Source organism: Rattus norvegicus, chromosome 7 (assembly GCF_036323735.1).
Source record: "Rattus norvegicus strain BN/NHsdMcwi chromosome 7, GRCr8, whole genome shotgun sequence".
Classification (NCBI taxonomy): domain Eukaryota; kingdom Metazoa; phylum Chordata; class Mammalia; order Rodentia; family Muridae; genus Rattus; species Rattus norvegicus.
In genome coordinates, this window is record NC_086025.1 from 60,512,909 (window position 1) to 60,657,087 (window position 144,179).

The 144,179-nt window shown below is 41.9% G+C and overlaps 4 protein-coding genes, 1 non-coding gene and 1 pseudogene across 17 annotated transcripts in view; 1 reads left to right on the forward strand and 5 right to left on the reverse strand.

Annotated features, from left to right (window-relative positions):
- The first annotated feature begins 14,851 nt into the window (after nt 1-14,851).
- LOC134479799 (nascent polypeptide-associated complex subunit alpha, muscle-specific form-like) lies at nt 14,852-25,101 on the forward strand. Its single transcript, XM_063264464.1, has 4 exons — nt 14,852-14,949; nt 15,005-16,776; nt 17,982-18,174; nt 18,595-25,101. Exons 1-2 carry the CDS (start codon nt 14,852-14,854, stop codon nt 15,942-15,944), a joined length of 1,038 nt encoding a protein of 345 aa, XP_063120534.1. The 3' UTR covers nt 15,945-16,776; nt 17,982-18,174; nt 18,595-25,101.
- On the reverse strand, nt 14,969-15,053 carry Mirlet7i (microRNA let-7i). The gene has a single exon (NR_031808.1). It is a non-coding gene; the product is annotated as a microRNA let-7i (primary transcript).
- Mon2 (MON2 homolog, regulator of endosome-to-Golgi trafficking) lies at nt 21,864-100,559 on the reverse strand. 4 transcript variants are annotated; one of them, XM_063263503.1, is made up of 36 exons: nt 100,054-100,182; nt 92,593-92,706; nt 90,538-90,601; nt 81,662-81,789; nt 81,135-81,266; nt 77,582-77,711; nt 74,412-74,506; nt 73,650-73,775; nt 69,881-70,075; nt 68,214-68,338; nt 67,675-67,811; nt 66,645-66,798; nt 64,775-65,001; nt 63,286-63,367; nt 62,355-62,539; nt 60,961-61,073; nt 58,368-58,472; nt 57,953-58,033; nt 57,805-57,878; nt 57,631-57,721; nt 55,587-55,688; nt 54,446-54,556; nt 52,034-52,209; nt 49,539-49,701; nt 47,965-48,258; nt 46,418-46,616; nt 42,615-43,237; nt 40,023-40,166; nt 39,437-39,454; nt 39,032-39,160; nt 37,479-37,669; nt 36,407-36,467; nt 34,976-35,099; nt 31,800-32,007; nt 29,156-29,238; nt 24,713-25,468 (listed from the first exon to the last, which is right to left on the reverse strand). In XM_063263503.1, exons 4-36 carry the CDS (start codon nt 81,746-81,748, stop codon nt 25,305-25,307), a joined length of 4,929 nt encoding a protein of 1,642 aa, XP_063119573.1. In that variant the 5' UTR covers nt 81,749-81,789; nt 90,538-90,601; nt 92,593-92,706; nt 100,054-100,182; the 3' UTR covers nt 24,713-25,304.
- Snurfl1 (SNRPN upstream open reading frame like 1) lies at nt 87,193-88,054 on the reverse strand (annotated as a pseudogene).
- On the reverse strand, nt 88,194-89,083 carry LOC134478823 (SNRPN upstream reading frame protein-like). The gene has a single exon (XM_063264596.1). The coding sequence runs from the start codon at nt 88,423-88,425 to the stop codon at nt 88,213-88,215; it is 213 nt and encodes a 70-aa protein (XP_063120666.1). The 5' UTR covers nt 88,426-89,083; the 3' UTR covers nt 88,194-88,212.
- Nucleotides 100,560-130,702: 30,143 nt separating the features above from the next.
- The window catches only part of Usp15 (ubiquitin specific peptidase 15), a 161,527-nt gene continuing 148,050 nt past the window's right edge, over nt 130,703-144,179 (reverse strand). For 7 of the 10 annotated variants that reach the window (XM_063262953.1, XM_006241431.4, XM_008765376.4 and 4 more), the window contains 9 exons: nt 144,092-144,179; nt 142,524-142,639; nt 142,079-142,351; nt 141,670-141,740; nt 141,221-141,336; nt 140,661-140,810; nt 138,375-138,478; nt 135,794-135,882; nt 130,703-131,167 (listed from right to left, as the gene is read on the reverse strand). The exon at nt 144,092-144,179 is cut by the window's right edge and continues 104 nt beyond it. In XM_063262953.1, coding sequence (XP_063119023.1) covers nt 130,985-131,167; nt 135,794-135,882; nt 138,375-138,478; nt 140,661-140,810; nt 141,221-141,336; nt 141,670-141,740; nt 142,079-142,351; nt 142,524-142,639; nt 144,092-144,179 — 1,190 coding nt within the window. In that variant the 3' untranslated portion in view covers nt 130,703-130,984. 10 annotated transcript variants of the gene reach the window in all.

Here is a 144,179-nt window from a genome sequence, read left to right on the forward strand (position 1 = left end):
GCCATGAGCATATGGAAAAAGAGGGGGAAGGGGAATGGGGAGAGAAGGGGTAAGGAGTGGGATAAAGAAAGTAACGAGGGGGCAAGCAGCCCCTTTTATAGTATCAAGCATACCTAGCTGTTGCCAGGTAGCTGTTGGGCGGAGCCTAGACTAAATACCAACACCAAACACAGCTCACCAGGCTTAGAATCAAGTGCCCTGACCCACAGAGCCATCTTGCAAATCCCATCTACAGAGTTAATTTCCTTTTGCTGTGCCACCTAACATTCTGGACTTTTAAAGATTTGGACATCAGGGCGCTCATAGTCTATGGACCGCAAATACTGTGGGCCTCATAGGAACCACTGTCCATCTTTTCCCTAGTGTGCAGGTTAGTGTTTGTCAACTGGACACAAGTGAAGGCCACTGGAAAGAGAGAACCTCTTTGGAGAAAAATGCCTGTATCAGATTGGTCTCTGCAAACATTTTCATGATTAATGATTCATGTGGAAGGGATCATCCACTGTGGGCGGTGCTACATCTTAGCAGGTGGTTTAGGTTGTATTAGAAGGCAGGCTGAGCAAGCCACAGGGAGCAAGCCAGTATGCAGTGCTACTCCATGACCTCTGCTTCAGTTCCTGCCTGCAAATGCCTACCTCAAATTCCTGACCTGACCTCTCTTCATGATGGGCTGTAGGATGTAAGCTTAAATAAACCCCTCTGTCCCCAAGTTGCTTTTGGTCATTATGTGTCTCACAGCAACAGAAGACAAATTAGGTCATTTAGTATTCTTGAAAACCAAGATCTCTGAATGTTGGTTGTTTTCCTCTTAAGGGTGTGCAGGAAACAGAAGTAACTATCCTAACCTGTCCTTTTGCTCACAGATAAGCCCCAGAGGAACCATGAATGCTAAATACGCAGGGTTGGTTCCTCAACGGAGATGAGCACCTAAGTCTGAGAGTGGACAGAGTTACTAACCTGATGATTTGCGCCCACTGTAGGGCCAGGCTGCACTCACATCCCCCAGACTCTGGTTTATCCCAGACTCTCCCTCCCTAGACCTTCATCTCGAGCATTGTTCCTCCATTAATGGAACTCATCCTTAGATGTCACATGTACTTTATAGCTTGATGATTCTGTGATGACCAAGACTACACCAGATCCTCTCTCAGGCCCTCAAGCTTCGGGAGATATTCTTATAGAAGAGGTCACATGCACTTTGCAAAAAGAGTTTTGACATAGTCACATCCTAAGCTTGATTGTGATAATTGTCTCCAGAAAACATTTTTTTCCAAAGGTGTACCATACAGACTGTACTGGCTGGTTTTGTGTGTCAATTTGACAAAAGCTGGAGTTATCACAGAGAGAGGAGCCTCCCTTGAGGAAACGCCTTCATGAGATCCAGCTGTAAGGCATTTTCTCAACTAGGGATAAAGGGGAGACTGACTCGCCCATTGTGAGTGGTGCCATCCCTGGGCTGATAGTCTTGGGTTCTACAAGAAAGCAAGCTGAGCAAGCCAGGAAGAGTAAGCCAGTAAGCAGCACCCTCTGCATCAGCTCCTGCCTCCAGTTTCCTGTCCTGACTTCCTTTGGTGATGAACAGCAATGTGGAAGTTTAAGCTGAATAAACCCCTTCCTCCCCAACTTGCTTCTTGGTCATATGTTTTGTGCAGGAATAGAAACCCTGACTAAGACACATACTATGTCTGAAATAAACTGCTCAGTGTCAGGATCTGAAAGTTTGAGCCAACAGTGGCTACTGAGTCATGCTGAACTGGATTTCCTTCTTGCCTACCATTTGTAGAAACAACACCCCCCCCACCCCAACCAACCCCCTACACCCCCCACCCCCACCCCAGTCCCACTTCCCCCCTCCCCCCATCTCCCTGCACAAACCAAGGATGAGATGGATTCGTTGTTTTTGACTAAAAAGGCACTTGCAAAATAAAAGTACCATACATTTCAGCAAAGAGAGAGTCCCACCCACAAGGACCACTGCATACAGTCAGCGTGTCAGCATGCTCGCCCACCTGGTCCTTCCTCTTCGGACCATCCTGCATTGTGGCTCTGAGTCCTGGCCTGGAGGCTGTAATGGAGGGGCAGTTTACACACCACACACCACACACCCGGGGCTCAACCATTTGTGTTGGTCATAGTGATGACTGTAAAATGGAAGGCTGTCATACAAAATGACTCTCGGTGTCACACCGCTGCAGCCACTGCTCCCAAGCAAACGTGGTCTCAAGCCATACGCTGGCTAGACTTCAGTCAGCAAGGAATGCCTTAGACTGGCTGGGTTTTACAAAGTTGGCATAGAAACTTAGCGAGATCAAACTGAAATTGTGAAAGGGTAATTTTCAAAGAGAATAATTTCTGCTCACTGTTCTCTGAGCTGTGTCCTGATTATTACTTTAAGCCGGTAACAAGTGCTATTTCCCTGACTTCAAAAAAAAAATTCCACTCAGAGTCAGCATGTCGAACGCTTTCTGCAAGAGAGTGGAGAAAGCGGAGAGGGTAAGAGAGAAATTTATGGGTGTATATAAAAATGCCTTTTAGAGAGTACATCCGCTAGCAAGTGTCTGTAAAACTCCTTCCCTGTATAAGAACTTGGGGGGTGCATTTTAAGTGTGCTTCTCAGAACCAATTTTCATTGCAGGTATTATAAACAAGAAAACTTAGGGTCAATTCATCTGATGTTACACAACTGTTAAATGTCAGAGGGTCATGACCCCTAGGCTACCTGAAGCTAAAATCCTTGCCTGCTCTTGTACGAAATAGCTCATTACCAATCATAACAATATCTGTAAGGCAAGCAATATTGATGGAATATGTAGAATTTCCATTGTTGAAGACCTGAAGTCACCTACTTGGTCACTAGCTCCCTGAGCAGCATGAATGATCTCCACTTCACAATTTATGACTTGACTGGAGAACCCGACTGAGTCTCAGGATGTAATTCTAAATCTACCCCTTGTAATGGGTGTACAACCTTTCTTCTAAAATGTAGCCACAGGGCTAGACAAACTATGCAGTGAGTCACTATACACTTGTCACCAAGTCCGGTCATCCAAATTTGATCTCCCAAGTTGTCCCGTGAGCTACACACACACACACACACACACACACACACACACACACACACACACGCTCCTCCTCTGAGGGGACAGGAATAAATAAATGTAATTGAAACAAATAAACAAAAGGTAGCCATGAATTACTTAGTAAGAAATGAGGAAACGAAGAAAAAAAACAAAGAGAGAAGAAAGGAACAGAGCAAAGAAAAAGATACAAAGTAGAAATGGGGAATCACTCAATTACAAAAATAGCATGAACAAAAGGCACTCCTCACATACCTCTTGCCAAGGAAGACTGGAGAACACTGCTCTGCAAAACTCGGCATCTCTGATTTCCCGTTATTTACTTAGCCCCTCTGGGTCACAGTCTCTGGGGAAATGTGTCTTTGGACTCAAATTCGGCATTTGATCAAACCAATTAAAAACGCTAATTAAATCCAATCAAAGTCAAGACCAACAATAGCCTAAATATTAGGGGGATTCCTTTTGTGAATTAAACTCATTTAGTAATAAGTTCATTCCTAACGTTAGACAGTCTCTTTTCCACTAAAGCTTTCCAAATCTTTAGTTTATGGGCAGATGTTAGTGACAGAGTTCAGTTTACCATGGAGCTTGGTGTGTTTTTTTTGTTTTGTTTTTGTCTAGGAATGTGCATGACGGCAGTAAGACCCATGGTCTGACACCACACAAAAACCTTCCCTGAGGTACGGCAGGTCAGCATTTTCCCAGGCCTGGACAGGGCACAGCTAAGTCACTCTTGGACCCATTCCTTCAAAAGAAGGTGATCTCTCAAATTTATCTTACCTCATAAGGAGCTAGTTGTGATGGTTTGCATGTGCTGGGCTTGGAGAGTGGCACTATTAGGAGGTGTGACCCTGTTGGAGTAGGTGTGTCACTGTGTGAGTGTGGGCTATAAGACCCTCAATCTAGCTGCTGGAAGTTAGTATTCTGCTAGCAGCCTTCAGATGAAGATATAGAACTCTCAGTTCCTCGTGCACCATACCTGCTTAAATGATGTCATGCTCCCGTCTTGATAATAATTGACTGAAAGCCAGATCCAATTAGATGTTATCCTTATAAGAGTTGCCTTGGTCATGGTGTCTATTCACAGCAATAAAACCCTAACTAAGACACTAGTATTATTTAGGGAGTCACATAGCAATACTGGTGTGTGTGTGTGTGTGTGTGTGTGTGTGTGTGTGTGTGTGTGTGTGTCTGTGTGTGTGTCTGTGTGTGGTATATTCACTAACTCACATAACTCTATGTACATATTCATTTTCCAAGAGAAAACAATTCAGGTAGGCCCCTCTCTTCTCTGTTCTGGGTCCCTTTCCTTCACAAGGCTTCTTCTTTCTCTTCCAAAATTGCTGTGGACATTCATTTAATTACAGTCAGATAGGAACCAACACACAGATTATGGGAGACAAAAGACCAACTAGACTCTGAAACTTCTTGGAGGTTCTAGACCACAGAAAGCAGCCAGAGAGTAGCACGGTCTCCCTCTTTGCAATATAGACCTTAAACATGGGAGCTGTCAGTAGAAGGAACAGGAGGTCCTGGCTTGAGTAACAGCTTTAGGGCTATAGTCATAGCAGACTCAGGTGCTGCATACAGCCACGGAAAAGATATTGTCCTCCCTTTAGTCCTCCTGTGAGATTTCTAAAAAAAAAACAAAAAAACAAAAAACTAAATTCAGAGTCTTCGTGACAGTACGGTACCAGCAAGTATCCGGAGCATTTGGTTAGGCCAAAAGGTGGTGGAGCTCAAGGACAGGGAGGAGTGATTGAAACCACAGATAAAGATAAATGACAGAGGAAAAGGAAATTAATGTGCCCCTCCCCCTCAACAAAGGTTAGGTAGGCATGTATAATCAGGAAACTTAAAGGAAGTAGTTTGTCTTTATGCACACTGTGTGTGTGTGTGTGTGTGCGTGTATGTGTGTGCGTGCGTGTGTGTGTGTGTGCGCGCGTGTGTGTGCGTGGATGCGTGTGTGCGTGCGTGTGTGTGCGCGTGTGTGCGTGTGTGTGTGTGTGCACGCACGTGCAGGCATGCACACATCCATGGGAGTTGGGGTGCAGGGTGAGGGAGAGGAGGCTGAGACTATCAGAAAACCTACGGTGTTAGCAAACTGTCCCTCGGGTTGACTGTGAGAAAGGCTTGCTTGTGAAGGGCCTACGAGCTAAGATTTCTCTTTCAGTGACGAGAAGAAAGATGAAGAAGCAAAGGACGAATGTAGACATAAAGAGACAGGAGGGGAGAGCAGGAGGGGAGAGCAGGAGGGAGAGCAGGAGAGCTCTTCTGCCCCTGGAGCCCGGAGCCTCTCTGTCCTGCTCTTTGGTGACGTTATCAACTCCTGTTTTAAATCTTTCCCGTGTGTGTCCCGTGGGGCCCATGGAGTCGTGACCTCCAAGGTGCCCTCTGTTTTTGAGGCAGGAGCTCTCTGTGTGGCTTTGCCTGGCCTTAAATACAAAATTTGCCCCCCTCTGCTTCCCAAGTACTGGGATTAAAGCTGTGTGCCACCACACCTGGCTCTAATTTGCTTTTTGTTTTAAAAATTTACCTTACGTCTTGATCGAAGCTCCACAATCCTCCCAGTCCCAACCTCACATACCTCCCCCATTTCTTCCTCTCCTTCTCCTTAGAGGAGAGGTGTGCCCCCTCATGGGTACCAACCTCCCCTGGCATATCTAGTCGCAGCAGGACTAAGCACATCCTCTCCCACTGAGGCCAAACAAGGCAGCCCAGCTAGGGGCGGAGGTCAGGCACTAGAGTCAGAGACGTCACCTCCCCCCACCCCCGATTGTTTAGGGGACCCACATGGAGACAGAGCTGCACATCTGCTATCAATGTGCAGGGCCCAGGTCCACCCCATGCGTGGATTTCCGCAGGTGGCCCAGTCTCTGTGATCCCCTAAGGCCTAGTTGACTCTGTAGGTCTTTTCCTGTTCTTGACCCTTCATGCCTTTTAACATGGAAATTTTCTTAATCAAATGGACTGTTCCTAGTGAAAGGCTTTGCTGTCTCAAATGTATCTGTGTGTTTTTATCCTGCATATTCTCTCCTTTTCCCCCTGTCCACGCAATTTTCCTTCTCGCCGTACTGAGACAGGCTTATTCCTCATTCTCTTTGCTGATCACCTCTTAAAACTGGCCAGTGTTCTACAGTCCTGGTCTACACGGGCCTTGCTTTCTCCTTCACAGTTATTTACATGCATAGCTTCCTTAGATACTGAGCGCCCTCAGGGCAGGAACTCTGTCTTAGCTCTCTAGCATCTGGTCAGTACACCACCAAATGTTTAAAGACAGAGTTCAGAGACAGGACCTTGTGGTCGGATCCGGGGTGGCCTTAAACTTGTGATCTTCCTACCTCAGAAGAAATCTCTTTTCCAAGAGCTGGGTTACAGGACGGTGCCACTGTGCTTGACTTCCGATGAATATCATTTTAAACGCTGTTCTCAAATACCCACAGACGGGGCTCCCATATTCAGCTCTTCTTTGTCCCCACTCTTCTGGCTTTTCTATTTCCATGTTCCCTAAAACTCTGGAAGAAATCGGCCTATACTCTTTCTAGCAATTTTATGGCCATCATTTCATTAAGTAATTCTCTTAGTCCTTCTGTCACTCAATGTAGCTTTCTACTCGGCTACCTCAACTGATTCATCTCAGATCTCACCACTGCTCGCTTCACACCAACACCTAGGACGCCGTTCTACACCCAACAGACCATTACTTTGGGAGGAAGGGACTATGACTGTTATCACAGATCACTAGTTGAAAATAAAAAGTAATCTTAATAATAGGGTTTAAAAGGTTGTCTCAGGGCAAAAAAAGATGGACCATGGGCCAAAACATCCAGGCCATTTAGAAACCTGCCAACTAAGTTCAAGGATAGTCTATGTTGGTTCAGGTTTCTCTGATTTCCTGGGAGTAGTGAGGGGATCTGCCTTTTGGATCTCTGCCACGGCCTGACTTAATTAGGAGAATCCACACATGTGAACAGAGCAGTTCTGGTTCCTGTAACTTGCTTGTCAATGAGGGAAGAGGTTGTATTTAGTTTAAGAAATGAGTGGATTCCTCCAGCGTGGACCTCACAGGCTCATGGAGATTGGGAAGAATTAGTTTGAGTCTGAAATTTCTCCCCAGGCTCATGTTTCGGGCACTTGGTGGTGGTGGTGGGGAACCTTAGGGAAATGGAAGGTAGCTGGTAGACATGGGCAGATAGGTATTCCCACGACTTGTTCTGGTGTCCCTGTTTCCTACCCTGGGTGCTGTGAGCATCTGCCTCATGCTCAGGCCACAACGAATGCATAATGCTGCAGCTGCAGTTGCCATGACTTCCCCCTGGATAGGGACAGGCCTCTGACACTGCCAACCAAGCGAGTGCCTTTTCTGTTGTTTCTATAGGTATTCCAACAGAGCGAAGAGGGCAGTAGACCGATGGTAGTGTAGAAAGTCCTACGCAAACACTAATGGTTGCTAATACCCTATAAGACAACAAATCAGGTCCCAGGATTAACAGAAAATGCCCATGCACTTAGAGGACAAGGTCGCGGTTAAATTTACAATCTAAGTCCAGACTGTAGCTTCCTGATGTAAGCAGAGTAAGAGGTACAAAGGTAAAGTCAGAGGGATGTATACTGTAATAAAAGCTACCTAATGTGAGAATGTCTCTGCATTAGAGAGAACAGCATCTACACTCACTCCTTCAATAAAATGTATTGCTTACTTACTTACTTACTTACTTACCTGTGTGTGTGTGTGTGTGTGTGTGTGTACACATGTGTGCGTGTGCCCGTGCAGGGCAGTAGCATGATTTCTGACATTAGCAAAATGTAAAATCGTGGTTTCTTGTCACCCAAAGCAAACTGATGGCTTTATATGTTATAAAACCATTAGGGTTGGGGATTTAGCTCAGTGGTAGAGCGCTTGCCTAGCAAGCACAAGGCCCTGGGTTCGGTCCCCAGCTCCAGAAAAAAAAACAAAAAACAAAAACCAAAAACATTAGTGCCTCTACATCCAAAGAACAGCAAATATTTAATTATTAGACTAGTAATAATGGTAGATATAAAAACAGCTAAATGTTTAATAAAAACTAACTTATGTAAGTGAGGATGACATCACGACACAGAAACACAGAATGACTGCAGTGGGTCATCCTGCCATTGACCACAACAGGGGGAAACCAGAAGACACTGTGTGAACTGTCCCGGCTAACTGCGTTAAGCCAGGCACGGGAAGGTAAAGACTGTATCTCATCTACAGACAGAATGGTGGGCCCCAGGGGCTTGTGTGTCTGTGAGGACATGTGAGCCGACGTGGGATGTCAGGAAGAATAAACAAAAACAAGTATTGAAGGCAGCTGTGGGGTAGGGGATAACAAACTAAATCCTTTCTGTAAACCGATTAACTTTACTTTTTAAGAACAAATTGTAAAGTATGCAAATATGGCTCGGGAGCCAGCAAAACAGACCCAAAGATGGAAAATTATTAAGGTATTTCACACAAGCATCCAGTACAAGTTCTAAACAATCTTTATTCTTTTTTTTTTTTTTTTTGGTTCTTTTTTTCGGAGCTGGGGACCGAACCCAGGGCCTTGCGCTTCCTAGGTAAGCGCTCTACCACTGAGCTAAATCCCCAGCCCCAACAATCTTTATTCTTGATTTTGATAATTACAAGCAATGGGACCTTGTGAACATGTGCAAATTTCTACTGTAAAATCAATAAAATCAACCTGGAGTATGAAAAAATATAGACAGATCCCGCATAGCATTCTGAACCCACAGAAGCATCTTGTGGTCTGGGAAGACAGCCTGAACACGCTTGCCTGTTGCTTACTGACCGTGTGTGTGTGTGTGTGTGTGTGTGTGTGTGTGTGTGTACACGTGTTTAGTGTATACTGGCATTTTGCCTGCACCCTATGGAGGTCAGAAGGGGGCGTCAGATCAGCAGGAAGGACCTGAAGTTACAGATGGCTGAGAGTCACTATGTGGGTGCTGGGAATGGAACCTGGATCCTCTGGAAGAGCAGCCACTGCTTTTAAGTGAGGAATCATTTCTCCAGCCCCTCTTTGTAGAGTCTTAAATGTTTTCGTTTCTCTTGGTTTTTCTTCAACCACAGGACTCTCCTTATTTTGCTGCTTCAAAGTTATTATAAAAAAGAACACATTTTACAAAAATAGAACAGCTTGGCCCTTCCTTGACCCATTGCCCCACACTAGTAAACACAAGATCAAGGTTTCAGTCTCAGTATGCACACCCATGATGCCAACCTTTCGCCACTATTAATGGCCAATTCTTTAATATGCACGTCCCTAAAGACAAAGGTTTAAATAAAGAAGCACCATTATCAAAAATTAACATTAAAATATGTTTATTTCAAGCCAGGCACGGCAATACACCCCTTGAATTCCAGCACTTGGGAAGGCAGAGGCAGGGGGAATCTCTGAGTTTAAGGCCAGCTCGGTCCACAGAAAGAGCACCAGGACAGCCAGAGAACCCTGTTTTGGAAAACGAAAACTAGGGGTTGGGGATTTGGCTCCGTGGCAGAGCGCTTGCCTAGGAAGCGCAAGGCCCTGGGTTCTGTCCCCAGCTCCAAAAAAAAAAAAAGAACCAAAAAAAAAAAAACAAAAAAACAAAAAAACCAAAAAAAAAAAAAAACAAAAAAAACCCGAAAACTATTTCATTTTACACGTATGGGCATTTTGCCTTCATTGGTGTCTGTGTACCATGCATGTGTGGTGCCTGCAGAGGTCAGAAGACAGTACTGGGTCCCTTGGGATTGGATACATAGTTGGTTTCAAGTTTCCATGTGCGTGCTAGGAACTGAACCCAAGTCCTCTGCAAAAGCGACCGGTACTCATGACGCTGTCTTGTTTCCCTAGGCCCCAGAATGAACAAACTCCACACGTTCAGTGTTCATTATTTTTACCTTGGTGTCTTTGACCAAATGATTTAAAAAAGAGCTTATGTTTAACTGATAACTATCTTTAAGTTCATTTTATGTTTTCCCTCGTTTTACTTTGCAAGTTAGTTTCACTTGATAAAGCTTGTTAGATTCATTTCCATGTTTTGCCTGCATGCATGTATGTGCAGCACATGTGTGCTTGGTCCCATGGTCCCCTGGAACTGGAGTTAGATGGCTGTGAACCACCACAGGAGTCTAGGAACCAAACCCAGGCCCTATGTGCTCTTAAAAGTCAGGCTCTTTGTCCTGTAGGATCGCCCAGTCTGATTCATGTTCCTCTCCTGTGGTGTTGTACCTTAGGTTTCACAGATTAGAAACCCACTGGGCATCAGAGCTCAGTTCTTTATACTTCGCAGGCTTGGACTGCAGGACCTGGCAGGATGTCTCTGACAGGAAGTGTGAAGACTAGCCCGAGCCCAGGTGTTGTCGTCCATGAATTAAATCCTGCCCATCAGCACTGTCTAGCTTTATTACTTCATTAGCTGTTGTGAATGTTAGCCTTCTAACATAATTTTTGGATTGTTAAACTGAAATTATTCAGTGAGGAAACTCCCCTGCAGGCACTCCTACTTTGAGGTAGTTTGTACAAAGGCAGGATGAATACCGCAGCTGGATCCTTCTCGGCCCAGAAAGGCCCATGTCGCCAGTTCCACTAACAATGCAGTACTTCTGAAGTCTCGGACAGACGCCTTCTCTAACCCTCAACACTATCAGTGCGCTGTTGCCTCTGAATGCTTGGTGCTTAGGACAGGCACAGCAGAGTGACACTTCCAACTCTGTGAAGCTCCTAAAGGTCTTCTGTAAACTTAGAAACATCCCTGGCTGTGCCATTCACTCTGGTGGGAGTAATTTCCTTTTAAATACAGTATTATGTAATCCAAGAGGGACTATACAGCAGAGAAGTGGACTTTTGATGTGGCAGCCTCTACCTCCCAAGTGCTGAGATTACAGTGCACGCCACTATTTTTAAAATAAGGATGCAAGTTAACAAAAGAAACGGGTCTTTATCTCTGATACAATCACAGTATCAACAGATTCTGGATCGAGGACCCTTCAGAAGCTACCTGAATAGAACTTGGGTTTGAATAAAAAACACAAGTAGGCCAGGGAAATGATTTAATAATGAAAAAATATGTTCTCACTAGCATGTAAATACAACAGTGACTTAAAAAATTTAATGTACATCTCTACTGCCCAGAGTATATCAGGTACAAGATAACCCAATCTACTGGGATAAGATTTATTCACTTGCTAAAAGTGAAATGGGTACACACCTTTAATACCAGAACTCAGGAGGGCAGAGGCAGGTGACCCTCTGTGAGTTCAAGACCAGTAAGGGGCCACACGGTGGCGAAACCCTGTCTCAAAACGGAAACAGGTAAAGGAATGCAGTTAGGATTAGTATTCAGACAATTCACACACTCTTAGCTCACAATATATATGCTTGTTTCTAAAAATAAAGAAAAACAATTAGCCAGGTGGTGCATACTTTTAATCCCAGCACCTGGGAGGCAGGCAGGTGGATCTCCGAGTTTGAGGCCAGCCTGGTCTACAAAGTGAGTTCCAAGATAGTCAGGGCTATACAGAGAGACCTTGACTTGACAAAGAAAAAAGAAAACCAAAGTGATCTTTGTCCTTTACTAGCGCCTTTTATCTTTCTAATGTCTCTCACTGTACTATTACACAGTGTTACATGTTACTGCTGAGCTTAAAAATACACTGTGCCAATTAAGACAGCAGCCCCCCCCCAATGGCTAGACACCTCATTGGTAGTTACATTCAAATTGAACAAAACACTCAGACCTCCTTATTAATCAGCCAGAGAGTAGATGAGAGCGCTCACCTAACACTACAGCAACTTTATCCAAGGGGTCTGAGCCGCCCAGTGAACATCGAGCACACTGGCATCCTAAGAAACCCTGCTTTGTACAGTAATATATTATCAGTTATATTGGAAGAAAACTAAGGATTTGAAACCAACTCAAAGTGAGTGGTCTAGTTTCAGAAAATGTTTGGTGGCGAATAGAGAAAAAAAACTGTAAAAACCAACACACATGCATATTTATAGTATATATACACAAATATATGTATTATGCGACGATACAAATACATTAACATATATGAAATATATAGTGTATACTGTATCAACATATATAACTATATATTAGTGCAATTCAGGAAAGGTAGGTCACCAATAATAGCTTCCACCTACAGCTGTGTCCAGGGTTCTGATGGCACACATAAGTGTAAGGACAGAACTCTCCATAGCTCGTACCATGTGAATGCCGGGCAGGTCATCAGTGTTTTTATGCATCCAATTCTTATTCATCACACTCACATTTTGTTGTCCCTTGGGGGTGGGGATCCAGCTGTACCACTTTGCTTCCATGGGGCACTATGGGATCTGACACAACACTCAGTGAATTTTCACTACTCACACAAGTAACTTGAGCATTCTTGTTTAATTATTTAGTGACTAGAGTGGCACTGATGTCTTTAGATTTTGGTATAAATAAAAATTGTGCTTTTGGTAGCATTGACCTGATATAATTGATTTTTTAGGATGATCACTCCATTTGCTTTCTGGGTACAGAAGTAATGGGAACGGACTGTGTGGTCTAGTACCTGACTGTCTAGTGCCTCCTGTCAGGTTATGCAGGCTGTGGGATACCAGGAGGAGGAAGTAGTTATGAAATCACGAAACCTTCTTGGTGTCCACGTTCTACACTCAAGAGCTATTTTCTGCTCTTAGGTACCTCAGGCAATGTTGGGGCACGAGGGGGGGAGGTATTCTACAACACAAGGATGTTTTCCACACCAGCCAGAAGGTAATTATACATTAAGATGCCTTGTAAATCAATTTTATATATATATACAAGCAACAGTCAGGGATATTAGAGCATGAAGCAATAATGTGGCCTAATAATCTTTTCCACATGGTGCATCCAGAACATCCTAACATCCCTCTTCTTCCAATTGGACATGGCATTTATTAAAATCTCATCATCACAACGGCCTGTCCTCTCTTTGGTTCAGTACTTGAGAAGGGCACTCAAAACACTTGTCTCGTCCTTCCTATCCATAGCTTTGCTCAAGCTACAGATTACTTAAAGGCCTGACAGTAGACCTTTAACAGAAAAGTTAATGGCATTAGTAAATGTCATCAATGTGGACTGGAAAGCTGCATTTTCGTTAGGTAAGTTCACCCTGCTGGAAAGTCTGTCAACAGTGAAAATAGTTGGTAGTTCTCACTGCCACAGAGAACTCATTCTAAAGCAAAGAGAGGAATGAAGTAGGGAGTAGCACCCCTGACAGCAGCAAACAGAAACATAAGGAAGCACTTACAGAGCCGACAATACAAGTGTGCTCTCCGTGGGCGGCGAAGTTTTACATGAAGCTTAACTTTGAAAGCACAAGATGAGCTACAAAGGGAACGAGTTAGAGTTCAGGATTACCAATGAAATTTACACTCTGGTATCCAACAGCATCTACTGGTTCACTGTAAAAATGTTAACAGTATGTAGCAGGCTGATTTGCTTGAAAAGAAAAGTTCTGGAAAACGAAACTACAGTTAGAATTTTACTATCAATTTCCCCACAAATCCAAGATTAACCATAGGAGATGTCGGGCTTTCATCACTGAAAAGGAAGTGCTTAAGAGTCCTCAACTTACATTGCTCTACCGAGAAAAGCCAGCCTAAAGCCAGTGCTGAAGTCTTGCGGGAATGCTGCAGTGCATGGTTCTTTACTGTCCTTCCTACAGCGAGGTGGCCCCATCCCGATGAGTATATTAAGTGAGCCTTCAAGGCTCAACACTAAGCTTCGTCAAAGCATTACATCACTTTTGAATTACAAAAGCACCAAACTCCTATCGAAAGGGGCAAGAGATTGAGTTGCTTTCAACATTTTTCCTTTCGTGTAGCTTACTTAGCAAAGAACTGCCTAAAAAAAAAGCTTCCAAAGTGCCACACAGAAAATTTACTACACTGCATTATGCATAACTCAAACAGGAAGGTTGCAAAAGCATCAGAACTATAACTTACCATCATACTTCTCTTGGAGAAAATAAAACTAGAAAATACAAGTTCTTCCACATAAGAGTTCCGAGCACTTTTCATTAATTATCCAGACTACACTTTCTCCACAAAACTTGTACTTTCCTAATAGAGGTCACGAACCAAAAGCCTGTGTCATTAAACGTTAATACTTGGGTCTCTCGGAAGCCGTACTTCCAGCTCTGATCTACTCGCCTTTAATAAAAAGCATATCAACATAAAAGTCTAAGATTGACCCTCCCCCACACCAGCATGGCTATTCGAGCTTACCAAGTTAAACTAAAGGAAAAACAAACAAAACCAAAAAACACAGCATTCAGTAAAAAGAATTTATTTAGCTTTACACATTTAAAAAAAGATTCGAAAGGTGCATTTAACTATAAAAGTCAACCCTGTTTTAAGGAGTTATAAACAGTTAAAACCGAAACTCTACTCTGCTTCGGGCTTACATTTTAAACTCTTAAACGTAGCGGCCATATAATAACCCAGATCCAAAAAGCGTCGAGACGTAAAAGTTTGGAATTCCAGCATTGACTGTTCTGACGGCGACCGCAGTTGTGCATCGCGGAGCCGCTCGCCCGCTCCGCCGTGCACCTCAAGAACGAAACCCCACCGCGGTCGAACTAAAATCCTGCACGAGTTAAAATTATCCGAGGCGGAAAGTTGAGCCGCGTCTTCCGCGGCTCCCTCTCCTCCTCTCCCGGAGCAATTCCGAAGGCTTCGCTCTCCCCCGGGCTACGGAAGGCGCCGCGGCCGCCGCCACCGCCCGTAGCCCCTGCGGGAATGCGGCTAGCTAACGGTTTCCGCGCCGGCTGGCCGGCCGATCGGGCTGTCCCGGAGCCCCGGAAAACAAAGGGGATCCCCGGCCATTGTCCTCCGCGGCGCTGAGCATCACCAGCACTAGCAAGGCAGTAGCTTGCGCAGTTATCTCCACAGCGGGCAATGTCACAACCCGACCAACAGCACAAACTACTACCTCAGCCAGGGCCATGGTGTGGGAGCCGGCGGGACACGCGGAGCCTCGTCCTCCTCTCCGCCGCCGGCTGCGCGCGCCGAGCGCCCCAGGGCGGAGGCTGCCTCCGGCGGGCCGGCCGCGCCCTCTGTCCGAGTGGAGCTGCGCTTGCCCGCTCGCCCGCTCGCCCGCCCGCGCGCGCCACGCCGCGGCTCCGCCGCTGCCCCCCCACCCCCGCCCGCCGCGTCGCACCCCGGAAGTCCCCGCGGACGCGCCCCGCACCCTCCGGGGGGCCCCGGCAGCCCGGCACCCGCGGCTCCGCGCGCGCCCGGTCTCGCGCTCCTGCTTCACTGCGGCCGGGCGAACCATAGAGATCCCTTAAAGAGGCTGGCGCGCTCCCCACCACGTGACCGCCCGCCGCCCCCCGCCGCCATCTTACATCCGGGGCACCGCGCCCGCTCTCCGCCCGGGCGAGCCTCGGGGCTCGCGGGAAAGCCCGCTACGGGCGGGGACTCCAGCCGCAAGCCGGGACCTGCTCGGGCCTCGTGCTGGGCTCCGTCTGCTCGGCGCGGTCGGCAGAGCCCTGGTGCTCTGGGCGTGAGCAGTAAAGATGGCGGCGGGTGGGCCACGTTGCTCTCCGGCCGGAAAGTTCCGGCACCCCCTTCCCGCTCCGGCCGCCTGGCCCGCGGCGCTCCACCCCGGCGCGGCCGCAGCTGCTCGCCGCAGAAACTGGCGGGAAAGCTGTGTTGGGCGAGTCTAGTGCGCAGGCTCCCGGAACATGGGGCGCCTGCCTTCTCCCTATTTTTAGGCAAGGTTTGGAAGAGGGCCGACTGCAATGGGGCTTCCCATCCGTGTGGCCCAGTTTACTTTTTTGTTTTGCTTCTCATTTACAGGTTTTTAAAGATTTTTTTTGTTTGTTTTTAGAAGTCACTAAGATTTGTCAGATAAAATACAGGATGTCTTGCTAAACTGGAATTCCACATCCACGAATGCTTCCCCCCCCCCGCATATGTAGATTCCATGTACTAAAAGGGGGATGGTGTCTGAATTTCACATTTATCTGCCGGTCTGTTTTAGTGCATTTGGCAGTTCCATTAGTCATAAAGTTGCTGAAAATCCACAGTACACAAGACAAGTACAGAATGGTTAGAGAAATGAGTGCAATCTGGGAAGTTTCTCTAAACTTTAATCCTGTCACAGCAGCCAGATAACAAAACTCTGTTGCAAAATTTGGTAAAACTACGTACGAACGCATATATTTAATTCATTTTAGAGACCCACCTCACCCTGACCCAGTCCAGTATAATTTAGTACAACAGACCCTGGAGCCCATACTAACACCAATTAACTTTCACTACAAGGTAGACAGGACCTAAATAATTTTTTGAAGTACAAATTTTCAAATGTTTCAACCCACTTACAGGTTTCAGACATATTTCAAACTACCTGCCTGTTTATGCTACGAGCAGAATTCGTTATACTAACCTTAGTATTTAAAGCCATCTCAAATGTTTCAGTTATTCCTAATTCATATTTTTATATTTGAGTGCTTGTGTAACATACTTGCAATGAAATGCTAATTTCCTGTCTGCCGCACTGATACATATGGAAAACTCACAGCATCCTTTCTTAATAAACAATGACCGGGCTAACTCACCGCACAGTGGATCATGTTATTTGCACCTTACCAAGTTTGTTGGCCACTGTTAGTGTGGAGTTTTTTAAGAGGCTATCAAGCGTACATCTGGTCTAAAAGGTAAGTTATTAACTAAACCTGGTCCAGCTGTTGCACTGCTTTATCTCTGACAACTCTGACATAATAGAATCATCCACTCGCGGTACTGTCACCACCAATATTCTCCATCATTAACATTCAAATATGTAGAGTCTACCTAATTCACCCTCACTCCCCTTTCCAGACAGTTTTCTTGAGATCTAGTCCTGGCTTCCTTAGAACTTGCAGCTATCTGGGTCTGCCTGCCTCTGAAGCGCTCGGGTGACAGGTGTGTTCCCGTCTCCTCAGCATCTGTGTAAACAGGAGCACTCTCAGCTCCTCCTCTAGCATCACCTCAGCAGGAAAACTCACCTGCCTGCTTTCCCCACTCTCTATCGCCACCTAACTCTACACATAACACATTCATCTTCCTTAGTTTTGGTTAAAAGTAAACCTGTGCCATTCCAAAGTTTTTGGCTTTTAAGGAGTTTGATTAGGTTTCAGTTCCTCAAAGCCAACCTTCCCCCCACCCCACCATACCAAAACTCACTGTTACCAGTTCTACTAAAAACACACACCTTCCCTTAGTGCTGGAAAGATGTTGCAGAGGACCTGTAAGTCCAGCTCCAGGAGACCTGACGCCGCCTTCCAGATTTTCCAGATATCTATACTTCTGTTCACATATCCCTTTCTTATATACACACAATAAAAATCTTCAACGAAGAAAAAAAAAAAACCCAAACCCCACCTTCTTCCATCCTTTTTCAGTATCATGTAGTTTATAGACACAGACTTCCTAGCCATCAAAACTGAAAGTTTCATATTCAGCCTCTCTTTTTCTTGTCGTCCTTCTGGATATGAATAGCAGTATTAACCTGAACCATGAGAGGTTTAGTAATCACTTGACTCTGTTTTTGTGGAAGGGTAGAGACAGGCATGTTATGGACACTTGATTACACTGTCTTATGTTCAGCATTATTTGATGTCTATTAGCTACAATATACCCTAGCGACTGCAGTCACATGACAAGGAGACCCTTGGAGGTTCATACCTTATGGCTGTAGTGAAAGACAAGGAAGAGGCTGCTCTGGTTCCCTGCCTGGTTCTTGAACTATATGTGCTAAGTGTGTTTTATTTCTGTCACAACTGAAAACTTGCCAAGGGCAGGCACAGTGCTTTCTAAAATTCCTTGTAAAAGTGTATTTAATAACTATGCATTAATCATCACTATTCATTCTATTTCACAGACAAGAACATCAAGATGGGTTGATTAGCTTGCTCATGTAACAGATGCTGCAAACAACAGGACCTGAATTTGGGTAGACTCTCGGTCTTTTAACCACTATGCTAATGCTGATACAAAACAAGCAACAAACCAGATATTTTAAACAAATGTTTAAACCCTATACCAGTGAAAATTCCCAGGCAGATCACACAGAGGTTAGTTCTTAAACAATTTCTTCTCGATATTTGAATCTCCTTTAATATTCGTGAGTGTTTACCCCAAATGCATAGCCACAGAAGCAGCAGTTTATTTCAGTAAGATATTAACTAGTGCAGTGAAACAGTTTTACTAGCAACCATTTATAGATGAAAGAATGGATCTTAAAGTGAGCCATGCTGATTTAGGCTTGTGACTCTAGAACATGACCTCTGAATTTTTCTGTCCTCACGTGTAGAGTAGGTCTAACCCTAACTTCCTATTGTAAGGACTAAAGGAGAAGAAATGCTATGTTCCTCGAGCACTCCACATGGGTGATTTTAAAAGTTACTGCACTCTAAATAATATAGGAATTTTCTCATAGTTTAACTTCTCAGAGCAGGAATTTTTGTTTTTTTCCCCTTCCTGTCTTGAATCAGAATTTCAAGTGCTCTTCCTGTCTCAGCCTCTGGAGGATCAGAGGTTGCATCTGTATGTCTTGTTAAAAAAGAAGATATGAAACAGAATTTGAGCTGTAGAAGGACGGTTTAGCACTGATACAGATGGGCAGTCTCAAAAACAGCTGCCCTGAATTAGAAACAGCAACAACAGCAGCAACAACAGCAGCAGCAACAGCAACAGCAACAGCAACAACAACAGCAACAGCAGCAACAGCAACAGCAACAACAGCAACAACAGCAGCAACAGCAACAGCAACAACAGCAACAACAGCAGCAACAGCAGCAACAGCAACAACAGCAACAACAGCAGCAACAGCAACAACAACAACAGCAGCAACAGCAGCAACAGCAACAACAGCAACAGCAACAACAACAGCAGCAACAACAGCAACAACAGCAACAGCAGCAACAGCAACAACAGCAACAACAACAGCAGCAACAGCAACAACAGCAACAGCAACAGCAGCAACAACAGCAGCAGCAACAGCAGCAACAGCAACAGCAGCAACAACAACAGCAGCAACAGCAACAACAGCAACAACAACAGCAGCAACAGCAACAACAGCAGCAGCAGCAACAGCAACAGCAACAGCAGCAACAACAGCAGCAACAGCAGCAGCAACAGCAACAACAGCAACAGCAACACTCTTACAATGTAATGGCCTCAGACAGACTGGGACAATAAGTATTTTACTTAGCAGGCACAAGGTCCTGGTAAGTCAGAACTGTTCCCCACCTACCCCCAATCTAACCCACAAGAGGGTGTGCGCTTTCAACTGGACCTCGGGTTCTTAAAGATTCTCACAACTGATACCTCATGTCTTTCTAATTGTACATTTATTTTTTCCATTTTATATATCATTAGCATTAATAAGTATCTGAAAACCATTTCCCCATTCTTTCACTTTGTAGCTTCTTCCAGATTGACCACTTACATAATGAATGCAGTGTAAGTACACAAAACACCAATCAGAAATGGTGCAGCAATTGATGCTCTGAACCTCACAGGAAAGGGAAAGCAAGCACAAGGTACACTAGAGAAAAGCAGGACTACTGATCAGATCAGAAAGAAACTTATCAAGGAGATTATGGTCAAGGTTACCAAGTAAGACTGGGAGAAGACATGTAGGCTCACCTATGTGGGAACCAAACACAAACTGAGGGTCTGTGCACTCAACAGTTTTAACTATGGAGCTATGAAGAGACACCTACCCTACATTACAAAGATTAGGACTTGAGACCAAGAAACTTTTCTGATTATATTGCATAACTGATATATCTCAGCAACACAGGAATTGTGAGAAGCACATACAGAAACAGTGGTATGTATGGTATTACTTTCAAGAATTGTGTTGGGAGCTAAAAAAGAAACCTTGCAAAATGAGATAAATATATCCAGTCTGACATAAACACCATATGGTGACTGCCTTGAGAAAGGAGTTGAGTGCCGTGTGCTAAAATTATGACACAGAGGGAGTAAAAGCTGCAAAGAAAATGGAATTTGTACTTGGGTCTAAATCTTAATATCTTATTTTTTTAGACAAGTGGAGTAAGACTGCAATTGTATGTCTTCTCAGTCTTTCTTCCACCCAGGAAAACTACACAGTAAGTAGTAATTGCTATTATACTATAGCAGTTTCCAAGTAATGGCAGGGTTTAAGAAGTCTTTTATGGATACACCGTTTACTGAGTTTTAGTTTAAAATAAAACTTTAGGCAACTATTTGTAGCAACTGAAAATGATCTCAAAATTCAGTAATTTTCTTACTCAGAGATCCCATCATGCTCAGCAGTATAATAGAGAATGCTTCAAGGCCTCTGTTACCATGCGCAACAGTAATACCAAAATATTCCAGGAGTACTCAGAAATAAGACAAACACTCTGGTCTTCGGTCAGAATCACCAGCTGTATGATTTAATTTTATGTTTGTCTATGTTACTGGCAGGTATGCCCGCTCACCACTTGTGTGCATGCTGGTCAGGCAGGCCTGAGGAAGGTGTCAGGTCCCCTTGAACTGGAGTTGGATGGTTGTGAGCCACCATGTGGGTGCTGAGAATTGAACTACAGTCCTCTGGAAGAGCAGCTCTTAACTGTTGAGCCATCTCTCTATCCCCGACCTACTGCTTTGTAATAGAAAAGCAGACATAGATGAAACAGAAACAACAACACTGCCTGGAGCTCTCCATGGAAGCCAGCAGTGCACATATCACCAGGATGTAGTATTTAGATGACATAAACTTATCCACATTCAAACTGTTTACCTCCCCAACCAGTATCTTCCCCAAAGCCAAAACAATCTTGCTCCAAAAGCCACAACAGAAATGCCTACAAATTTTAAATACTCCTTTTAAAGACAAGTGGCATCGTTTTGCTGTTCGCAGCAGTGCAGACATAACTGTTCCAAGTTTAGCTACTGAATCCATTTATTTATAGCAATCACATTCTGTGTCTTGGCAGCAGAATCACAGACTCGGAAATATAGTAGGCAATAGCCTCAAACTGCTTCATATTGTTCCACTATTTAAAATGGTAGGGAACTTCAACTCAGTAAAAAGGTGACAGTGGCTGACGTGGAAGGCACTTCTAAAACCTCATTAGTAGGAAGGCAGTCATTACCAGGGTCTCTCTCTGAGTCTCATGATGAAAGCATTGGCAAATGCCGAGAGAAAGGTTAGGGGGAAGTGAGGTAAACTTATAACTTAGACAGGAGGGAATAAAAGGAGAAAGGAAGAAAACAGTCAATTCTTCTCTGGCTGTAACAGTGCATAACCACATGGCCCGAGCAAGTACCCAAGAGTGTCTCTCTGCAGTCAAGTCCATTCACACTAAGCACTGTCTAAAGAATCAGTAACTCAGCATCATCACTGTTTTACAAACAGGAAAGCAGCAGCTTTGAGAATTTGCTTAAAGGTGAATTAGGAAGGGGACCTCTGCTGACCACTTTGAGATCAGAGTATCTGCAGGCACGAGGAGGCTTGGTACCTCTATGTCTGCTTTCTGAGCAAGGCCTCCCTGTGAAATGCTGGTAGCCTGGACTCCTCGTGGGAACCTCTTGAGCGCTGGGCTTACAGGCCCAAGGCACTACATCCAGCTCATCCACACGGCTCTTTAAAGCCAACACTGCTAACACAGTTAAAACTACTGGATTTAGTGCAAGTCTTCTAAGAGGGTTTGCATGTAAATTAAGAACCAGTCACAACTTTCCCATTTACAAAATTGAACATTAAAATAAAAGCACCACTCTACTCTCAAGAGATACAAAATGTTTAATTCAAATGACCATAAAGGATTAAAAACTATTTGTCCACCATATGTAAGTCAGTAATACAACATGTCATATAACTCCCTGTTCTTCTTACGAATAACTAAAAACCAAAAACCAAAAAAAAAAAAAAAAAACCCAGTTCAGTCTAATAAAGATGGCCTTATAGCACTTAGCATAGTAAACTGTAATGCTTTAGACAAGTGTCTCCAAAATGCCAAATCCAGTAAGTGGGACACTCTAGGCTGCTGGTAATGCTTCTGAAGAGACTATTTTTGTCTACCTTTGTGGTAGTTTCCTAGAAAAATCTATAACCCATAATAATCTGAGGCTGGACATTAATCTATTTTGGCTCTTGATTTTCAGTTAATTTCAGTGGCAATTACAGGTAAGTATTTCCTCAAAGTGTTCTCTCTGTCTTAGTGGCTCTTAGCTCTTAGCCATGTCTTAAAGTTTGGCTACACACATGGATTACTCCACCTCTGAGGAGTGCGTCCAACAGTGCCTTTGATTGACGTGACTGTCAAGAGTGATCATTATAAGGGATCTATTTCCAATGTTCTCTGGTCTATTAGTTCACTTGCAGTTTTCCAGCTGACCATTGGCCAAATGCTCACCTAGGACTAGGTGGTACCAAACTGACAATAAATATAACATTTGAAACCCTGTAGAAGAAAGGTCAAATAATTGTTATTGGCTGCTACTTAAAGTGACTTATTCACTATGATAACATAAAGAAAATAACTTCTCCATTGTTTTCTTCTGATGCTCTATATAATTTAAAGAATGTTGGAAGCGTTGACTTAATAACCCTTCTGTGAGGAAACAAGTGAGACCATCAGTGTTAATGTAGTAAAAATATGAACAAGTTAAAAGCATTTCTTTTCTAGTCAGACTTAATAACAAGTTCCCCCTACCTTTGGCACACAAAAGGCTTTTAATAGATGGTATGCAAAATGCATACAGTAAAACAAAACTTTAAGATTAATTGTAAGAAATAAGACATGAAATTACTCCTTCTCTTGTACAACCAGAACCCAAAAGATGACCTATGCGAGTAAGTAATTCCACTGAGACCTCCATGATCACCCATAGTGGGGACAGTCTGTCATTCAGTGGTGAAGACTCATTTTGAGAGTTAAAACTCACTGACTTGGACAGGAGGCAATGATGGGATTCATCTTAGTGTTTCACGATGGGAACTTTTGGAGATTTCCTTGCATCTAGTAACCCCATGCAGCCCAGGTCTTGTGCTGACTGCGGAACCCAGGTTATATTTGCAGGGCGAGGACAGTGCATCAACTCTCCGAGACTAGCACATTTTAGAGGATGTAGCCTAGAAGCATGATCGACCCAAAAGCACTAATGACTTGGACTCACTCCTTGGGGGTCGAGAGGGATTTTGGGGGAAGCCTGTCATTCTATCAAGGGAGTGGCCTGCATGCTTGACATTGAGACTGGCATTGGTTCCTCATCACATTATATTTTGAGCTATACAGTGTGACATTGGTATTAAAAACTAATACTGTATTAATTTAAATTATTTACCTGATATAAGTGTACGCTGTAGACCCTTGACTCACAGATAACCTTCACAGGAGAACACTCGTTCAGATTGCAATTGGTCTGTTACTTCTCATGAGCAGACACTTACTTTATAAAAGAAACCCACGGCAATATTTTCAAAATGTTGCCACTCTTATTGATATGTTATCAGTGATATTCCTATTCTTTAATTCACAAGTGAATATATCAAAATATAAAAAATACACAGCTTGAGTCATTTTTTTTACAGCTTTAAGAAAACACTGACAGCGCAGTCTATGAAATGCCATGTATTACCTTAACCTCAAGTGAAATAATAAAATAGAAATTCATTGATTCATGTGAGTAAAAATAATATTCCTTCAAAATAGGCCTTGCCACACATACACAGAATATAGTGCAAATTAAATCATCACATAATTAAAATAGCCTCAAAACTGTATCTCCTTGACTACCCGACTCTAACGCCTCCTTCTAGGTGTATGATAATTTTGGAAAGACCAAAATTTATAAATCTTGTTAAAGTAAAAAGCTTTCTGGTGCATTAAAATAATATTAACCTCACTTACTTCTTTTTAATAGCAATGTTTTCAACATGTTTCATGTCTCAGCACTTGTGAAATAAAATTTTAACTTGGAAAAATATTATAACAGCATAATTAATTAAAAAAATACAGCGAGCTAGGTCAACGTCAGTTTGTAGAGAGGTCAGGTACTCTGAGCTTTCCTTCTTCCTGAGGGCAGAAGGAGGGTGGCAGGAGCTCTTTCCCGAGCACAGTGAGCTCCCTGCTCTTGGAAATGCAGGCTTCTCCAAACGCCCACTTGCCCTGTGTGTGACACATGCTTTACATACTATGGGTTAGCCTGGTGCTATTTCTTCTTGGAAGGAACCCAGAAAAGGACACAGAGAAGAACAAAACCTCACAGGCAAAGTTTCATGAAGTATAAAGTCATCTTGCCTCAGTCGTCATTCAGCACATGTCACAGGAAGAAACCATAGGAATATAAAATATGAAAAGTCTTTAAAATCCAGACAGCAAGTGTAAAAACAGACGCATGAAAGTTCAGAGACAGGCTTAAAGAAATGAGGTATGATCCAGTCATTCTGCTACAACGTGTCTCTGTATTACGTTATGACTGCATTTCAAAGGTGCAAAGTCAGCGAATCATACCTTCTGCTGCTGTGCTCACACAATCCTTCCGGTCACCAATAATGCATGTAAAAAGAATGAAGCCAACTGTATGAGTACACGATAAGCTTATCTGCCCCAGAAGAAGGCAAATCAGAAGTAAAAACGTAAGCAAACAGTTTGTATTAATAATAAATACAGCTTCGAGCATTTAACATCATCAATATTTTAAAATTTTAAATAAATGCAAGTATTTTATACAGAACTGTACCATTTATTATACACATAGTATATCATTTCCCTTTGTTCACAAAGGCTGGTTGATAGTATGGAATGTTACAGTACCACCTTGAATAAAATTTTAGTACAATTCTGTACTTGAAAAAGGGTGCAAAACACCAGCCTCAAAAATCTGAATGGAAATATCTTTCTTTTTAAAAAGTACATCATTAACACACACACAACAGACTATACATAAGCTCACTTTTATCAACTGAAGATGTGGTAGCAGGTACGATGTAGTGTTCCTTATCCCACCCAGCAAGATCACTCATTAAAAGGCTCACGTCCTCCAGGAGACTTTGTTAACATGTAGCTTTTGTATGAATTACTGCACCCAGATAATTACACTTTAATTTAAAGAAGGCAAACGATGGCTGCCAAGAATGACTTCAGTAGAGCGTCCTTCCTCTACAAGACTCAGAAGAAGGCGTTCCTTAGGGTGTCTCTTCCTCCACATGTACTGTAGCTGCTCAAGATTCTCCATTTTGAACTTTGGATGCTGGTGGCTGCATGAAGTCCTTAAAGGGAACCAGTGCCTCTTTAAGAGCAGAGCAGACGTCTGAGGATGAGCAGGTGATGCACTCTACTAACGTAGGGTATAAGGCAATTACTTGTGCCCAAGTATTTCCATCAACTGTAATCAAAAAGTACAAAAAATTCTCAAAACAGTGAATATAAACAGTATGGTCACCCAATTTATATAAACACAATGAAAAATATAACAGAAATGGTTCTATAAGCATCTTTTAATTTCTTAATTTTATAAGACTTCATGATATAAGTAGTAAAGTATAAAAAGGAAGAGATGATAGAGAATTATGTACTTAGAAATTAGGGAAGAAAGTATTAGGGGCTAGAGATGGCTTGGTGCTCAAGAGCACTTGCTGCTCTCACAGAAGACCGGGTTTGGTTCTCAGCACCTACATGGCCGCTAACAGCTATTTCTAATCTCAGCTCCAGGGCCATCCAATGCTCTCTTCTGGCAAACATTCATACATAGAAGATAAAAACAAGTAAATCTTAAATGAGGAAGAGAGAGAAATAAGCAGTGAGGTTAGTCATAGATACCAACAAACCCTGCAAGTTAACAAAGTAGCAGAATGACCCAAAACGTTATTTTCTGTATAGTTACCAGAAAACAGAGTGTGCATGTTAAGAACAAATAGAAAACTGTCTTTTGCACTTGCCTACTACACATATCTTCACATGAATTTCTCAGTAATACCCTTGATAGCAGTCTGAATTTCACGTTACTGCACAGATGGAGCCGTCTTACAGAGCTTGCTAGTCTTTAATGTGTACCGCAAGACTGGACAGAGAGCCAACCTGCTTTCCTCGCCTCATCCACCAACGGGCGGATGCTTTCCACCAGGTGCGCAGGAGTGGCCCACCAGAACCAGTAATCTGCTTTACTGAAATCCCGGGGGTTACATTTTTACTTCCTGTTGTTTGCTGGGGTCTGACTCAGGGTCATGTACAAGCAGGTGTTATACTGCCAATCTGTACCTCAGGCCTTCTTTTTTACCCTTTATTCAGAGACAAGTGGCTCAGCAAGTTACCCAGGCTGGCCCCTCCACCACATTCTCTAGTAAGTGCATTGTCAATCCTCACATAAAACCTGCCGGCACATGTCATGTTATTGTGTGGAACAAATCTGCAGTCTGGGAGGAAGAGCAGCACACAAGAAAGAGTACTGTGTAAATGTACAAAGCACACTCCCTCTTTTGGGGGTTGTTGAGATAGGGTTTCTCTGGTAGGTGGCCTTGGCTGTTTGGAACTTGTTCTGTATACCAGGCTGAATTTAAACTCAGAGATAAGCCTGACTCTGCCTCCCAAGTGCTGGTATTAAAGGCATGTGCCTTTAATATGTCTGGCTCAAAGCACTTTTAAAAATTATTTCATACTTTACTCTAATTTACTAAGTGGTAACCCCCCCCCCCCCAATAAGGCAGTGCTTGGTATCCTGGTCAAGTCAGGAAATTGTTCTCTATCTCAGTTCTCTTGATGTAATATAAGGAAAGGAGTTTCTTAACATAGTCTCTCTATTTCTGAAACAAGTCCCTGGTCAAATAAGCTTGGTACACGTCACACATATCTTTCCTCTTAAAGACCAACAATTCATATGAATTCACTAGAGGCTTACAGTAAAAGAGCGTACTCAAATTTATATAATTTGCAGTTTCCCATAAGCATATAAGATGCTTATGGGATTTTTTTTTTCATCTAATGTGTTTTGACCCTGCTCAGTGCTGAAGTTATTTCTTTAGTTCACTTCTATGAAAAGTTCTATGCATCTGCTAACTCCTTTTCTTTCTTTTTCATATATATATAAAAATATATAATTATATATTATTATATGTGAGCACACTGTCACTGTCCTCAGACACATCAGAAGAGGACATCAGATCCCATTACAGATGGTTGTGAGCCACCATGTGGTTGCTGGGAGTTGAACTCAGGACCTCTGGAAGAGCAGTTAGTGCTCTTAGCTGCTGAGCCATCTCTCCAGTCCTAACTCCTTTTCTCAAACAGGTTTCTTCAGGACAGGGCTGGAAGGAGAGAATGGGCTGCACTGGTGAAAATAGGGACTGGCGGGTGGGTGAGTAATCACTTTTCTGCTTTTTACCTGTCTGAAATGTTAAGAATTTGAACCAAGACCAGGAAGATGGCTTGGCAGGTAAAGCTGACTGCAGCCATGCCGTACTCTGTGTGATCCTAACAGGTACTGGAAGAAGAGAACCAAGTCCCTCAAGTTTGTGTCTGACCCATACATGTGGTGTGGCAGGGTACAGCCCTCCACACACAGTAAATATCATGTTATAATAAGAATGTTAATATAAGAAGAATCCACACCATACTTCTTTTCACTTTTGCTTTGGGGATGGAGGTTGGCTTAAAAGAAATCAGAAAAGGAACAGAAAAACAAAACAAAAAAGCCAGGCACCGCTGCTCTGGGAAGTTGTCTTTGGCCATACTTTCTACTGAGCCGCAGAAGAGCATCCAGATGGAAACTCTACTCTGGCCAGACAAACAGTCAAACAGCTTTGGCTTATTAGAGGAGATACATGAAGATGACCCCAGACACAGAACTTGTACTCAGTTCTTACAGCATGTTTTAAAGCCCACCATAATTTCCGAAGGACTTTCTGACAGAAAGCCAGGTGTACTAGCTCATACCTGTCACCCAGGACTCGGGAGGTAGAGGGAAAGAGGTTAGTAATTCAAGGCTATCCTCTGCTGATAGTTCAAGGCCATCATGACTTATATGAGACTCTGTTTCCTAAACCTCAAACTATAAAATGAATATCAAAGAGATGCATGTATCGATATGAAAGAATATATATAATGTTTGTTGAGTGAAAAATAGACAAGAAAAAAGTGATTACAAACAGGGGATATTGTTATTTATCTGTATAGAAAACTGAGGGTTACTGGAGTGTGTATTTTGTATTACATATGTGTGGGAACTGACTTTCTCCTCTTGTCATGTGGTTACTGAACTCAAGTTCTCAGGTTTGGTGCTAGTGCCTGACCCAGGAGCACCTCTGTTTTAAGTTATGTATATTTATATAGCCTACTTAAAAACTTACCATCAAATAAAATAATAAAAACAAAGCCTCTTAAAAATGTTAAGTCTTCAAATGCCTCACTTCCGGCCACACTATAGTAGGACAGTATTAAAAAGTTTAAATGAAATCTGTTGGTTCTCCTGCATTGGCTTGGACTGGCTATGTGCAATCCACATGACTCTGACAGAAAAGCTGGCATTCTTATCTCCTCCCTTCTTTCTTGAGGAAGCCTATTAAACTTTTCTAATTTATCACTATTATGGTTACATCAAAAAACCCCTCACTTCATTTGTTTAGAGCATAATTCTAACTTCTACATTTGTTCTGTATTTGTGCATATGTGTATGCAGGTGCACACATATGTGTGTGCATGTATGTGCAGAGGCCAGACAGCACCTCAGGTGTTGTTCTTCAGGTACTATTTTTGTTAAAATAACGTGTACTGTCTTTATCACTGTGTCTCTGGTATAAATATTTGGGTGTGCTCAGAGTTGGTTCTCTCCTATCTTGATCTGGTCGCCAGCCTAGGCCATCTTGCTGGCATATGTGGTTTTTTTTAACAAGTTAATTTTACTGAACTGACATGAATTGAGTTTTTTGTCATGGAGTGAACTGAAGAACAAAGAACATAATGGCACTCATGTTCAGCTACCTTAGTGATAACACAAAGATACAACGCAGTGCCAACACTGGCAGAGAGGGCGGAGCGTGCAACGTGTGTAGCACAGGCAGCCAAGTTCGCAAGCACTCACCATTCTCAGGCTGAGTCTTCTTCAGTGAGTCAATGAGAGTACTGACAGCTTTTAGAACAAAGATGATTTCTGTTACTTGCTGTCTGAAAAGGATGAGAGATGATTTCCCTTAGGATTTTTTAAGATACAACATGTAATTTTTTTCTCACAAAGTCTGTACAAATACATATAATTTTGGAGAAATATTAACTACAATAAAATAAAGAGGTTAAAATCCCTATAAAAGGAAAAGTCATCAAGCACATAGCAAACACGTCCATACCATGTTTACTGCCGATCTGAGGTTTCCTCACCAAATCTGATTTGTGGTTATGCTTACTAAGATTATCAATGGTAAGGGGCATAGCTTCCTGAAAATCCGCCTTTACAGGGCGGCCTCTGCCACTACCTGCAATTACTTTTGTTTTTTTCAGACAGGGTTTTTCTGTGTCATCTTGCTGTCCTGGAACTTCATTTGTAGACTAGGCCAGCCTCAAACTCAAGAGGTCTGCCTGACTCTGTCTCCTGAGTGCTGGATTAACGACTTGTGCCATTCCACTGTTTTATAATACAAGCTTTAAAACTTCCTAAAACACGACTTTTTGTTTTCTAGTTAATATTAATAGAAATTTGCCAAAGATGGAATGGAAAAGCTGCTTTTAATACCGACTATGTGTTTTGTTGTCGTGCTGCTGAAAGTGCTCTCAGAACTGCAGGGATACTCAGGTAGTTTTCGTTTCCTTACTGTAATTTTAATATGACAATCACAGAACATGCCTGACATTAACTCTGAGGCAGCCATTTAGCAACATTTAACAAAAACGAATAAGCACGTAATAAAAGATCCAAGGGTGACAAGAACACCCTGGTCTCTTCCTTCCAACAACAGCAATGGTGGGTCTTGCTCTAGCGTCCCTTCTACTGCTGGTACAGAGCTGAGCTATAGTCCCACAGACAGCCAGGCCTTTCCAGTGCTGCGCAGGGCACTCTGTCAAGCCTTATAAATAATATATCTGAGGCGGGATCTCACACATCCCCCAGGCTGATATCAAACGTGTAACTTTGAACTTCTGATCCTCCTGCTTCAGTTACCTGTCTGCTGGGATGAGAAGCCTCACTAGCAGGCCCTGTTGATGTAGTTTTGGGGACTGAACTATGTCGAGTACTTAAACATCTGAACTACATCCCCAGGCATCAACTGTTGCAAGCAGACTGGTGTTGAAATGCCGCTTGTAGAAAACACATAATACTGCGACACAGAATCAAACAGCTTCATCAGATGACTATAAATAGAGCTCCAATTACAGAAAGCAGATAGTGTGGAGGAGACAGCTCAGCGGCTGAGACCATGTACTGCTCTTGCAGATGGTCTGCGTTTGACTGTGAGCACCTGCGTCAGATGGCTCGCACTGCTGGGAGCTCTAGCCTCAGAGCATCACATACCCCTGCTTCCTGCAGGCACCTGTACTAATGCCCACATACTCACACATAGATAAAGATAGCACAAATAAAATTTACAAGAAATAAGGAGCTAGTTAAATCTTCAACCCAAAAATGAAGGAAAGAGGATATTTTCTGAACATTTATGATCTAGTAATAATATTCACTTAAAGCAGGTTTATCTCTGCTCGTTCATTACATATCAGGAATCAACTTTAATCTACTTTTAATCATGTCCATAATCATTTTGTGACTTTCACTCACCAAATTAGAAAACTGTAAAATAAACTCTAAATGAGTGAAGAAGTTTTAAATCTTAAAAATTGAGGAAAAGGCATTCATATGGTCCTGAGAAGATCTAAACTGGTACAGAACTGTAGCAGGAGTTTGGGGAGACATGGGAATGATTAAAGAGAAATCCTGTCCTTTGTCTGAGCACTTCCAACTTCAGAGACTGATGAAGCCATCAGGGTGCATGTGGGATCCGTGAGGGATCTGCTTCTCTACCAGAACCCCATCACAAGGAGGTCACTGTCCCTAACTCTTTCCTGACCTGGGGACTTCTGTCCTTTCATACTTTGTTTCCACTTAAATTCCAGTTTCAACATTAAAAAAAAAATGATTATATCCTCTGCTGAATTCCAGTCCATAGCTCAACTGAGCTCAGCCCTGCAGCTCCTGCCATGGACACAAGCTGGGTACAAGAAGCTTAGGGGCAGCTTAGTTAAACACATTAGAAAAAAACTGGGTTTTAAGACAGGAACAGGTGACACAAACCAAGAAATGTCAATCAAAGATAACCTAGAAGTGATTAATCTGTTAATTTCTCTTTAGAGAAAAAGATTGTGTTTTAAGGCAAATCCACAAGTTCTTATGCAGAAACCTCTGGCAGAGGATCTCTTTTCAGATTCAATATTTTTTAGGTTCAAAAGGCACATGTATCACATAGTTATTAATCTACAAGAAAGGCCTGAAGTAGCATAATAATAATAATAATAATAATAATAATAATAATAATAATAATAATAATTTATCTGCAGCAAAGCCTATAAATGCTTACACTGCAGAAGGCATACACAGTTATCAATGACTTATGCTATAGAAGACACATACAGTTATCAATGACTTCCGTTCTGACTAGTTCACATAAGAAATCTCTTGGTTTTGAGCAATCTTTGTTACTACTGATAATGTCAGTGTATTCCCCCCTTAATTAAATGCATACCTTGGGAGAGGACATTTTCCACTCAGCCTCTCATCTTCTATGTAGCGATGCAGAACATCCTGAGACCTCTTTAAAAGCACAGAGAGTGCCATTCGTGAGATGTAGCCTTCCTGGGGTGTTGTGACTTTGTTACTGAAGGAAAACTGGAGTAATGTTTCAAAACACATTTTAGAAAATTCTTCTCTCAAACGAATGTCAATCTCTGCTTCTGTAAAATTAGCAATATTTGATTGTTAAAACAGTCAACATTAATAACAAGCCTAGCAAGCTAGGAATAAAAATACTCTATCAGTAAGATGAAAGGCACTAATGAACAACCCATAGTTAATAATACTTAGTAAATATTTAGTAAATAACAATTTTCCCTCTTGAAATGTGAAAAACAAGGCTGCCCATAATCAACATGGTTTTTGTTTTCCTCTGTTTAGTGTGGTGTGTTTGTGTATGCGTGTGTGTGCATGCACTCATACCACATTATACATGTGGAGGTCAGAAGAAAACCTGTAGGAGCCAGTTCTTTCCATGTGGGTTCCAGTAACTGCACTTAAAGTGTCAGGCTTGGTGGCAAGCATCTTTCCAGATGGCTATAAAGTGCATCTCAAGGGCAAGGGACGCCCTTGGTTGGCAGAGTGTTTGCCTAGCACACATGAAGCTCTGAGTTTGACTTCCAGCCTCAATCCCCAGTACCACATAAAGTAGACACGGTGGCATATGCCTGCAACTCCAGCATGAGAAAGAGAGGCTAAGGGCACTCTAGGCTACACAGGAAGTTTGAGGCCAGCTACTGAGGTATGCATTTTTTGAGGACAGTCTGGGGTACCTGAGACCACACCTTAAACAACAATGACAAAACCTAACAAACCTCTCAAGAGTTTAGTCTAAGTTAAAAGTCACAATTAATTGCCTTTTCTGTCTTATTCTCTTTCCCTCTTTCCTAACTACATGTTTTTCCAGAGCAGGAGCCTGCTCTGGTCAAGACTAGTTCTTCCTAGTCAAGCCTTTTAGCCAGAACTGGCAAGTAGCCCCATGTTCAGTATCCCAGAATTCTAGTTTCCTGCTTCTTCAGTTTACCCAGTTTCCATGAAGATATCCTGAAGTGGCTTCCTAAGAAGGGATGAGGGAAAGTAAATCTCTGTTGTTCTTCTGAGGATGCCATTACTTCACTGTGGTATGAGGTGTGGGAGGCTCCTAGCTGCTGTAGAGCTTTGGTGGGAAGTGGGAACTCTTCAATCCCACCCTGTCTGAGGCAGGAACCCTCTCTGCTCAAGTATGAGAACTACTGTCTGTACTCAGACTTGCCCAGCTGTGCCTAGGCACACACCTCCATGGGGAGAACTCTTCATTTCTAGCCACTAGAAGTCAAGTCTGTGAAAACCCTGCAGTTCCTATGAGAACTTGTGTGATATTGATATTAGGTTGACATTCTGTGATATGTCTTACTGGGGCCTTTTGTCCTTGACTGTTGGGGCACAGAGTTATCATTTCTAATGTGAGGACATATGTCTTCAGTAATATCCTTTTCTATATTTCTCTGTTCCCTCCTAGAAGACACAGTTATCAGAGGGACCAGATAAACACCTCTGATTAATTTGATTTCATTCTGATCTTAGCAACATCTAAGCATTGGTTTCTGCTCTATTTTCTTGATTACTGCTGTGACTTGAATGATGGTCTCTGGCATTTGAACACTCCACATTCCACAGGTAGAAGCACTGTTTGGGACGCTTAGGAGGTATGACCTTGGTGGAGGTGTGTCATTAGGGGTAGGCTTCGAGGTTTCAGAGTCATACACTATTCCCAGTACACATATGTGCCCCCCAATCACCCCCTCCCCAACTCTTGCTTTCACTCTCAGTTTCCTGCCTGGGGTTGAGGATGTGAGTCCTCAGCTGCTGCCCCACTCCCTGCCTGCTGCACCTACACGTCCCTGTGATGTGCTTTCATCCCTCTGGAAGAATCTCGGTTTCTTTTATTTACTAATTATTTTAGCTTTCCCCTTAGAGTCTGTGAAGTCTGGTCATTGGGTCATGCCAAATAGCTAAGAACCAAGTGATCATGGTAATTTGCTTAGCATGGAATGTCTTTCTGTATGTGTTTTCAGAAAACTCCAAGGTAAAGCTGAGGCAACGTGCTTTATGCAGAGCCCCTGTGAGAGCGGTGAGCGCCTTTCTTTCAGGGTTGGTACACTCACACCACACACTGGTGTTGGTACACTTCACACCATACATGGCAGGCAGGGGTATCGGAATCCTCCTAGGACTAGTGCATACCTGGTGACTCAGCACTTGAAATATTTGTACCTAATTTTAATTGTACTCTATTAAAATATCTACCATTTTAATAAGTATAATATAAAAATTAAGTCCACTTAATTATTTTCTCTGAAATTCCCATGCTGATTAAACTTACAGACCAGTTTTTTAAAATGTTGGGGTGAGTGGAAAAACCCTTGGCTTGTGAAGTAAGCTAAGCAGCAAGAGAGTCATCTAGTGGCCAAACTGATAAATGTTCTTTAAAACCTCAGTATTCCTGGGTCTAGTGAAATGTTGGGATTAAGGATACATACATAATATCCTGCAAATATTTATTATCTCACAGAAAAAAAATCCCATCATGTCACAACTACATCTGAGATTTGAATACATGTTTTAGTAACTAGAAATAATAAATTTAGACATATGAGAGGGCACAAAGAACACAGCAGTTCTTTCTTATGACAGGGTGTTCTTTCAATCCAACTAAACTCATTCCTTTCTCTAATACTGTGGTACATATCCTTAGAAATGTTTTCAACAATGTGGCACCTTTCTAGCACAGTGCAGTACACAGTAGGCACTCATTGTCTGCTCCTTTAAGAAATGTTAGGAAACTCTTTCCCTACTAGAACCAACATTCTAAGTGGCAGAATATTCTTTTTTGAAGTCATAATCATCTATGACTTCAAAATCGAGTAAATTCTTTCTATCAACATGCATAACTTCATCAGATTCCAGAAATACCATGTGATTCACTTAATCAGAGCTTACAAATATGGACATACCTACCTTTCCCCTCCTAAAACGTCACATTCTATATCACATTCCTAAGATCCCCCCACCCTCCACTTTATATATAGCAGGCAGAGGACTAGCCACGCCCTGTTTCCTACCCCTGTGAGGAGACTCTGAACCACACACCTGTAAAGGAGGACGGCTGGGAATGGATGGAGCCCCTGTTGAGCATGGTCATCATCTGAGCCACAAACGCTTTAGGAATGAGGTTGGCATAGGGGAGGATCTCCGCGCTGATGAGCTGAACAACCTAGAGCAAAGGGGAGTCAAGTCTACCCTGTCCTTGGAAGAGATGAGCCTATTCAGATGATCATTTCTAGAGTGAAAGCTAAGTGTTACTTTAAAAAGGTAACGAACCTTCTCTGATGGCAGTACATGAACGTTTTAGTGTTACTACAACATGACCACTAGCCTGTCTCTTCATCCATCTTACCTATAAGGAGAGTCAACACTAAGGTTTACTGTGCTACAGTTTTAATGTATGTTGATCTTCACCCAACCATAAATATATATAGGAAAATGCCCAGCCATATATGAAACTCACCCTTGCTAAAATACCCAAAATTAAAGTTAAACTTATTTTTCATTAACCAGAAATCATGAACTATGAGAAATTAAAGTCACAATCATTTTTGTCACATGCTTATCCTAACATACAGTTCATTTTATCCTCTGGAGGAAGAGAAAAGCTCACACAAGGTTTAAAGAGCAATGGCACAGAGGCAAGACTGTATAGGCTACACAATGTCTAGATTTTCAAGCATACACAGGAAGATAATGTGTTTGCTTCAATTAAATGTTCAGCTACCTCAGAGACAACAGATGAATCCCAACTCCTTCACCAACCAGAAACTCAAAGCTAAGAAGCTTCAAGGTTGGCAAGATGGCTCGGCAGGTACTGAACCATGTAAGAGGGGAAGGCTCCACAAAGTGTGCTCTGACCTGCATACAAGTATACAAGACACACAGACACACACAGACACACACACAGACACACACAGACACAGACACACACAGACACACAGACACAGACACACACACAGACACAGACACACAGACACACAGACACAGACACACATACACAGACACAGACACACAGACACACATACACAGACAGACACACAGACAGACACACACACACAGACACACACACACACACAGACACACACACACAGACAGACACACACAGACACACACACAGACACACACACAGACACACACACAGACACACACACTGACAGACACACACACTGACAGACACACACACACAGACACACACACACACAGACACACACACTGACAGACACACACACACAGACACATACACTGACAGACACACACACACACACAGACACACACAGACACAGACACAGACACACACACACACACACACACACACACACACACACACACACACACACACACACACACACACACAGCCGGGGGAGAGGCATGTAGGACACATTCACCCTTCCGTACTAATATTAAAGTCTTCACAATCCATTTATCATTCTCAAATACAGTAAAACACAGGAAAAATTTTCTAAGCTTGCTTACTTCAACATCAATACTTTCATTTCTTTGAAATTCTTGAATAGAGAGATTATCTGGAGGTATGCTACAAAAGAAAAAAGAAAGACTTGATTTCCTTTCCAGAACAAACAAACTGGAGACAAACAGCATTCATGTGAGGAAACATTAGCTCTTCCTGCTCAGACTGAGACTTAAAGGAAGACACTTTTAAATGACAGGACTTACTGTAAATGAGCTGTTAAAACACTGCAAGCAATCTTAACTGAACATCTGTAAAACTAAACATCTCCCAGTGTAATGTATGAATGAGAAAGGTACCACAACTAAAGTCACCATTGAGAGTACACCTGATTTTATCTATGCTATATGATAGTGACAAAATATCCCCAATCAAGCCCATTATTAGTTTGTAATACAATACATTAAATTGTTTAGAGTAAATATGAGAGAACATCCATAAAGAAAAGGCCAAATTTAATTTTCTAAAGCAAAGTTATTACAGCAAGAAAAGAGAAGTCTTCTGAAAGAGAAAGGTGGGTGGAGTCTAGACTTTCTGACTCATGGATAGTAAGATACCATAAATGTATAGAATACTGTTTAAGAACAACTTTACAACAGCAGCAGCTGAATCAGCCAGTGTTGTAAGAGCTTTGTCTGCATCACTCTCACGTGTCTTCACGAAGTAAGCAGTGCTGTCCTAGTCAACACACGAGAAGACCAAGCTGCACGTGCCTACGAGTGTGTCTGCCAGCCCATCCCAGGGAAGCACGAGGCTCCAGTTGGGACCTGTGTTTCTGACATTTACATCTGTATCATTCTCTTTCATGTTATATGTATAAAACAGCAACAATGCATTCAGTTGATAGGTATAGTACAGAGTTTAATACCTACAGTTACATGCTTAGTAGGCCATGCCCTCTGCATCAAGCATGAGAACGTGTCCAAGGACAGACACGCCCTTCCAGTTGTGTGTGCAGCCCAGCAATGGTACAGTCAGTAACTGTCAATGGAGAAAGACTAAGACCCACATTTGAACAGTTGTAGATACAGTCTCCCATCTCTTTAAATGCTCTCCATTTTAGATCAACGAGCTGACCTTTTAGTAAAGAGGAAGTCTTCAAGCGTGCTGGCTAATTCTGGCCACATGCTGTCAAATTTCCCAGAGGAAGCGTGCTGTCGGGCAACAGGCAGCCCAATAGAAAGCACTTTGAGGAGAGAGGCTACCGCTAGTTTCCATGTGCTTTCAGAAGGGCATGAATACTTCAAACTGAGAGGAACCCTGAGAGTCTGCAGGGAAAGAGAAAGTTCCGTTTGGTTAAAACACACACAGCTGCATTCAAAACTAAATGGCATGTAAAACCATGAAAGCACAACGTAAGGATTTTCACTGAGAAGAGGTTAAGAAAGGCTGACTCTCCTAGGAAGACACACTGCATTTTGTTTGTGACTGAGAACCAGACTCAGGCCTTCTGTATTCTAAGAATGACCAGTACCTCTGAGCTAACCTCAGCTCTGAAAGCGACATGTGTGTGTTTAAATTGGACTCGGTAGCTCAGGCTGTAGTCAAACTCACTATCCTCCCGTCTCAGCCTCCCAAATATTGGGTTACATATGTGCTGCAACTGCAACCATGAGCTTTAACACGGTCTTATCTAAACATGAGTCATTAACTACCTCTCTGAATCTCAGTTCTCGTTCTTTAAAATCACAGTAAGGATACTATTTGAGAAGTTAGAGCTAAGAACAGAAAACATACCACTTTGCAGCATCCTGGTGTGGTTCTCCCAGTAGAAAGCATAGTTGCTAAGGGTCTCCTGCCCAAGAGGCTGATGCTGCCTATATGTTGTTCCCAGTGGCAAGAGGAGCGCTAACAACCTGAGATCCTTTCATGTTTGAGAACTAAAATTCCTTGAGTTTTACACTTTACTCAAACGTTTCATTGTACTTTCTCTAGTACTGCACTAAATTAATCATGCAAGAATATGAAACCTAGAAAGGGAGTTTAGCTTTAGATATGTCCTTCAAATAGAGGAAAGTTAAGAAACAAGAAGAAATGTAATGAACAAATGTTTAAGTTTTAAAAAGAAACCCAAACCTGGTGTTCTGCATGTGTACCATATAAGGAACTTATGTTCTGCATGTATACCATATAAGGAACTTATGTTCTGTATGTGTACTATATAAGGAACTTACGTTCTGTACATGTACCATATAAGAAACTTATGTTCTGCATGTGTACCATATAAGGAACCAGTGTTCTGCATGTGTACATATAAGGAACTGGCGTCTTAAAGATGAGTCTTCATCAATAGTTAGGCTAACACACTCACTCTGTACCCCAAGCTCTGAGTACCCGTAAAACTTGAGGACACTTAAGAACTGTAACAAATCTACTATGCAGAAGGACCTCACCCGGCTTAGGAGGAACTCAGCAGAAAGGCATCTGCCTGGCACTTTAGAGGCTCTGGGTTCAAGCCCTACTACTGAGGTACCCTCACTCCACTCCAAAACATCTCATATAATAAAAAAATGTGTTTGCCAAATACAGTTCATGTATCATGTTTTTCATTTATCCCAATATATTGCTTAGAGACATTTCAATCATTTTCTAATATCAAATAAAATTATAGAGATAAAAAGATATGCTACCTTAATAATACTCTGGAGGACTTTCTCGTTCACCACTGCTTTATGACAGGCCGTTTTTTGGTACAAATCCACAACTACTTCTAAAGACCTTTCAGCGAATGGTACGTAGTTCAAGGCCACCCATTCCGCCTAGAAAGTAATGTTTCCACATGGAGTTAGAGGGGACCGAAGGAAACAATACTGTCTTTGAGAAGAAAGCTCCTTTTCCTTACAAGTTAGGCCTTGGTTCTAGATCAGATCACATTACATGCAAAGTTTTCAAAAAACATATGTACTGTATAAAAAGTAATTCTCATTCAGGCAAAAGTTACAGCTACTGGGGAAGCACAGAGAGCATTCTATGGAGACTGGGAAGATGTACTTTGTTGCCAGCAGGTTAGGACAGGTTTAGGAAATTTAACTCACCGGTGCAAATAGTTGGATCTATTGTGATTCCATTGTGATGCAAGACAAATAGAATGAGAAAAATTAATACATATTAAAACTACTTTTCGGACTATATAAATTATAATTTTTATGTTGAGTGAAGAAAATCAGCATGTACATGCATTCAAAAATTTACTTTTGTTATAAATGAAGATACAATTTGCCAACTAAGGCTATCAAAATATATGTAAAATCCAACTAAATTTCACACCAGCAATGGACAACTTGTTTAGTACACACAGATTTCATCATCTTGTAGATACCTATTTTAAGGCAAAATCAGGCTTAGGGATTTATACCCATTTTGTAGAATGGGGCAGCAAAGAAAAGGATGGAAAGGAACTTTCTCTTTTGAAGAAACAAAGGAAGTGACAGGGCAAACTCTGAGAAGGACCCTGTGGAGAGGGAGATGGTAAGAGTCGCAGAGATGTCTCGAATAATACTTCTACTCTGTAACAGACACCTGAGTAGGAATGAACTCTTCCTTTCTAGGTAACCAAAGTCTGTCCTGATTGGAACTTGTTTACAGCGTAAACAAGTACAGAGTAGATGATTTGTGAACTACCTGGTTGTGTTTTGCATTTGCAATGTGCTTTGTCTCCAGCTGTCCATACTGTGGAGGTTTACAGGAGAACTCTACAAATGCCAGTAACTGCTCAAATATAGCGGGGTACATTATCTGCATGTTCTCTGGTCCAACGCAGATGGCCTGTGAAGCAAAACGTGAACATTAGGATGCACAGTGTGAAGTCTAGAAAGCTTTTTCTGTGCACGCATTTGCTCACCCAGAGTCCCTTAAGCATCTCACATCCTATGCTGTCTTTTCACACTTGGAAAGCTGAACTACTAAAACACTAAACAAAAGGCAGCCTCACACTGTTTAATCAGGCTAAAGATGCTCTTAATGACATATGATTCATTCTTTAACACAGAGGGCAAAGGTCAAGCCTGTAGAGACAAGTGCAGGTGACTGGGGTGTGTATCTGAGATTTGCTACGAGCAGCCACAAGAGCAGCAGGAGCTCAAGACAAAGCTGACCTCACTGTAAGTGCTATAAACTCATGGACACAAAGCTGATTTCTGCCCCTTGCCCGGTCTACATATTCACAGGCGTCAGAGCTGAAACAAATCAATCTTTGAAACAATTATGCAAAATGTTTTCGGAGTCAATGCTCAGATAAATTCCCAGTAGTCACAATGAATAATTACTTCTGTTCTTTTTCTGCTAACGCAGTTATTAAGAAGTAAACTTCAGGTTTTTCCTTGAAAATAAAAGGTGTGTGCTGTTTTTTATTACTTTCTATGAGTATAAAACAGACTTGAATGTGCAGTTAAGGGAGTCCAAGAATCAGGGAATTTTCCAAATGACAAGATTTTTCTAATAGAAAACCTTTTTTATTCACTTTAGGGAAATATATAAACGATATATTTGTACAATTTAATCAGAGGGGGAAGGCATTGTGGTTTGAATAGGTTTGGCCCCCACAGACTCATGTGTTTGAATGCTTGGTCCATGAGGAGTGGCGCTATTAGGAGGTGTGGCCTTGTTGGAGAAGTGTGTCACTGTGGAGACAGGGCTTTGAGGTGTCATATATATGGTCATCTGCCCAGTGTGGATGGCAGTCTGTGGATCACGATGTAGAATACTCAGCTCCTCTGATGTCTGTCTGCAAGCTGCCATGCTTCCTTCCATGATGATAATGGACTGAACCTCTAAAACTATAAACCAGGCCCAATTAACTATTTTCCTTAATAAGAATTGTCTTGGTCATGGTGTCCCTTCCCAGCAATAAAACCCTAAGACAAGTATGATGAGCTACATTTTTTTCTATAATGGAAACATTTAAAATCTTACTTTGATTTCAGTCATAGAAATTCATGCACCTCAAACAATCCTTGAATGTCAGGTTCTGTTACTTTTTTGACTTATTCACAATTTGTTTCTTGAACAATGGAACTACAGTTAAACAGGTAAGACTACTGCTTAGCTTGCTTGCCTCCAGGGAAGTGTAGGGTGCCGTGGTTATGTCCAGGGCTGTGTAGGGCGCCGTGGTTATGTCCAGGGCTGTGTAGGGCGCCGTGGTTATGTCCAGGGCTGTGTAGGGCGCCGTGGTTATGTCAAGGGCAGTGTAGGGTGCTGTGGTTATCATCAGAAACATCACCGGAGTTTCCACATTCTAGCTGGGAATAAAGGAGCCAGAACTAGAAAATAGGACTGTCTCCTCACAAAGGGACCTGAACGGCAGACAGTGGCTCTCTCGTGTCTTGGCTGATTACTGAGTTGGCCTTTTTGTTAATGTTTACTTCCTCACACTATAGCCAAGGCTGGGCTCAAACTTCATGTGAACCTTCCTATCTTAGATTTCCAAGTGCTGGGATTACAGCTTTTCTTTTCTTCTTCTTTTTTTTTTTTTTTTTTTTGGTTCTTTTTTTCGGAGCTGGGGACCGAACCCAGGGCCTTGCGCTTCCTAGGTAAGCGCTCTACCACTGAGCTAAATCCCCAGCCCCTTTTCTTTTCTTCTTAACACATTTATACATGTATATATACATGTTCATACCTTGGAATTTATGTGGAGCGCAAAACAACTTTTGAGAGTTCTCCTGCCATGTGGGTCCTAGGGACCATCACCAGGCTTGGTGGCAAGCTCCTTTACCTGATTGGCCATCCTGTTAGCCCTTGTTTAGGACCCTGAGAGTTATGGACGGAGGTATCAACTTGATAATCTACAAATGCTTTTATTTTGATATGGTCTTGCTTCCCAGTCTGGATTTAGTCATCATTTTTTATATGTTTATTGATTTGTTGTAAAAAACAAAACACATGGCTAAAAACACATATTTTAGAGCTGCAGTAAGAACACTCCCCCTTGTGTCTTAGTATGGGCTATCAACAATTCAGGATTAACTTTGACTAGAATTAGAAGACACAGGAGCTTCTTAACAACTCAAAATGGACCAGAATTACTTTCTTTTAAATATCTCAAGAATTAATTTAAAAAATCTTGACAATCTTAAATTTATCTCAAAGTGTACATACAGAGCAATCTCAGAAACTCCTAAATTTATCTTCTGAAATTTACTGTAAAAATAAAATAAAATAAAATAAAAGTCCAGAGAACCATGTCAATGCTGTTTATGCAGGCTAAAAGCCCGTTACCTTCTGGAGCACGTCTAAGGCGGTAAGCACAGCCTCCTGCAGACTTGTGAGGACGGCTTCCGTGTAAGACGGCAGAATGAAAGGAGACGCATCGGAACTGATGGGGACCGACACCGCACTGTGCAGGATGACGCCCAGCTTCTGCAAGTCAGCCATGCTGAAGCCAGCCTTTATGTGCTGGTATAGAGCCGGGAAGATCTGAATTAAGGCTGTAAGGAAAGGCTGGCTGGGGATGAAGGTCAGCTCATCAAAAGTGCTGGGGGGTTCTGTGCTTTCAGACCCAGTTCTGTGCCAGGTGTTCCAGGCAGCCCACCAGAGCTTCAGATCTTCAGCCTCGTCAGTCACCACGGGCGGCTCAGAGCTACATCTTCCAAGTTTTTCTCCAATGGAATCTGTTCTCACAAACGGCCTACTCAGGCCCTGGCCTGAAATGTTCCCTATAAGGACAGGCACAGGCACAGTACCTACAGGTGTCTCGGGCTTCTCTGAGTCTCGGGCAGGGGACACAATCTGTAAGATTTCCTGGAAGCTTTTCAGAGCGGCCAGGGACACTTCATTGTTTTTACTGAGTGCAGCTGACTGAATGTGGTCAAGAAGAACGTCCCAAGCTCTTGAAAAGTCTCCTGCATCAAGAAAAGGGGATTGTGTCAATTAGCATTAAAATGATCAAATTTTAGATACTTAGATACTTTGAAGCATAGTTGCTTTACTCAAAGGAATAAAATTAGGATCTAATGTACTAAGGCTAGGACTCATGGGCTGGCTCGATGGCTGAGCAGTTGAGTTGAAAGGCACTTGTCACACAGACTCACAACTGAGCTCCATCTACAGAACTGCAAAGCCAGGTAGGCAGCCTGCCTGTCCCTACAGTCCAGGCACTCCTGCGGTGAGCCGCCAGGTGCAGTCAGGACAGCCACACCAAAGCTCACAGGCCAGCTACCCTGTAGTACCCTAGGTGTCAGGGACAGAGACTGCATCAAACAGGTGGTAGGAGAGAATCAGTTCCTTCAGGTCATCCTCTGCCTTCCACCATGCATGCTGAGCAGAAAGCCCACACATGCCCTCCCATACACAATAATAAAAATTGCTAATTAAAAAACCCACAACCTGGGGCTGGGGAGATGGCTCAGTGGTTAAAGAGCACTGACTGCTTTTCCAGAGGTCCTGAGTTCAGTTCCCAGCAACTATGTGGTGGCTCACAAGCATCTGTAAGCCCTCTTCTGCTGTGTCTGAAGACGGTTACAGTACACTCCCGTACATAAAAGTAAATAAATAATTCTTTTTTTTTTCTGAAGCTGAGGACCAAACCCAGGGCCTTGTGCTTGCTAGGCAAGCACTCTACCACTGAGCTAAATGCACAGAACTAAATAATTCTTAAAAAAAAACAAAAAACAAACCCACAACCCCCACATAAGAGAAAATCTCTATAAATAGGTATGTATATGTTAAGTGGTGAATACACCTACTTAGAGGTTTTATTTACTTTTACCCAAGGAGACTAGAATAACCATATAGGAGAATAAAAGAGCTCTCATAAGGCTGTCGCTCCCCAGCTACCTTTATTAGTGATTTAACCACGGTCTCCCGCCCCTTCCTCCCTAGGATTAGGAGTTGAACTGGCATTTATTTTCCTGGATGGTAGGCAAGTGGTCCATCACTGAACTCTCTGCAGCCTAAGATGTTCTCCTTCCTAATCACTAGAGAAGTTATAACTTACAAGGGATGACATATGATTTTATTGTCTAAATGTTTAAAACAAGCTATACGCCATGCTTCATAATTCATGATAGCTTTCATGTTATAATGTTTTTATGCCTCCGAGTGTCCTCTAACATTCTTCAGTGGGATGGCAAGATGGCTGAAGCTGGGTGACTTGCTTCAGGTCTCATGGTCCACATGGTGGAAGGAGACGATTGTCCCTGAAAGTCTTCCTCTGACCTTCTCTTTATATATACCACACATATGCTACGGCATGTGTACGTGCTCCCCGTCACATACAAACAATAAACAACCAGTAAGTTAGCTTTGTAAAAGTCTACAATAATTATATATTGCATATGGGTCTGTTAAAAGCAAATTCACTAGTGTTCACATCATTAAAAAAAATTATTCAAGCCACCTGAGCTGGCTTATATTTTCATGTAAAACATTTAACTCAGTACTTAGCAATTCATGTCTGATGGCATAAACACAGGTGTTAACAGTGATGTTTTGTATATTCTTTTATATGTGAATATGATGTATATTTGTATTTTCTATCATATGTAAATCATACACAAAGAGAAAAACCCAAATTAAACAAAAATACCCGGGGTGTGGTGGTGCACGCTTTAACCTAGCACTTGAGAGACAGAGGCAGCCCGGTCTACAGAGTGAGCTCCACAGGCATCCAACTATGTACAAAGGTCCAATCTCAAAAACAAACAAAAACACTAGAGGGGCTGAAGAAATGGTCCACTTCCTAAAGTGCTTGCCAGGCAGGCATATGAGGGTCTGAGTTTAATCTCTAGACTATATGTTAAACAAATAATAACAAACAAAAAACAGGTACAGTGGACATGAGCTTAGATCGCAGAGTGCTTGCTATGTAAGCATAAAGGTCAGAGTTCAAATCCCCTACCCTTTATAAAATCTAGGTGTGGCTACATGTGATCCTGTAACTCAGCACTGGGGCAGGAGAGAGAGGCGTTCTAGGTTCAGTCAGAGACCAAGTATGCCGGGAATGGGGTGGAGGGAAATGGCAGGACATCCAATGTTGTGTACTGATTACCAAGTCCTGCGCTCACATGCTTGGGTGTGGAGACTTTCCGCATGCGCCACTGGTTGTCCCCCAATGCCTCTGTCCATTTTTCTGTACTCTCCCCAACTCTGTCATTCATACCAAAAGCATTATAACCTCCCCATGGATTCTCAGCCTCAAAACCACTGGTGTCCCTAACTGGACAATCTTTATTTTGGGAACCATGCCTTGCACACACACTCCATCTGACCCCAGTGCTACACTAAAGTCTCCAGAGTTAGCATGCCCTCTCTAAGATGAGACTCAGCTTGGTCATGCTTGAGAAGCAACGACTTGCATGAACAGCTTCCTCGGCAGTCTGCCATGCTGTTTAATTCTCACCCCTTCTCTCTTTCCAACCAGAAGGATCTTTTTGAAACAAAATCTGACCCAGTCTCTTTATGGTTTAAAACCTTTCAGCACTTTTGTTTTTCTTTACTTTGCTGTTAGGATAAGGTCCCAAGGCCTCAACACATTTAACACAGCTTGGCCCTTACTCATCTCAGAGACTCTGGTGTGCTAGCCTGCTCACCTCATCTCAGAGACACTGCGTGCTAACCTGCTTGCCGCTCCTTCTTGAGTCTTCTATTTATCTACAAGCCTGTCCTCACCTCCCCTTACCCTGACTCTCATCTCCCTGTGATCTCAGGTAAAGAGTTGTCTTCTCAGGTTGCCAATGCAGGCTTCACCAATCCACTCTAAACTCACAGTGCACGAACTTTCTTTGTGGCGTGCATTACTGTAGCCATTTTATGTTTATAAGCATAATTATGGCTCTTCTCTCAAGCTCAACCTTGCATGTACTCTGCTCGTCACTGGACTCTGAGAAGCGAGTCCATAGTAGGCCCTTTTTTTTCCTCAATGAAATGAACACTACTACCACACTAAATCCTACAGTTAGGACTATCCACTATTCTTGGGAGACAGTACAATATATCACTTCCCAAAGAACTTCCTATGTCTGCTCCAAATTCCTTTTAACACAAATTACTTGTACAAGCAGAGAAAGACAATAGTTGCAAACCTAGAGGCTGCAGTAAGTATCTTCTGGTGTTAAAGATCCTTGCTACTCCAGCCAATGTCAATACCCAGGTCTCAGCCCACTGTTTCTCTGCCGTGTCTCTTGAATGATGAATTAAAATATTTCCACCTCCAGACTCAATCTTTTCTTTGTCTGCAGTTGTAGAAGATTCTCGAACTCGGTCCAGTAGATGAAAGAGCACCTAAATATTTATTTTAAAGATCACATAAAAAGTATTCATGAGTTAGCTTAAGATATGACAAAAGAAACTAGAAGCTATAAAAATATGTAAGTTTTATTAATCTACATAAATTAGAGACATTGACTAAAACAGCAACTGTGTATTCTTAAACTTATCCTTAAGTTCATGGAACATGGAAAGTCAATTAACAGACAGAGCGCCTGCCAGGACTTATGATCAGTGCAACATCTCTGGGATTACAGTTGAGACAAGAATCCCGGCCCTGGCAGAAAGTATTATCATGGATGTCCAAACTGACCTTAGGACTAAATGAGGTATTGGAAAAAACAACCAACAAGCAAAACTTAGTTAGAACTTGGGGAGTTTTTACACTTAAAGGAAAGTAAGAACAAACCGGGGAGGAGCACTGAACAAAGTAGGTATGTGCATTTATGAAACAGAAAACGTAGCAGAGAAGATGAACTAATAGGTTAAGCACAAGGTCCTGCTCAATTTACAGCACAGCCACAAAAAGGGAAGGAAGGAAAGAACAGACTATAGTAGAGGAAAGAGAATCAGAGGAGAAGGAGGGGGAGGGTAGGAAGAAGAAGGAGGGAGGAAGAGAAAGAGGAGGAAAAGGAGAAAGAGGAGGAAAAGGAGGAAGAGGAAGAGGAGGGAGAGGGGGAGGAGGAGGAGGAGGAGGAGAAGGAGGCGGTGGCTGAATAAAGCAGCCGTGGCTGCAGTGGTGGCTTTACATGCAGCTTTAAGGAACTGGTGACCCTCTCTGGTTTGCCAGGGAGAAAGAGAGTGGACTAGGGAATGGAGATAAAAATCTCTAGCCTATGTAGATACTATGCTCTTGTATGCACCTCCCCCTCCCCTTTCCCTCCTCCTCCCCTCTCCCTCCCTCTCTCTCTCCCCCCACCTCTCTCTCTCTCACACACACACACACAAGCATACACATATTAAAAATAATGAAAATCAATCTTTAAAAACTAATTTGTTTGGGCTAGATGGGCTAGAGAGATGGTTCAGTGGTTAAGAGCACTGACTGCTGTTCCAGAGGTCCTGAGTTCAATTCTCAGCAACCACATGGTGGCTCACGACCATCTGTAATGGGAGCAGATGTCCTCTTCTGGTGCGTCTGAAGACAGTGACAGTATACTCACATTAAAATAAACAAATAATCTTTCAAAAACATTCAATCTGTTCTATTTTCTATGACTTAAAATATGACAAATCCAATGTTTTTATTTTGCTAAATAACCAAATGCACAGAATGACTCTTTAAAAAGTCAATACATTTAACTAAAAAATGTATTAGCACATGTGAACTAAGAGCTTAGCAGCCCAAAGTGTCTTCCAGTACCTTCCAAATAACAGTGTGCCAGGTGGCGTGCTGCAGTAGGGTTCCGTGCGCACCAATCGTGGAGAACAGAGTTTGCCCTGCGCTCTTCCTCACAGCGGGGCGGGGGTCCACACAAAGCTCCCCCAGCTTGGCATAAAGACACAACCACAAGCAATCAAATGGTGGCGCGGGGTGGAATGGCCGGTTCAGAGACACCCCTTTCTCCTCGGCCTGCTTCTGCTGAGCTGCCTCTTCTTTATTTAATTCTTTCTCAATAGTTTCCCCTCTTTGGAAAAAATAATCTGAAATATTCCACTAAAAAGGAAAGTACAGAAATATAACTTTATTCAGGAGTTTTGTTTTAAACTTCAGAACAGATTTAATGCAAGCCTTTCCCTCACTTGCACCTCTAATTTTAGAAAAAAAGTGGCTCATTATTTTGTCTTAGCATTAGCTTTTACTGTCCTGTACTTTTTATTATGAAAGCTTTCAAGTGTATATAGAATAAATAAATTTTAATGTGTTGATATACAAGCATCTATACAATATATGTTAAAATCTTAACTAAAACAATAGCATCACACTATAACAAAATGATTCCAGTGTCGCTTAATAATTTATAATATCATATAAAAACCAGTTACTGTCTTCCCATAACACAGAGACTTTATTCTCAGTAAGAGTGAAGTATGTGAGTTAATGATGACTGGCTCCAGTGCTATGACCATCAGCAGGGAGGGAGGGCAGGGACTGAGAGCTCATTGTGCCTGCTGCTTCTCGCAGCAGGGTAGACTGTGACCAAGGTCAGTCTTCCATGGCCATATTTTTCATAGGAAAATACCAACTTTGTGTGAGAAATTTAAAGTCAATTTTATATTAATCCTGAGTCACAATAAACATGCAGGAGGTTCTAAAGGACTTAACTAACTTAGGAGAGAGAGACCTAAGTTCAGCTTTACAGACCTTCTCAGTTGTAATGTGAGGTCAGAGAGTCTAAACAACTTCCCTACACAAACTGCAGTATCGGGGCATTTCTCTCCATACTGATTCATGCGAACACTTGCAATATACTGCTTCCATACTCAAGTATGTAAAGTGAGATTCAAATGTCAGTAACTCAGGAATTCACAAGCGCTAAACACATACAGTGCTATCTTCAGAGCCTTCCACTGTAATTCACTATCTCCTGTGTCTAACAGTATTCTTGACAAACTACGGTCTACGCAAACTGTAAATAAAGCTTTATTACTAAATAGTCTATGAAAAACGTTCTTAAAGTAATATTTAAGGGCACTTAGCCTGTACACTTAATCAGCCATGATTTTCGTTATATGCACTCACTATTATTGCTTTATGACATTCTCTCATAAACTTGGCAAAACTCTACTTCAAAGGTCAGTATATCAAAACTGTTTCAAATGTCCTACCACTAATGGACTGTTACTGAAATTATTTACTTCTTCATCAAGGATATGTTTGGTACTTAAAAGTCAGTTTCAAGAGTCCACCCTTATATACAAGCATTCACGTTAACTGCTTAAGTCACATAAGCCATTTGAAAAGGATCTTATCATAAAAAAAGCAATAGTACTTACCAATAGGCCTATTGATGTTAAACTAATATTAAGTTCTTGGTTATGCAGTCCAAAGCTACCTGCAACATCTACCACTATCTGTAGGCAAGAACAAGGCATTGTGGGTAGAAAATCTGTCACAACCAACTGAAGACACTGAAAGGCAGTTCTTATTAATGATTCTCTGAAAACAAAAGAAATGGGTAATGCGAATTTAAAAGAAAGGTATAGGAAAACCTTACGATAATCTGAACCAAGCAAAATTTTATTTTAGAATTATAACGGGGAAGCCCTTCCTAGTCGCACAGGACCTCAAGAGCCACATAATTACTTAGCTTTCTCAAATAAACAAAAGCAAAGGAACCCTTATGAGATTAACAAATAAGATCAGATTCAAGCCTAGCTAGCACTTAAGAAGCAGAGACGGGGGATCTCTGTGAGCTTGAGGCCAGCCAGAGTTACACAGTGAGGTTGTCTCAAAAGAAACAAGACTCACAGAGGGGAAATCAGTGTTAGCACTATGCATCAAATAACAACCTGGAGCACCTGGGACAGCACACAGGCAGGGGAGACTGCCAGAGCTCCTTTCTCCCTGATGCACCAAGTCTGTCTTCTGTGGCCCAGCGCATGCACAAAGTGTGCTTATGCAGTACCTGAGGACAAGTGCCTCTGCTGCTGCTGGTTTTTTAATATCTAAACAATATCTTTTAAAAATATCTAAACACAATTACAGATCTATTCTGTGAGAAAAGCACAAAATAAATATCACAAGAAACATATGGTCTTGGAGAAAAATTTCAGTGGTGTTCTGACTAGTTCTTTTGTCCACCTGACACTCTAGAGTCATCTGAGGAGAGAACCTCAAGTGAGGGGTGTCTCTATCAGCTGGCCTGCAGGCGAGTCAGCAGGCATGTCCCTGATAGGGACTGATGTGGGAGGATCCTGTGCACTGTGCCTGTGTCACCCCTGGACTGGTGGTCCTGGGTTGTACAAGAAAGCCAACGACACAGTCTATGGAGAGCTAGCCAGTGAGCAGTGTTCCTCCACGGCTTCCACCTTAGTTCCTGCCTTGACTTCTCTTCCTGGTGGACTATGACTATGACGTGTAAGCCCAGTATTCAAGTGCCTTTTGGTCCTGGTGACTATCACAGCCACTGAATGTAAACTAGAACAAATGGTAAGTAATGTAAATAATCGAGTTTCCAGTGTTAGAGTTCCTCAGTACTGAATGCATATGGATTCGTGTAACCATTACAGCACACACTCTGCTCTGTGCTGTGAGGAAAATCAACTTCAACTTGAAGCACATTGGCCTTTTTTACTTTAATAATCTCAGTATGTTGTACTATTTAAGGAAATTTTGTAATACTTAAGCATTTTCTCTAATACTGTTATAAATCGTCTCCATAATTTTAATACACTGCAGTGCTAAATAGAGTGTGTGTGACACTGTACAATCTCAAACACGCATACCACAGCTGCTCAGTTTCTTCACTGATGCTCTATCCTAGGTTAAGTAAACTCCCAAATCCCATTCTAACTGTTCTTCCTTCTGTATTCCTATTTATTCAATGGGATTTGATTATTTACCTATGTGAGAAATGTGAGGATCACTCTAGATTGCATTTCTCCCTTTGATCCCAATCTGTTAAATATCTCAAACATCTCTCACTTCAAGAAAGCATCTGTCAGTACTTCCATATTCCTGCTCTCTTCCTGTGCCCTTGTCACAGTGGTATCTGTCAAATGCATATCTGATTACATCACTCTCCAGTGGAAACTCCTCAAGATGAGTACAGATAGCCTTTAGGAGCACATGACGTCATTTATGTTCTGGCTCCACCCCTTAGCACTGGAGCTTTGTTTGGTGTACAGTACTTTCTTATTTGTCGTCTCCTTCTCGGGGAGTGGCCACTTATTGGTGTACTCAGAACAGCTAACAAGCCCAGTTCTGGGACTATACTAAGCACAGAATTAATGTTTAAGGAACAAATGAATAAGGGGTTGGGGATTTAGCTCAGTGGTAGAGCGCTTGCCTAGCAAGTACAAGGCCCTGGGTTCGGTCCCCAGCTCCGAAAAAAAGAAAAAAAAAAAAAAAAAAGAAACAAATGAATAGTCATTTTAAAGCAATTTCTTTTCTTTTTTTTTTTTTTTCACTGCTGAAGTACATTTACTGTACAAAGAAGTAAGAACAAAGAACCAGGAATGGTGGAGTCCACAGCAGCAAGTGTAGTGTTGATGGTGTTTAAAGCAATTTCTTAAGACTTGCTAATATATGGAGTTCTTTAGATGTGTTATAAAATATTAGGTTAGTTTACTTATCTTAAGTAAGATCTTATATTCTAATATAAATGGCATGAAACAGCAAATCTTCTATCCCTTTAAAAGCAAAACACGCCATGACAGAGAGAGCTTGGACATGAGCAGTGAGGCGGGGATAAAGACTCTCACTACAGGACGTCAGGAGGGCTCCCTTCTGACCTCTTATATGTTGGGTATCCATTTTCAACACTTACCCTTGATCATTTCTGATTGCTCCCATGACTCCAAGAACTAATGGCCACCCAGGCCCAAGACTGTCTCCCTGGCTCTGCAGAATCTGCAACACACATTCTAATTGCTTGAGTCGAATATCTGGATGGTTAATATTGGACATCTCTTTTAATGGGTTCAACAAAAGCAGCTGTAGTCTCTAAAAAGGGGACAAGAAACTAATTAGGAAAAGACATCCAAAAACACAACTGTTTTTGTTACAACTGTCAGCCCTGACACTGGCATCTTTCTGCAATGTCATCTCTATGCTGCCCAGCTAGACTTGGGCTCATGTGATCTCATGCCTTAGTTTCTCAAGTGCTTGGACTACAGAGTCAGTACCCATAGCTGCTGTTCCTCTGAGGTTTAGAGTCACCTCCATTCACAATACTGTAGTGAACAGAAACTTTCTAGTAAAAGAGCAGAATAGGATTTCTAGCAGTAATCCTTGGAGCTCTGCACTTCTCTGCTGTCCCTCAATGTGCACAATTTCAGGGGAAAGGTGGGGCTACCTGCCTGCACAGACCCAGCCAGAAACAAACCTCAGTAAAGGAATATATCTTCAGCCACACTGAAAGAAAACAACTCCCAATATCTAATATTACCTTTCACTTACTGTATTAATGTACAGCATGTATTTAAATGCAAAATTATCAAGTATAAGAACTATAAAGTTTGAAATTATATGCTTTAATAACAATTATTATTAATATAAATGACAAAAAGCCACAAAATATGTTGAGACAAAAAGCACTCTTGTGTTATATCTTTTGACATCTAAAAAGCACTTCATTATTTAATTTTCTTCTCTCTAAATTTTGTTCTTTGTGGTTGGTTTACTAAACAAGTATCTATTAAGCTTTCACCATGTACCCAGTATTGATCAGACATTGAGGATATTAAACTGAATAGAAAGGGAGTCTAATGTTTCTTACTCACTACTTATTTAGTGTTTATGAATGTGTGCCATATCACACATGTGGAGGTCAGAAGGCAGCTTGCAGGAGCCGGTTCTCCCTTACAGCATGTGGGTCCTGGGAACTGAACCCAGCTTGTCAGAATTGATGACGATCACCTTCACCCACTCGGCCATTCTGTCAGCCATGACTTTATATGTTTTTAAGCCTTAAACCAGAGCCAGGTTTGGTGACATGCGTCCACAGTTTCAGTACTCAGGAGGCAAAGGCAGGAGGACTCAAAGTCCGAGGCCAGCCAGGACTCTAGAGCAAGAACCTGTCTCCAACTATCAGAGCAGTGGGTGTCCTGAGTGCTAACAGCCCAGCAGGGCAAGGCCTTGGGTTCAGTCCCTAGCACTAACCAACAGAGGAGACAACACAAGCCCTTCAAGCTATAGCAGAGAAAAAGGAAACCACTAAGAAGCAAGAGCAGAGGTCTGTCTGTCCTGCCAATCGTCCAGTTCTAAGGGTGACAGTCAACAGTGGTGTGCTGATTCACGTGTAGAATACACCTACAAGACAGTGAGATGGCAATGGCTAATAGACACTGAAATTTCAATGAACTTAAAAGAAAAAAAGTGTGAATGGCAAACAAAAATCCTGCAAGTAAGTGACAAAATTATTGAACAATGGAATCTATTTTGTTGAAACTGGGGCCTTGCACCTGAGTCCAGACCCACATAAAAAGGCAGGCAGGGCAGCAACCATCCTGAGCCCTGGTGCTCCCGGGTGCCTGTGGGCACAGCAGTTCCACTGCACTGGGGAACTCCACACTCACTGAGAGATTGTCTCAAAGAGTGAAGCAAGCTGGGCCTGGTTGAGTGCACCTTTGATCCAAGCGAGTGCTCGGGAGGCAGAAGCTGTGAGTTCAAGACCAGCTTGGTCTACAAAAGGTAAAGTAAGCCATGGTAGAGGAAGACAAACGTACCGTGGCAGCCAGCACCTCAACACACAACATTCCACACACACCCCAACCCCCTTCAGGTACCTGCTGCTTCTACACGTGCTTTGTCCCTGGGTGAGAGGAGTGAGAGGAAAGGGGCAGAGCTGCAAGGACAAGGCAGGGGGCCCTCAATAAAATGCTAGCCCTTCATGAAGAGGGCGCCTCCAGGACCCTTGTTAGCGTAATTCATTATCGTTTAGATGATTTTTATGAAGACCACCATAAAACTCTCAGTGATCCACAGCCTACATGTAAAACAGAGTATTAAGTTTAAAGATTCTGTTTTAGAGATTGGCTTGGTGGCACGTCCTAAAATCCCAGCACTTGGGAGATAGGGCAGGAAGCCCAAGAATTCAAAGTCATCCTTGGCTATAAACTTAAGACAGCTGGGCTATATCAGATAGTCTCACAAAAGAAGATTTACTTACACTAGAGTATCATTGGGTGATATTAACATAAAACTACATCTGCGAGTGATCAGCAGGCACCACCTTTACCTGGTTCTGTGAAAGTGGAGGCTCATGGTTAAATGTCAGCCCTGCTTTAATGAGCGACGTTAAAGCTTCTGCTCCCCATTCTCTCATTCGAGAGTTTGGATGCTGGCAGACCTGAAGAAACACACATCGAATACAATTATATTCAACATATACATAAGGTGAGAAACACACATTAACCTGAGAACAGAAAAAGCAAAATGGCATTGCAGCTTTTATTATTATTTTACAACTTAAAAATATATATTCAGTAAAGAGTAAAAGAAAAATTATATCTAAAATTTTCTGTACGCTTACCTTCTGAATAAAGGCAAGGCAAGCAAGAGAGAAAAACAAAAGACAAAAGATGAAACAGAAACAAGTCACAGGAAAGGAAGGAAGGCGCGAAGGTGAGGCAGGAAACAGAGTGGCTAACCCTAAAGGGTTGTTTGTTCTTCTCTCCCTAGGGGTAGAACCCTCCAGCACTTGATAAGACAGTTCAGTTTATACAACACTATCCTGAGCTCATCCTCACCTGAGAGCTTGGCTAAATCATAAAGCAATCTGCACACATCCTTTATTAGTAAATTTAATCCCAATAAAATGGGTAAAATCTTAGGAAGAAAGGATCATATCCTTCCGAGGCTTCCAAGATGACATGAAATGATCATGGTCCTCAAACTACACACAGTGTGCCAGCAGGCCACTGGAGTTAACACCAACTCTTTATCAAGGCATCAGGTTGAAGAAAGACCTCTCTCCATCAGACCCTCTCACTCTCACTGTCTGTGACCTAGTGGCAGCACGGCAGCTCTCTCTGCTCCTGCACCTCCACTGCAGCAATTCATGAACAATTTATGTGTAACTCTCATCCCAAACTGTTTCAAAACTTCAGAACTACCTGACATCAAGGGAATCAAGAGACTGTGATCAAGGAAGCAGATGCTAATACACAGCTGACAGCACTGCCATTCTACAAGTTAAGCATTTACCCATTGTTCACATGATAAACCTACCCCAAGCTAAGTACTGTGCACCTATGGACTTCTGATAAAATACACTGCATGAGAAGGGGCAGGAGGCTAATATGACATTATGCTAGATCCTAAGGTCAATGGACATGATTTCATCAGTAAACAACATAGTATTTAAGCAGACACTTCACCTCAAGCAGATGGCCAGTCAGAGGTCTCCATAAAATCTCTATCCTGTGCATATTAACTAGACCAGTTTCTAACAGCTTGGCAACAGCAAAGAGAGATGGTTCCTAAGGAGGAAACAGAATTCTGTGATGACTGTGAATAAAATAGAACACTACAGTGATTACATTATGATTAATTTGTACATGTAAAGTTAGCGAGAAATACAGTAGAACCTATCATAAGACAAGTCTTTTTGCTGCCCTAGAACAGCTCCTAAAGTTACTACCAAAGTATATTGGCACAAAAGTGAATAAGTTACAGATCCTAAAGACCTACAAATCTAACTTCAAAAAAAATCTGTATTCTTAATATTTTTATGGTATTGAAAATATTTTTATGGTATCTGCAACATGGAAATGTTTAACAGTATCTTTTTCTTTCCTAAATGAAAGCCAGTAAGCTAAGTTAAACTGGGGATTGAAGACAAATGTGGTATGAACTGATCTATAGATGCCCTAAGAATTGTGGCAGAAAATTGCTATTTATGGAGAAATAAGGTCTAAGTTTAATAAGACTGATATCTAAAAAGTTTTAACTGCCTGGTATCTCATCTTGATTAGGCCACTGAATAAGCTATATAACTTACATAAATTATAGTAATGTTTGAAAATATTAATGTATAAAATGGAGATAATAGTATACAATTAGATTGTGTCAGAAAGTAAGTCTCCTTGAGTAATGACTACCTAGGATCATCACTTCCCTTTCCTCCTCATCAAATGGGGCATACATCATAACAATTGTAGCTTTCCAAAGAACACATACATATCCTTGAATCACACCTGAAGATTTTTTACAGAAGAAATTTTAACAACTTTGTTTGTTTGATTGCTTTTTCAAGGCAAGATGGGGTCTCTCTATGTATCCCTGGCTGTCCTGGAACTCATTCTGTAGACCAGGCTGACCTTGAACTCAGAGATCCACCTGCCTCTGCCTCCTGAGTGCTGGGATTAAAGGCATGTGCCAGTGGACTTTCTCCTTTTTTGGACGTGATCAGACTATGCTTACTTTTACACACAGAAAGGGGGCTGCAGAGATGGCTGTTGGTTTAAGAGTGCTGACTGCTTCTGCAGAGGATTGAAGTTCAGTTCCTAGAACCCACATTGGTGGCTTATACTATCTGTAATTCCAGGGGAATCATATATTTTCTGACTTCCGCGCGCGCACGCGCGCGCGCACACACACACACACACACACACACACACACACACACACACACACACACACACACGGCTTCATTCTGTTTTTATATAATGCTAGGACCTCAGGACAATCAGACAAAAACTGTGAGTTGCTCTCTCAGCTAATAACTTACTTATTTTTTTTTTCTGTATGTATTTTTGCTGTGATTGAATCAACCCCAAGGCCTCCCACAATGTTGGCAAATATTTTACCACTGAATGCTGTTAGCCTCAAACATTTCATTTCAAATAGCAATTTGTAAAATATGGTTAAGTTCAAAATTTTCTGTGCTTTACAAATTTAAAAGAAAATATTTTGAGTACAGAAAGAAATGTTCTTGAATACTAATATGCAGAAGTCCTGTTTAATACTTACCTGGAGGGGAGGACAGAGTCCTATTTTATTTACTCAATCAATTACAATAAAAACATTTAATTTCAAGGTGAGGAGAATCCTTATCTTCAGAAGAATCAATTAGTTTCTGATTTTTCATTCCAGTGAGGGCAAACCCACCACCCAAATTTACAACACACTTCCTAGCTGCAGTCTTCACAGCACACTTCCTAACTGTCCGCATCATAGGTGATAAATGCAAGCACTGTGAGAGCTATGTGTAAAATACAAGACTATTCTGCATTCAAGAAAGAGGGGACATAACTTTAACCTACTACACACTTGGACAAATCACAAGCTACATTATGCCTTCTTTTCTCCTCCTGCTACAAATGGTAAATACCTGACAGGCCATTGTGACCAGTCCTGCCAATCAAACCTAGGGCAACTTATATACCCTGTATAACTAAAAAGAAATGTAGATTACCACACCTTATTATTTCCATAGGCCATATCCATTGCTTCTAGAGATAAGGAACAAAGTGCATTTATTAAATGATGCAAAGATACGTCATCAAGATACCTAAAATGAAAATGAAAAAGACAATTTCATCTCAAATATACAGCTCAAAACAGTGTGGCTGTCAGTTTACAAGGCAGACTTACTGTGAGCTTTCAAACAGTCTAGAAAGGATGTTGGAAATCACTGGCAGATCTGTCATCACGGCTGTTGTCAGAACCTAAAGGAAGGGTGAAGTCAGTATGGAGCTCGAAGCCTTAGGAAGCACCCACTGATCACAGGGCTGCCACTTACTGTACTGGGCCCTTCCACCGCTCTGCCAGGCTTCAAGGCACCACCACTACTAGGCTTTAGCCCCAGAATCCACACAAGATGCTGGAAATTAAAGAAGATAAAACTGTAAAATTTCAATAACTAAAATCAATGGTAAGAGCTAGCAAGAAAAACTAAAATTAGTAACATCCTAATAATTATATTCGAAGGTAATTAGCACCACTTGTATGAAGTAATTATAGCATGCACAAGCAGTAGAGTGTATGGCATTGTAAGTAGTCCATCACTTCCTAACACATTCCTAACACTTGTTAGGAGAAGTGTACTCCTTACCACTTCTCCTGTTCCATTCACTCTATTAGGCCTTCCTAAAGGACCAAAGGGCATTGTTTAATTATTAGCGATCATAAATCTAGAATCCAATACAGCAACATACCTGAAGGGTTGCCAAAACAAGTTGCCATGATGTTCCGAGAACAGCACCATGACAGTGTGCCAGGTTAAGTAGTGTCCTCATGCACTGGATATTTTTGGAAGTCAGCTATGTTGAAGAGAGATATATTTGTAGCAACTGCTATAGATTCTTGAAAATTAACAGCTTACAAATCAGCATGACTGCATTCAGAGTGTCTTAAATAAAAACCAAGAATACTAGGAAAAGAAGTTTGGATGATTTATAAAACACAAAGTTGTGTTGTCAGGGCTTGAGTGACAGTTTGCTGAGTAAAGTGTTTGCCCCATTGCCAAGGGCCATGCAGGAGTAATGACAAATGTCTTTAGAATTCATGGAATGAGGCCCGCCTGTTACCATAGCCACATCGGTGAGCCTCAGTGTGGCATAGCCCCCAGGACTGTGTCCTGAAGACTTCATGCTGTCATGGAGTTCTGCTCTGCTTGCTTCCCTCACATCCCTCTTATCTAAGAATTGTATGAAAACCTTAAGGGGGCTTCCGGTCCCTCACTGGGCAGTAGTATCTCTGGCACTCACAATATTAGTGCTTGATCTCTTTCAGACATTGCTGCTGGAACAGATTATGATTCTATCACCACCCTAGAGAAGAACTTAGAGATGTAGATTGTCAGCAATGACTACCACATTTAGAAAACATCTAGAAAAATAAAATTGTTAATGAGGCTAGGTTGAGATGTTTTTACTACTGGCTCTGATGTAGGAAACAAACTGAAGTTCAGAAAGGCACACTCATTGGTTAAGCTAGGGACCCTTTATGGCCAGGGAACAAGAACAATGGCAGACGTGGCTGATGTGACGCTCACTGAGGCTGACTGGTGATGATTGATTTCTTTTCTTTTTTTTTTTTTTTAAGATTTATTTATTATATGTGAGTACACTGTAGCTATCTTCAGACACACCAGAAGAGGGCATCAGATCCCATTACAAATGGTTGTGAGCCACCATGTGGTTGCTGGGAATTGAACTCAGGACCTCTGGAAGAACAGTTAGTGCTCTTAACCATTGAGCCATCTCTCCAGCCCCCGATGATGATTTCTTATATACCCATGTTTGCCCTCATTTCTGATAGGATTTAGTAAGATAGATATGCAGATGAACAGATATGCATTCTGAGGATTTAATAGATATGATTGACTTTTATATGAAAATTTAGATTTGTGATTCTTTTAAGAATTTTACAAGATTACTTTTAAAGATAAATAATAAAATAATTACTCCTTTCTTTGTAACCACAAATGCTGCCCCCAGTGAGAGACAATGGTTGCGAAACTACCTGCACGCTCACACTTTGTCACTCTGTGACAAGTTGCTTAGCCATATACATGGGTTTTGGGGAATAATTTTCTTTACCTGTACCACTTAATGCTATTTCTTATAAAAGTATAGGGAACACACTTTTTCCATAATCATTTACTAGAAGAAAACTAAACCATAACCACAGTGAAACTGTATGCTTCAAAGATTTTTGCTGCAATATATAAACTATGGAAGAAAGAATAAAGTGTGGTGGGCTGGAGAATTGTTCTTTCCACCCATCAACTATGTGTATGCATGTATACCTGTAAAGCTTGTCTGGGCGTATGTTGGAGCTTGCTCCATCCACCAAACATGTGTACATGTGTACGTGTGCATGTGTGTGTGAAATGCTTGGAGCCTGCTTGCCGGAGCTTTCCTCTAACCATTCAATGTGTGAATGTGTATATTTGTGTGTATGAAGCTATTGGACTCAGCCTTTTGTTTTATCCACTCAGAGAGAGAGAGAGAGTGTGAGTGTGTGTGTGTGTGTGTGTGTGTGTGTGTGTGTGTGTGTGTGTGTGTGTGAATTTTCTCTCTTTCCTTCCCTTTCTTGCCGGCCCCAAGGAATTAAAAGAGTTTATAGTTTTTTCCCGGGCCACAGGGAGTGGCAGGCCCAGTGTAAATTAAACTTTGTTCCCTCAGAGAAAAATCTGCTGAGTAACTTCTCTAATCATAGGCTGCCATTGTGATCAGCCCCTGTGAGTGTCTGGATCCACCCCCATCAGCAGCTCTAAGCACTGACCCCTAACAACTGCCTGCCTCAGTTTACCACCAACTGGATACCACATAATGGTGGGGGTTGAAGTTCAGATCCCCATAACCCATGCTAATGCTGGGAGAGCATGGAGATTCATCTATAACTCCAGCCTTTGGCCTGGGAGGTGGAGACAGGCTACCTAGACTATAGGAGGGCACTAGATTCAGGTGAGTTAGAAATGTGTATAATGTGAAGCAGCAGAGGAAGATGGCAGACGATGACCTCTGGCCTCTACACACAAACACATATCCACACTTGCATATGTGCTGACATACATAGCAATACAAATACACACATGTATGCACACCATACAAACACACATGTACAAAGAAGTTGCCAGTTATATCAATGTCAAGAAAATATATAATTACTATGTTCAGGATAAATCTCTAGGTAAAAGAAACTCAGTAAGTAATACCATTTGGAAAGTACAAAAATGGAACACAACAGAAGCCCTTGACCATTAACTGGTAACCACAATAACTCATGCCCTAATCAAATTACCATCACAGTTCCTTGAGGCTGCACTGCGAGAGGCTGACCCACGGCCACAACTTGCTGGTGAGACTCGCTGGACGGGCTGATCATCATAACACTTTGGCCCTGGATAGAATATGCTAGAACATAGAGGAAAGCCTCAGTGAAGCATAGCACTCACATTTCTCTCAAGGCACTGCTATACTAGTAAAGATTTATCAGGATAAATTTCAACCCTTATAATTAAGCAGCAGTAATATTATCCAGATGTATGCAAACTTCTGATAACTCTTAGGTACAGATGCTAACAGAAGCAAATGTGAAGGAATTTTCCATGTAAGTGGTAATTATAAAATGCTGGTAGCATGTTTTATGAGCAAAATAAAATTAGACTTCACTAAGTATTTTAAACATAAATCAATGTGTACTTTTCTAGTTATAGGCAAATAAATTTTGAGGTGAAATCTGGGTATCACATTGAAATATATATAAATTAAAAGTAATAAACCTGGGTTGAGGATTTAGCTCAGTGGTAGAGCGCTTGCCTAGCAAGCGCAAGGCCCTGGGTTCGGTCCCCAGCTCCGAAAAAAAGAAAAAAGAAAAACAGCAATCATCACTTCAACAATGTACTATAGTTACAAAGGAGTATCGCAATTATATTACTGTCTGTATAATTATTACTTAACATTGCTATTACTACATTCTCCTTCTCACCACCTTTTTTGTGTGTTTGAGTTTGTGTGTGTGTATGTGTGTGTGTGTGTGTGTGTGTGTGTGTGTGCTGAAATACCATTTATTAGGCAGTTTATCCCACTCATTCCTCCTGCCAAAGTTATGGATCATTTTTACATGATACATTTTCTTTTTTTTTTTCCCTCCATCTTTATTTTCTTTTTTTTTTTTTCTTTCCTTTTTTTTTTCAGAGCTGGGGACTGAACCCAGGGCCTTGCGCTTGCTAGGCAAGCGCTCTACCACTGAGCTAAATCCCCAACCCCTTTCTCCACCTTTATTAACTTGAGTATTTCTTATTTACATTTCAATTGTTATTCCCTTTCCCGGTTTCCAGGCCAACATCCCCCTAACCCCTCCCCCTCCCTTTCTATATGGGTGTTCCCCTCCCCACCCTCCCCACCACCACCTTTTTTAATGGGATGAGCAAAAGAAAAGAGATATATTCTCTGTGGCCCCACAGGAGAGAAACAAAGAGTCCAATGACCCTAAGTCTCACCTTCTCTCTTCCCTTTCAGGAGAAAAAAGAACTGTTTTGAAGAGGAGGACAAAATGGAAAGGCAGGAGCACACCTGTGCAGAGGGAGGGAGCACCATCCACATGGGGACAGAGGAGGCCTGAACGTGAGGCTCCTATCCCCCTTCTCTGTTGGCACCCCGTAGGCAGAGACAGCTGTGTGGCTTAGTGCTTACATTTGTTGGAGAGTGTAGCTGCAGTGGTGGCGTTCAGCACAGTCAGAGCATAATGTGGAGGCAAGGAGCCCTTGCATATTGCAGTTATAAAGGCATCTCTTGAAGTTACAAGGCCCAGTCTTCCACAGAGAGCAGCCATGGTCAGTTCAGCCTTCAAAATGTTCTCCGTGGCAGCCTCATCTGTGCTGGAAGACAAGCGCTCTGTTTACCTCCCCAGCTTATCTCAGTTATGCTTCAAAACAAGATGCAGGTGCATGTACTCAGGGAGGTTTCAAGAAAAGCTAAAACCAATGTACTTAGGATGGAATTTTAACTGAGTAACCAAATATATAAAAAACTGTCCTATATAATGCAATGCACACTCATAGGTGGAAAAAAGAACATAAAGATTAAACTAAATATATCAAGCATTTTATTTGTTTATTGAGACAGGGTATTTACTCCAGGCTGGCCTCAAACTCACTGCAATCTATCATCTTCAGTCTCCCAAGTGCTGGGATTAGAGGTAGGAACTGCCTCACCACATCAAACACCTTAAAATCAGTTAAGTATGGGAGAAATACCAAGCCAATTCCCATCACTGCACGGCAATAGCAAGCCTTGTGTGACACCGTGCTCCGTAACCTGAAAGCTGTATTTGTGACTTATTAACACATTATGAGTATTCTAGTGCGAGTTCAGAGCAAACACGGGCTCCAGGGGGTGTGAAGAACAATGTTCTGAGAGAAATGAGGAAGTGCACTGCTAACTACCCTAATTTCACCATGACAGTGTGCATGCAAATTATCATCCTGCACAGGAAATTAAAAAAGAGCAACAGAGTTCTACTCACACAGAAAACTGGGGTAGGAATAAGTTCCTGGGCAGAGGGAGGGAAGTGCATTGTTGGTTTAACTGCAATGACAGGATGGAAAGCTTACAGACGTAGTACCTGGCATCAAGTAGAAGTGAGAGTGCAGCAAGGAGACCACACCAGCAAGCGCTCACCATCTCTTCCCAAACAGCTCTGCTCACTTCAAAGGAAATACAACACTCAATCAGGTTACACCATTACAACGAACTGTCAGTCTATAAAATTCAGATATTCCAGCAAGAACTCAGTCATTAGGCAAATTCTAATATTTAAATCTAAATAATAAAAATGTAGAAACTGTGATAATTTCATGATTAAGAGTCTTTAAGTTAAGTTGTTTTAAATCACAATAGTTAAAACAAGATAGGCCACCATCTCAGTTAATAAATACCTTTTAAAAACTACATAATGCCAGTTCCATTTCCTTCAGCAGTCCAGACTGTCCATCCATGGGATCAACAGGACACTAGTGTGTGGACTACAGTCTAAAACATTTGCTCAGCTACAATACCATGACATACGGTGAGAATCAGGCATAAGTAACTATACTAAATCGAATAACACTGGGCACCTCACGGTTGGAGAAGAGATTTACAAATATGTAAAGTTAGAACTGACCTACAAGTAGAGAACCTGGGATGATGTCATGGTCTTTAGTACAAGGAAGCAGACATTTCAAATTCATCTCAACCACTCGATGGGTGTCCTTCCTGGCCAAGCAACAAGAAGCCCAGCTAGTGCCCACAGGTCAGTCTCAGGTCTGTCTGCAGGGCTTCCCGGAAAACTGACTAACACCCGACTGGACTAGAAACATTCGAGATTACTTGAGAGCATCTTGCTTTGTTGAGTTGTAAGGGGGAACCAAGAGAACATGGAGGGACACGAGACATGTCAAAAGAACACTGTCCAGCCTGAAAAGGCCATCACACTAAAACATGATGGCCAGTGATTATAATTCTCTGCATTCACTAAAAATCCAGTTTTATTCAAAAGTAAACATCTCCAAAAACTGTATTTTTGCTTCCTCACATACTGATACATCAAATTAGTAGCTAAATTAAATATAGGAATCACCCTGTGCTGATCTTAGAATGAATAAACCAACTGGTGATATATCCTTCTAAGAATGTCAAGGTCATATAAAACAAGAACTGAAGAACTGCATTCCACATTGTAGAACAATATCCACACACAACAATAAATTCAAAAACAAGGGACCACAAGGAAAAACACTGGGACAATTGGTAAATATGAAGAAGACCTAGATTAATATTAAATATTAGACTGACCTAATCGCTGACAGTAACGGCATCAGAATGGGGGAGACTATGATTAGTTTTAAAAGCACATCCAAATATTAAGGGGCAGTGGGATAGCATGTCCAGAACTTTATCTCAAATAGCTCGGAAAAAATATAGTGACATATATACAAAATACAGAGGGTAAGAGCAGCACGGTGAAGTGTTACCAACTGGGAGCGAGGGCAAATGATAGCACAGTGACTTCCCCTCAATTCTCACAACTTAAAGTTCCAACTTCTGAAAAGTAACAATGACAAGGAACACACCTGTTTCCTGATCCATGTGGTCTGACTCGGACTGCTCATCTCGCCGTTCTGATGACTGTGAAGATGCTCCTTCCGTGACAGTGGGACACTCTGTTTCTACCTCTCCTAACTCTCCTTCTATCATAGTGGTGATTCCTCGGACAAGATCCAACAGACAGTGGAACGCCACGGACATGGCATAGCCTTCTGGTATAGTTGGGGGTTCAACTTTGTCCAGCATCTCTAGGCTGAAATCACAAGAAATACAAGCACTGATGAGAAGGCAAAGAAAAGAACCATGAACAACCATTTCCATAATGTGTAGACTCTAAAAGTTACTAATAGGAAGAAAGAAGGAAGAAAGGAAGGAAGGAAGGAAAGAAGGAAGGAAGGAAGGAAGGAAGGAAGGAAAGAAAGAAAGAAAGGAAGAAAGAAAGAAAGACAGGAAGGAAGGAAGGAAGGGAGGAGAGAGGGGGAGGGACAGGGAAAGGGAAAGGGAAAGGGAAAGGAAAGGAAAGGAAAAAAGGGGGAAGAAAAGAAGAGGCCTTACTGAGTTTGTTTCATTTGGAACACAATCCTTCTCCAGTACTTTAAAACAATCAGAGGGGCTGGTGAGATGGCTCAGTGGATAAAAGGTGCTTGCTGAAAAGGCTGATAATCTAAATTTGATCTCAACATGACGAAGGAGGGAACTGACTTCACACCTTCACACATGTGCTATGGTGCACATACATGTGTACACACATAAAATGTATTTTAATGTAAATAAAAAGATCAGAAAAATTAAGGTCTAGCTGCTACCATAATGACTTCTTGATATAAGGTGGCATCTTCACTATCCTTTGCTGTGAGAAGTATAAAACCTAACATAAAATATGTAACATAGATTACTATGCTTCTTAATCTCTTATTTTAAAATGACATAAAAGAGAAGACTCTTTTACGAGGGAGAAAGTATAACTCTGAGATACCCAGAGCACAGGTGACCTCAGAGACCATCAGTCAACAGTACAAGGAGCACTGGGGGACATTTGTGTGTAAAGCCCAAATCTACTACATAGGAGCAAGTGTTCAGAAAGCAAGACAGTAAGTATGCCTTATGTGCTAATTTAGGACAAATGAGGAGCTATGGTTCTGGATCCCTCAAAATGGTCATTTCTCAAGCTAAGAACAGAGTGACAGATTCACCTGCAAAGAATGAATGGTGAATAGTTGTAAGCTGTATTCACATCCAAAGAAAAGGAGATGTCAGAGCCCTATCTCTTATACACAAAACTAACGAGAAAGAAATCAATGACCTATATATAAAAGGAATCACAAAACTCTTAATGATGTGTGACTATGTCTCTTCTCGAAACAGTTTGTTACACCAAAAGCACAATCAAAACATGGGTAAAGTCACTCCATCAAAATTGGAAACTACTCTGTTCCACGGGCAGAAGCAAGAAAAAGACAACTTACAGAACAGCAGAATGCTTCTGCAACTCATGTGTACACAACAATTATACATTTATATACAAGAAAGTTCTAGAATTTAGCTCTGTAACAACTTCCATCTCATAGATTAATTAGGTTAAATAAAGTTGAATTTGCCAAAGGGAACTCTATTCTAGATGAGCTGTGTACATGAAGTCTAAAATCAAACCACACACTTAACTAAGAAGCAAGGGAGTCAACTCAGGTAAATAAATCACATTTTGTTTATAGTGCTACTAGTACCCTATAAGTGGAAGAAAATGTAGACCTGCTTAAAATTCTCAGAATATGACAAAACAAAGTAAGCCCCAAAGTGTATTAGCAATATTAAATCTACTGTAGACAGAAGTACTTTAGAATGAAATAGCATCTTCAGTGATATTACTTATTATAGAATAATGCTGCAAGTACTTACTAGGTGGCTTTAGCACTGCCTTGAACTGTAATCGTCAGGATAGGTATCCAAGCTCCTCGGTACTCAAACGCTGGCAGCAGAGTGACACCTGCACCAATGCCCACCACCCCTGAGTTAGCTGGTGCTGAGGCTGGGCCACCAGCATTGTTGTTCCCTGTTAGGGAAGGAGGAAAAGCAAGCATACCAACTTATTCCTTGATTACAAGTCAACAAATCCCAGTGTCTATTCAGACTTAAAGATTCTGTGCTCTCAAGTGTGATACCTATAAATGACATCTGTTGACTCAGTTTACCCAGAGTCTATTTCCTTTATATAACCACTTAATTTTTTAATCTAAAAGTTACTAGCTAATGCCTAGGTAGGCAGTAGCTCTGCTGGTAAAGCATTTGTCACACAGGCATGAGGACCTGAGTTTGCTCTCCAGTGCACACAAATGTATACAGCTCTCCAGTGCACATAAGATGTGTATGTGTGTTTTAAAATGGTGGAAGTTATAGTTTATACTCAAACTCACAGTAAATGAAGAAAACATGCAACTCAACAGAGAAACTCCAACATGAGTAACTGATGGATACACAAAGTAGTGCTTGATTTCGCTCCTCAATACCCACAAGGATCTTGTGGCTCGGTGATACACACATGCAATCCTAGCACTGGGGAGGCAGAAGCAGGCAGATCCAGCACCCTGCTAGCCATCCAGATCACCTAATCAATGAGCCCCAGGTCCTAGTGAGAGAACTGTCTCAAAACACAAACTCCTAGTAAATGACAATCAAGGTTGCTCTCTGGCCTACACATGTGTGCATGCACATGACCTGTGCTTGCACATACATGAACACATACAGTTATAGGAATAAACAAAAACACAAATCTCTTTTAATATATTTTACAAAATTTATATTTTATAAAAATATGAACCTCAAAATATTCAGGTGGTTTAACTTTGTATAGGCACAAACTTCTCTCATAACACTGACTACTGTAAACCAAGGGAGAAAGTGAAGGCAAATATGGCGATGACAACATTACCAGCTTGGTTGGCTGCAGCAGGATTTCCAGTAGGAGGGACAAGAAACAGAGACTGGATAAAAGACCCCAAGGCGTTCACAATGTCTCGGAAAACCTTGGTGGAATGTTGTTTCATGTCATACGACTGACAGAAGGACCTGCAAAGTAATTTTAAACATTTCTGGGAAAAGCATTTTAATGTACTATTCACATTTTAAAAGGAGTAATATTACTTAATATTTACAATTCCATATTTGGTATCATTCTTTATGCCTGAGTGGTTTCTCTAATTTGGGTTAGAAACAAAGATTTGTTTGACAAAGGTCATCACAAAGCAAAAAAGAAAAGAAAACGGTGGCTGCACTTGTTTAGTAAAAGATGGCCCACGACCTGTGTGTCTGACCTCTCCCAGGTCATCCTGAGCTCCCACTGGTGCCTTCATGCACATAAACGCACATTCTCTTTGGTAACCATCACTAATCCTACACATAAGCACTGAGCTCCTCTTAACTGAGCAACAAGGTTACCAGGCTGGTACAGGAGTCCGGCTGCGGCTTTACCTTAACAACCGAGGCTGCACACAGAGCCTGTGTATCGACTCCACGGCAACGGCTCGGAGCCACTGTGGCTTATCTGCATCCAAAAACTTCACCAGAAGGGACAGAAATATTTCACACTCAGTCACCTACAAACAGCAGATTTTAAAACATTTGAGTCAAAAAGAAATCATAATAATGTCAAATCATCTTAACAGTAACTAGAAAAGGCAGAACTAGTTCAGCAGAAAACAACCACAGCTTTTCTCTAACTATATACCTAAAATACTAATGATCTGCTAAAACCCTTATTTTCAGAAAACATGGTATATCATCTTGCCATCTCTAGTCGTACAAACAGCTAAGAGACGTACGATCTAACCTTCAGTAATACGGCACATGTGTGCTACGAAGAAAGAGGCAGCTGGCGTTGTGCTGGTTTAACTACACTCCTGTGCTTGAATGTTTGGCCCACAGGGCATGGCGCTATTAGGAGGTGGCCTTGTTGGAGAAGTGTGCACTGTGGAGGCAGGCTTCGAGATCTCATATAAGCTCAAGCTACACCCAGTGACACAGTGTCAGGCTGCTGCCTCAGATCCTGATGTAGAACTCTCAGCTCCTTCTCCAGCACCATGCCTGCCTGCCAGCTGCCATGCTTCCCACCATGATGATAATGGACTAAACCTCTGAAATGGCAAGCCAGCAACAATTAAAAGTTGTCCTTTAAAAGAGTTGCATGGTCATGGTGCCTCCTCACAGTAACGGAACCCCTATGACAGGTATGATGGTACAGGCCTATAATCCCAGCCCTCAGGAAGGAGAGGTAGGAGCCAGTCTGAGCTACAACAGGAAGATTGTGTCTCAAAAAACAAAAGAGAACAGAAAAATCTATTTTAACTGTGGGCTCAGTCTGTGTGATGACACTTCAATTTCTTGTATTCACTTAGGTATGCAAAGAGAACTAATATGTGCCTGTCACTTAGCTTCACTCTGAGCTACTGGAAAGGATGACCTAATGGACAGCATGGTTCTTAAGGGTAGTGGTTCTCAAAGAGGCTGTTGAACACTTTGGAGTTCCTGGAGATCAGTTATATAAGGGAATGTATGTGGTCAAATGCATTTTCATAAGAATACTATTATGATTTGTTACTTTCAGTGTAGTAAGACTTGATCTGATAGTACAAACACAATAGCGTTAGAACACACACACACACACACACACACACACAATTCTAACATATATACATCTATTTTATCTAAAAACAACTGATGCTTAATTTCCACTGTTAACTTGATTGAAGGAATAAGCACCTAGGGCATTCCTGAGGTCCATGTTTGAGCACATCTGTGAGGGTGCTCTCAAAGAGTAAGACTAATAGGAAGGACAGTTCACCTTGCATGTGGGTGACACCTCCAACAAAAGCTGGGGTGGAATACAAGGGGAAGATGGAGGAGGCCTGATGCCACAGGCATGATCTGTCTGCTTCCTGGCTACATTCCCCACAACCATGACATTTCTGCCTAATGCAGGCCCCAAGTAATACGATCAGCTATCTAAGAACCAAAGCCTTTAAAACCAGGAGCCAAGGAGTAAGTCTTCCCTCGCGTAAGTCCATAGGTCGGGTACTCTGTCAGAGAAACACGAACGCATAAAATTGTATATAAAAACATGCCCAGAAATTAATACTTACCAAAAGACTGTAAAACTGCTTGATCAGAACAGACACCACTCTCAGTAAACGCATGCAAATAGGAAAATATGGTTTTTCAACTGGTGCTGGAGAAGATGAAGTACCGGAGCCTTGTCTGAACTTTATATTTGGTGAAAAGAGCTTGATCACAAGTGGACACACCCTTTCTTTGAGGAGAAAACTGAATTCTTGATGCTATTTGCAAAGGAAAAAAATTACCAAGTTTGTAGTGATACTTCTAAGAACTTAGATTATCATAAATGATCTAAATTAATGAGTTTTTCTTGTAATATAAATACATTCTGGTTACATCTTTCTCTCCTGTGCTTGCTACGCCCCTCCCCATCTCACATCCTGTTCCTTACACATCTCTTTCCACATTCACCATTTCTTGTTCGCTTTCCAAAGATTTTAACTAGCACTGTTTGTGCAATCTGGCACCACCTAATTGATCTAGTTGATGACATGAAATCTGAAGGATTAAAATAATAAAGTGTATTTGAAGTTCACCATTAAATGCAGATTAAGCCTGGTATTGTCACTAAAGTGAAGACTAGTCATCACTATCAATTATATGTAATTAATACTTTCAAACTGAGTACGATTGTAAGATATTTCACTATTGGGTAAGACGCTTGCCCCTTTCCCAGAATCTGATAGTTGCCGATATATCAACAGTAAGTGGTACTGTCTCATGAGGCCCTTTGTATAATTTACAAAGAAGTTTGAAATTTGCACTGTTCTTAAATGGATTAAACACAAACTAGAAATGTTTCAAGAAGTTTAAAAATTAATGTATATTTTAAAAAGAGAACATACATGATTTTACAAGTTTTAGTTTCCATTACTAAGAACACAAGACTATAAAGCATTTAAAATAAAAGAAGTAAAAACTTGATTAAAAAGTATAAACAAGCACAACTATTTTACATGTTAGGAACTCTGTAAATAATTGTATAAGTTTATTTGGAGTCACTGTGAGTCAGGTGAAATCCTTAACTTGCTAATCTTCCATCAACATCAGCTGAGTAGTCTGAGTCATTCTCATGGCCATCTCCCCTGTCTCTCCCCGAAGCCTGGTCCTAATGAGAATGAATGGGAATCTGTAATGGGGTAGGAAGTGGGGTCAGGACACAGAGACCTGTAGACAGGGGAGGCTCCAAGAATCAACAGGTGACCCCAGCTGAGACTCACAGCAGTAGGAGATGGAATCTGAAAAGGCCCCTCCCTGGAGCCAGGCAAGCAGGAACCCCAGGTGAGTGATAGGGACACCAACCCGCCCACAAAACTTTCCACCCAAAATTTATCCTGTCTATGAGAAACACAGGGATGGGGGAGATGGAGCAGAGACTAAGGAACTAGCCAAGCAATAACTAGAGACATCCATTCCATGGGCAAGCCCCAATCTCTGACATTATTAATGATACTCTGTTATGTTTGCAGACAGGAGGTTAGCATGGCTGTCTTCTGAGCTCTACCCAGTAGCTCACTGAAACAGATACAGAGACTCACAACCATACATTAGATGGAGCTTAGGGACTCTTATAGAAGAGTTGGGGGAAGGAGATAAGAACTCCTCAGGAAGACCAACAGAGTCAACTAACCTGAACCCTTGGAGCTCTCAGAGTCTGAACCACCAACCAAAGAACATGCATGGGCTGGACCTAGCATGTCCCACCCCTGCACTTATGTAACCAATGTACAGCCTGGTCTTCATGTGGGTCCCAAACAACTGCAGTGGGGGCTGTCCCTAAAGCTGTTGCCAGTCTGTGGGATGCATTCTTCTAGTTGGGCTTCCTTGTCTGGCCTCAGTGGGAGAGGATGCTCCCAGCCTTGCATCAACTTGATGTGCCAAGTTGGGGAGCTACGTGGAGGAGGGTCTGTACTCTCTTAGAGGAGAAGGGGAGGAGAGGTAGGGGGAAGGACTGTGGAAGGGGGTGACCAGGAAAGGGGACATCAATCGGGATGTAAAGTGAAAAACAAAAAACAAACTAAAAAGAATAGTCTCACTTTAGTGACAATATATGGCTTAAGTCTGTATTTAATGATCAATTTCAAATATATTTTATTATTTTAACCATTCAGATTTCATTAAAATCATGAAAGAATCATTTTAAAAAGTCATCCAAGTTAATAATTTAATGTTACAGAAAAGTAAGCAAGTTACAGGCAATTAATTTGCTCAGTAACTACCTATTAAAAACAAACAAACAAAACCAGAAGACTGTGTTCACTAATCTCATTTTCTGGAGATGAGCTAATAATCACTACTAACTTCTGATGTATGCTCTTATATTTTTTCACATATATTTCAATGTATGTGTTAATTCTTCCCATGTAAAATGGAATAGTAAGAGTGATCTAAACTTGATTCTAATATTTGTGTCAGTTTCTTTTACTACCAAATAAAAACCATGCTTGAGTACACTTGTGACACTTGTCAATCACACTGCCTGAGCTTTCCATGGTGCGAGATCAGCACCTTTCCAATGTGCCTGCTGGTACACTCAAGCACATCAGGTGGTAAGCACTTTACTAAGTGTGCCCTAGCACACTCGAGCACACAGGGTGATGAGCACCTTCCTAAGTGTGCACTAGCTCTCCAGCCTTCCTCTTTCTCCCTCCAAAGATTCCACCTTCACTCAGTGTTTACACCTGATTTCCCGTGACTATGAAATCCTTGGGACAAAAAATGAGGGAGACACGGTATCTGTTTTCCAAAATCTGGCTTAAATTCAGTCTCATGGTTTGTGCTATTTTTGATCAGAAAATTGAGACCATTACTATACACAGTTATAAATGAAAAGTGCACGCTAATTCCTATAGACTTTGAAGTATTTAGTTTTTCCTATTCCTCATTCCACACTCTAGCATAATTATTCTTCTCTATAGTCTTATGAAAATGTTATCTTTCTCTTCAGTCTGAAGGATTCCTTCAAGTATCTTCTCTAGTAGTAGCTTAGTGGTCATGAATTCTTTTAGTTTTTAATCATAGATGTTTTCTTTTTCCTTCAATTACAACAGATAGTTTGGTTGGGTATAGTAGTAATGTGTGCTGGTAGATTATTTTGAGAACTTGAAATACACAATTATGAAATAATGGCTTTCATGGATTCTATTAAGAAATGGCTTATTTTAGGTGCCGGAGAGATGGCTCAGTGGTTAAGAGCACTAACTGCTCATGCAGAGGACCCAGGTTTGATTCCTAGCACCCACGTGGTAACTAAAAACCATCTGTAACTTCAGTTCCAGAAGATCAGACATCCTCTTCTGGCATCCATGAGCAGTGAATGCATGTGGTGCACAGACAAAACAACCAGAGAGTTACCATAAACAAACATGGAGATGAAACAACCAGAGACGTTGACAAAAGAAAACAAAAAAAAAAACAGCATATTTTCACACATCTTTCTTAACTCCATAGCTTGGGGAAATTTACCTAAATAAGTTTCTAAGATTTACTCAATATAAACTTTTAAAATGTTGGGGGTAATTACAAAAAAATAAATCAACATTAGACTGATGTTTTTTTCCTTACGCCTATAACCCCGGCCCTCAGGAGACTGAGGTAGGTGCACATGGAAAAGCCCTGTCATAAAAGAACAAAACACCATCAACCACACACCCTCAGACAAGCAAGTCACACAAAGCAGCTTTGGTCTGAAGCCTGAGGCACACCCACATCTTCTAATATGGAGGAATATATGTTGGTTTCTTGACAAATATCTGGTAAAACAACTTTGTGACAGACTAACGTCGATTGGCTTACTTGTAAAAACACTTGTGGAAAATCATTAAGGACGGACTCTAGCAACTCAAGGCCGAATGTCCGAGTCATTTCCGTCATGCCTACTAGCCAGTAAGGGGCGTCAGCATTAACCAACTGACAGAGGTCCTGGGAAATTAAAAAAAAAAAAAAATCAAGAATCATGTGTTATGATAACATATGCGTTCCACAACTAAGTTTATAAAACAAAAACAAAGCAAACCTCTTTTTCTTAAAAAGTAAGCATTAGCAATTCCAATTTTTACAAATTACACATTGAGAATTTAGTAAACCTCTACAGAAGTATGTAACTATAGACGATAAACAGCTATAGGCAAGTATTAGTGTTATCTTAATGAGGAATAAGCTTTTAATTTTACTATACTTAAAATGACTTTCATGCCAATCGATGTAAAAGCAGACATTTCTATATCAAACACATTAAGTAGACTGCAAATCTATTTCTTAAACATTTCTCATTGAAGGAACATTTTTGTAGGATTTGTCATCCTTAATACACCTATTTTTCTAGTTTTGAGTTTAACTTCACTTCCTTAAGGTGGGTCCCAACATTTTATCATGCTAGTTACGTATACAGTCGACACAGAAATCTTTGTTCAATCTTTTAGGATTACTTTAATATAATACTAATACTTTTAATTTTTATGCAATTTTGTGCATTAAAATTACAACTAACATGAATTCTACAGTAAAACACCTGCACAAGCTATATGTTACAGGAAGAATTTCTGTCAACTGAAGTACCTGGAAGAGCATATATGCGTCTTTCGCACAGGGTCTCAGCGTGCTGACAGACCGTCTGTTACTGTTTCCTTGGATCAGCACTGGAGGGTCTATATCTGCAAAACATGCCAGAAACCAGAGTTCAGAATGACCTTTTTCCAAACCAAATGCTATGTTTAAAAGTCATCCTTTTATATAACCACGGTTTCTGTTTGAAGAACCATGTCTTCAAATGAGATATCTTTGTATAAAAACAGTAACAATTGCTCATTTTCTTACACCTTAACAAGCTTACTATTTTTATTGCATACTTGATTTTCCCAGTTTCTTGTTTTGCAGCTTTTATCATGTGATCTCTGAATCTGTATAAAATAGTAAATGTAAAGCTTACCACTTAGCCATTTTCTCTGCCCTTTACCACATGCAAAGGATCTGCCACGACTGCTGTCAGCCATGGGTTGCATCGCCTAAGAATCAGCTAGAACGGTTTCTCCTGCTGAGCCTTTGTTAATTAGTAGGAAAGATCCCACTCTTTGGGCTGATGACATGGAGGGTGGGCAAAGATGCCTGACACCAAGCCTGAGGACCTGAAGCTCGTGATGCCCAGGATGGACATGGTGGACGCTAAGAACTGATTCTCACCAGTTGTCCTCTGACCTCCAACGTGTGCTGTGGTACATACTTGTATACATACATACATATACACATAAACACACACATACACAAAGTGTAATAATTTTAAAAGACACATTCTTTGTAAAGTATAGCAGCGTGTTTTAAAATCAGTATTGATGTAATAAATAAATGAAAACTGTTCTTGGTAATTTTTTCTGTATTATTAAAATAGAAAGCAGAAAATGGTATACTAGCCTTTAGAGAAACTTGGGAAAAATACTACTCCAGGAATTATACAAGGTTATGAATATAAGACATTTACAGTAGGAAAGTGTCCTGTGCTTAGTGTGACTCTGAGTATCCCTGATATTTATAACAACTACAACTGTACTCATACTTTTCCTCAGAGGAAAAATGCAGGAAACTCATGTCCCAGTTCCAGTAGGAACATTCTAGCAAACCAACAGTGAAGATGCCCATCTAAATGCAAAAACTTTTATCAACAGTCAGCTCAGGAAAGACAAGGTAATTATTAGAGGATGCACAACAGCCATATTTCCCAGTATTCCACATTTTACCAGCATCCCACACAAACATCAAGTTAAATGAGTCATATGGAACACCAAGGGTTAAGAAAAAAGATGCACGACTGAAAGGGAAAAGTAGCTAAGCATTTTCAAGGCAGTAGATGGTTCCACAGGTAAAGGTGCCTGTGGTCAAGCTAGCTGACCTGCTCGGTCCCTGGGATGAAACTGAGGGAGAGCATGCAGATGTGCTGTGCTAGGCCTGCCTGCACACACCTAAACACACGCACATTTTCTTGCTTGAGCAAAAGAGCCAGGTTGTTCACAGCTGTAGCACCTTAGGATCTTAGCCAGAGCGGGTGGGAATATCATTTGTCATCCGACAGAGTTACTACTGAAACGTTCCTATGCTGAGAAACTCTCCCAAGTTACAACATGTTGAACAGCAAGTATCTGTAGAGTCTCCAAAAGAACGTTTCTAACTTAAAAATAATTCTAAATCACAAAGAAACAGCTCATTATAATCAGAGTATTTACTAAAATGTGAAAGACTAACATACACCATAGCTTCCGATAGATGCAGGCAAAGATTCACATGAGGAGGCCTATGCGTGGGGATTTAACTCTCTGTGGTGACCCGAATAGTGGAAAGCACAACTGGGAGGCACTCAAGACAGCTCTAAAACCAAATGCTACACAGGATCTAGCAGGAGCATGTCAGGATTAGAGCACAGCCACACCATACAGTCCAGCTATTAAAAGGTAAACAGATAAAAGAACACCACAAATATTCATATTTACAAATAAAATATATGCAATATATTTTGTTAAATTGTGAAATTATCATCCTCAATGGGGAGAATCTATACACATGTTAAAACTTAATATGGAAAAATGAAACATCTACTCAGTGGTAAAATAGTGAATCATTTGTCTGTCTGTCTGTCTGGGTTTTTGAGACAGGATCTCTCTGTATGTAGCTCTGACTGTCCTGGAACTTATAAGACCCACCTGCCAAGTGCTGGAATTAAAGGCAGATGCCATCATGGCCAGCTGAATAATTTATTTTTAAATAGCTGTCAACTTTTAAATGTCATATGGTGTGGTGGTTTGAATAAGAATGGTCCCTATCCACTAATGTGCTTGAATACTTGGCCATAGCGCGTGGCAGTATTAGGTGTGGCCTTGTTAGAGTAGGTCTAATCTTTTTGGAGCAAGTGTGTCACTGTGAGGGCAGATTCTGAGGCCTCATATGCTCAAGCTATGCCCAGTGTGTCACAGTCTCCTTAGCTGCCTGCAGACCCTCTCAGCTCCTCCTGCTCCATGCCTGCCTACACTGCCACGCTTCCCGCCTTGGGCATACTGACTGACCCTCTGAACTGGAAGACAGCCCCAGTTAAATGTCTGCCTTTAGAGGAGTTGCTGTGGTTATGGTGTCTCTTCACAACAATAAAATTCTAATTAAGACATATAGCATGTGTACATGTACATGTGTATATATGTATTACATATGTACACACACACACACACACACACACACACACACACACAATAACTGCTATGGTTAATGCTGACTGTTAACTTGACAAGATTTAGACTCACCTTCAAGGACACAAGCTCCTGGGCACGCCTGTGAGGGAGCTTCTAGATTAAAGTGAAATGGAAACCTACCATAAATGCACCACCGTTCTGTAAACTGGGATCTGAACACAGCATCTCTCTCTGCCTCCTGACTACGGTGCAGTGTGCAGTCGCCCTCCACTCCTCTCATATACCTTCCTCCGTATCCCCTCAAATGAGGAATGGAGATAAACTGTCCCCTCCTTGAGCTACTTTAGTCAGAAAATTCACCAAGCTAACAAAAATGAAAGGAACTTCGCACATATATAAACACCAAAACCTACCACACTTACATATACATATCTGTACACATGAATGCATGCATTTATGTGTGTGTGTGTATGTGAGAGAGAGAGAGAGAGAGAGAGAGAGAGTGTTTTCAGGCATTTTTGTGAGTGTTCACAACAGAAGGAGACGGCTGTCAGCCTTTACCTCTGTGCCTGTCATCTTCAGCAACCATCCTCTCGAAGACAACAGTTACGACCTGTCGGACTGTAGCAGCAGCCGTATTATTTGTAATATTGTCCTTTGTGAAGTGGAGTCGAAAACAAAGAACTATTGCCTAGGAAAAAATTCCTTAACATGAAGTGAAACTGAAGAGCAGCGTCTATCCGATGAAACGACAAGTAAATAATCTGGTTCAATTAGACATTAATAAAATAAAATAAAATATTTATTTTTTATAAATATTTTTATAAAATAAAACCACACAAATCCTCAGGTTTCAAAATAGTTCAGTCTCAGTAAATACATTGCTATATAAGGCTAGCTAAGATACTTCAAAATACTTTTTTTCAAATATACTTCATTTAATGTATATGTGAGTGTGTAATTTTTTCCCAGAATGACTTGCTTTAGACCTAGCAAGTATTCATGTTTGTTGTATCACTAAACACTTAGAGAAGTACTGTATAAGTTGCTAAAAATACAAGTGAAAGTACACTATTAGTGAAGAGTGCCCCACTTTTCTCTTTAAAAAGCATCCTTAGTAAGGAAACGTGCACATGCTGAGTCGTACTCCTTAAAGGCACACAATCCCATGAGCTCTGCCTGTGCAGAAGGATGCGGCAGTGGAGCACACCGCAGTGGTGCCGCACTTCTGCCCCCCCCCCCGCCCCCACCGTGCGCTTCTCACACACCTCTGCATTCATATCCTCTCCTGAACCACGGAACTGTCTCAGTTTCTTACTACTGACCACTCAGCATCTTCTACAGTTTTATATAAAAGATTCATTCATTACGATTTGTCTGGCATCTTTCATTTATAACCTATGCATGGAATTTGAGTGTGCTGCCTGTGTATCGGTATGAGTTCCCTTTTTATTTCAGATGAGACTTAGGGTGTGGCTATGCTACCATTTCTGTTGACGGACATTTGGATAGTTTTCCGTTTGCTGGTCCTCTGAGTAGGCCGCTAGGAACATTCAAATCTAAGTCTAGAGAAGACAACACTTCCCTTTGCACTGGCGTAGGAATGGCATGGCCAGGTCACAGGGAAATACAGGTTAACTTTTAAAGAAACTGCCGGCTTCCCAAAATACATCTACGGTGCTGTAATTCTGGATGTGTGTGGATTTCAGAGCCATTCCATGTGCATTCACTATGTGGACGGTGGCATTTGTAAAGGTTAGCTGCTCTGACAGGCAGTGACAGACAACACTGACGTTAGCTCTCGGTTCACTAGCCTCTTCCCACACACCCACTGTCAGAGGCTGCAGTTCCTCAAGTGTCTTTAGAGTTGTTTGTCCAATCTCCATGTGGAAAATAGTACTTTAAAGAGTTCCTTAGAAGCACACATGTGTCTTATGTCAGATTGCTGCAATTGTTCTCCTTTACCCTGTGACTTATTTTATGGTTCATGGACCACAAGATTCAAGCTCTAAACGGTTGCATACACCACTATCATAAAGATCTAAAAGTTTAATAGTTTGAAACAGTTGTTACTGTCGGAAGAAATACGAAATTCTGTGCCTTATCAACTCACCAACAGTTTTAAAGGAATTATTTTTCATTTTATGTTTGAGTTTTTTGCCTTCACTGCCTACATGCCTGATGCCTGAGGGGGCCAGCAGGGGTGCTGGCTACCAAACCCAGCAAAAGCATACTTTTTGTTTGTTTTGTCAAGACAAGGTTTCTCTGTCTTGACTATCCTGGCTATCCTGGAACTCACTCTGTAGACCAGGTAGGCCTTGAACTCAGGTCCAGCTGCCACTGCCTCCCACGTGCTAAGATTAAATGCATGAGCTACCGTTAGTGCTTTTAACCACCGTCTCTCCAGTGCTCTTATGTTTAGTTTTTAAGTGACACGCCCTCTAACAGAAAAATTACATTTCAACTTTAAAAAAGTGTATTATGTTGTTATACAGAAGTCTTTATGTTGATCAATTTTGTATTATACCTTTGTACTTGAATTTCATTGGCCAATACTTCATTTTCAACTAGTTAGCATACTAAAATAAATTCCATAATTACTTCCTTCTGTATGTATGTGCAGGAGTGCATATGTGAGTGTTTGAGTTCAGGTGCCCAGTGTGCATGGTGGGTGTGTGAAGGCCAGTACGGTCCACCTGGTGTTTGAGACTGAGTTTCTCATGGAGCCTGCCTACCTGCCTCCCTCCCTAGTATAGACTGGCTTACAATGGTCCACAGGGGCCGACGAGTGCTTTAACTTAACACAGTTAGAGGAGCCTAGGAAGGGAAAAACCCACCGGGGAATTGCTGCCTTAGTCGGCCTATGGGCAAGTCTGTGGTCAGTTTCTTGATTAGTGGTTGATATGTAGGGTCTATCCCACTGTGGGTGGGTTGTATAAGAAAGAAAGCTGAGCAAGCCAGCAGACAATACTCCTCCACGGTCTGTTTCGGTTCCTGCCTCAAATGTCCTTGATGATGGACTATAACCTGTCAGCTCAAGTACGAGGGGTCCTCCTGTCTGATCCCACCATGATTTGTGAGCCAGCATACCCTTGGTGCTAACCCTTTCAGAAGGGTTCTAGAGAAGCAACTCAGGTGCCCATGCTTGTGAGCAAACACTGTGCTGACTGAATCATTCCTCAAGCACCAGTTCTTTTTCTTTAGTATGAAAATCGTAACATTTTATATATTTTAAATATATTTATTACAAGAATAATTGGATAGCAAGAAAGCAGATGGAACTGCACACGAACACTGCACTCACAGACAGGGCCTGGAAGGATGAAAGAGTTGTCGTGCTCTAAGAGCACCAAGGTGACATCTGAAGGGATGGCCATACAGACCCACGAGACCCTGCAGACTGAGATTGTAGACATCTCACTTCTATGAGAACTATCCTCCCTAAGAGCACAAACATGAAAAAACGTTGGCCATGGTAGCACACACCTTAATCCCAGCACTTGGGAGGCAGAGGCAAGCAGATCTTTGTGAGTTTGAAGCCAGTCTGGTCTAAATAGCAAGTTTCAGGCCAACCAAGGCCACATATTGAGACTTTGTCTCCAAAAACAAACAAACAAACAAACAAACAAACAAGTTCAAAATACTCCTAGAGAATAAAGCATGAGCTGAGAACTGACTGTGTTGCTTTCTGTTCTACAGAATATTTCATGATTTTAAAACGTATATAACAGAACTATTAATATTCCAGGGAGGATGGGAGACGGGAAGAAAGTAAATGCTGGCTATGAAACTTCATCTGGTATAAGTGCTCAAACAAGGGTTTGGCCCTTAAGAAAGCTGACACGATGAAGGCATCCTCCTTCCTCTCACGTCCCTTCTCTTCCCTGCCCTACAGCTGCTCAACATTCATAACTAAAGGCAGCAGCAGCCACAGGCTGGTTACACAGCCTAACAGGATGTCCTCTCATCTGGGGGGACTGACTCAAAGGTTGACAAATAACTGTAGAGAAGTGATTTGCTCTTCCTTCCAATGGCTCTAGGAGTCCATCTTTTAATCAGCATACTTAAACACTACCTCAAGCATTTATAAACACCAATTAGTTAAGTTTCTTACTTTGGAAAGTGCCTCGTCATGAACTACGGTGTTGGTTGTTAAGAGAACAAGAACTGTTTGAAGCAGTTTAAGTTCTTCCAGGCTGTTTTCCATGAGCTGCCAAAGCATGTTAATTATGTTTCCAGCAGCGGCCTGTGAATCAGAGGATGGCACACAAAGTCAACCAGACCTGAGAGATGATGAGAGTCACAGTAACATGGTTTACTTTCAACTGTCAACTTAGATACAAACAGAATACACGAGCAACTATCAATTCAGATAGATTCTACTTTAAAATATGAATTATGTTATGTAACTATTTTATGGCACTGAAAACTTGATTCCAAAATCAGCATGCATTCTAGAAAAACCATGCCTTAGACTACAAGTAACTCAATGGAATGCAGTTAATCTTTAATGTTAGTTTCATTTCTAAAGTTATTTTTCTTTCATAAAACTGCCTCATAGGAGATACAGATATGCTTCAATCTTCCCGTGAATGACTCTGACGTGACTCTTAAACAACTCAGATAAAATCTTCAACTTACCTCAGACACCACTTCGTGTGACATGAGCCTCTGGATGGCCGCTAAACACAGCTGAGTGACCTTTGGTTCCTTGGTTCCACACCCCATTAGGAAAGGCTGCACGACTTCTGAGCTGTTCTCTTTCAATGCTTTATTCAGAAAAGATATCAGATGACTTACTGGATCTATTCATAGGGAGGAATGTCTGTCTACACACTTAGAACCTATGGCAACTCTTTCTATGTAAAGTAAATATCCAAATAGAAACAAGGAATAAGAATTCAGGCAATTCAAACAGAGAAGTCTTCACCTCAACTACAGGCGTCCCAGGCTTTCTCTAACAGGGGATTTTGGCTCCTCCCATCTGCTACATACTCTTTGAGAACATGGATTCTTACAAGTTCAGAAATTAACATTTCTTCATGTTATACAAGAGTAAAATAAACAAGAATTCATATTATAGAGCAGAAAGTGGTTCAAATTGTATGGCATCATGCCTTCCACAGTTCATAGGCAGACACCCTGCATTATTTTTATATGCTGCGAATGTTTATAATGCTAATTTCTTCAGGAAATAAACACAACTCCTAGACAATAGCATTCTTCCTGTTATTATGGAAAGAGTATTTTAAATTAACTAGTAAATACACAAACTTTTATTCCAAACTTTTATTTAACTTCTACTAACTCTATTAGTTTTAAAGTAGCAATAATAATTAAATTCAATTGAATGATTATTTTATAACAAAATTTAAAAATAGCTTAAAGACAAAAAAGATAAATAAAACAAGTCTGTCACTTTCAGAGAAACTAAACAAATAGCATGGAATTTTAAATAAAGAGAACATTAAATGTAAGAATCTGATAGCCGTTTTCAAGGAAATAAAACTCATTAATTAACTGCATGTACATCTGACTCAGAAAATATTTTTTCAAAAGCATTTGGGAGAAAATCATTCGCAATCATGACTGAAAGTATGAAAGCCACCACAGCCATCGTTCCCTTCTTACTGTGTTTACAGTACCAGCTATGAGTTTCCTCCTATGAAGCAGGCCTCAAACCCAATAGAGAAGAGTTGACTTTACCCAGTATGCTCACGCCACTTTAGCCCAGATAGGCACATCATGCCTGCCAAGACTGGCATTGGAGGCTGTAGGCGTCACAGCTAGGCAAGAAGAGAGCTGCTGGCTTTCCTGGACAGCACCTTCCAGCAGCACAGTGGCAGCTATCCGAAGGGAAGCCTTCAGCTCAGTTCCAGCTTGATTTCCCTATAACCCCATCCACAGTGTGTGGGGCTCCACCAGCAGGTCTCATCAGCTGGCTCTGGTGGCAACCAAGAGCTTGTATAGCTTTGGGCACCTCTGGGGACTTCCCTGGCAAACACTCAGGAGGAAGGGTCTCACTCACACCTGGCAGTGGCCTTTTGTTTAATAACCCTGGACTTTTAGACCAACACTGCCTAGACATTAGGACATCTCCTTTCTGACTCTCTCACAGATTTTTTTTTTATTAACTTGAGTATTTCTTATATACATTTCAAGTGTTATTCCCTTTCCCGGTTTCCAGGCAAACATCCCCCTCTCCCCTCCCCTTCCTTATGGGTGTTCCCCTCCCAACCCTCCCCCCATTGTCGCCCTCCCCCCCACAGTCTAGTTCACTGGGGGTTCAGTCTTAGCAGGACCCAGGGCTTCCCCTTCCACTGGTGCTCTTACTAGGATATTCATTGCTACCTATGAGGTCAGAGTCCAGGGTCAGTCCATGTATAGTCTTTAGGTAGTGGCTTAGTCCCTGGAAGGTCTGGTTGCTTGGCATTGTTGTACATATGGGGTCTCGAGCCCCTTCAAGCTCTTCCAGTTCTTTCTCTGATTCCTTCAACGGGGGTCCTATTCTCAGTTCAGTGGTTTGCTGCTGGCATTCGCCTCTGTGTTTGCTGTATTCTGGCTGTCTCACAGATATTTTTAAATGGGCTTAAAAAGCGGTAAGTTTCCATATGGGTTTTCCATGCATCCTTAGTTCTGCTCAACCCTGCTCCCTTTCTTCCTCCATGCCCTATTGCTGCTTCCCACACCCTCCTCAAATTCCTCACTGTTTTCATATCTACAGTTTGATTATCCTCCTTCCTGCAGGGCAGACTCCACCCAGACAGCAGCCTCTCTCCACAGACGCTCCAAGTTAAATACACAAGGGTACAGATTTGAAGCTGGGATGTGTGAGAGACAGAACACATGTGCTCTGCTGCTCTGAGCCTAGGTTATCTTATGCGATACAATGTTTTTATCGTTTCTACCAAGTTACCTCCAATTTTTGGTTAGTTTTTAATCCCAATTTTACATGGTACTTTTTGACATTTATCCATTATATATAACATGCTTTGTTTTTTGATTGGTATGTTTACTGTTAAATGCATTTTAGTTTGTTTGATATTTCATTTTAAATTGATTCTTTGAGAGTTTCATACATGTACACCTTTGTAGGGCGCCCTCCGGTGGTGAACAACGGTACTGCGCATGCGCAGGTTTTTGCACCTGGTGTCAGTTGGCCGTTAATATGCTAATGAGGGGGAGGTACCATGCTAGTGAGTTGATTCATTCTCCGCCAATCCCTGGAGGACAAGTAGTGAGGTGATAGTGGGGTGACCCGTGCTCCACCAATCCCTGAGAGATTATTAGTATACTGTTGTGTATATATAAGGCGAGCGACTTTGCCGCTCGTGGTCCCCTGTCCCTGTTCAAGAGAGCTGTACAGTAAAGGCTTGTTCGCAGAAGAATCCTGTTGCCACGCGTCGTTCTTACTGGCGAGACGTTGGGCGCGCGACACACCTTTTTTTTTTTTTTTTTGACCATACCAACTCTCCACTCTCCCCGGCTCCTTCCCCGTTCCCCTCCCAACTTGATGCCTTTTTCAAAGCCTATTGAGTCAACTCTGCTGTCTTTTTATGTCTAGGGTGTGGGCCATCCACTCGAGCACAGGCAGCATGCTAGCACGGATACTTCCCTGAAGAAAACCGAGTTTGTAGAACAGCCTCAAATGCCAAGACTCTTCAGTCGGGGATGGGCTCCATGAGCCCCTCCTCTATTTTATGTAAAATTTCTGACTGGCTTGATCTTGTGTAGGTCTTATACAGACAATCAGAGCCACTGTGAGCTCTTGAGTGCAATGGCCCAGTTGTTTGCAAAAGACATTGTCACTGATGTCTTTCCCAACCCCTGGTCCTTACAATATTTGTTCCCCCTGTTCTATAATGTTCCAGTGGGGAGGGGGTGTGATACATATGTGCCATTAAGGGATGAGCATGTCACGGTTACTCTTTTTCTGTACTCTGATCATCTGTGGCTCTCTGTATTAATTTACCAACAAATTTCATAATTTTATTTGTCTTTACAGCTGAACAATATTCCACTGTGTATTATGTTCCATAATTTTATTAAACATCTTGGGCTCTATCAGTGAATTTAGTTACTGCTGATGAACTAATCTGCCATGATGCTAAGCTATCTTCTATATATGTGTGTTTATAACCACAGACAAATGTTACTCACTCCCAGCCTCTCTATGCAGAAGACGGGAGGAAACAACGTAAGTGGAATATAGGGAGAAGGGCTGTGAAATGCTGTCTCTGGGTGTGACACAACCAGTGTAGATGAGACCACACAGCACCTGTGGCACCTGCAAGAGCCCACAGAAAACTGGACTTGTTAAATGTCAAGCACAGATTAAGGAAGGGGTCCCCTTCCTGTTGAAGTATTGCCCACTGATGCATTCTGGGGAAGAAAGTAATTATCGTTCATTGGCACTAAATTCCAAGTCCATGGTCACACAACCCTAGTGAGGTCTCAGGAGAAAAAAAAAAAAAAAGAAGCAAGACATGACTGTTTGAAAGGGAACTGAAGGGAGGTAGAGAGGTTTCTATTAAGTAACCATAATGTACTTTGCACATGTAAAAAAGTGCTAAACAAGTGGTTTTTTTTATTTTGATGTTGAATATTTAAATCTATTTTCTACCTTTCAAAGTACACACTATGGAATGATAAACTAAGACTACAACTTCCAAAGACATTCTCTGTAAAGCCCCTCACTGGAGTATCATAAATTACTAATTTAGCACAGTTTAGAGAGAGACTCACACTGGGAAAGAGGAACAGAGCCCTAGGGCTTTCTTTCCTATTCCCTTACTTTCTGGAGCATGAAAATTTTAACTCAAACCTGAAGACAGTAATTCCATAACAATATTGCAAAGACATTGAAGTAAGCAATTAAAATATGATTTTTGAACTGATATAATTCTGTATATTATGGAATCATAATGGACTAAAACTAGAAATCGAATAACAAGAGAAAACACAAAAAAGCTACAAATGTTTAGAGATCAAACAACACATTCTTAAATGGCCAGTAGATAATTAATCAAGAACAAATTTTTCCTAGGATCAAATACAAAGGACAGTATAAGTTATTTGAGATGCAAAAAGCAAAAACAAAAAAACCACCACCACAACAGCAAAGCCAACAGTTGCAACTGGAATTTTAGAGTTATGAACGTTTACATTTTAACATCATAAAGATTTCAAATAACTGAACAATGAACTTCAGGGTCCTAGATAAAGAACTGAAACCCCAAAACAGCAGACAGGAAGAAATAATAAAGGGGAGAAGTTAAAATAGAACCAACAAAGCAAAGAAAAATACTAATAAAAACCAGAAAAAAATGGAACATAATACCAATGAAATCCAGAGCATGATTCTCGAATACTTTGAAAATCCATCATCCAATAAGCTAGAAAATACTCAAGAAATGGATAAATTCTTAGAAGTATAACTTATGAAAATGAATTCAAGAGATTATGGAAACCTAAGTGAATTCATAAAGATAACAAACTGAAGTAGTAATAAAGAACCTCGAGAAAGGAAAGGCTAAAAGTGGCCACATTCTATCAAACCTTTATCAAAGAGCTTGCAGCAGTGTTCCTCAGGCTGACTCATAAAGTAGAAAAGAGAAGAACACTACCAAACTCACTCTGTGACACTAGCATTACTGATACAAAACCAGATAAAAACCTAACAAAAGCATCGAACGCTCTGGTCTGGTTTCTCTGATGAACACAGAAGCCAAAGTTCTCAATAAAATACAAACCAAATTTGAGAAAGTGTTAAGAAATACACCATAATCAAATACACGTCATTGAAAATACAAAGATGACCCAATATGTATGGTCAACAAGTTTAAGGAGCACATGAACGGTGTAAGGACAAGAATCAAGTGATGATCTCAATGGACAGGGAAAGTCTTTGACAAGCTGAGCATCCCTTCAAGGTAGGTAAAGAGAAGAGCAGGAGAATGTCTCAATACAAGAGCGGCTCTGGACAGCAATCTCATACACAGCATATGCAAATGGCAGAGGAGGAGAGAAGTCCCTTTACACAAGGAACTCTTCCATTCCTGTCCAACCAATAGTTCCCAAAATCTTAGAGCAATAAACCGTGAGAAAGAAATAAAAGAGATAAAATAGAAAAGAAAGAATGCCTATTTGCACATGGCATGATCTTATTAGTCTTTTTTTTTTTCAATTGCGCTATGTATTTATTATCTATAGTTAATGCAGTAAGAGGGGTCAAAAGCTTGCAGGCTACACAATTTCACAAGAAGCATTGTAGGGAAAGAGAAGGGCTGAGATTTATCTACTGTATCTTAGGGTCTTGGTGGACACATTCCTGGGGGAGGTGGGTCTCTAATTCCTGGAGGGGGCATGCCTATAGGTGTCCCTCGAGCAGGGAGAAGTCCAATTGGTGGGCCCATGGGTGGTCTCATACCAGGTGGAGGAGCCATAATGCCTGGAGGTGGGGTTGTTCTGCCTACAGGTGGAGGTGGAGTTCCCCGTCCTGGCGGGTACTGGGTTGGGGCTCCTGCAATGCTAGCAGTAGCAGCAACAGCAGCAGCTGCAACAGTGCCTCTTCCCTGTGGGGTCATGACCTGCTGGGATGGGCCTCCCACTCCTCAGACAGGGCCTGCTAATCCAGCAGGAGCTTGGGGAATAGGTACACCTGCTGGTACTCCTCTGCCAGCTGCTCTTCCAACACCGGGGCCACCTGCAGCACCAGCAAGTGGCACACGAGCAATGCCAGTATCTTTAGGAGGTGGACCCTCCACTGTCATGGAAACCAAGTTCTCTCCACGTAGCAAGACCAGACCCAAAACCCGTTTTTCTTCACGTTCTGGCTGTTTGCATTCTTTGGCTTGATCTTCCTGAACTCATCACAATCACAGAGGATCAAATTCATATGCTTGTCAAAAGCCTTAAAGGTGCCAATGAAGATTCTTCCATCTTGCAGGATACATCTCGTTCTATAGTCAATATGCTGCAGCATCTTGCTACTCTTACCCACAGTCATGATTGCTGTTCCGCAATAGCAGTTGTCAACACTAAAATTTCAAGATCCTTAATACTTGGGGAAGGGCAATAAATAAAGGTTTGATGCAGACTATTAACACAGTGTAAGCTTGACCAAAGTTTCACAAACAGTGGATAGGTCCTGTTTTTGTTGACTTCCACCACCTTGAAGTTCCAATACTGCTTTAACTACCTCTTGGTGTCTCAGCTAAGAACGCCTGTCTCAGTTCTGCCTGGAAATCCACCACAGAAATTTGCTGTTGCTGAGAACGCCGTGGGTACAAGTGACACTCTTGGTTGCTCAGTGAGGCTGTCCTTCTACGTTTGACCTGGACCTCAATCTCTGGCATGTGCTGTTCAGTAGTTCTCAAGTGTAAACGATCCCTTCCTCGCTCCATTGCGTTGCAAATCCCTCCTCAGAACCAAGCGTCTGGCATCTCCAGCACCCTCTACTCTCTCGATCTTAGTCTTAAAACAAGACCCTAAACATTCCACCAGAAACCTCTCAGAAGTGGTGGGAAATGTGAGCAAAGTAATGGTGTGAGCGATCTCAGCAGAGGAAGACGTGTTGCAAGCCTGGCTTCCAGCTCCCTCCTTCCCATTGTGATTAAGTCCAGGAATCCAAAGGACAGCACATGCTTTGTTCTCTTTCTGCCCTTAGAGCAGTGCTGGACGCCAGGACCAGGCCTGAGTCTCCTCCATGCCTGGCTGCCAACAGCTCTGCGTTTCTTCCAGTCCCACTTAATCACGACACACCAGTTTGACTAGTAACACACGAACCTATCTTGACAACATTGGTCTTCACAAGATGTCTGAACACAACCATGATTTCCAGGAGACAATAGGGCCAGAGAAGGCCTCCAGTCCCTTTATGTCAGAATTCATGATTAGACAAATACTCCAAGCGTAAACCCAAATAATATTAGGTTGGGTGTGTGATATAATTCACAGCCTACGTTAAGGAAGGGCTCAGTGTTCCCATGTAATACAATAATAATAGCAACAAGTCCTGCCAAAGCTGGATTCCCAGTGAACGTGATTGTTGGGGGGAGGGCGGCAATGGGGGGGAGGATGGGGAGGGGAACACCCATATAGAAGGGGAAGGGGGGGTTGGGGGTTGCTGGCCTGGAAACCAGGAAAGGGAATAACATTTGAAATGTAAATAAGAAATACTCAATTTAATAAAGATGGAAGAAAAAATAAATAAATAAGAAGATAGAAGCTTGATAAAGTTTTCTAACAGAATTGCTGTCCATGTGAAAAAAATCAATTTAAAAGTGTTCACCATATCAAATGTTCTGTTTTTCCCCCTCTATTTTTTGTTAATCAGTAATAGTTGTTTTTTAACAAAAAAAAGGAAAGAAAGAACAAAGGCTGGCTCTAGTTTTAGACAGCATTTCATTTTAGAAGGGAAGCTTCTGGCAGGAAGACATACGTGAGGGAGCAGGCGAGTAAACGGGATGGAAGACCCCAGGAAGCAGCGAACACAGATGAAGTACAACAGCCATCTTTCTTCCTCCTGGGATCCTATGCAATGCTTACTTACAAGGACTATGCTGCAATGTACTGTACGGTGTTAAGCAAGCACACTGCTGGAGAATGGCTCGGCAGGGAAGACCCGACTTCAGTTCCCAGTACTCAGACGGAGGCTCCCAACTGCCTGCAGCGCTACTTCCAGGGGATCTGATCCTACTCCTGGGCCTTCCTGGGCATCAGGCACACACACGGTACACATACAGTGATGCAGGTAAAACACTCACACACACAAAATTAAAAAATAATTTGTAAGATATCACAAATGCATATATCGATAAAACTATACTAAAACAAACAGGTAAATTGCTTTTTATGTCAGAAAAAATTCTGAAGCATATTTGCTCATTGCTATTTAGAGACTTTTTTAGTATTAAGACTATGTAGACAGAAAAAGGTAAGAAGTCTAAGAAACCAACAGAGTTGCAGATAGTGACTAAGGTTTTACATGCATACTGATGCTAGGTGAAAGCAGCCATGGTAAATGCAATCACCAGGGTTTGGGCTAAGAGTTAGATATAGAACTTTTAAAGATATTACAACTTGATAGATTTCTCTGCTAAAAATATACATTAAAAAGCAGAATATAACTTTTATGTTATACACGCCTTCTTGAATTTTAGTAGCTTGTAATCTAGGATCACAATCAGTTGTAGCATAGAGCAGTCAAGTGAATATTCTCCGTGGGTAAAGTGTGTCAACTGAGTAGTGGTGGTGGTGGAGAAAGCAAAGATGAGAAAGAACATCCTTGATTCGAAGGAGCTGGAAGCTTTAAGGTTTCTCATTTCAAGGAATTGTATAGCTTACCTCTGGGAAATACAATCAGTTCACAACTGAGGGGCATTCACATGTTCTATAGCATGAACAACATACTCAGGTGCATGTAGATGCTCAAAAACTGATGGCATTCTTTAAAGAGTCTGTTTAATTGTTAGTAAAATCTTCACCACTAATTGAATTCAATGCAAAAAAATTACCTGCCAAAATTTCGGTGTTTCTTGCAGCTATTGTTTTAACTTTTATTATTCCCGATTCAGCAGCCTGTGGGAACAAAAATAATTAGCAAATAAAACTTACTATAAACAGAATTATGTGTGAGAAATAAATACAAAATTAAAAGTGCAAAGAGTCACTATCATGTTTATTTTACAAACACTAGAGACCCAATAGCGGCACACACACACACCACATGACAGAACCCTGTCATCTGGCTTACTCACATGCAAACTGCACTTTGTCTGATGCCATCCTGTGCTTAAGGCATACCTAGAATGCCTGAACACTGTACAGAATTATATATTCAAAAAATACAACAACAAAAACCCAATGAGAAGAATGAGATTCCTTTCCTCTTTGCACACATCTCCCCTTTCTACCAAAAGCCCCAAAATCAAGTAAAATTACTCTCATGAACTAACAGCCCAATTCTATTTTTTCCTTTCTATATTTTAAAAATTTATTTATAATGTATGTATTTGTGGGGAGCTATAAAGTTCAGAGAGAGCATTGGGTCATTTGAAACTGGAGTTATAAGTGCTTGTTAAGCCACCCAATGTGGGTGCTACAGTCTAATGTCAAGTCATGAATGCAAACACACACACACACACACACACACACACACACACACACACGAAAAGAAGGGGAAGTCACATTTATCCCTAAATTTAAGGAATCACCACAGACTATTGCTACCTTAGACATTAGACCTACTTCATCATTCCCCAATTTTTTACAACATGTGTCGCTAGAAAATTTTACTAAACATGTTTATTTTTAAAATACATATATCAAAGTCATAGTAATGCTAGCATAGCCTACATAGTCTAGTGAAGAGGAAACTTAAGGGTTCTTTGGAAAGTTGGTTGGATGATGTTTTGCTGGGACAAACACATGAAGGAAGGTTTTGTTAAAGTGGACGCAGGAAAAAGGCTCAGGCAGACTCGTGAAGAAACACTGTGCTAAAGCAGACACAGGAGAGAGGATGCTCTGCTAAAGCAAGCACGTGAAAGGACACGCGATGAAGGATCCTTGGCTAACAACACACATGTATTGGTCCGCCTTGCACTGCGTGGTTGAGCCGCATTTGTTGGGAAGCCATAGAGAGAAACACACCAAAAACCTTCTGGTGTGCTGCAGTTTTTCAGTGTACTGGGGCTGACTGGATACACATGCAGAGCCAAGAACCGTGCTGAAGCAAGGCATGTGGAGGACACGTAATGTTTGGAGGGGTATAACTAGGACTCCATGGAGGGACAGAGACAGAGCTTGGCCTGCTGGTACAGCTAGCTGTGCAATGCTTGTGGGTTTTGCATCTTTGCTGATCTTTGTTTCCCTGAGAGAGGCACAGCCTAGAACCTGGCACTCCTCCTGGTTCTTCCTACTGACAAGCCAAGGCCAAGACTTGGCTGCCTGTTAGGTCATGCCACCACTGTTGCTATCCTGACTCTACCGAACTGGACTGCTGTGTATCAGTGAAGTATTTGCAAGAGGATGGAGCTGCCGCTGCCTGCTGACCTGTGAACTGAACTGCCGATTTCCAGACAACACCGATGGAAGTTGTTCCAAAGACCCTTTCCAACAATTCCCCTTCCCCATAGCCTTTCTTTTTCACTACATCTGGTGGGTGGTGGGCTAGAAGGGAGGTTAAAGTGTCTAAGAACCATCATTAAAAATAAGATTTGAAAAAAATTGATGTTACGGTCTGGAGATGGCTGTAGAAAATGAGGTCTTTGAGGGAGGATGGATGCCTGTGCTGAGCCAGGATAGGCAGTAAGTGAAACACTAGCTCAAACAAAAGAACAACAGTTAGGCCTGGAGAACAGCCCAGCTCAGCAGTTAAGAGCACTAGCTACTCTGTCAGAGGACCTGGGTTCAACAAAACCTGCTTCAGGGGATATGACAGCCTCTTCTGGACTCCATGGGAATACACACGGTGCACAGACAGACATGCAAGCAAAACACCCACACATATAAAAGCAAACAGATCTTTTGTAATTTTAATAAAATGTAAAGTTTTTCCTATGATCACTCACTGTATAAATCAACTGTAAACACGGCTAAGTTTTCTGCTGAGTGAAGAGTCAGGGACAAGTTGCCAGTTCAGAAGACCTGAATGGTTATACGGGTGTTTCTGAGGGCACTGAGAGCTGGGAAGAGAGAGGAAGTCGTTCACACTCTGCTGCATTTACACTCCACACACTTGAGCTGAGGGTCTCTTTTAGTCACTGTTTTTCTCTGATTCCTTCCCAGAACCACCCAGAAAAGCCTTGGCCTCATTGTGACCCTAAAAGCTCTTCCTGACCATTCCCATAATTTTATGATTTTAATGATTTTCAAAATGCTTAAGAATCCTAAATTATATCTCTGTTCTTGACTCATATCCTAAACAGCAGGACTTAATCAACTTGAGTGTTTATACTTAAGTTCAATACAATAAATAAATAAACAATAAACCGCCATCCTCCTCTACTCTGAACCGCCACCTCATTGGCCAGTAAACCATGTTTCATCTTACTCAAATCCTCGTTTATTTCTGAGCATTACCCATCTGGCCACTAACCATGCCTGGGAGCTTCTTCAACACTGCCCAGACACAAAGTCTGTTTCATTAACACATCTTGGAGTTTTTCTCTTACTTCCATACTTCCGTTCAAACTTACTTTCTCTACCTATCATGTCCTCCATTATTCAATGGCTTATCTGTCAATGGGTGACTTGCATCCGCCCTTATTAGTGTATCTCAGAATTATGGGCTGGGGACATACGTGGTGGTAGTGTGCTGCCCAGCATACATATGTTCTCGGGTTCAATACATAACACTGCAAAAATAAATGAATAAATGAGCAAACAGATAAATGAAGTGCTCCTAAAAATTAAGCAGTGTAGGGAAATCTTCTAAAAGGAAAACTTTTCTAGAACTGCTACATCCCTGACAAACCTAAGTATATACAGACACAGCGAAGAACACCCACTTTGGGTTCGTATAATTTAGTCACAGAGTACTTCCTATTCTGCAGGAAGCACTGAGGTAGAGAAGCAAGCAAACAAAACAAACAGAAACAAGAAACAAGGAAGAAACTGTAAACTTCTTAAAATTACAACATTTGAACAGTCCCCGATGCAAACCCCAGACCCCAGCTCTATGTGCAATGCTCTGCTCAAGTTGGTGCCGTTCCCTCCATGTGGGTGCTGTTTTAGCATCATCAGCGACACGTTTTCAGCTATTCACGTCTAAGTCTTACATCACTAAAGGCTCTTCACCTCCAGTACTGTCCAGACCTTTTACTGGGAATGCTTCGCCATTCATCACAAGCCCTGACACTATTAGTGCTTACCACACCTCCTTTTAAATAAGTAGCTACATAATAAAGGTTTCTAAATGAAAAGTTAACATGCTATGAAAATTCAAACTCACTTAAAAGAGAGCTGTCTCACAGAAAGAAAAACATCCCAAGAACTCTGACCACGGATTCACAAATCTACTAGATTTATGGTTTATTTCTCTGTCACTCTCATCTTGGTTCTGATCTGTTACATGATAGGTTCATCCTCAAGCTGCCTTCAATCTTTGCAACAAAAATAACTGCCCAGCAGTGAAATGTACTTATTCAACAGCTCAGCATTTCTACGGCACTAAACAGAAGACAGATGAGTCTCTTCCAGTAGATTTTAACCTGGAAGCCTTCTTATTTATTTCTAACTAGAGTATGCTTTATGAAGTAGAGGGGAGAGGTGGAATGTCTTCTTAAATGTGTATAAGTACTTTGCCTGCATGGATATATGTGCACCATGTGCATGCTCAATACCTAGAGGTCAGAAGAGGGTGTTGGATACTCTGGAACTGGACTTATGGATGGCAGGTGGGAACTGCCATGTGGATGCTGGGGAAACCAAGCCTGAGTTCTCTGTAGGAGCAACAAGTGCTCTTAACCAATGAGCCATCTCTCCAGGCCCAAGGTGGAGAATATTCAAGCTAGATTAAGCCAACAAAGCACTCAGCAGATAGAATTCAATTAGTTCGTCTATATCCAGAGGGCTCTGGGTGAAGAATGTAAACTATCAATAAAGAAAGGAAAATAATGTCTGCTACAGAAGGAATGGATATGCCCATTAGTAGAACTCCTACAGATTACTTTTCTTTAATGTTTATAAATTAGAAATGGTGGTGCATGTCTGTCATTCCAACAGGCAGGTGAAGGAAGCAGGAGGTTCAGGAGGTCAAGACCAGCTTCACCTATATAATAAGTTCAAGACTAGCTTGCGGTACATGAGACTTCTAAAAATAAACACAAACTGGCTTTAAATGTTGCTTCCTTTTATAAAAACTCATGTTTCTGCTTTTATCAAATATATCTTTTATACCTTATGAGAAAAAGTTAAAACAAATTTTTCAAAATTCCTAATTAATTACTCATAGAGCACCACAGTGTTATGAAAATTAAAGAAAAAATGTGAAATTTAACTTACTTTCAACTTAGGTAATATAATGTATTTACTTTCAACTTAGGTAATATAATGTATTTACTTTCAACTTAGGTAATATAATGTATTCATAAAACGCAAAGGAAGTATGGGGATGCCTTGAAGACTTTTTACATGTCAGGTAAATGCTAAGATCTAAAGTCAAATGCACACTTGAGAGTGCTAAAAAGATACAGAATAGCCCTTAAAGGACAATATGCTCATAAAACAATTACACGTTGAAACCAATAAAATATTCTGTAACATTCAATTACCTGACAATTATAGTTTCAATGACCACATATGACATTTTATTCCAAACTCACAGTTTCTAAGAAATCAACTTTCTTTAGTAAGTAAAATGGAAGACTAGAATGCAGGGTGTACATAGATGGCTAATATCCATACATTGTGCCTCTCTCTTTCCCATCCTTTTCTTCAAACTTTAAACTTCAGTAAGGATCTAGTTCACCAGTCCTAGGCATACAGTTTTATGCTACAGTGGCTAGAAAGATAGGTGAGATGCAATTGTAATCTTTTAGGATTTACTTACAAAAGAGTAGGGAAAACTCAAAAATACAACAGAAGGTAAAAAGGATGAGTTAAAGAAAAAGGGTAAGTGGATGGACGGAATGAATGGACAAACGGATGGGGGAGTGAAAGCATCTGGGACCTCACTCATGATAAACGGGCTGAGAAGAATTCAGGACAGATAATATAAGACAGGATTCTAAATGGGGGAAGGAGGGAGTCAATGGGGGAAAAGGGGACCCTCAGGATCCGGAGGATGAAAGGTGGAAGCAGGGCATGTTGAAGACTAACGTATGATTGCTGCCTAAATAAACTGTGTGAGGATGAGGAAGCCAGAGAGGTGGAAGATCAAGCAGCTATGAGTGCTATCCTAAGAAATTTAATAATAACAACCAAGAGTGCTAATTTACTTATGTCATTGATAAGTACCAAAAGTCAGGCACCATGTTAAAACCCAGTGTAGGATAGTGCATCAGAAGATGGGGAAGAAAAGGAAATCTAGTAAGGACAGGGAGCAACAGGAGAGCAAAGGCAGCCGTAAAGAGTCACAGAAGCAGTGTGATGTAACCATTAACAAGACAAAAGAATAGGAATGTTCGCAGAGTGTGGTTCAATGACAAGAAGTCTATCTGAACTATGTGGGATATTCTGGTAGAGGTGTTACACAGGCTGATGGAAACCAGAGTGGATGACACAGATAAAGCCACTGGCATCATGCTAAGGCCAAAAGCAAGGGGAGTGGCAGAGTACAGGGAAGAGTAGGAGGAAAGCACTGGAGACAAACCACGCTCACACATAAAGAACAGGCCTCCTGAGAGAGGAGACACACTAACAGTGTGCTACAAAACTCAAAATGAGAAACTGTCAAGGGGGAAGGAATGGTCAATAGCCCCAAGTAATGATGTAGACAGATAATGGGTTACCTTTCTGCATCTTTCTGCAGGATGCTATTAATAAAAGGAGACTTACAGATGGATACACAGGGAGTCACATCCAATCCAGCTTTACCCTCTCACTGAACCTTCTGAACCTCCTCATGTGTAAAGTGAACTACTGATTTATTTCATTCTTTTCTTCACAACAGTATCTTGATATGTAGCCCAGGCCAGCCTGAAACTATGTAGATCAGGATAGCCTCAAACTCAGAGACCTGACTACCTCTGCCTCCCAAGTGCTGTGGGTGACACTACACCTGGACTCTTTCTTTCTGCTACGGTCTTGTTAGGTAGCTCAGTCTGGTGTGGAACTTGAGATCCTCTTGCCTCAGCCTACTAAGTGCTAGGTTCTAGGCGTGCCTAGCTATAAAACATTTAAAGTGGTATGTTAAAAGATGCAGTTTCCAACACTTGTAAAAGTTATATTTTATTCAATCAAGTTAACTTCATGAAAAGAAAGGTAGTTTCTATCTTTGTTAGTTTTCTGCCATGTTTTACTCTTAAGAGATTAATAAACTGGTCTGGACTATTAGCACAAACCTACTTTGTACTTGGTTAAAAGTAAGCTACCTCAGAGGAAAGAGAGAAAAAGACTCAAGATGACTTGAAGCCATGGACTGTGTCTTTCACTTCTGTGTCATCAAAGCACAATGCCATAATCGATATGATGCAAATACTTATGCATTTGTCTCTATTCTTATAATTTCAATCCATAAGACAGGAATTTATTCTATTGCACATATGAGGAGAAAGACCACCCATCAAGAGGGAAATAACAGTACTACATTATAAGCGTCTACACTAAAACAGCGTTCAACTAATCACAGCTAGCTTATCCAGCCTCTATTCTTCATGGTCCTTAAAATGAGGTCTGAACTCACACACAGAGGCAAGAACCCTAGCCTCAGATCCCTAATGAAAGACCCAAGAACCTTGCTGTGGCAATAAAAGGCATTCTGTCACCAGGTCTTCAGCAGCCACCAATGAACATGGAACCAAAACTCTACCATGGGGAACCTCTGATTTAGGCAAAAAACCTCTGCCAAGGTGCCAAATAATAACAGAAAGCTGGAAAGCACACAGCCTGGAACCACTATTGTTATTTATGCTTTACTGATTCTGTGATATAGAGAGATAGGTCTGCAGGATGACTCTGTAGTAAAGGTGCTTATCACCAGGTGTGAGTCTGCCTGTCTGCGGATCTCAAATGCCTGATGCCAGTAAGGTCAGACGAGGGCATCGTCGTCCTCTTCAATTCAAGTTAGAGTTAAGAGCAACATATGCACACTAGGAATCAACCCAGGTCCTCTGGAAGAGCTGCCAGTGCTTCTAACCACTGAGCCATCTGTCCAGCCCCAGTAAGACTCTTTCATTCAGCAAATCCTTATGGAACATGCACCATCTACAAGAGCGTAGATTAGAGACGATCACAAGAATGATGCTTGCCAGCACTGCAAAGGCTGGAGCAATTACTAAGCGCTATCTGCACAGTGATCTAGTAGAAACTAAGGAGCTTTAATGAGAGTTTCAGGATTAGTAATGGAGTGAGTTCTAAAACTTTGTAAGTTACCTGTTGGAAGAGTGTTTTTTCCTAATAAAAATACCACAGAAGGTATCAATTAAATTCTAAGGGTAAAGCACAGAAGCCTATAGCACAGAGGAAGCACAGCTCTTAACATGATTGATAGGTCTGGGAACAGCCACAGTTCTATAAATTACTGCTGAAATTACAGTAGGATTTGATGTTTTCTAAATGATTTCTTACAGTAAAAATAACCTCTCTGTCTCTGTAAGGGGTGTGTGTGTGTGTGTGTGTGTGTGTGTGTGTGTGTGTGTGTGAGAGAGAGAGAGAGAGAGAGAGAGAGAGAGAGAGAGAGAAAACAGCACACGTGTGCAGGGGATATTTCAACAGAATCCCACTCTGTAGCCCCAGGCTGACCTCAAATTCATGGCCACGCTCCTGCCTCATCACTCTGGGAGCAGGAATTACAGGTGTGACCCATCATACGAGGTAAAACACCCTAATTCTTTAAAATTATCGGCTATAACTTTCAACAGACAGATGATAGAGAGACAACAAAGAATATCAATACCACAGCAAACTAGTAGTTCTCTGAATGAAACATAGTATCTTCCTCAAAGTGATAGTTACGGCTCCATCCCGGGTAGGAGCTCATTAAAGAAATTGGAATTCCCTGAAAACAGGCACTCACAGAAAACTTCAAGATTCCTGATAAGTTTACATTCTAAACTTTACTAGTCAAGTTCTAATTATAAAACTTTTTACAGTAAGCATATAGTGATAAGTGGAAAAATATGAACTCACTTTGTAACTTTTAATAGCAAGTAGTATGTTAAACTGCAGATATACTAAGCTAAATTAAGTAGAAAATTAAATAACTATTTTAACCTATCTTTGAACTACATTATTTTTTTAAATGTTTTAGATTTATGCACTTTTATTTTATTTTATTTTAGGGGTGTTTTCTTTGTATGTATACACCACATGTGTGCCTGGTATCTTCGAAGGCCTGAAGATGGGGGTCAGATCCCTTGAAACTGGAATTATATAAGGTTGTGAGCAACCAGGTAGGTGCTGGGAATTGAACAAGGGACTTCTGGAAGAGCAACAAGTGCTCTTAACAGCCGAGCCAGCCCACATTATTTTAAAAAGGGCAGTTTTTAAAATACTTCAACAAAAAATGGAATCTTAAGAGAAAAAAGTCAGAGATTAGTGGTTACACTAAATATTTCAATTCAGTATCAGGAAATTTTTATAGGAATACACTGAGCTTGCAGATACTCTTCCTGTGAGCTGCCGCCACCACCATCATCTTCATCTTCCGCCACCACCATCACCATCATCTTCCTCATCATCCTTATCGGCTTTTGAAACAAGGTCTCTTTATGTAGCCCAGGCTGTCTCGGTGTCCACTCTCTAACTCACTGAGATCCCCTTGCATCTGAGTACTGGGGATAAAAAATGGCCACCACACCCGGCCTCCTATACTGGTACCACATTTTAACCCTATTCTACAGCTGAAGAAGCAAACGTATGGACCCAAGAGGCTATACTCAGGTGCATTCGTTTTGCGAAAAATCCTACTAGAATACTGCTTGTGGGGGGCTTAACAGAGTTATTGTAGGCCTTGACCATTTGCTGTTTGTGTTTTAGCTTATTGCAACGATGAGATTGAGAGTTAGGCTGAATAACACAGACAAGAAGGAAATGTTTCCAAGCGAGTGATACCCACACACTATGCACACTTATGTGTGGAGTACAGATTCCGCTACAGAGGTGGATATTCATTTTTACGAGCAATACACCTAAATCGGCTCACTCAAGGAACTTCTTTCCGAAATAAACACAAGAGAATGGAAGAAATCAAATCTCCTTGGAACTCTCAAAGGAAGTCTACTAACAGCATTTGTGGAAGAAGCACCAACTTAAACCTAACTGGCGGAATGAAAATTAGTATAGGGCTGGGGAATCGAAAAGGAACCGGGTCTACCAGGACCAGCCAGGGAGCGCTCGCGACGTTCCCCCTGACGTCGTCTGAGACATACCTCCTTGACAGGTGGGAACTTCTTCTTGCATTCTAGTGACAAGGCCCGCAGGTCGCTCTGCATATTCTCCAGCAGTTTCTTCACAGCCTCGGGGCTGTTGGTGCAGGACATGTTCCCCCTTGGTTCCCCCCGATCTGGACCGGAGCGACCAAGCAAGCACTGTCAGTTGCTTGTGCGACCAGCAGCGAGCCGGTGGCTCCTCAGCCTTTCGCAGCCGGAGCTCAGGGCAAAGCGGGCGCACGGCCGGAGCTGGGCTGCGTCCCCCGAGGCGTGCCCGAGCTCCCCCCGCGTCGTCCCGCACCGCCGCGGGCTGCTCGCCGAGACCTGCCCGCAGCCGTGCCGCCCTACCAGGCTCCACCGGCACCGGCCAAGGAGCCCACCAGACGGGCAGGTCTCTCCCGCTGCCGCAGGGCCCGGCCACGGCGGGCGTCACCGGCCGAACTGGCCACAAGCTTCAGCGATGCCCACTCAGGGTGCCCAGACTTGCCGACGCCATTAGCCGAGTCGCCCACAATTCCGAGCGCGGCCCGGACACGTCAGCCGCACTTCCGGGCTCCGGCCCCCGCCCCCGTCCGGGCCAATCCGGAGGCGAGCCGCTGCAGGGGCGGGGCCAAGCGAGAAGCTCCGACACGCTCCAGCTGGGCAGCGCGGACCTCGCCCCCACGGTCCACGCAAGTGGCCCGCACAGCTGCGCAGGCGCGTCCTGCTTCCTTTTCGCGAGCTGGTAACCTGGGGATGATCCGGGGTTCCTCCCTACGTGTGTTTGCGTTCCATTCTCTTCTGTTACAGATATTTGCTTTTTTTTTTTAAATGAATTTGTCTTGTCCCTCACGTCTACCTTCTTGAGCTCCTCCCCCGACTTATAACACTAATCAACATCTTGCTCCTACCTCCCCAGCCTGAGGACCTAAACGACAATCCTGCGAAGTTGTACCAATCACCTTTGGTTTATTTAACTACGGAGTAGTCCCTTATTTTCCTTATCTGTTACAAGACTCCTCCTGCTCCCCTTATTGCCTCCCCCGCCCCCTTCTACCTATTGTTTTTCCTCGCGGACAGTTCCCTTTTATGTTTTATTTTGCTTTGTTTCTGCAATCTCTCCGCCCCCCCCCCCCACACACACACACACGCCCACCTCCTGGACTGATACCTGGAACATATTAGCTAATTAAGGCTCAAATAAGGAGCCAGTTCATTAGATTAGAAGTGCCAAATGAACGTAAGGCAAAAGCTAACGTGAGCTTTTTCAATGATCCAGGTGAGTCTATTTTTACCCAAGACATTTCCCTGTTGTAAAATAAGCAGGAAGCAAAAATAATTTCAGGTTATTGTTCTGATGAGCAAAGTCGGCCTTTGTGGATGGAAGAAGAGGAAGCCGTGTCTGTGTTAAGGATTCTTTAAAACGGATTGATTGCAACGTCTTGATTACGGGAAACGGGAATGTTGCAAGTCCAGAATCTAATTGTCTTGGTTATCTTTTGCCCTCAAGTATCCTTTTGCTGTCATCATTGCGTTAGACCTCACATCCTTGATATATTTTTGGAATGTACCATCATATTCCTAACTTCCAATGACTCAAAGGCGATCACTATGAGACAGTCCCTGAGGTCCAAGGCAGAAACTTTCTAGTTTTGTTGTAATTCACCTGCCTGATATTCTCAACCTCTGAGCCAAAAGACCCTTTTGCTGGGGTGACCTAAGACGGTCAGATATTCACATTACTGTTCATAACAGCAGCAAAATTACAGTTACAAAGTAACAGTAAACATAATTTTATGGTTGGGGGTCACCACAACATAAGGAACTGTGTTAAATGGCCACAACCTTAGAAAGGTTGAGAACCACTGCACTAATGCATTTGTAAAATGCATTGATTTAAGAGTTTCTTTGCAGGCTGGAGAGATGGCTCAGTGGTTAAGAGCATTGACTGCTCTTCCAGAGGTCCTGAGTTCAAATCCCAGCAACCACATGGTGGCTTACAACCATCTGTAATGGGATTTGATGTCCTCTTCTGGTATGTCTGAAGACAGTTACAGTATACTCATGTAATAAATAAATAAATAAATAAATAAATCTTTAAAGAGTTTCTTTGCTTTGTTATAATAACTTTATGAAAGTGCTACCGTGTTGGAGATGGTTTTTGGGGGCAACCTGAATCTATGTTTCTGGGTCTTGGTCATTCATACTTGGCTACAGAACAGATTAGGTCTTATTTTCTTTGAGGTGGGAGCTATATTTTGAAGTTTTCTGAAATGATCTAGTAACTGGGTCACTAACATAGATTCTAACATAATATTTTGGGTGTATTTTAAATAGCTTTGACACAACTTACTGAAAATAATTTTCATTCATCTTTGACATCTTTGTAGAGTTAAGGAGTTCAAGTTGAAATTTTGTTTGCTTGTTTTTTGTGTTTGTTTGTTTTCTTTAGATAGGGTCTCACTGTGTAGCTCTGGCTGGCGTAAAACAAGCTATATAAACCAGGCTGGCCTCAAACTCACAGATATCTGCCTGCCACTGCCTCTGCCTCTGCCTCCTCTGCCTCCTCTGCCTCCTCTGCCTCTGCCTTTCTGCCTCTGCCTCTGCCTCCTCTGCCTCCTCTGCCTCCTCTGCCTCTGCCTCCTCTGCCTCTGCCTCCTCTGCCTCCTCTGCCTCTGCCTCTGCCTCCTCTGCCTCTGCCTCTGCCTCTCTGCCTCTGCCTCTGCCTCTGCCTCTGCCTCTCTGCCTCTGCCTCTGCCTCCTCTGCCTCCTCTGCCTCCTCTGCCTCCTCTGCCTCCTCTGCCTCTGCCTCCTCTGCCTCTGCCTCTCTGCCTCTGCCTCTGCCTCTGCCTCCTCTGCCTCTGCCTCTGCCTCTGCCTCTCCAGAGCTGAGAGTAAAGACATATGCTTTAAACTGATGTTAGAAAGTGAGGAGTCTTCACTGGTCATCACTCACTTAGTTCTTCATTGATGTTGAGACATAACAATAGGTGAGGTTCTTTTTTTTTTCTTAATGTCCACTCTTCACATTGAAAATGTTTCCATTTCCAATGTGTCTACCTGTTCTCCTGATTCCTTTTAAGAATATATTATTTTTGGGGTGGAGAGATGGCTCAGCGGTTAAGAGCACCCGACTACTCTTCCAGAGGTCCTGAGTTCAATTCCCAGCAACCACATGGTGGCTCACAACCATCTGTAAAGAATATATTATTTTGATGAGTTTATTTTTGTCGGTTTTATAGATGTGTATAGTAGGTTTTAATAATTTCCATACACATTGCTCTGTCTCATTCTCTCATTCCTCTTCCCTCTGCTGAAACTTTCCTTCCCAAGAAGTTCCCTCTAACTTTCATATTGTGTGTGTGCACACATGTGCATGTGTGTGTATATATATATGTGCTTGTTTGTGTATGTGTGCATATCTGTGCATAAATGTGTGCTTGTTTGTGCATGTGTGCACATGTGCATCTGTGTGTCACTGAATTTAAGATTGCATGCATGAGTATAGATAAGAGATTATTTCTGGAGCATGGGCTATTTTCCAGTAGGTGTACCACTGAAGAAAATGGCACCTCTCCCCCTGCTACTGCCAGCTGCCACTAGGTCCCTGAACTTTTATCTATTTAACAACAAGCAACTATTCACCTATAACAGAAAAACTTGTCTAATGTCATTCTGAAATATCTGTCTCAGTCAAAGGACAGAATGCAAATGTTACTCAACCTAATTTTATATCTGTCCAATCCTGCAGGTTTGAACATTATTAATGTTCTTTTTTCTATATCTTAGATACGGCTGTTTCCCACAATTCCACCCTCTGCATTCTTTTCAGTTTATTCTCTCAGTGACGTTATTCACAGCAATGATTTTGATGACTGCTACCCTACTTGTATTATTCTTTATAACCCCATATTGGCAAATGCCAGTGCACAATGTATATCAACAGAAATGTTCCACCATTTGAGTTTGCTCATGTATGAGATGAACCCAAGACTTCATTGTAGTATCAGCTGTGAGTGAAAGTATGAGCTTCTAAACCTTCCAGCTCTTCAGTGCAATGCGTGGCATCAGATATTATGAAATGGTCTTCAGGGCTCCCCAGACTTTTACACATAGAACCACACTGGCTCTGTATGTAACCCCCAGACACCAGTGTGCCTAAGCGGGCGAGCTCATCCATCTCAGTTATAAAGTACAGAATGTGACTGTTAGGGATAGTTAGACATGAGCAAATCGCTTGTTCTTCCCTCCCCTGAGGTAACAAAGCCTCACTTGAATTCTTAAATTCAACACTATGGAAATAAGACAATAACAGCAGCCTGTCACCTTGCTATTTCTGAAAGTTGTCATGTCAGGCTGTTACTCAAAGTCCTGGGCAAGTGGAGATATACGTAGTGTCTACCCGTCCTAAACACACCAAGGCACGATCTCTAATACTCATCTAATACGTTTATTGGGCTTCCTTACAGCATATTAGTAGGGGGAGGGTCATTACAGGTCTGTCACGTTCTTACCACCAAAAGCTCATACCTGGAAAGTCATTACCCGACAGGGGGAGGGCTTTAATGTAGCAGAGTAGAGGGAGCTTCCCTCTACAGTATAAACCCCTCAGAGGCCACGGAGGCTATGCAGAATTAAGGCAGAGTTGGAGAGTCTGGATACTCAGGTGAGGGTCTTCTGACCCTCCCCCACCCCTCCATGAGGGAATGTAAACAGCCAAGAAGCCCGAGTGAGGTATTTTTACACAGGGCCACAGCCAAACTCCCCCAAGATGTTGCTTGCTTGGCTTGGAGGATAGTCACTCACAACATGGTCCTGACATGAGTGCTCAAGCGACCATAGACATCTTTACCCGGATGCCTCATCAGGGCCTCAGATTTCTCCCTGCAGAGGAACACCATCATATCTATTTGCCTAACTATCTGAACAAATGACTCTCCCTGCTACCTCACCTGCCATATCTAAGATGACTGTAGTTCCGTCATTTCATCCTTCATAACTTCTAACACATTCATGTCCTTTTATTCTGAAAAGTTTCCTCCTGTCCTTTCCTTTGTGTCTAACTTCTGTCCCCAGTAGACTCACTTTTGTTATGTATCATATTCTCGTTTCTAAAGAAAAACAATCTAAGCAGTTCAGAATACGGAACATGGGTGGAGAATTCCAATTTTGCTCTGGCTTTTGATGGGCTGCCCCCCCCCATGTCATTAAATAGAATGCAAGTCATTTGTCCATGATGTAGAGGATGCTAGGCTAGATAGATAACATCTTCATTAGGATCATTAGCTTCTGTGGTCAATTTGATAAATTCCCATGGTGCATACTACAGTTATCTGTAGTGAAGAAACTAGATCGGAAGTTCATTGTGTAAGTTAACAAAAAATGTGTAACCAAATGTGTAAATGGTTACTTACCCATTGGGGGCCTATAATCACATCTTAGATAGTATTTACAGTGTGAAGCGCTTGCATTTCTGAATTACAGTTGGGTTAAGCTTATACGGCTGAGAGCTCTCATTAAAATAGTTTCTTGTTAGTGGTCCAGTATTATGTTTTTCATCGTCATCACTAAACCCCCTCTCTGAATTTACCTTTCTAAAAGTCATCTCGTTTCTATAAATCTCTTTCTCAAAGACTAGGTAAGATTCTTACCTAGTCCAAGAGTGATTTAGTCTCTGACGCCGACCGCAATGTACTGTATGTGATGGGTAGCTGTAAATGTTCACCTGCCACACCTGGAACCATCTGAGGAGGAGAGTTATCTAGAGCAGGTTGGACAGGTTTGTGGGGGTTAGTCTTGATGTTCTTAGTTACTGTAAGAATGACCTGCCCTGGGCTGGAGAGATGGCTCAGTGGTTAAGAGCACTGACTGCTCTTCCAGAGGTCATGAGTTCAATTCCCAGCAACCACATGGTGGCTCACAACCATCTGTAATGAGATCTGGTGCCCTCTTCTGGCCTGCAGTCACATATGCAGGCAGAATGCTGTACATAAAATAAATAAATAAATCTTTAAAAAAAAAAAAAAAAAAGAATGACCTGCCCTTCAGGTCACACCGTTTCGTGGGCTGAGCTGCAAACTGTATAACAGTGAAGAAAGCTCGTCGGGCTGAGGCGTTTAGCAAGCAATGGAGCATTTATTGTGGATTTGGCTCTGGTTGCAGATGTCATATGACTAACTGCTCGACTTCCTGCCCTAGGTGTCTGGAATCCACACAGAGGAAGGAAGCTACTCTGTGGGATTGTCCTCTGACCTCCACATGCATGGCATGGCACATGCTCCCACCACCACACACATTGTGTGTGTGTGTGTGTGTGTGTGCGTGCGTGCGTGCGTGCGTGCGTGCGTGTGTGAAGGTTTTACTGGGCACTGGTTTTACAAAGTTTTAACTATCCTGGAACTCACCATGTTCTCTAGGCTGGAGGCAAACTGTGAGAACCTGCCTCTGCTTCCCTAGTGCTGGGACTAGAGGAAGGGGACGATCAGGACGCCTGGCATACATTGCTACATCAAAGCTTGGTCCCTCTTGTGATGAAGTGTGGTGACAAAGGGTTCAAACCTTGTCTTCTCTGGGCTGCCCTGAAGTCATCACATCAGCTGGCAACCTGAACACAAAAGCTGTAGAAACAGCTCTGCCCTGAAGAGGGAGCAGTGACCACCCAAGCCCATCACCTGTGCGCCAGGGTTTCAAGTTTAAACAGAAGAGAGAGGGGAGCCGGTGCACATCTCCGGGAGATTTTTCCTGTATTAGAGAGGTAGAAATGGAAACACAGTATCCATAGCAACCTGCTCACAGCTCTGAGGGCTTTATTTTATTTTAATTAGTTAATTTACATCCCGAACGCTCTTCCCCCCACTCCTCCCGCCAGAGTCCTTCCCATCCCCCTTTCCTTTCTCTGCCAAGGTGGGCCTCCACTTGCTATCCCCCCAACCCTGGTGCATTAAAACTCGGCAGGGTTAGGCATATCTCCTTTCCCACTGAGGCCAGGCAAAGCAGCCCAGCTATGTTCCACATTCCACAGACAGGCTATAGCTTCGTGATAGCCACCCTCTACCCCGCCTCAGTTGTTTAAGACCCACATGAGGATCAAGCTGCACATCCGTTACATATGAGTATGGGGAAGGTTCAGCCTGTCTATGTTCTTTGGTTGGTGGTTCAGTCTATGAGAGCCCCAAAGGTCCAGGTTAGTTGACTCTGTTGGTCTTCCTGCGGAGTTCCTATGTCCTTTGGCGTCCTCAATCCTTCCCCCAAACCTTCCACAAGAGTCCCCAAGCTCCATCCACTGTTCAGCTGTGGGTGTCTCTATCTGTCTGAGTCAGCTGCTGGGTGGAGCCTCTCAGAGGACAGTTATATGAGGCTCCTATCTGCAAGCACAACAGAATATCACTAATAGTGTCATGGATTGGCGCTTGCCCATGGGATGAGTCTCAAGTTGGGCTGGTTATTGGTTGGCTATTCTTTCAGTCTCTGCTCCATCTCTGTCCCTGCATTGCTTATTAGACAGGACAAATTTTGACTCTCATTTTATCACCGAATTCTCTGGAGATACTTAACGAATGCTTGTTCGAATGGGCATTTCTTTAACAATTCTGCTATTTCTGTTCTATTCTAAGCTCTTGCACTCTTGTTTTATCTTATTGGCTTGATTTCAGCCTTGCTCTGCCAGTTCAGTTCTCTTTGCTTCTGTCCCTCTTCCTCTCAGACTGTAGCAGCTTCTTGTTGCTATGGATGTTGCCATGGTTATGGCCACTGGGGAGGTGCTGCCACTCACTCACAGCCCCCTTTGCTGCTACTGCTGCTTCTGCTACCATCAGCAGCCAGCGGAGAAGCCTCATGTCTTCTGCAGCTCACACATGATACTGAGCACATTGCCACTCTCCTGGCCCCGCCTGCCAGCCACTTGCTTCCACTCCTCTGTAGAGCTCACAGCCTGACTTGCTTGCCTCTCTGCGGCGGCTGCTTGCTTTGAGGCCCAGTTTATCCCACTGTAAGTAAACCTTTTGTCAGGCCTAACATTGCACTGCCAAAGAAGGCATTACAAGAGGCCATTGCCCAACAGGCTCACCAAATAGCCGAACAATTTGGTGGTGTAGTCTGAAACGGGGTGTCTGTAGCAATCACAGCAGACATCTGTGCAAACAAAGGTTCGTGTTAACAACAATCATACCATTGTTCCTTTTCCACCAGGCACGGCAATCCCTCAGTTATAAGCCACCAGGAGATGTGCCCCTCTTAGGTCTGAGCAATGGTTGCAGATAAAACCCTTTACAGGCTGCTTGGAACAGCTGCATCTGGGGCTGCACCCACAGGTGCTGAAGCGAACAGCTCTGGCTGCTTTACAGCTCTCCCAAGCACCTGCAGAGTGTTCCAAATAGACAGCACTGTTGTAAAGGTGGATTCTGCTGGCTGATTTTTTTTTTTTAAACAGGGGAAATGAAAGGGGCTTAGACACTGTGGCTTCCTCAAGAAGACAGTTCTGCACACATTGCTTTCCTGACTCATTTGCTCATGCAGCTACTTCAGTTGTAAACTTCTCTGTTTCGGGCTTACGTCAGGCCTGCTAGAGAAAATGGTCTCGTGCCTTCTTCACAGAAATGGCATGGCTTTCCCTATATGGCAGGACATAGTTGCAAGATTGCCAGAGTCAGCATGCGGCAAATGCGGAGGCCAATTGCTGGCAGCTCTGACGGTGTGATTCTTATTTCCCCAGTTCAATCTGAAGGACGCTTTGAACTTGACGGGGAATTGAGACCTTGACTGAGTATCCCTGGGTGACAACCAACACAGCTTAGGCCACCCGTTCACCTGAAAGCTACCGAGTTCTTGGGAGGGAGAAACTGCAAGTCTGACGCTGTCCCCAAATTGGGGGTGTGGGCTCCCAATGCCACGCCTCACCGTGACTCTGCCATGCTATTTTTTACGTCTATAGAAGGCTTTTTACATCAGGGGTCTCCAATGCTGGGGCCAATAAAGGTAGTTTCTTTAGCTTTTGAAAACTTCTCCATGTTCTATTTGTTACTTTTCTTTTCATTGTATGTTGTGTGGCAGACTTTTCTGGGGGACATGGGGAGGGAGACACCACATGCATGAGGCTATTCACCCCGAATAGGGAGTCTATAATGGAACATGGTAGTGATGCCGTCAAAGTCCACCATTGGTGAACCTTGGGGTTACTTTCAGGAATCTGGGTGAGGGGTTACTTATAGGAGCAAAAATGACTTGCAGACAGCCTCATCACCTAAATCCACCCCAGCATAGATGTCGGCTCACAAGGCTGGGAGCCTGGAGGACATTACATACCTGCAGGCAGCTCAGGAGTCTGGACAGTGTCCTTTCCAGGTGACCTAGGTGCTCTGAGCCTCCTCTGGGTTGCTTTTCTGGCTTTTCTGAGAGCGACTCTCAGTAGTCTTTTATTCTTTGTTCTTGAAAAGGAGGGGCCTAGTAAATCTGGTCAATTTCATGGCTTGGTACAATGTTTCAAACTGAGAGGAAACTGTTACAATGTAACCAAGGAAACTGTAACACAGTATCCACAACTTGAGGAAAGAGGGAAGGGGTTGCTTTGGTTCACAGTTCAAGAATATAGTTCATAGAGGAGAAGAAGTCAAGGCACCGTGAGTAAGGTGGCTAGCCATCTTGTAACCAATCAGGAAGCAGAGAGAGTTGAACACAGCGTTCCTGTGTGTTTCCCTTTCTCCGTTTTCATTCTTCATGAGATCCTCCTAGTAGCTTTCAAGATGGATCCTTCCTCCTTAGCTAAAAATGGAAACACCTCACGGACACACCTCAAAGTATGTTTCCTAGATGATTCTAAATCTAGTCAAGTTGACCATGAAGACTAACAAGCACAAGGTCCTATGTTTGAGAGAGCTCCCTTTCTTCCAGAGGCCAAAGCCCATTGCTGGAGACCAGTAGTTCTCACCCTGTGGGTTGCAACCCTTTGGAGGATCAAATGACCTTTTCACAGGGGTTGCCTAAGACCATCTGCATAACATATTTACATTATGATTCATGACAGTAAAAAAGTTACAGTTACGAAGTAGCAAGGAAATAATTTTATGGGTGCAGGTCACCACAATATGAGGAACTGTATTGATGGGTCAACTGTAGTTGAACCAGTGCTCTAAACGCTACAGCCTACTAACACTAGAGTCCAGAGGCAGTGTATGTCCTAAATAGTTTGCCCTTTATGAGAGATTTAAGGTTTTTTGTGGAAATACTTATTGTTCCAAAACTCTCAGAAACCAAAGTTGAACAGTTCTTTTTATCAAAGTCTAATTTTATAAGAGCACAAAGAAGATCATCTACATATCAAAGTAAACTACCATTCTTTGTAATTAAGGATCTAATTCTTTGACTAATATATTTCCAAACAGACATGGAATTACATTGAATTTCCTGGCTATACAATTCAAATATATTGAATTTTTTTCAGAGAGTCATGATCAGTACATTCAAAGGCAAACAGATACTGTGATTTAGGACCCAACAGCATACCAATTGAGGTTCACTCCTCTGAGATGACTCTAGCTTGTGTCAAATTGACATAAGGCTAGTCAGCACACACACACATACACACACACACACACAGGCATGCACACACACATTTGCAGACACTCACATACACATACTCACATGCACACATGTACAGAGACACACATACATATTCTCACAAGCATGTACATGCATACACACACACACACACACACACACACACACACACACACACAAAAGTAGCCCATGAAAGGGTTACTGTTGAGCCAAGACAGATTGCAATGGCTTTTTGTCTGAAATGGAAGTCTGCCCCCCACTCTCCATTAGAGTGTATCTGTATGAGATATCAAAGTAACAAACTAAAATTTCAGATGGCCCCTCCTTCCAAATACTGCTATCTAATTAAAATAGTTGCAAAAGTCAGACATTCAGGAAGTGTAAAATCTGAGGCAGTTGCTTTGCCAAACAGTTTCTAGAAAAGGTGTGGCTAGCTCCTTTATACAGGAGACAAGGTGTTTTACAAAAGGCAATCAGTTAGAGGAATAAGGAGACCAATAGAAATGTTTTAGCATCCGTGGAGAGACGACAGGGATATTTATTTACTAGGTAAAGAGTTGATCTTATCAATCTATTGCTGTAGAGTCTGTTCACCTCAACAGGGTCTTGGGCAGGGACCTTGCAAGTAAGAGAGTCGCTTAGGATATCAGTTGATCAGTGCATATGATGCTGCCTTCTTAGACCAACCATGTTTATTTAACCTGACCCAGAAAAAGGGGAGGGCAATGTCCTACTTAGGTTTCTATTGCAGTGATAAAACGCCATAACTAAAAGTCACCTGGGGGAGGAAATGGTTTATTTCAGCCTATCATGAAGGGAAGTCAGGGCAGGACCTCAAGGCAGGAGCCTGAAGGCAGGAGTGATGCAGGGGCCACAGAGGGGTGCTGCTCTCCAGCTTGCTCCAGTGGCCTGCTCAGCCTGCCTTCTTGTACAACCCAGGAGCCCCAGCCCAGGGCTGGCCCCCACCCACGTAGAGTAAGGTTCATCCATCCCTTTTCAGGCGATCAGAAACACAAAGTCCTCTGTGTTATTGTTCTGTCGCCAACTCTCCCAGTCTAACTAGGGGAGACGATGAGAAGGAAGGGAACACCCTCTTCAATGAAGTTTGCTACGTTTGCGTGTAATTTATTACATCTGTACTTATTGGCCAGAGCTTGGGTCACATGACTACAGAAGGCTGTAACTTTAGACCAGGGGCCAAAGACTTGGGAAGCAAAGAACAGCCATGGATTGGAGATTGCTCTCTCTGCCATGCATACCCTGCGGTCCCCAAGCCCACTCTCTCGCTGTTAGAAACAGAAAGTATGAAAGCGCTGACAATGGCTATTGAATGAAAACTGATATCAAAGGAGGACGACTGCTCCTAGGTATGGTGAGGAAGTTTATTGTAAATAATAAGGGAGACAAAGACAGAAGCATCTGGAAGGGTCCAGATGCCACAAGAGGAGGAGCAGAGAGAGTGAGAGAAGAGGGAGGGACCTGGAGCCAAGAGGCCAAGAGGCCAAGAGATAGGTGTAGCCAAAATGGCTGGGCTAATAGGGCAAAGCAGGAGGGGGAAGGGCCAGACCAGTTCCTGGTCTGGAGACTTTATGGTAGGGGGCAGGATATGCCTGCCAGGACGCCTCCATAACGCTAATACTGAGAGAGGTTGGGAGACATTGTCCGTTTTGGTATGTTGACTAGGCACCTGTTGGCCGTTTGTTCCGGGTTTGAGACCCAACAGTTATCACTAGTTAGTATGCGATGCTGAACATTTTTTACTTTAACCACGTGACTTAAGTTTTTAAATTGAAAGACTATAAAACCATCAAGATGAATAAGGAACAAAAGATTGGAAGTTTTCTCTGTCCCAGATCTTTTTATTTTAAATGAAGTCTTTTTTGAAAAAAGAAAATTTAAAGAAGAGCTTAAAATATACAAATGAAAACTAACAAATGCTCCACATGCTAGGCATATATGCTGCCTAGAAAGCTGAAGAGACGTTTACATAAAACAGTGTCACTAAAAAGGAGAAACAGTATTTCCCTGGAAACAGAGACACACTCTTTTTGGTTTGTTTTAAGACAGGATGCTCTGGAGCAAGCTGGCCTCCGCCCCTGCTGCCTCCAGAGTGCAGTACACCATACAAGACAAACAACTTATGTACGCACATCTGAGCTAAGCTTTCTTGGCAGCACAGCCTCTGTCTGGCTGTGGTGAATGCAGAAACATGGGGCTCAGGGAACAGGATGCTGTCCTTGGGTTTTACTGTCATGCTAGGCACTGTCATCTTGTCCCCAGTCCCTAGCAGGTGTAGCTTCCTGACTAGCCCAGCCTTTAGCTACTTTCTGCAAACTTCTTAAGCAAAAACTCAAAGAAATTAAATACGAAGTCAGGAGCCAGGGCTGAGCAATTGGTGTCACTACCTCTCTGCAGAGAATGATTTGCTCTTTCCGTAGCCACAGCTGAGAATATTTGATGAATGTAAAAAACAAAACAAAACAACACAAAAACAAAACAAAACAACAACAACAGATCTGAGGCAAGGCAGACTTTCACAGGTAACATTGGCATCAGTAGACGCAATTCCCCAGTACAAGCAGGACAAAACTAACAGTTTTCCCTCCCCCTGCCACCATGCACCAACACTTGAAGATCCAACCCTAATCAAGTTAGCAATCAGACCTTCTGTGTGCTCTGGCAAGGAGCAGTGGAACCATGAAGGTCTCTGTAGCTGGACATTACTACCCCCTACTGGTCAGAACTGGTGACTACTGGATGATCATTTGCTAACTTTCTCACTTTTTAATTAAAAACAAAACCAAAAACAAAAAACTGCACCCTCCTGTAGCCCCGCTAATCAATTTCCTAGTGTATTTTCTTCAGGAGGGAGGAGGAGGGACAGAGAGAATGGGATAGGACAGGACAGGACAGCACAGCACAGCACAGCACAGCACAGCACAGCACAGCACAGCATGGATAGACTAGACTAGACTAGAATAGCTTAGCATAGCACAGAATGGACTGGAATGGAATAGACTTGACTAGACTAGAATACCTTGTATTTCTGCCTTCCCTTCTCTTCAGCTCATTCCTTGCATTAGACTGTTTAAGTACTGACTATTATATGGCAAGAATAGAAGGACAAGACTTTTAAATTTCAGATTTAATCAGCCTAAAATAGTGTCAAGTTCAGTAAATGTTTGTTAAGCCACTGGAAGACAGGAAGACATAGGCAGCTGTGAAGAATTAGGAGGAAACAGAAAAGCGGAAGCTACCCTCCCCACTTTTACTTGAGAGGTTCCTTACTGAATGGATGAGGTTCCTTAATGAAATCCATATGACCCTTAGGAGGTGCCAGGTAGAGTAAACAGGTATCCAAGGTCATACAAGCTGCCATTGTCTTAACCACTTTATAGATATTCTTTTTAAAGGCAGGACCAAGGGCTTCCCCTTCCACTGGTGCCATTACTAGGCTGTTCATTACTACCTATGCAGCTTGAGCCCAGGATCAGTCCATGTATAGTCTTTGGGTAGTGGCTTAGTCCCTGGAAGCTTTGGTTGTTGGCATTGTTGTTCATCTGGGGTCTCAAGCCCCTTGCTAGAATTGTTCTTATCCTCATTTCCCCAAGGGGAAACAGGACTTGACTGCCAGGGCTGGACCCCCAGTGAACGGGATTCTTGGGGGAAGGGCAGTAATGGGGGGAGGATGGGGAGGGGAACACCCATATAGAAGGGGAGGGGGAGGGGCTGGGGGATGTTGGCCTGGAAACCTGGAAAGGGAATAACATTTGAAATGTAAATAAGAAATACCCAATTTAATAAAGATGGAAAGAAAAAAAAAGGCAGTGGTGTGGACAGCAAAGAAACCTATGTTTAAACTCAAAAGTTACAGACCATTTTGAGAGGTGGGATTCTAATGACTGGACTCAGCCAGCATTAAAGATGCCTTCAAACACGATTTTCCCTTATTTGTTTTTTTGTTTTTTTTTTTTTGTTTTTTTTTGGTTCTTTTTTTCGGAGCTGGGGACCGAACCCAGGGCCTTGTGCTTCCTAGGTAAGCGCTCTACCACTGAGCTAAATCCCCAGCCCCCTCTTATTTGTTTTTATTAACCATATTTTAGATATAGCAATGTGATTTATTTAGTAAGTAATATTATAGAAGGATTTGATAAGTTGTAAATAGAAGGACACAGGAAAAAAATTTCAGTTTCCAAAACTCTTCTTCCCAAAACCATTTTTTTTAAAAGAATTCACTTTTTTGAATGGATAAATGTGACAAATGTACCCAGTGATTAGTCATGTGTGGTCCTATTACACTAGTTGTCAACAAGCTGACAAAGAAAGCCTGACTTTCACGGTCACTGACACAAAGAACAAACAGTTGCTGGAGTCATTTGGAATGTGAAATAGTTCCCAGTTCTTTAATACACAGAAAGTTGAATTTGTTCATCCACCATAAAAAAAACTCTCAAATGAACAAACTGTGACGTAGTTGAAACTAGAAAATTAGCTTTATAGCACATATTTTTGTGGCTTAAATGTCTATTTCCCTTACATTCTTCTCATCACCTAAGATAGTTTGGTTGATATAATGACTATTACCTATCTATCCATCCATCAACCAACTATCTGTAAACCATCATCTATCTATCTATCTATCTATCTATCTATCTATCTATCTATCTATCTATCTATCTATCATCTATCTATCTATCGGTGTATAGCATGTATACCTACAAATGCTATATCATCTATCTATCCTCTATCTACTATCATCAATTTATCATCTACTATCTATCTACCAACCTATAGGGAGCTGCGCGGCGAAACAAAGATGGCGCCGACATCCAGCCTCGTCTGGATGTCGACAACTTACCGCGCATGTGCAGGCTTGTCCCCTTGCTAGGGCGGCCGTATGATAATGAGATGTAGGGCGCCCTCCAGTGGTGAACAACGGTACTGCACATGTGCGGTTTTTGCACCTGGTGTCAGTTGGCCGTTAATATGCTAATGAGGGGCGGTACCATGCTAATGGGGTGATTCATTCTCCGCCAATCCCTGGAGGACAAGTAGTGGGGTGATAGTGGGGTGATCCGTGCCCCACCAATCCCTGAGAGATTATTAGAATACTGTTGTGTATATATAAGGAGAGCGACTTTGCCGCTCGGGGTCCCTGTTCAAGAGAGCTGTACAGTAAAGGCTTGTTCGCAGAAGAATCCTGTTGCCACGCGTCGTTCTTACTGGCGAGACGTTGGTCGCGCGACACCAACCATTTACCATCGATCTCTCTTTACTATCTATTTACCAGTTACCATCTATGTACTTATATATCTATATATCTATCAACCATCTATTATTTTTCTATCTAGTATCATCTATCAATCAATCATCTACTATCTACCAGTCATCTAACATCTATTTCTATTTGGCTATCTACCTATCTATCTATTATCTATCTATCTATCTATCTATCTATCTATCTATCTATCTATCATATAAGACATAGAAAATAACTTGAGACCTATGTATTTAGTGAAGCTCAGTGTACTTTTTCAAAGATTTATTTTTATCTAGGTGTGGTGATTCATTCCTTTCATCTTAGCATTCGGGAGGCAGAGACAGACTGATCTCTGTGAGTTTGAGGCCAGCCTGGTCTCCATAGTGAGTTCAAAGCCAACCAAAGCTATATAGTGAGATCCTGCTTCAAAGAACAGGAATAAAATTTTTATTTTTACTTTCATGTGTATGAGTGTCTGCTTGCATGTATTATGTACACTGTGTGTGCCTGGTGCCCACGGAGACAAAAGAAGGCGCCGGACAGCCTGGAACTAGAGGTACAGATGGTTGTGAGTTGGAAACAGGTGTGTGGGTGCTGGGAACTGAATCAATGCCCTCTGCAGGTACGACACATGATCCTACATCTGGGCCGTCCGTCTCTCTAGCCCCTTCATATACCCTTGTTAAGATCCAGTAATCAGTATTAGGAGGCGTTCGTTCTTTCACTGGTCAGCAGCATTGGCTGGAACACAAAGGAGGTTCCTCAGTCTAAAGCTGCCATCCTCACACCCTTGGAGTCCATGGCAGTGTTATAGAAGTTACGTTTAGAGGAGGAGGTTTGCTCTTGGACCATATTCACACAAATGGGTGGCATGAAGAACCTGGATGCGTTGCTGATAGCAAGCGTTCTTTCTGGAAGTAATGACTCTCTTGGGTAAGTTAGCATTTCTTACTCATCCAAGTGGAGGGCTTTGTCATGTCCACTATGGGTGGAGTCTGGCAAGGCACCTCAGATTTGTCCTTTGTCCTTGGTCTGTATGTGGAGTACATGATGACTTTTGACAGATACACTGAGTGACCACATTCACTTACAGTGTAGGGAATCAGCATACTTTCATTTTAAGCACACATGGGCCATAAGAGTTTAGGTGAGTTCGAATGTGGACTGAGTTGCTTTACTGTCTGTCTGTCTGATATGTGCTATCACTTGCTCATTTTATTCTTAGCTGAGGCTTTATTTTTTTCTGAGTTATTTCTAAGAAAAGCCCCCATCTTTCCTTCAATCCCTTCCTCCAAGCAGTGTTATGGGTTGCAATTACCCGGGTTTTGAAGCAATCCCAGGTAAGGCCAGTGATCACCCTCCCCTTCTGAAGGTCTTGAGTTTTGTTTTAAACCAAGATTAACAGGGAGTAAATTTATCCCCTTGTCTGAAATACCCCGAATAGAAGATAACGGTCAAGACAACGGCATTGTAGGAAGCGTTCCAACTGAAGAACGGCAACCAGAGCTAGGCTGGAGATTTCCTCCCTTAGCGCTTTGTGAGCTGGCAGAATTGTGCCACAAAGAGCCCAGTAGACACCCTAAGTTGGCAGATAAAACTGACAGTCCATGGGGACCAATGTAGCTAGGATTTGCAAGGCAGGACACTAGAGAGGAGGCTCTTTATCCAGACAGCAAAATCTGGTGTATTTTTGTCATTTATCGGCACATAGGTGCTAACAAGCAACCTGAATGGGGGTTCATGAGAAAGCATGGCAAAAAAAAAATGGTGGGTATTCACACGGAGCCTGGACCGCTCCTTCACATCAACTATGGGCAAAACTCAAGCATATGATGCTGGGAGGAAGGTTTGGGGGAAGATTGCTTCCTGGAGGGTGATCATTAGTGGTAGGTGCTGGGTTGAAAACTGTTTGAAACCTGCCAAGAGAGTCATAAAAAGATCTGAAGCAGGCAGTTTCCAAGTAATTTACTCTCGTCCCAGAACAAAGCTCTGGGACATTTATAGAAATACAGAAAAATATCCATCACTCAACAGACTAAAAATTTCACAAGTCTGGCATCTAGTAAGAATTGGATATATATCAGACACACACCGTTGCAGAAAATAAGATCCAAAATAGGGAGTGGTCACACTATCAAAACTGATTTTGAACTGATGTAGACATGACAATTAGCAGAAAAAGACATTAAGATAATAAAGCCATATCCTAAATATCCTGGACTAGAGACAAAGAGGATATGGGAGATTCTGGAGGGCAAGAAAACAGTAAAAGACAAGACTTAAAAACTTGGCTTATGTGATTAGCACTAGGTTGGAAAACAGAGAATAATTTGTAAGCTTTAGCATAGCATCATAGAAATTACCCAAAAGGAAACTATGGGAAAATAAAAGCATCCCTACCTAATAATAGAGAGAGATAGACAGACAAAGTAGCCCAGTCCAAAATGAAAGTGGGTCAGCTTCCGGAGTTGTGAAGTGGATTATTACACAGAGAAGAGGATATGGATAAAAGGAAAGAAATAAAAGCTGAAAGTTTTCCAAACTCAACAAAGCTAATGATTAAGCCACACGTGGAGTGGAAAACCCAGGGAACATAACCAAAGCCACACCAAGGCAGATCATGCACAGCTGTTCAAAGCCAGCACAACACAGTGTTATTCCCTTTATAGTATCCCAGTATTACAACCAAACCCTTCCGTGCTTATCTAGAAACTTTAGTACAATGTATAACAGAAGTGATAAAAGCATATATTTTTGCACTATTTCTAGTTTTTGGTGGACACCAATTCTGAGTAAAAAAACATGTATTTCACTGTCAACCGTAGTGTTTCTTGTAGGTTTTTCCACAGAGGGCCTTCATCTGACTGGGAAAAAGTGCTGCTGTTCTTGGTTTATTGAGAATCTTATCATGAAAGGCACTGATGTTCAATGTATTCTTCCTATTGTGTGGTGTCTTTTATAAATAAGCAAATGTAAAAAAAACTGGTTAAAAAAAAAAGAACCATTTTAACCTATGGAATAATCATTTAGTTTTTCAGAAAGAAAATCTGGCTTTACTTTGCCCAACTGTGGCGAGGAATTTCCCAACTAGTAATTCCTCTGGCATCACCCTTTGCATTGCAGTACCACAGACATCTAATGTCACATTCTCACTTTTGTTTATGTGAAAATATTCTGAATTTTCTTTGTTTTGAAGTCATTTCCTTGCAGATAGAAACCTTTGTTTTCCTTCCTATCCAACCATCTGGGTTTTAGAACCTCAAAGGCTGTGACTTTTTTTGTGACCTTCCTCATTTCCAATGAACTGTCAGCAGCCACATGGCTTCCTGATAATGTGACTTTCTTCCTGTGTCTGTTCAGCCTTTCTCTTCACTGTGCTGATTTTGTTTTAATTATTGTGTGTGTGTGTGTGTGTGTGTGTGTGTGTGTGTGTGTGTGTGTCTATTTCTGTTTATTTTGTTAGGACCCATTGGTTGGCTTTCTCTATCAGTTGATTTTTTTTTAAAAAGTCAAATTAAAAAGTTTACCTATATTTTTAAAAATGTATTTTGGTGTTCTTTTCTCTCTTTCTCTTGCTTGGTTCAGTCTCACAGGTCTTCAAGGTCCTATCCATTCAGAAAAAATATATATTTGGCTATGGTGGCACATCCCTATGATTCAGGCACTCAGGCTTGATGGATGAATACTGAGAGCTTGAGCCCATCCTGGGCTGGACAGAGTCCAGGAGCCATGTCAGTTATGGGGATCCTTTATTTTAAAAACAGAATAAAGCCCAGCTCTGAAAAAAAGAAAAAAAAAAAGAAAAAAAAAAAAAAACAGAACAAAGGAAGAGGATGTAGTTCAGTGGTTTGGCATTTGCCTTTTGTCCACAAGGCCCTTGATGCCATCCCCCAAACTATAGAAAGCAAACAAAAGAAATGCTGTTTGCTTTTGAATATGAGATTTTTGTGTGTGCTTGTGTGTGTGTGTGTGTGTGTGTGTGTGTGTGTGCATGTGTGTGTACATGAAGAGACCACAGGCTGATGTTGGGTGTGTTCCTTAATTGTTCTCTACTTTACTTTTTGAGCAAGGCCTCAGCCTGAAGAGTATTAGGTTGACCAGATGGCCAGTGAGTTCCAGGCCGTCTTTAGTCTCTGCCTCCCTATTGAACTCAAGGCCTCATGCTTGTGTGGCAAACGCATGAGCCACCTCGGCACTCCTCTGGATATTTGATTTTAAAAAATGCTTTTCTTCTTGCCACTGATCTCACTGATACATTTCTTTTGACTTCAGGTGTTATATTGTGTTCTTAGGTTTGTTCTTTTAGTTCATATCCTTCCTGAATTCTCCGTTTTACTTTATGTGTCTCGGTCCTTTAGATTTACGCTAATATTTTCTTAAGTTTGAAAGGCTTTGTTGTTTGAAGTTACTATCTCAGGTTTTTGTTTTTTTCCTACTAACCATACATTATGATTGCTAGTTTATATTTTACTAATTGTAGTTCATTGTTTATAACATTTTTGATTGAAATAGAATTATATCACTTTTCCTCCTCCCTTTCACTTTAGCCCTTCCCAACTACCTTCTCCCAAATCCTTTCCATTCCTTACTTTAGCTCTTTCTAATTACCTTCCCCCAAACCTTTCCCATGACCCTCCAACTAACGCAGGGCTGATGTCGCTCTGAGTGGGTGAGATGAAGGGGCTTGTTCCTACGAGAGGTTAATTTTGCAACTTCCAGCACTTATTAGTTGCTCACAGTTCTTTGTCTAGGGGTAGGGCACCACAAGATTTCTCCTGTCCCTGTCGTGGATGTTGACATGGTTCCAGTCTTGTTTGTGCAGCCATTTCTAAGGGAGACTGTTTCACGGCAGACTTCCTAGAATTCTGGCTTTTACAACCTTTCTGCCACTATTCAGTGGGTACAGGAGCTGTGATATAGATGTATGCATCGGTGTTGGGCTCTCCATGATCTGTCAGAGAGGCTTCTTTGATGAGGTACACTTATTCAGAAAAGGTGGCTCACAAAGTACATGTTATTTATTTTTATGTGCATGGATGTTTTGCTTGTGTGTATGACTGACTGTACACCACTTATATGCCTGGCGCATGGGGAGGTTATAACAGGGCATTGGATCCTAGCTAGAGTTACAGACCACTGTAAGACACCATGAAGGTCCTGGAAATTAGTCCTGGGTCCTCTGGAATAACAGTTTTGTCTTTTTTTTTTTTTTTGGGATTATTCAATTACTCCTTTTCTTTCCCTCTCTGCAAACTCTATCACAGACCCTTCCCCACTGTCCTTCACATATATGTATATATGTGTATGCCTATATTTCCAAACATAATGTTAATTGTATGTATGTTTTCAGGGCTGACCATTGGCAATGGACAACCAACTGCTGTGCTCTGCCTTTGCCCAGAGTTCTTGTGTGAGGCTGAGGGCTCATGGGCTTTTCTCCGGCCAGTTTGGAGTGTGTTCCTTGGTTTCATCCTTGTTCAGTTCATGCTTGGGCATCAAGGTGTTTGTTGTAAGACTGTCCCCTAATAATAAGAGGCACATTTTCCCTAACACTCATCTCTTCACACCCTTTCCCCCCTATATATTCTTTTCGGTAGGCAGCTTAGTCACTGACTAGTTCCCTGATCTTACACTAAGCCTTTTCCACCCTTTCTTAAGGCATAGGCCCAGCTCATGGCTTCTACTCCTAATACCCAGTCATTTAATAGTTTCGACGGAAAAGCCAAATTCTTCATAAAGTTCCTGTTTGGTTACACCCGAACTCCAAACAGTCTCCTTTGTGCTGTACTAAGTCTGAAACCACCGAAGCTTAACACTTAGTATTTTCCCTGTCGTTTCTACTTTGGGTACAGTGCAGGAATAAGCCAGGAACTTGGAGTCTGAAGGTAGGCTTTGTGGGTATCTAAAATGGCACCACCATTTTAAAAACCTCTCCTTTGGTGCCTAGAGATACTTGGGCTTCCCCAAAGGATGAGGCTCTGTGTCAGGAGCCAGCACTGTACATGTGAGCCATCTGAACAACATGGAGTTTGTTATGACCACAACCAAATGTCTCAGTGCCCTCACTTAATGCTGTAAAATATCTAGACACTTGGTCACAGTGGTTTTAATAGCAGGTTTTAAATTTTTCTTATTTTTAGTTTTTTTTTTCCAGACAGGATTTCATGCAGCTGAGATTGGCTGGAACTCATTCTATAGCCAAGAATTAAATTCCTGATTCTTCTGCCTCCTCCCCAAAGTGCTGGGATTACAGGCATGTATCACTGTGCTTGGAAATTTCATTTACTTTAAAAAAATTACACTTTTTAAAGATGGGGTTTCCATGTGTTGTTCTGGCTGGCCTGAAACTTCACTTTGTAGACCAGGTTGACTTTATACTTAGAGTTCTGCTTTTGCCTGTGACTCTCAAGTGCTGAGATTAAAGGCAAAGGCTTGCAACACTGTACCCCAAATCTTTGTTCTTTTAAATTAGCAAATAAAATTGGATTCCTGCATCATTACTGTGCTACACCCACGGTACATGTCTTCCCTTGTAAGGTAGCTGAGGATGAGAACTGGAACAGTATGAGGAATGATAAATCATTTGGAACGTGGCAAGAAAATTAAATTACAGCTACAGCGATAAGATTGAGCAAAACATGTTTATTACATTTATTGATATTACAAATGGCAATTTCATACATTGTAAATGCAGTAGCTGTTTACATAGTGTACATTCATCTATACTGTGAACCACGTCACTGGATATGATAGTGCCAGAGACCAAGGATGGAGCTGAGAGGGTGGGTGTTTGCCTACCATGGGAGGCCCTGGGTTAGAGCCATAGCACCTGAAGAGAAAGAGAAGGTCCCCGGATTGTGAGTTTCATCAACAAGAGCTTTGTGTTAGAGTTAAAAATTCTGTTTTTCCTGCTGTCCAAGTTCAAACTACCCGAGACAAAGCTTGCGGGTTTAGAGATGGAAGGACATACTCTTGGCTCCAGGGACTATAATCTTTGACACTGGTCACCAAGATTGAAAGTATGATCACAGCTGATGTGACATATCTGTGGATTCTCACCTCAGCTCAAGATGCTACTTTGTGGCTTTTGGGGTTAAAAAAAAAAAAAAAAGAACAGAACTTTTGTTTAAGAAAGACCCTTCACTTTCTAAAAGGTGAAGTCTGCCAGCTGACCACCCTTCTAGACCCTGGCTCCAACAGGTCTAACTCGATGTGAAACACCGGCACAAATAGAAGTACTTAAAAAAAAAAAAAAAAAAAAAAGGAAATCCAGAATTTGCAGGGAAGTACTAGAATATTCCAAACTGACAAGTTTTAAAGGACTTTTAATACAATTTGACAGAAATTGTTTCTCTCCGTCCACCATGTGGGCCCCATGGATGGAATTAGGTTCATCAGGCTTACAGACCAGGGCCCTTACCCACTAGCCATCTCGACAGTCCTAGAGGACAGTTTACTTCATCCTCTAAGGTCCTATCTACATGACTGAGGCAAACGAGTCACAACAAAACCCCCCAAAGTAAAACCGGAAAACCGAATCAAGTAATTATCTGAGCATAGCAGGGAGATGTTTGGGGCATCCCTCAGATTACAACAGCTATTCTTGGCTGCTTCCAGCCAGGGGTGTCTATTACATGGGAAGAGGGCCCTGCACAAAGGGAAATCTCGGTTGATCTCTGATAGGACAAAAGATAGCAGCAACATCTTTATTGAAACAAAGATTTCCTTACAGTACCCCCCCCCCCGAAAATCCACATGCCTTTCTGAGAAACATAAAAGCTTATGCAGATAGCATTCTTATTAAAAAGAAATAAAAAACACCCTAAGTACTAAGCTGTAAATCCATAGACATGCGAACTAGAGCCTAAATGGCATGGCATGAAAGTCGTGTACAGATAGGCACACTGACTTCTGACTTTAGCGAAGTTAATTCAACTGAAAATCAATATACCTCGGAGACGGAACATTCCAAATTTCGTAGATGTACTGGATTTAAAATGTTACTGTATCTAGCATTTTCCCCCCACCCCCCACGCAGGACACAGGGCGTTCCCAGCCCTGTTTTTAATGCTCACTCAAAAAGCGTATATACTTTTAAAACAAAGCATTTGCTCAGTAATGCTAGAAACATAAAATCACAAGGGCAGTGATGCTTGAGACACTGTGTGCATGCTGGGGGCTTAAGCAAATGCTCTACCAATAAGCTACACCCCCAGTCTACATTTTTCTATGCTGAGACAGGCTCTGACCGAAGTGCTGAGACTGGCCTTGAACTCATGTAGTTCAGAAGGCCCTTAATGATCCTTCTGATCCTGTCCCAGCCTCCTGGGATGGGCCTGCCTTGAGAAAATTTCTGTGTAATAATTTCTCTGTGTAAAAAATTTTTCTGTGTTATATACAGAAATACTATATCCTATACTGCTGTATTCAATCAGGTAGTGGGGGAAGAAAGACTCATGATTTATATCGAGGAAGGCAACTGACTGAACAGATAGATAGGTGCATTTTGGATAGATACGGCTTAGGGAGAAGCATCTGGCAGTAGATAAAGCAGACCAGGCAGAGAGAATGCATGGGAAAAGCCCTGGATGGTAAGGCTGAAGGATGTGTTCGAGGGAAGGTGGGAAGGTAGGAAACCGGATGAAGGCAGTTCACAATCTTTTCCTTCAAGCACCATTGTTTCAGATGACGTGGTTCTAGCAACCATTACCCTGTCTTTGTTTCCTTAGTAAAAATCCCCGTTGCACTCTTCATGAAGCTTAGGATCAAGGGGGTTCATCCATGCTGGGGCCTGACTTAGGTGCACTGGGAATGTGGTTTCCACAGTGGTCCTCAACAACGGAAAGGTACATTGGAAGGAAATGCACTGGTTGGCTAAGCAAACAGTTTTCATAGATCAGATTTCTGTCTTCTAATTACTATCTACCTCAGTCTAAGTATTTTTTGAGATTTCTGGACTTGCCCTCCTTTATAAATCAAGAAAGTGAGAGAGGCAAGATGAAGTGTGCATAAGTGATAGGCCCAGAACTCTAGTGGTCTAGCCCTGTGTCTAAAGCACACTTATATGTGAAGGGGCTTAAGCTTATATCTACTAGCCCGGGTCACAGAGTAGCCAACTATTTTGGTAAGGATCATATTAGCTGCTTCTGGGAGAGACGAACATTAAATATGTACAGTATGTTTGTCTTCCTGGTGTTGAGTCTCATCCCATCTAAATAAAGGTCAGAATGAACAAAAGAGTTACCTCTTCCCTTGTGCTTGACAGCCCTGAGCTGGCACCCTGGTCTTCTCTGGCCTCTGGATCCAAAAGGAAACTGGCTCTTCTTGTGCTGGCTTTTAGGCTGATAGTGTCCCTGGCTTTCCAGGTGGTCAGTCCTTTAACGGTGACTACGACTACTACCATGCTTGGTCTAGCTTGATGATCTGGGGTCTTAGAGGTTGTCAGCGTCAGTCCCAGAAACCAAATCCTTATTACTTTCTACCTGTACAGTCTATTGGTTTTGTTTCTGTGGAGACTCCGAAGACAGAGGTTAAAAGAGAATGTTAAGGTCAAGAGACTTGGTAGAGGTCATTCCAGTAGGATGGAGAATGTACTGTAGTAGCAGGGCCTGGGCTGAGTCCTACAATCCTAGAGAGCAGACCTTTGTAAAGATGGAGCTCATGTCATGGCTGCCATTCGGTAACCATTGCACTATGATGGCTAAGGTCAACGTCAAGATGAGGCCTTCTAAACGGGGACGGCAGACAGTCTGTTCCCTGCTCTCGACCATGTGAGGAGTCAAACAAGTATGCTAGCCACAAACAAATCTAAAAGAAGGTCATAGCGGATGACACCCCCATCCCCCACCAAATTATACATAAATTATACAGATGAAGTTATAAATTCCTGGTACATGGGGGAAAACATTAGCAAAAGCAGCAACAGACCTGGCAAGCTTTTCTACTGGGGAAGAGTCAGCGGCCAAAACAGCCTAAGCATTTACAATGTTTGATTTTGTGCATATTAAGATGCGGTCCTGGGGCTAGAAAGACAGCTCAGCAGCTAACAGAGTACTTCTGGCTCTTCCCGAAGACCAGACGACCAGTTCCCAGCACTCGCGCCAGGCAGTTCAAGCACCTGTCAGTCTACCTCCAGGGCACCCAATGCCACCTTCTGGCCTCCGTGGGCTTCCTCACACACGGCACACTCACACACGCAATACAGATGAAAACATCATTTAAAACCGTAGCTTTAGTTCTACAGTACTATTTAAAAATACCATTTCCGAAGAGATGGCTGCACTTTTAGCACCTCTGCCTAATTTGGCGGGGACCAGAACTCAACAACAAACCAATACGGAAACCACCTGACTGATTTTTTTCTTCACTTTTTGACATTCTTGTCCAAAACATAACTCAATTTTTTTTTAGTAGTTTTTCTGCTTTTGAATTCCTATAATAATTTAGGGTCTTTCCCTTCAACTCTGGCTAGTTGCAGGTGCCCTAAATACCTGGGGAATAATTAGAGCATGGTGTGATATACAGGTATGTATCTCAATGCTTATATTTTCCAAAAATAATCTTTGGACTGTGTCTTATATTAGCCACCCCCCCCCCCCATCTTTATTAACTTGAGTATTTATTTACATTTCAAATGTTATTCCCTTTCCCGGTTTCCAGGCCAACATCCCCCTAACCTCTCTTCCTCCCCCCCTTCAATATGGGTGTTCCCCTCCCCTAGCCATTCCTTTAAAGACAGTATTTCCTTATCTTTCAATAGTGAAAACAAGGCTTGCTTAGTATTTGAATTTTTGCTATATATGTACTTTATTTTCCCAAATCCATTATTTTGGAAACCATGTACCTTATAAAAATTTAGCTTTAAACAAACATGCCATCTAAACTATTAGCAATTTCTTCTGTAACTTATAGTGAATACGAATTAAATACACAAAACATATACATACTGAATTAAAATGTCCCGAATCTTGAATGCTTAAGAATAGTATTTTTCTCACTAGGAAACTCTAGCAGAAGACACACCTGTGCCTGCAGCTCCAAGGTATAAGCTCACTCATGTATTCTCTCAGCTTCTGGTCAAGAATTATCTGGAAGCTTCAACATATTTTTAAAAGAAACTATTTCAAAATTCAACAGGCAGATTAAATTATTTAGGCAATAAAAAATCAATTTTGTTATAAAGTAAACTATGAAGACTGCTACTGTTCTTTGGCTTCAGACAAGATGGCATTCGATCTTTCGGAGGACCCAACTCCTAATGGGACACAAGGTCTCTTTAATTGCTACATTGTCAAGAGTATCTAATCTGCGAAACTGTGCACCAGGACATACAGCAGGGCTGGGAGCAGGCGGCCGTGAAACAGCAGACTGTAGGATTGAAAGGAAGACTGACTGACTAGAAATCAGTTGGGTACCACGAACATGGCTGCTGGGGGTAAATGCCTCCTCTCAGGCAGACTCCTTTGACCTCCTTTGGTATACCGCTGAAGGACACTCTCACGTTCCAATAATCTCTCCTGGCTTTCTTCTAATAAGATAGCCTTACGTCACCAAAATAGCTCAAAAAGAAAAAGCGCTACCCTCATGCAGCATCTGTTTGGTACGAGCTCATTTTCTTTATGCTGAACTCATGCTTTGTGTTGTTCTTGATACCTGGTGGTGTGCAGAGCAAGGACAAACACAGAGTCACTTAAATCTCATTGTAAGCCAACACAAGAACCACTTAAAGTACTGGGCTGCAGCTTTGTCAGAGGTCATTTAAATATAAACACAGGGCCTAGGAGATGGCAAGGTGGGTAAAGGCGCTATGAAACCCTGATGTCCCAAATCCAATCTCTGGAAGGAGGGAAATGATTCCAGTTATCCTCTGGCCACCCTGTGCTCACTGTCCCCTGAACTAATCAAACAAATTAAGGTGAGACGGCTCAGCAGGTAAAGGCACTTCCATCGGTCCCAGGGGCCCACGTGGTAGGAGAAGAGACCACAGTTCTGAGAGTTGTCCTTTGATCTCCACACGTGCCATGCATAGCATGCACTCTCCTTCCCGAATTAAATGAAATGTAACAGAAAAATTACATGTGATGTTTAAAAAAAAAAGACCTGAATTAGGGAAATGGTTTAAATTATATATCACGTAATATCTAACATTTAATTAATCAAAATAGTGAAAAATGTGGTAAGTCAATAAGGTTCATTTTGGAATGAAAGTCTAAGTATACCAGCTGACATCCTTCCTACAGAGAGAGAAGGGGTCTGGGGAGGGGAGCTAAGTTTTCTAACAACAGCACTTTCCATGCAGACAGAAGCAAGTATCACATTGTTCAACAAAAGCCTGCCTGCTGGAAGACAAGATGATCTCACTTGAGTTGTCTGGTGAGAAAGGCACTGTAACACAGTGAGGCGGTGTGCGTCTGAGGGGACGATGCGGACTTCAGCACACAGGAACTGTGGGGGCTTTGGAACACACGTATGGGAGGTGAGGATGATGACTGGGCCAACCACACAGCTTTTTGTGGGATGAGGTGGGAGAATGCACACAAACACTTTAATAGTGACTGGTTTAGAGCAAGCCCTCGATAAATAGTGGCTAATGGAGTCATCATTACTTTATAGGTCAAGAGACAGGCTAAGAAAGAGCAAGTTCAAAATCATATCATTACTAACAGGCAAAGTTACGAGTAGAATTCTAGTCTAAATCTATATTCCTAATGACCCTGTATTCCATGTGGATATCTCCTTTGTAGTTCTGTTTATGCTACAAGGTTAGTTTCTGCAGATGAAGCTATCACTTGACAGACTCAATGGCATCCACAGCATTCTCTAAATGTTTCTCTCAATGAGAAAGAAATGGATGGCATGCGTTGAAAGGATGTGGTCTTAGTCAGGGCATGGTGGTGCTCAGCTGTAATCCCGGCACCTCAGAGGCAGGGAGATCAAGCCTTTGGGCCTGGCCTGGCCCTTCAGGGGAGAGGAAGACCAAACTGAGACCCACTCAGAAACCAAACAAATGGACGAGGAAGTAAACAGCACCATCAAAACACAGCAGAAAGCAAACCAACAAAGAGTCAGGGTGGACACCATAATCTAGGTCTGTAAGAAGTTAATGTGGACTTTAAACACAAGAAAGGCAGTTCAAGGGCAGAACGAATTCATGCTCCAAAGGTGAGCAGAAAACTGAGCAGTCTGTGCAGTGAATCCGTGAGTTAAAACAAACAAAACCAACCAAAATCTAAAAGATCCTCAGTAGGACTTGGTTCCCTTTGCAATACTAACGATAATGTCGCTGTACAGTCATCTGTGCAGAAAACAGGGAACTTACTTCAATGGTTTCAGAGTAAGAAATAAAAGACTAAATAAGGCTGTCAATAGCTTTATTGAAATCTGTATAAATAAACATGCACATTTCAAATGTAAACTCAAGTGAACCCAAGTGCAGACAAAATATTAACCTCTGTCATGCAGGAGGTTGTGTTTACATTTAAAAAAAAAAAAGAGAGAGAGATAAAAAGAAGAAAAAAAGAGAAAAGAAAAGAAAAAAGAAACAACACCCGAAGCAGCTTTTAAAAGACCAGGATGAAAAACCAGCTTTAATATCAAGATATAAAGCAAAGCCATGATCAACATACCTTACTTATCCTGGTCAAATGCACTTTTTTCCCTTTCTTTTAAAATGCTAACATAAATAAATAATTTACCAAAATGTGCACTCACAGAGTGAACTTTTATTTACAATACACAATTTATAATCTATTGTATTTGATTAGTTCAAGTGAAGAACATTATAATTTTTGCTTTAATAACAGTGGGACACAAAGCGATTTCTCAGGTAGTCGGATGTGAAATGTGCCCCAGCATTTAGTTTCCTATTAAAGGCAGTATTGCCTGCCAATCATCCATACATTCTTTCAACTGGATCAGAGGGAGAGAAAAGCAGCAAATGAAAATGTATCAAATGCTCACATATATATTTGGCGTCTTGGATCCTTGACTGTGAGAAGCTAAATGAAACCCAAGGTTTGTATGCGTCATGTGCTGCACAGGTTCTGACTGTGGAACGAACATGCAAATGCTATTTCTCTTATACAAGTTACCTTCTGAGAGAAGCTGTAAGGCTATGGTGAATTCCATCAGGAATACACAGAGAAAGTTAACAGACCTACCTCTAGAGCCAAATTAGCAATGAGTTAAAGGCTAGTACATGAACAGAAAACCTCGCCTAACTTTGATGCAATTCTTAGTACAGATACAGAGTACTAACCAGCCTGCCTTAAAGCTATAGTAACTGGGAGAGCTAAAAAGTTGCCAAATTACCAAAATGGAGTGGAGAATAATAGACAGCAAAACATGAAACCTTTCATTTTAACCAACAGTGAATTGAAGATAAGCATTTTAAACCAAAACAAAATTGAAAAATTTATAGATTCCAATTGCAGTGAAAGATACTTACATGTAGCTGAAAATGATTTTGATGGCATGTGAAATCTAGAACGTGTTCCCACAGTGAGCGAGATAAACGTAATGTTCTGCACTTTAATGATACAACAAAAGGGAACTTCCTCAAGGCTGCTCCTCGGGTTGTGGTAACAGACCCACACTGATTACCAGGGACAGACAGACTGGGAGATCTGGTGTACCAAGGGCACTGCAGTGTCTGGGCCACACTGACAGCAGCTAAGTACCCGAGAGGTGCAGACAGCCAGCCTAGCGCACAGGACTAGATTACCCAAGAACCAAGTTCAGCCAGAGTTTCCTTGCAGTATTATTAGAGCAAAATTAATGACCAACATCCACAAAGTTAACATTTGTCATCAATTAAGTCACATCCAAAAATTAAAGAAAACATAATTGATCAAAACAGCAGCAAACTTAAAAGGGATTTATTTGTGATTTCCTATATATATTTAGCTTGTAAATACAAGACTGTAAATGTATTAAGAGACAATTTCTGTTAAAGTTTTCATTGTGTTTCACTTCAAGTACTGCACAAGTTAAAATCTGATAAAGGATTTACATTCGGGTATCTGAAACGCCTCCTCTCAGACCTCTGTTTAATGCGGTGGGTAACTCCGTCTCCACAGATACCACCGGCAGGAAAGTCTCTCTCTCTCTTTCTCTCTCTCTCGTATGGCTTCTTGGACTTTCATTAATTAGTGTGCATACAGTTTTCATTTTCTAGATCATTGTCATTATCATTGCTGTCTTCGTCACTTTCCAGGGGGACACCTGTGGCAGCTGAAGCACCTTTAGTTTCTCGGTCGAGAGGGAAGAAGCCAGTTCCACTGAAAGTGTCCTGTCTCTGGTAGAAGAGCACGTATGCTGCTTTGGACTGTTGAACAAGTAAGGTGTGTCAATGGTGGCAACACACAAAAATCATAGCTGATATGGCACAAAGTTTTAGCTAATAACCAATTTTAGTGACAAAAAAACAAATAGTAAAACTACACATGATCATAAGGAAGCAACTAAAATTGGCTAAATATTATTATTTCTATATTTAAAAATAAACAGGTTAATTCTATATAATTTGGACTAAGAAATATATATAGTCAAAATATAAATTAACATACTTACCATAATATAAAACACAATAGTTTTTCTATTTACTTGAAGGTTGAGTATCTTTCTATCTAACAACAAGTGTTTCAGCTTATGCTGGACCTCTAGTGCAACTTTTCCTGTTATATAACATTTCCTCAGGTGGTTAAACATGTTGAACTTTTCTCCAGTATTTATTAGGAGAACACTGATTTTTTAAAAAAAAAAAAAAAAAAAAAAAAAAAAAGAAAGTACAAAAGTGACAATCAGGAACAGAAAAGGGCAGGAGTAGATGGGACAAGTCCAGAGAATAAAGCTTACCGAAGGACACTACTCACACCCCTGAAATGTCATACAGAAACCTGTTCCTGTATAATTCACATATGCGAAAGACATCTCTTTTTCTTTTTGGTTTTCTGAGTCATGCTTTCCTGTGTAGCCCTGGCTGTCCTGGAAAACTCAGTCTATAGGCTAGGCTGCCTTCCTATTCAGAGATCTGCCTGTCTCTGCTTCCCGAGTGCTGGGACTAAAGGTGTGTGCTACCATTCCCAACTTGAAAATACTCATTTCAAAGGACTATTTTCAAGGGTATGCATTCCCTTCCCAGCAGCCCTTGCAGGCAACTGGGCTTTGCTAACCCAGGACTGCAGGGTGGCATGGCCTGAGCCACTGGAGGAGAAGTAGCTTGTTGATTAGACTTGGAAGCTGGGTACTGATGTGGAACTTTACCCCGTCACGGCACTGCTGGAGGTTTGCATAGAGGTTATGATCGATACAATTACCACCAAAGAGGGGTCACCGCGGAGGGCCTGGTGCACCTGAGCATGACCACCTGTCCCACCCCTATCTATGAAGGATTCAACTGAGGCTGAAGCTTCATGTCCTGACTGAGAGCTAGTGTCCAATAAAAGGTGTATCTTTTATAATTTATTTAAATTTGTTTTTACTTTGTATAGGTGTTTGGTCTGCAAGTATGTTTGAGCATCAATGAGAAACCTGGTTCTATAGAAGCCAGAAGAGGGCGCTGGATCCCTTGAAACTGGAGTTAGATGGTTGTGAGCTGTCATTTGGTTTCTGGGAAGAGTTCCCAGGGTCCCTGGAAAAGCAGCCAGTGCTTTTAACCACTGAGCATCTTCATGGCTCCTTTATCACTTTATAAGATTGCCCAGGCTACCAAGAATGAACATAGGACACTACAGGAGATGAAGGGTTCTGCAGAGCAAAGGAAACTAATGAGCAGAATGAACTGACAGCTTACAGAATGGGAGAAAATCTTTACTACATATATTTCAAACAGGGTTTAAATCTAAATAAAGAACTACAAAAATTCAACCCCCACAACAAAAGTGTCAACCAATAAATGGGCCAGTGAACAGTTCTCAAAAGAAACAATAAACAATAGTTTTAAATATGAGCCACACTTAGCCAACAAGAATGCAAACTATGAGTCCACCTAACCACAGTAAGAATGGCTGAGATCAAGATGCAAATGACGAGTGCTGTTGAGGATGTATGGAAAGTGGAAGCTTCACTTCCTGCAGGCGGGCGGGAGTGTGGACTGGTACAGCCCTTTATGGAACTCAGTATGGAGCTTTCTAAAATGCTAAGCTGAGAAGTGCCACAGACCCAGCTGTACCACTGCTGGAATATGTGCAAGGACCCACATATCTTACCAGGGACACTCGCACATCTATGTTTACTGCTGCTACGTTCACACTAGAGTGAACCAGAACCAGTCCAGATGTTCATCAACAGATGACGGATAGTGGAAATGAGGTATATGTACATAATCAGATTTTATTCAGCCATCAAGAAAAATGAAATAATAAATTTTTATGAAAATAAATTATCTGGAAAAGTGAGACAACCTGGACTCAAAAAGATAAACATAATCCTCATAAGCAGATCCTAACTTTTTAATGCTTTATGTATATATGTATGTTCATATATGTTCCATGGGTGTGGAAGAGTGGACACAGGCAGTGAAACCATAGGGCAGCCATGAGAAAGTGACAGGAGGTTCTGGGCAGAAGAACACAGGACACCTGGAGCTCTGGGGTGCAAAGGGCAGGGAATGTCATAATGAGGTCTGATATGCTGTAAGCTAATAACATAGTCCATGTTGACATAGGATTTGCCATGTAGCACAAGACAGTCTAGAACCTGTGATCTCCAGCCTGAGTCTCAAATGCTAAAATCATAGACACGTGCCACAATGTGGTGCATTATCTACTGCACCAGACACGCCTCTCTGGCTTAAACACTACCTGTTTTATTCTGCATCAAAAAGCCCTACCATGAGAACTTCCATTCCACATTCCTTCAACCTCTCTTCTCCTCCACTAGGCTGACGGAATATACCCATCACCTAACCATCAGCTCTAATTCAATGTAACCTAACGTGTCCAAACCATCCCAACAAAATGGCTTCCGCTAGGGTCAACAGTGTCAGGGTCACCTGGGTGCCTTTAAAGTGGTCTGTCCTTCAGTTCTTTGTATTTCACGGCCTTCTCTCCAGTAACTTCAGCCTTCTGTGACACTACCTCTCCCTACATCTTCTCTCCTCAAGTTCCTACTAAATTCTTCTGTGGCCTCACTAAATCCTTTAAAGATACCCTGTTCTGTCTCAGCTTGTGTCCCTCGCCAGCATCTCAAAGGAGCCTGTGGTTTCAACTGCTAGCTGAAAATAACAGCTCATGCCCTCACACTTAGCAGGCTGGGGTTATCCTGGCTAAAAATAATCCAGCTCTCACCCTGAACTGAATTTGGTTCTACAACTAGTCTGTCATACCTAGTTGATATCAGTGACACCAAATGTCACTGGCAAACTTCCTTCCAATTTTGATAAATCACTGCATTTCTACCTTTATAAGCAACTCCAGTCAGTTTTTACTAATACTACCCAACTATTTCACAAGCTCCCTTTCTTTTGAGAAGAATAATTTAAGTGCTTAAATCACTTGCCAGCCTCCTGTGTAGCCTTTCTTTGGCTCGATGCCTTCCAGCCCCCTTGCTCTAGTGATTTCAGAGAGATAAGAAGATGCAATACACAATGCTGGTACACTATCTGTCAATCAACTGCCTTAGAGGCAATCAGAGTTGAGCTTGTAGGACAATTAGGGTGCCACATTTCTTATGATAGCTAGTTTGTCTGTATCTGGGTTGTTAAGGGTACAGACAGTGAACTACAGACAGCTTTTTAGAATGGAGCTAAGCTACCCAACACATATACAAATACTCAACTATTACTTGACTAAATTAAGAATCACTGCTAAAGTACGTAACATCAATTTCATTTTTTATTTTTGGGGCTAGGTCACAACACAGCTTAAGCTTGTTTCAAACTCATTCTGTCACAGAGTGTCCTGGACTTCCTGATGTGCGGCCTCTACTGCCTGGGCTCTGGGATTACAGGACTGTAGCACTAAGTCTGGTTTATGTGGGGTGTGGAAACTGATGACCTTTATCAACACTATCTGTCTCAAACCTTTTATAAACAAGATAAATTTTTATTTGAAGGCAGGATTAGGGCAATTCATTTTTGGGCTGAAAAGATTAGAGAAATAGAATTGAAGTGTAGGATACATATTTGAACACAGATGGGAGATGTTAAAGGAGTCATTTACCTATTTTAAAAGACAGTATAGGATTTAACTTGTTTTGTTAAGTTGGAATAGTGCCTAGGTATGTAGGAGGTGCTGCCACACAGGCTTGTGTGAGGACACTCTGATGCTGGTACAATGGCAACACTGCTTCAGAACACGTTCTCGGGACACTCAAGCTACAAGACTGTACGCACAAACACACGCCAGGTGGGAAAGGAGGGAAAAGAGACAAAAAGTTATTTTAGACCTATTTGTTTCACAGAGTAAATCTGCGCCAGTAAATGGGTTCAGAAGTTTATTAATTTGCTTTAAGAAGCTGAACACTTGAAATATTATAAACTAAAAACTACTGTCTACTCTTTAGTATTTAATCTGGAAAACACAGGAGTCAGCATTTCTTACATCATGGACACCTGTATTGGAAATTCACATTCAGAAAGTTGTTTCATCTGAAAATGGCAAGAAATGTTCACAGTGCAACTTTCGTGATGAGAAGATTCTCAAGATAAATTTCTACACAAGCAATTTTCTATTTCTTGAAGACAGAATGAACACTATTTGCAGTAAGCTGCTAGATACAAAATACTATGTTGTGGTGGCCCCCTTTCCTTTTCTCTTTCCGAGACAGAGTTTCTCTGTATAGCCCTGGCTGTCCTGGAACTCACTGTGGATCAGGCTGGCCTCGAAAGACATGGGCCGCCATGCCTGGCCCTGGTACATGAGCAAATCCCAGCCCCGTCTTCCCTTCTGTTAACTTACAAATCTTCCTAAGAGGCTCACCCCGTGACCTGAGAAACTGAAGACTTACTTACCACAATTTGGTCTTCAGATGCAGTGGAGACGCTACTGTCATCAAAATAGTACCACTTTCCATCATCTTTGTTCTTTGCAAAAGCAGTATCTAATGAAAGAAGACAATGGCTTCTGTGACTAGAACCCTCACAACTGTAATCAGTGCATAAGAAATACCTACTAAGGGCACGGTGTGAGGCTAGCTCATTCACCTGAAGGTAAGCATCCATACAACACATTCACTTGATTTGATAAAAGGTTGTGCGAATCATTTCTAGCAATTTAAGCGCCTAAGAAATACTTTTTTTCTAAGTTACAAACTTGTGACTTTTTTTTCAGAGGAATATACTTATTTTTTTTTTAATTCACAGAAAAAATTTACCAGTGGCAATTAGTGATACTTTCATTTATGCAGTGGTTCTGTAAGAAGGTACAGCGCTGTGCACTGCACCCACATTCAGGTATCATCCCTATGCTCACTGGAGAGCTAGAATCCTTACGCTTCCAAAAGACAGTTTGTTCCAGGCAGTGCAGCTGTCATGCAGCTGAGCTGGACTTAAACCCAGGCTATGTCTGAGACCTACATCCAGCATCTTTATTACTTAAGTTTCCTATGACGTCTTCCTTTCTGACAACCTTGCTTACTCACTAGAATTTTTTTCCATCTTTAGCATAGTACAGAACAGGGCAAGATAAAAAGTGCCACTTTTTATTCCATGCTCCATACAAACTACTCACAACTCCCATGTGCTAACAGAACACTCTCCAACCATAGTTATATGTATACAACATTATGATCAACATTATGAGGAGCTGAGAAACAGTGTGGTAGCATAGGCTCCTTGTGTAGCCTTCAGTCATTTTTCCTCCTTCCAACCACTCAGACTCACAGTAAACAGCTGTGTACATCTTTTGTCTGTGTGCGACAGCCTCATGTCTTTTGTTCTGTATCCCTTCTTAAATCTGCTCAGCTGAGTGAAGCCTATTGCATGTGCTGAGCTTGCCAATCTGAACTCAAGAGAACTGGAGCGCAGACAATGCACTTACAGAAGAAGCATTCTCAGTCTTAAAGAAAATTTGGAATATATGAGATAGACTAAATAAAGGGTTTAGTAAAATTCCTTGAAATATTAGCAAGTTAGACCTTTGGAGAGGATGACTAAAAAGCAATGGTAAGGCAAGAATAATAAAACCAACAGACACAGTCCATGAGTGGCCATGAAGAGCCAGTCACACATAAGTGGGACTGTGGGTGCAGTGGTGGACTGCACAATGTCCAGAGTAGATGACGACAACAACAACAACAACAACAGAAGAAGAAGAGGAAGAGGGAGGAGGTGGTGGAAGAGGAGGGGGAGGAGGGAGGAGAATGAAGAGGAGGAGGGAGGAGGGAGGAGGGAAGAAGAGGAGACGACAACGACTGACAGTCCATAATGACACAAGCCAGAAACCTTCTGGGGTCCAGCCCAGATGTAGGGATGGATTCTAGTAGACCTGGATAGTTACTTCCCATACTGTTGTGGTGATTTCAGAAGGAGAAGCAGATGCAATGTAGCTTGTTTTAGGACTCTAGATTTGATTTCAAAGTGAAATTATTAATATATATTAAAAAAGAATTTCACTTATGACTGAAATTGTCAAGAATTCTACTCAGGGGGCTGGGGATTTAGCTCAGTGGTAGAGCGCTTGCCTAGGAAGCGCAAGGCCCTGGGTTCGGTCCCCAGCTCCGAAAAAAAAGAAAAAAAAAAAAAAGAATTCTACTCAGTTAATGAAATCAACCAGGTACTGAAAAGGACAAAAGGATGTATCACAGGAAAGAAAATCTGCCAAGTGGAGTGTAAACTGTTACAGTCAACCTCAACTACAACTGGGCATGCTCATTATGTGAAGAATTGTCACTGAATAGCTCAAAGGAATCCTTAGATAACAGACCATAAATAATGACTTTTTTTTCAGGCTTACAATAGTAGAAAGTTAAGTGTAATTTGGAGTGGAAAGATAAATGCCATAATTCTAAATCATAAAAAGCAAAAGATCAAAGTAGACAAGTGAGTTATTGAGATCAACAGTACCCACTCCTCAAGTTAAATAAATATACATGGTTGAAAAGAACACAGGGGCTGGAGAGGTGGCTCAGTGGTTAGAACACTGGCAGCTCTTCAAGAAGTCCTGAGTTCAATTCCCAGCAACCACATGGTGGCTCATAAATCATCTATAATGAGATCTGGTGTCCTCTTTTGGCCTGCAGGCATACAGGTAGAGAGAATGCTGTGTACATAATAAATAAATCTTAAAAAAGCAAAGACTTGGAGAAGAACACAGCCCCAGATACCTGAGAAGGATAGAAGATGAAGAGTGGGTTGGGGCAGCACCTTAGTAGACAACATGTACTACCTGGCCTTCAGCTGAGGAGTGTGACTGTCCCTCTGTACAGCTGGTTTTTACAGGACAAGTTACACAGGCGACTCATTCACTTACAAGTGCTGAACAATGATCATGAGAAGGACTCATCTGATATTTTATTTACTTTAAAAAGTATTAACTATGGTACAGGAAAAGTCTATGAAATGGAAAAGGTTAAAATGTAAAGTGTCAACTTACAATGTCCTCCTCCCATCCCTCCATAGTGATTGGAAACAGCAATCAAATTATAGCGGCAAGGGCCTGCATTTGGGTTAATTAGGAATTCCGACATATCCAAGTCACTGTTAAAAAGGAAATCAGAGGTAAGGCATGCTTTCTTTAAAAATGGTGAATATTTTTTTAAAGCAATAGTGCCTCCTGCTAATACTGACTCTCCTATATGTATTCATGCAACAACAACAACAACAACAACAACAACAACAACAACAACAACAACAACAACACACACACACACACCCCTCATAGAAGAAATTACCTAGAGATAACTTACCAAATAAATTATACATGTACCCCTGACATTTTACTGTTTTGGGAAATCCTTGTTTAGAGGTTAATAATTCAACAGTGAATGTTATTCTGATTGATGTTTTTATGCTACCACATTAACTTTCAGTGTTCTAGAGGAAAAAATTAAAAAGTAAAAACCAACTTTCTTATAAATATTCATAAATTAAAAACTTGGCGAACCCCCCTGCTGCTGCAGTGTAACCTCTAACTGCACTCTACACAGTGCTCTACACTCACAGATGAGGGTGGCTCCATCCAGTCACAACTGGTCAAATGTGGAGACCAATGGACCAACTTGTGTGAAGCGCTTGTTTTCTCTTAATGCATTTACAACCCAACTCTGCACTTAAATCTCAGGAACAATATGGCGGTGTGTGTGTGTGTGTGTGTGTGTGTGTGTGTGTGTGTGTGTAAGAGATGTGTCTTATAATAACAACGACAGGGGTGGTAGGGCAGGAGAGATGGCTCAGCATGTCGGACTATTGGATGCTCTTCCAGAGTGTCCAGGTTCAGTTCCCAGTGCCCACATGGCAGCTCTGGCCTCTGCAGGCACTGTACACATGTGCTGCACAGACAGACCTAGGAGGCAAACCATCTATGAAGTAAAAATAAATCTTAAGAAAAAAGGAGGACATGAAGGGGGCCTTGTGTGCAGGAGAGGGTAGATTTGCAGGAGTTGGGAAGAGTCTTGAATATGATTAAATACATTGTGCTTCATTTTCAAAGAATGAGTGAAAATATTAAAATGTAAGACTTTTATGCTTTGTGGTCTGAATGACTTATAGACTAGAAATGGGTAGCATCCTTTGAATGTAACATACTGTTCATTACCTACTGTGTGCAAAGCGAGAGAGAACAAAACCACCTTATTTCTGGGCATCGTTCTTACGCTTGCATCATTAAAAAGTGATGATGTTTCTCAATTTTAAATATACTGCTACTGAGTCTAGCTTTCCAATACTTACACTGTTAAAATGATATCCTCTTGAAACATTATGGCCTGGTATTTTAAGAGAAAAATGCCTTTTTTGATTTTATAGACAATGGCCTTGAACATGATCGTGACACACTGTTTCAAGGCCTGGGGTTGGAGGTGCAGCACATTAATACGCTCAACCCTAACCCTGTCATGCTCAGTGATTGCAAAACACTGTCAATCAGGAAACCTCTCCCTGTTCATATTACTGATAGATAGCCTTCTAACTGTCTTTGTTACTATACATGCCGTCAGCACTGCCATGTCCTCTTACACCCACGAGTGTCCTGCTCTTAGCTGTGTAATCCTCTATGTTAGGCAAATACAGTGCTTATTCTACACTTTCTCAATTTCCAATTTTGTGTAGTAAAAACCAACCAACCAACCAACCAACCAACCAACCAACCAACCAACCAACCAACCAACCAAAAAACCCCAGGAAGATGTTGGCCTCAGATTTTTGAAAATTAATTTTTATTTTTGCCTTCAGATTGTTCTCTCTTTACACACGATGTCATACCATATAAGAAGGAAATGCTAAGGATAGCATCTGATGTTTTATTCTAAGCCTTCCCTTATACTTTTGTACTATTTAGTTTTTTCTAGAAAAGCATATTTCAGAGTGACTGATGGGTGATAATAAAATGATTAATAGGAAGTCAGAGCCGGGGGGGGGGGGGGGGGGAAGAAGTCAGAGCCACAGGGCCCACAAAGCGCCTTCCAATGACACCACAACATGAGGTAATTAGTACAATGTATCTTCAAAAACCAAAAACCAACAAATGTATTTTTCCTTTGGTCCGTGAAAAGTCTCTACGAAAAAAAATTGTGAAATATTAATTCTAACAAATTATTACAACTACTCCAAACTTCAATGTTTAAACTGGTCTAATTATACCTGGTGCTTACTAATGTAAAATAAGGAAATCATCACATACATTTGCAAAAGGAAGGCCTATTGTTTACTGAGTTTAACTTACCTGATGGGAAAATCGACTAATGTATCTAGCTTGTCTCTCATGTAGCGACTATAGGAGAATCTCTTGAGATGCACCACAAGAACGGGAGGCAGGGACCACAGATCTAATTTCTTGGTGGCTTGCTGATGCTCTTTACAATTTGGACAATACCTATCAAGAAGACAATCATGACGCTTGACAGAGGCAGAACCATGACTGGATTAATGAAAACTGTGAATCAAAGTCACCGTCTGGGCAGTCCCCCTTTTATCAGTGAGTAATTACTGTATCCCTAACAGAGGTGAGCATGCAAGCGATTCCTCGCTACATTAATCTGCCACATTTTCAGATGAGCTATATAGTCAAAGAAATGATGAAACCGGTTTATTAGGGAAAAGAAAACACAGTCATGAGAATAAAGGCTACCACTTTGGTACGTTACAAAAAGATATTAGCACCCTCTTTAGACTAGAGCTCATTATATAAGACTACCTCACTCAATGCCAAGGAAACTCAGTGAGTGGCCAGCGTGCTCAGGACAAGCCCGAGGGAGGAGGCAGACAGTCACTTCAGTTTCTTACCAGGGGTCTTCAGCACCTAGCTTCTCTTTTGTTGTGAAAAGTTCAATGCAGTCTTTTAACTTCACAAAGGGTCTTTTTGGAGGTTTATATTCCACGCTTTCATGTTTTTCAAAATCCTAAAGAGAAGTATTTCTTGAGTTACGAGAACAAATGAAACAAAACTACTCTTAGTCACACATTTACGACAACCCAAACTTTGAGAAGCATCACACACTCATGTCAGCTGACAGGTGCATGCAGCAACTTCTCGGTGAACCTCTGGCTGAATAAACTCATGGAAAACATGTTCAAAATCAACTCTATCTTAAAGACTAAAAAGGTTGACTTTGTTTTCTGCTAAAATCAACATATTTGTAGAAGCCAGAGTAGAAAGAAGAGTATCATTAACTCTTAGTCACATAAAGAGAGAGCAGAAGACAATGAGGTCAGGAGGCAGGGGGAGGCCTTACCTCTGCAGCATTCTCATCAAAATATCTCTTCTTCAAGTCAGGGTCCCAGTCCAAGGCGAGAAAAGATCTTTCTGAGGTGAAAAAAATTTTTTTCATTAAAAATGTCATTAGCTTGAAATGTTAAAGGCATCTCCGTGCCAACATATACACCACAGAAAAGGAACTGCCATGCTTTCTACTTGCCCTAGGTGGTCAGGACAAGCACTATGGGCTGTTCCGTGCCACTGCCACAATCTAAGATTTAAAGTGATAAATGCCTAAGCACTCATAGACTAACCCCCCTTTTGTAAATACTGTCACCACTGAAGACATTAAGGTTTTAATTACTATGTATAGATCATGGTCTCTCACCTGAAAAATAATTTGCTCTACTCAAGTTCAGCGTTCAAGCCATTTCTCAGATACTCACCATCTAGCCGAAGCTGCCTATCATCAAATCTTATATGCCTGGTGTCGTCTTTGATATAGTTGATATCAGTGTTGCCTAAGTTGTTGAACTGGAATGTAAACAATCGCTTTTTGTGTCCCGTCAGTTGACCTTTGCATGTTTCTTCAGTACACAATCCATTTTCAGAATCGTTATCTCCTCCGACTGAATCTTCAGACTGACTGTTCTCATTTTCTGAGGGAAGCTCTTGATCCTGGCTGGACTCATCATCTGGTTCATCTGTCTCCATCTCACCTTAGTGCAAGTAAGGAGACCTTTAAGTAAACCTGTACTGCATTTCAAGATCACCAGTATTGTTTTCCAGATCCACTTATGCGCCTTAGTTTAGTAATCCACATCATAAGCTTGTCTTTGGGGCAATATTGTCTAGGTCAGAAGTACTGAGAACACAACTAGAAAGTCTTACTTGGTGAGCCTTCTTCATGTATGCCATTTGGACCATTCCCATTAATATTCTGGTCCTCACAGCAACGCAGGGGTCCATCAGTTTCCTCAGTTTCAGTAGACATCTTGACATACCGGCTATTAAAAAAGAAAGAAAGAAAATCAGGTAATAAATGAGCTTGTTATAAAATTAACTTTCCAGTCTACTTAAGAAAACCAGCTGTTTTAACTCAAACCTGAGACCTCACACTTTAAGTAAAGCTGAGTAATAACCTATATTTGTGTGGTTTTTAATATCAAAAAGTGATTATTTACTTCTAGCCCCCCCCCCCCCCCCAGGCTTTTTTGTTTGTGACTGAGACAAGTCTCACTGCTTATCGAGGCTGGCTCAGACTCTTTGTAGACCAGGCTAGCACTGAGCTCACAGCTCTCTGGCTCTGCCATCTCCGTTCTGGAATTAAAGGTAAGTGCAACCACACCTGGCGGCACGCTCTGCTTTAATTTAATTACACTTTTGTTTGTTGGTGTTGGTGGGCTGGGGTGTGTATGTGTGTGCGCGAACATCATACATGTGGAGATGGAGGCCCAAGGACACCTGCAGTCCCTGTTCTTCCTTCTCTCACATGGGCCTCAGCGACTGGATTTGGGTTGCGGGCCTTGCTGGCAAGCAGCTTATCTTACCTACTGAATTGTCTCTTCATCTTGGGTTTTCCATGTTTTGTGTATTAAAGGTACAGCACAGTGGATTTTTCTCAACTTAAAGCAAGAACTTCACGAACAGCCCTCATTTAGATGGTGTGCACTGTTGCTAGGAAGGAATACTTATATTGTGTACTGGTATCTTTATACATGGTCATGAAATTGCCATGGTTTGGTATATAGGGAATAATAAAATATGGCTATAAAGGATGAGAGAAAGGTGTCTAGCGGTACTGCCATTACCTTCTTCACATTAAGGTTTATAAAGAAGCAGTGTGTGTGTGCGAATGCACTGTCTCACCATGATGTCATTGTTAATACTGCTGTGAAGTCTTGATCCAGCCACATGCATAAAATGGGCCATGTGAGATTTACTAGGATTTCTACTTTGAACTAATGTTAGTCATTTGCCAACTAAAACTGCCTTCCCATTAGTATAAAACAGCTAAGAACTGTGTTTTTACATTTGAAATGACATCAGTAATAAATTATATGTGACCAAGTCAATGGATTAGAATTTTATTTGTATTTTATTATTTATTTTGGGCATTTTAAGGCACTCTTTTTTTTTTCTGGCTGTCCTCAAATTTGCTATGTAAAAGAAGCAGAATAAGAATCCCTGATGGTCCCATCTCCATGTCAAAAGTGCTGGGAATACAGGTATGTATCCTAAGAGCAGTTCATGCAACTGGTCGTAGCTAAGGCTTAGTTAGATTACAGGTGTACATCACCCCCATCCCTGGCTTTAATCTGAACTGTTTGGTTCACCACCTGTCTAAGGAGTGAGGAGAGGCTTGTTTAGCAGGCTGGTAGTGCCCTGCATGAGGACGTTCCTTAGACGTTCTCCATTACCGTGCTTAGTTTGTCCAACTGTACTCATTTGGCACTCACCACATTCTCAAGAGCAGGAGATTGTAGAGTTTATCTTCAGTATTGTTCCGTGGCACGGCCATAAGAAAAGGCTGGCCGAACAGTGAAG

Coding starts and splice junctions, on each gene's coding strand:
- LOC134479799 (XM_063264464.1), top strand. CDS start 14,852: ATGCGGCTAGCTAACGGTTTCCGCGCCGGCTGGCCGGCCGATCGGGCT. Junction 14,950..15,004: donor CCCGGCCATTGTCCTCCGCG/GCGCTGAGCATC, acceptor TTATCTCCACAG/CGGGCAATGTCACAACCCGA.
- Mon2 (XM_063263503.1), bottom strand. CDS start 81,748: ATGGGGTGTGGAACCAAGGAACCAAAGGTCACTCAGCTGTGTTTAGCG. Junction 74,507..77,581: donor TGAAGATGACAGGCACAGAG/GTAAAGGCTGAC, acceptor CATGTTTTGCAG/ATATAGACCCTCCAGTGCTG. Junction 25,469..29,155: donor GAAGACTCAGCCTGAGAATG/GTGAGTGCTTGC, acceptor TTTTGATTACAG/TTGATGGAAATACTTGGGCA.
- LOC134478823 (XM_063264596.1), bottom strand. CDS start 88,425: ATGGAGCGAGGAAGGGATCGTTTACACTTGAGAACTACTGAACAGCAC.